The sequence below is a fragment of the Myxine glutinosa genome, chromosome 5 (genome assembly GCF_964187855.1).
Source record: "Myxine glutinosa chromosome 5, kmMyxGlut1.1, whole genome shotgun sequence".
Lineage (NCBI taxonomy): Eukaryota > Metazoa > Chordata > Myxini > Myxiniformes > Myxinidae > Myxine > Myxine glutinosa.
The window spans coordinates 119979431-120123609 of record NC_136265.1 but is presented as its reverse complement, the minus strand read 5'-3'; the positions used below and the strand labels follow the sequence as shown (position 1 = coordinate 120123609).

At 42.0% G+C, this 144179-nt stretch overlaps 3 protein-coding genes across 4 annotated transcripts in view; all 3 read right to left on the bottom strand.

The window, feature by feature from the left end:
- Positions 1-4852, bottom strand: part of LOC137428413 (calcium homeostasis modulator protein 6-like) — a 20318-nt gene extending 15466 nt beyond the window's left edge. Inside the window, exons 1-2 of the mRNA XM_068118335.2 lie at positions 4545-4852; positions 3385-3670 (exon numbers count right to left, since the gene is read on the bottom strand). Coding sequence (XP_067974436.2) covers positions 3385-3670; positions 4545-4822 — 564 coding nt within the window. The 5' untranslated portion in view covers positions 4823-4852. The remainder of the gene's footprint in view (positions 1-3384; positions 3671-4544) is intronic.
- Positions 4853-26138: 21286 nt separating this feature from the next.
- LOC137427171 (uncharacterized) lies at positions 26139-28282 on the bottom strand. The gene is made up of 3 exons (XM_068116406.2): positions 27246-28282; positions 26869-27092; positions 26139-26705 (listed from the first exon to the last, which is right to left on the bottom strand). The coding sequence occupies exons 1-2, from the start codon at positions 28269-28271 to the stop codon at positions 27009-27011; spliced, it is 1110 nt and encodes a 369-aa protein (XP_067972507.2). The 5' UTR covers positions 28272-28282; the 3' UTR covers positions 26139-26705; positions 26869-27008.
- A 61086-nt stretch (positions 28283-89368) lies between these two features.
- LOC137427176 (cannabinoid receptor type 1A-like) lies at positions 89369-116194 on the bottom strand. Of its 2 annotated transcripts, XM_068116411.2 has the most exons (3): positions 116112-116194; positions 112511-112562; positions 89369-92455 (listed from the first exon to the last, which is right to left on the bottom strand). In XM_068116411.2, the coding sequence occupies exon 3, from the start codon at positions 91995-91997 to the stop codon at positions 90771-90773; it is 1227 nt and encodes a 408-aa protein (XP_067972512.1). In that variant the 5' UTR covers positions 91998-92455; positions 112511-112562; positions 116112-116194; the 3' UTR covers positions 89369-90770. The 2 variants fall into 2 exon arrangements, with proteins under 2 accessions (XP_067972512.1, XP_067972513.1); XM_068116412.2 differs by lacking the exon at positions 112511-112562 and having other exon boundaries at positions 89375-92455.
- Between the last annotated feature and the right edge of the window lie 27985 nt (positions 116195-144179).

Genomic DNA, 144179 nt, shown 5'->3' with positions numbered 1-144179 from the left:
CGACCTGATTGCCACGACGATGAAGGTGTTAGTCAAAGCCCCGTCGCGTGTTGTCTTTTGGAAGGAGCAGCAGCCCAATCTTTCTCTCCCCCCGGAGCCCATTCTGACTCGGTGGGGAACGTGGATCGACGCCGCGGTGTTTTACGCCGAGCACTTCGAGGCTGTCAAGGACATTGTGGACCAGCTGAACGATGACGACGCGATGGCAATCCGGAGTGCCAAGGACCTGTTCGGAAAGGCGGACATCAAGCTCAGTTTGGTCTTCTTAAATGCCCACGTGTCGTTCATCCCGAAGATCCTTAAGCAGCTGGAGGAGGCCGGCATGGAGCTGGCCAAGGCCTTCCAGCTCCTTGATCAGGCCAAGGAGGAGCTCGAAAAGATCCGAGGCTGCCGTAAGGAGATCCTGCTCACCAAGTTCAAGGCGGTGCTGCAGCGCAATCCCGACATTGGTGTGCTGAGGACAGTGGCTTTGATCCTGGATGGAGATCAGCACGGATCTGAGGTTGGTGTGCCGGCTGGAGTCAAGCTTGCTGACATCCCCCTCTTGAGGTACTGCCCCATCGTCGGCGTCGACGTGGAAAGGTCCTTCTCCGTCTACAGAAACGTCCTCACCGACCGCCACACCAAGGAGAACATTACCAAGATAATGATTTCAAACACCTACTTTAACCGTTCCTAAAAGGGTCTTGTCAATTTCTTCTTGTCCTCTACTTATCAAACAATGCGGTTGCAATAAAGGTACCTGAACGTCATTTTTTACCTGTTTACTAGCCCAGAGTGTTTAATGTTGTGCAGGAAAAAGCTTACCATTTTTTGTTCTTTTTTTGACTGATTTCTGAAAAACTTGGTAATAATAAAAAATGAATAAAACGGGGGAAAAAAATATTTCGGGATTTTTTCACATAAAAAAAATACATTTCCGCTTTTCAAAACATAAAAGGCCTATTTTCTTAACATAAAAATCCGTAGTCTATGACAAACCTCCTCCACCCGAAGGTGGATGGATGTTGTGTTTTCACCCCTGTCTGTCGGTTTGTTTGTTTGCGAACAGGATATCTCAATAAGTTTTGAACGGATTCACACGAAATTTGGTGGAGAGGTTCGGTGTTTGACAAGAACAAAATGATTCAATGTTGGTGAAGATTCGGCTTCGGATCTGCATCGGAGGATTTTTAAAGTGATTCTTCACCATTGATGGGTAGGCCTAAAACCGATATATACAGTCACGTGAAAAAGTAAGTACTACACCCCATGTAAAGTTTTGACTTTTTCAACATATTTCAACATACAGCTATTTGATCTTCATTTCAACAATATTGATAGATAAAGGTGATATAATATAACAAATATCATGAAACATTTACATTTTGTAGCCCATTGTATAATTTAAATAAACATAAATGCAAATTTCGCATGTGGAAAAAGTAAGTACACCCCTACATTTATCACTACTTCAAATACCTAAAATTAGAATGAGGTGCACCAGCTCAGGTGCAAATGATTAGAACATCGTTAGAGAGGATCTTGGAGGAACCTGTCTCATTTAAACCTCAGACATTTAGTTTGGTTTGATCTTTGTTGTTGAAGTGTGCGGCATCACCATGCCGAGATCAAAAGAGCTCTTTGAGGCCTTCAGAAAGAAGGTTATAGATGCCTACGAGTCTGGAAAGGGATTTAAAAAGATCTCCAAACAATTTGAAATCAATCATTCGACTGTCCGGAAGATCATCTACAAGTGGAGAAGATTCCAAACAACTGCCAACTTGTTCAGACCAGGCCGCCCCAGCAAGTTCAGCCCGAGAGCAGACCGCAAGATGCTGAACGAAGTCTCTAAGAACCCCAGAATGTCATCACGGGACCTACAGGTAGCTCTTGCCACTGTTGATGTCAAAGTGCACGAGTCTACCATTAGAAAGAGGCTGCACAAATTTGATCTACATGGGAGGTGTGCGAGGAGGAAACCTTTGCTGTCCAGAAAGAACATCAGGGCAAGACTAAAGTTTCCCAATGAACACCGAGGCAAAGACCAGCACTTCTGGAACAATGTGCTCTGGACAGATGAGTCAAACATAGAGCTATTTGGCCACAGTACCAGAAGACATGCTTGGCAAAAACCAAAGACAGCATTTGACCACAACAACCTGATACCAACTATAAAGCATGGTGGTGGAAATATTATGGTTTGGGGCAGCTTTGCTGCATCAGGGCCTGGGCAGCTCACCATCATAGAATCCACTATGAATTCTTCATTGTGCCAGAGGGTGCTTGAGGATAACGTGAGGCCATCTGTCGGAAAGTTGAAGCTCAACCGAAGGTGGACCTTGCAACATGACAATGACCCTAAACATACCAGTAAACAGACATTCATGGCATCAGACATACATGGCGGCGGCCATCTTGGATTTTGACGTGGCGACCCAATTTTCAATAGGGTTCTTCCTTATGCCTAGATAAACCCACACACCAGATTATAAGTTGGTACTTCGCTTATTTTTCAAGATATTTCGCTCACAAGGTTCAGACATATATTTGGTGGCGGCCATCTTGGATTTTGACGTGGTGCCAAAAATATTGGCACCCTTGCACTTTTTTCAAATAACTCACAATTCTCTCAAACAAAAGTAGAAATTGACAAAAGTATTTGGTCTCCACAATTCTTTATTTCACTGTTAATATTACAGAACCTTTGTTTTTGATTCAGAACTTAATATATCCTCCACTCGTCGTCTCCCAATTAACTGTGCTCTTAATCTGCTGTGACGTCATATTTACCGATATATTGTGACGTGCACATGGATTTATTTCTCACCTTATCTCTTGCAAATCAAAAGCCATCACATTGTTTCCCCTGATAATGTAATGGGTATATCGGAATTTGTTTGGGAAATTATGATTACCAGTGGGATCACCCGTCGGAATCCCACGGGCATGGAGGTGTATCGTTGCGATCGGTGCAGCCGTTTTTTCACTACTCGGGATAAGAAACGTTAGGCGGGAGTCCAAACCTGAAAATGCTGGAGACCAAAGCTGAAATTGGAAAAACAATATGGCCTATTTTACTCCAGGGGGTCCCAGGATTATCCACCCAAAATTTCGTTGCGATCGGTTCAGCCGTTTTTGCGGTACATGGGAACGGACGGACGGACGGACGGACGGACAGACAGACGGACTTTGGTGAATTATAGTAAGATAGCATCGTATCGGATTGATTTAAGGCCCACGTCTTAAACGAACGAAATGGCTCGTCATTTGATAGAAGATACGTCATGGATGGGGTCTTGGGGGGAAAAATGAGAAAATCAACTGAAAAACATCTGTCCTGGGTGAGACACGATGGACCAATTGTTCGGAAGAAATGTCTTTGTGCTCGATCTTTTTACACACCTGAGAGTGTGCCACCAGTTCACGCAACACAGCCGTCTGCAGGTCCCGCACAGACGCTGGAGTTGCTTTGCTCAGATTCCCGCAGGGCATGGATGCCAGCCATGCCAGCACAGTGGCGTTGTCTCTTTGTGGAATCTGGGAACCGATTCTGTAGAACTCAACCGCTGCGCACGTGTAGTAGGTTCCATCGAGCAGAGCCACCGCGATCCAGGTGAAGGGGCCGAGCAGAGCCTGAGCAGAGAGCGAGCACAAAACGTGCACCATGCCTTTTCCAGAGAGGTCTTGCCTGTCAAGGGGGAACACACTCCAGAACATGGGTCTTCACCATACATCGTTTACTACCGTGTAAACCTACTCATGGCTTTGTTTATACGTCGTCTGCAGGTTAAAGTGCACGGCACTACCATGGACGTGTTTTCATTTTTTGAGGGCAAAGTGGTGGCTTGTTGTGTGGACCCTGGTCTGGCATCCCCGAAGTTGTAGCTTCAAACACATCTGCAAGCGGTAGCGTTCAGGATTGTATTATAGTCTTCAGAAAGTCGAGTTCATCTCAGGGGAACTATCGCATCACTATTGCATTGTCAGTAAAACCCCCCCCCCCCCCAAGCTCGCTCATTAACGACCTTCATGGTGGGGACACTGGTTTGGTCTATATATGATGCTCATGAATGTGGTGTCTCATTGTGGTTGACTCTTATTTGTTTCTGTCATTATAGGAGGTCTGAATCACCAAGGGTCTTACCCTGTGAGCTCACAACTGAACGACCAAGGGTCTTACCCTGTGAGCTTACAAGTGAACGACCAAGGGTCTTACCCTGTGAGCTTACAACTGAACGACCAAGGGTCTTACCCTGTGAGCTCAACTGAACGACCAAGGGTTTTACCCTGTGAACTTACAACTGAACGACAAAGGGTCTTACCCTGTGAGCTTACAACTGAACGACCAAGGGTCTTACCCTGTGAGCTTACAACTGAACAACCAAGGGTCTTACCCTGTGAGCTTACAACTGAACAACCAAGGGTACTCACAACAATGTACGAGGCAAGATGAGGTACGTATTTGACAGCAATTGCAGGAACTGAGAAGTCAACATATTTATTTATTTAATTATTTAATAACACAAGATCCACCTGCGATTGTGACCCTAACCCTAACTCACCGATTTCTGTTTCCTTGTTCCCCACGATAACAGCAGCCCGTGGCGAGACGCCATGTCCTGCGAGTCATGGAGAAGCCGAGAACGAGGATCAGAATGGCCGGGAACACCACGGAGATCAATGAGTATGGAAGGTTGAGGCCTGGAGAGCATGGACACCGAAAGGCCAGGTATTGGTAAGTCTCCAACATCGCAGCCGTAACGAGCACCATCAGAGCGTTCTGAACAGTGAGTTTCTGATCCTTTATCAATTTTAGAAATAAAGTGAACTTGTCTATCATCTTATTGCGAATGTTTGTCTCAATTTAAATAACGACTTGGCCTCAGCATTAAACGGAAACGGAAACCTGACACTGGAGATTGCTCTGATAGTTTATGGTTTCGGAAATGCATTTAAACCACAATTTAACCTTCCTGGAGTATACGCAACAAATCCAAATCGGAAATAACAGTGGAATGTAGCTCTGGAAAAGACATCTCCAAGCTTACTGCTCACGTCCTCTCATTGGTTCCTCTTTTCTCCCGACTGTAGCTTAAAGAATGCTTGTTACCTCCTCCTCAGGTCATTCCCACCTTCCCATAATCCCTTCTGCCATTACTTGCCCTCCACAAGGCCACCCCCCTCTTTCCAGGTTATTGTGTTTCCTTAACCTCTCCCTCCACCCTCCTTTTCCTTTCTGGCTCCTTTTGCTGTTTCATCTCCACTCTTCCGCTCTTTTTCATGCACTTGTGGCCAACTTCTTCACTCTCTGTGTGTTGTGTCAGGGTGGGGTAGAGGTACGCACGCACCTGAGCGAGATAAAAACTGTCATCCAGGTGTTTCAGAAGTAGCGTGATTCATCGATGTGTGTGCCATCCCTTGTGTAGACGTTAAACTGGGCGCCCTGTCTGTCGTTATTAGGTGGACGTTATAGATCCCACGGTGTCCTTCGTCAAGAGTAGGCGAGCTATCACCGAAACCATAAACAAATAGGAAATTCCTGCACTGCTCCCAGGAATGGCAGCCACAGGTGAAAGCAGCCACAGCCACAGGCTTTCACCAGCAGCCACAGGTGAAAACTAGAACGGCACTCAGTAGAGAGCAAACCTCCACCTGGTTGGCCACATCACTCAATTGTGAAGAACCACTTGAAATATTAAATAATTCTCATATCCGAATCCATTTTCAGATCTTCACCAAAATCGAATCGATTTTTCATTGTCACACACACAACCTGTCCACCAAATTTCGTCCAAATCCATCCATAACTTTTTGAGATATCCCGCTATGTATCGTTTTTGGCCCTAGCTCCCAATGGTGAAGAATCACTTGAAATATTAAATAATTCTCATATCCGAATCCATATTCAGATCTTCACCAAATTCGAATCGATTTTTCATTGTCACACACACAACTTGTCCACCAAATTTCGTCCAAATTCATCCTTAACTTTTTGAGATATCTCGCCATGTATAGTTTCTTGCCCTATCTCCCAATGGTGAACAATCACTTAAATAATTAAATAATTCTCATATCTGAATCCATATTGAGATCTTCACCAACATCCAATCTATTTGTCCTTGTCCGACACCCAACCAGTCCACCAAGTTTCGTCCAAATCCATCCATAATTTTTTGAGATATCCCGCTATGTATCGTTTTTGGCCCAATCTCCCAATGGTGAAGAATCGCTTAAATAATTAAATAATTCTCATATCCGAATCCATATTGAGATCTTCACCAACATCTAATCTATTTGTCCTTGTCCGACACCCAACCGGTCCACCAAGTTTCGTCCAAATCCATCCATAACTTTTTGAGATATCCCGCTATGTATCGTTTTTGGCCCAATCTACCAATGGTGAAGAATCACTTAAATAATTAAATAATTCTCATATCCGAATCCATATTGAGATCTTCACCAACATCCAATCTATTTGTCCTTGTCCGACACCCAACCGGTCCACCAAGTTTCGTCCAAATCCATCCATAACTTTTTGAGATATCCTGCTATGTTTCGTTTTTGGCCCGATCTTCCAATCGCGAAGAATCACTTTAAAAATTCTAGTAGCCGGATCCGGATCTTAACCAAAATCTAATAATTTCGTCCTTGTCACATACGCTACATCTCTGCCAAATTTCGTCCGAATCCGTCCACAACCTTTTGAGATATTTTGTTCACAAACAAACGGACAAACGGACAAACAGACAGGGGTGAAAACATAACCTTCATCTACCTTTGGTGGTGGAGTTAATAAATATATTATGAAAACCACCTGTGTCCTTTGGCCCCTCCCTTTACTCTCACTCTTACTCTCACCCATTCTTCCTACAAGTGTCCCTCTGTTATGTCCCTCTATCCTGCTGTTGCTGTGCTTTGCCACTTTCCACAGTGTTCTACATGTTATATTCTGTGCTTTAGCTCTTCCACGAGCCTCGACTATGCATAGGAAAAAGTTACTAAACAGGTAGAGCTACATTAAAAGTACACCGCCCCCATGCCTAATAAATATATAACATATCCTCCAGCGGGGGACATTGCCTGGGTGCCTTCGGCCAATGTGGAGAGAGCCATGGCCGCTGGAGATGGAATTGGGAGGGAGCAATGTACAACTAGAACGCCACTCAGTAGAGCGCATACTCCCGCCGTGGGTTTAGTTGGAATAATACGTTTTGTTTAACATCCCCTCTCCCCAAAGCAATAAATGAAAAAGAAAGGAAGCCCTAACTGTCAGAGAATTTATTTTGATATATCTCGGAATTGGAGGAGAAAAACATCATTGAAGAATAAGAATAAAAGCTTCAATGCAGTAAAACAGAAAAAATCTTTACCAAAAAAATTTAGAAAAAAAATTCCTGGATCCGGAATAATATCCTGAGCTTCACCAAAAACTAATCAATTCTTCCTTATCCCAAGGGCAATCATCCCACCAACTTTCATCCAAATCCGTTCAGAACTTTTCCAGATATCTTGTTCACAAACACATGAACACACACGGACACGATCGAATGCATTACTCCCTGGCGGGAGTAATAAACCTGAAAATCGCGGAGCCAGAACCAGAATTATTTATTTGGTCTGGGAAGCCCCTGCGAGGTTTCTTCTTCTTCAGCCTCTCACAACCCTGGGTGAATATGCGATCTTTCAAAAAAAAAGTTGGAATTTTGCCAAATCTGTTTTATTCGTTTGTTAATATACCTCAGCCATTGACAAATCTGGAACTATGTCTTTATAAGTTCATCAAATACTGACTTATAAGTTCATACTGAATGACATTCGCTGAGCTAAATGTTGATATCTCTTCTGAGGTAAAAAAAACAAACAAAAAAAACCTGTTTTAAAGCATTATACGCATCAAACGACACATTTTATGAAACGGGGAAACCTAATACACACTTTGGTGGTTTTAAAATGACAGAATATGTCTTTATTAGAAAAAAAAAAAGAACAGTGAGGACGACGCTGCTAAAAAAGATACACCGCTCTAACGCATAACCACGAGTTTAAACTACATTTACAACAAATATGAAAACTATTTTCATATCACAATGTTAAATATAGAATATATAGAAGATAATGTTTAAAAAAATGAGCCCTATCTTCCAATGGTAAAAAAAATCCTTCAAATAAATTCCTGGATCGGGAATAATATCCTGAGCTTCACCAAAAACTAATCAATTCTTCCTTATCCCAAGGGCAATCACCCCACCAACTTTCATCCAAATCCGTTCAGAACTTTTCCAGATATCTTGTTCACGAACACACACACACGGACACGAGTGAATGCATTACTCCCTGGCGGGAGTAATAATTGATTGATCAATTGCGTAATTAAAATAAATAAATAATAATCGAAAGTAATTAATTTCTTATCCGTCAATATCTGTCAATGAAACATAAAGAACATCCAACCAATAAATTTGTCTGGTCAACAAAGCCTCGATCTACCTTCTGGTATCTCATGCATCGTTATCGTCACACTAATTTTAAAAATATTGTGACTCATAACTTTAGGACCTGGGATGACGTGAAGTCTCAAGCACTTGGACTTATTGAATGAGTTTTACTCCATGTTAATGATGACTATTCTTACTGGATGTGGATGTGTGGCAAGCACCTGTGAACTATGAATACCAACATGTGTACATTAGTAAACAAAATATCATCAACAACATCTCCTGTACGTAATCCGCCCTTTTCATGTAGCGTTGTTAGTGACAACTTTCTCCATTATCCTTTGTATGCACCTCACAAGTCAGGAAGCCGGACTACCTGTCAGATGGAGTTGTGAAACTTTACTACAGAACTTGAGGCTTGTGGTTCTTCAAATGCCATTTGTATAGGAAGTGATGACTCGACATTATCAAAACGTTGGTGTTTATCGACCAAACAATTTGAATTTCATGACAAAACAAACAACAAATAAAATACCTGAAATGGTGATTGATCTGCCGTGGAGAGAAGATGGCGGATCAATCACAATTTAAGGTATTTCATTTCCTATTTGTTTAGACTTGCTTTGCTGTCCACACAGATCGCTAATTTTGTGTTCAGATTAGCGATTACATGATTCCCTGAAGTCTCATCACCTCAACCACGTAAGACCTCGATGATGTCCCAGGATTGTCCTGTGATCGCTTACTCTTCTCGATGTTTCAAGCTTGGAATGGTGCATCTCTAAGTGGTTCAGTAGTTGATGTACTTTTACTTGAGCTTCCTTCTGATAAATATGGTCGGAAAGCATGCAGGCCATAATTTTTTTTTTTTTTCTAAAAGAGAATCGAGGCTCATGTAAGAGCGAACACATTAAACATGAAAACATGCACAGACACATAAAACATACAATGAAGGTAGCGGTAGACAAGAGGGGAGGGGGAGGAGGGAGGGGTACACGGTATAAAGCAAATGAACACTTGTAGGAATTTCACGAAAGGAGTTGGGGATTGAAAGGTGGATTTGGGGTGAATTAACGGGGGTAGAAGAGATCAATGTTTTGGATGGGGGAAGATAAGAGATGGTGGTGAACAGCTGTTTTATAGACCTGGAGGGAGGACTGGGATTGAAGGGAGTGGGGGAGTTTGTTCCAGAGGCGGGAGAAAAGAGGAATGAATGAAAGAGTGAAGGTGAGCAGAGAGTCTTGATTTTGGTAATTTCACCAGAAGAGGGTTCCTGGCAGATCTTGTGCGACCTGTTGGAATATTTGGGGGACAGAGCACAGATAGAGCTGGGGGAGCAAGGCCGGAGAGGAGTCGGTAGAAGACAGAAATACCACCAACCTGCCTGCGGTGAGTAAGTGAAAGGCCCTCGGAGTTAGCTTCATCGCCGGAGATTCCAATGATTCTGAAAGCTTTGGTTTCAACATCGTGAAGATGAGCTAGGTGTGAGGCAGGAGCACCAGTCCAAAGGGGAGAGCAATATTGCATTGAGCTGCAGATGAAAGCCTTGTATGTGGTGAAGAGCTCAGGTGTGCCAAGGAAGGACTTCGCACAACGGAGGCGACTGGCTTTGGAGGCCAGATTTGAAATGTGGTTTTCCCAGGAAAGATCATGGCAGATAGTGAGACCCAAAAGCTTGAGTGACAGAACTTCTTGGAGAGGATTGTTGAGAAAGTGGATGGGAGGGTTGTCCAGTCGATCTTTTAGGAGAGACATCGTAAGAGTGTGAGATTTGTCAGGATTGAAAGACATGTTCCACTTGTTGGACCAGTCTGTAATTTTGTCCAGGTCTGCAGATAGTGAGGAGGCTGCAGTCTGCTGATCTGAGGGATAAGGAATGGAGCGGCAGAGAGTGGAGTCATCAGCAAAGAGATAGAGAGGATTTTCCAGAGAGTCGGAGAGATCATTGATGAAGACCAGAACTAGAACGGGCACTCGGTAGAGCGCATACCTTCGCCGCAGCTACTGTTCTGTACTTGGTAAAAATACGATTTTGACCTTTTCGTGACCTTGACCTTGACCTTTGACCCGATTGCTCCCAAAATCTAATCAAATGTGTCCCGTATAATAACCAATCATCCCACCAAATTTCATGCAATTCGGTTGAATACTTTTTGAGTTATGCGAATAACATACACACACACACACACACACAGACATACAAATAAATACACAGCGATCAAAACATAACCTTCCGCTTTTGCGAAGGTAAAAAGCACAGGGATGAGAGAAACCCATTCAGGGCCATACGTTGACTCTGACTAGAGAAGAAGTCCTCCAGCCATGTGTGGAGATATCCATGGATACCAAAGGAGGAGAGTTTGGTGAGCAGAGCGGGGTGCCAGACCGTATCGAAGGCACATGATATGTCAAGGGAGACGGATCTAATTTCCTTTTTGGCATTAAGGACCTCCATCCATTGTTGAGACAGCAGAAGCAGCATGTCCAGAGTAGAGTTACCTGGTCTGAATCCAAATTGATGATCAGAGATCAAGCCATTGGAGAAGAGGAAAGATTTCATATCCGAAGCAATGATGGATTCCATGACTTTGCTGATAATTGGGAGAAGGCTGATTGGTCTGTAGTAGTGAGGGGTGTGAGGTGTGTTTCTTTATCCTCGTTTTAATAGCAATGCGAGTAGAGATTAGGCAGCATTCTGCAGCATCCAACGCCTCCAAGGGAGGCTGCGACGTGTTGAGCTGTGAACCACGTGATGTGTCGTGGCGTTATGGTGTTCAATGTCATTCCCTCTGTGCCTGTCTGCGACTGTGACTTGTGTGTGTGTGTGTGTGTGTGTGTGTGTGTGTGTGTGTGTGTGTGTGTGTGTGTGTGTGTGTGTGTGTGTGTGTGTGTGTGTGTGTATGTGAATGAGTCGGTGGTGTCACTGTGCTGGCATGCAATGTGAGAGTTAATGATGGAGATGAGTCTCTCCGAGTTATACGCTTGTGGATTGTGATGTAATGTGGATGGGTAGTATTTTGCATTTAAAATGATTATTGAGATATTCAAAAATGATGGTGCAGTAATGCAAGTGGATATGAGAAATCTGCTTCAGGCTTGAGTTGGAGGAACGAGACGACATTGCACGGATGGCAATGATGCAGAATGATGACGTTTACAATCATGTTTACTAATGTTTGTGTTTACAAATGATGAGGTTTACGATGCAGTGATGCACGGAGCAGGATGAGGAAGAGGCAGTGGTTTCTCCTTTCCATTGGCAGGTACGGTGCAGAAACAGTTATCTAATGGATAGATTGGCCTCTGTGTTAGAGAGGGTGGCTAATGAGTCAATGATTGGCAGATCAGGCATTGTTCGATGATGGGGTGGAGATGCGAACAAATGATAACACAAAACAGAGTGGCATGTGACTTACTTTTAGTGGATAATGGGGGGTGTTTGCGAAATTGTGGAAGGGAGATGTTAAATTTTGATTGGCAGACACGACACAGGGAGTACAACCAGCCATCAAGGAGATGAGGGAGATAAGTGCCAATTCGGAGGATGGAAATAAATCAAACGGAAGATGGAATATATGTACAAAAATAAACACGGCTTTATTGCTGGACCCCGATAACAAGAACGCGCCGGTAAATACTACAACCCCCTAATAAGCACTCCTACACACAGACTTAGAACACGGACAAATGGAGATGTAATAAAAGAACCTCGTCGTGTCGGTGCATGCTGTGACTTATCTCTGTCTGCAGTGTGTCAGGGATCGTCAGGCTCCGAGCGCAGTCATCTGACGCGGCTCCGGTTAGCAGGAACAAGGCCCCAACGCGCCCCCGTTCACTAGGCCTTGATAAGGCCTCTCGTGCCAAGCGAGCGAGCAGGCATGCAACCCGCCTCCTCAGCCGTGCAATGTCCTCCCAGATTCGGCACGGAACTGCGATGCACCCAATGTTCGGATCAGAAAGGAGAGAGGGTCGAGGGTGAAGGAAGGCATGAGGGCAAGAGGTCTGAGCAGAGGAATTGTGAGGGCAAGAGCGATCGAGGTCCAGGCACCACTGTCTATTGCAACGAGCAGGGATGAGAGAGAGAAAATGTCAGTCTCTCCTCACTTTTTATCAACCCCTCTTGACTTGAGGTCATCTCTCCCTCTCTGCCAATCTCTGCTGGCCAACATCACAGGCTCAATTCCCCACCAATGGCCGTGTCACTTCTCTCTCATGCCATTCGTCAGTGGCCAATCAGTTCATTGCTTCTTGCTCGCCCCCCCTTTCACCAATCCCAGGGAAGCTTCTTGCCCCGCCACTGGCGAATCACGAGTCCTTCTGGGCGTGTCTATTGCCTGGCTTGCTCGATGTGTGTTGCTATGCCAGCTGGTGATGTGGCTGGCTGTGGCTCCATCTGCAGTGCCCCCAAACTGGCTTCCGATGAGTTTTATTGTTATTGTGGCAAAGGGGAATTTAAGTCGTGTGTGTGTGGTGTCACTAATGGGCCGAACTAATGTCTATGGTGCATTGCCATACGGGACAAAGGAATGATCACAGAGGGAACTACGTACAACGGAATTAACATAATCCCTGAACTAAGTAACATGCCCCGTCCCCTTGTGGCAGGGACAAATATCCAACTTATCCGACATCTGGACTACACAGATCCCTGACTTACTGTACATCAAAGTGGTTCTTGCTGCCCACGATCATCGGAGCACCTACCTATGCAGATCTACCTAAATCTATATATATATATATATCACTTGTTCTGTCACTCAAGCTTTTAGGTCTCACTATCTGCCATGATCTTTCCTGGGAAAACCACATTTCAAATCTGGCCTCCAAAGCCAGTCGCCGACTGGGCATTCTCCGTCGTGCGAAGTCCTTCCTTGGCACACCTGAGCTCCTCACCACATACAAGGCTTTCATCCGCAGCTCAATAGAATGCTGTTCTCCCCTCTGGGCCGGTGCTCCTGCCTCACACCTAGCTCGGCTTCACGCTGTTTAAACCAAAGCTTTTAGAATCATTGGAATCTCCCGCGATGAAGCTAACTCCGAGGGCCTCTCACGTACTCACTGCAGGCAGGTTGGTCGTCTTTCTGTCTTCTACCGACTCCCCTGCAGCCTTGCTCCCCCAGCTCTCTCTGGGCTATGTCCCCCAAATATTCCTACAGGTCGCACAAGATCCGCCTGCAACCTTCTTATGGTTAAACTGCCAAAATCAAGACTCTCTGCTCACCTTCACTCCTTCAATCCTCTTTTCTCCTGTCTCTGGAACAAACTCCCTCACTCTCTTCAATCCCACTCCCCCCTCCAGGTCTTTAAAACAGCTGTTCACCCCCATCCAAAACCTTGATTTTTTCTACCCCCACTAATTTCACCCCAGATCCACTTTTTTGAAATACCAACTTCTTTCCTGTAAGTCCTTGCAGTATCCTTGTGTTTTGTACTTTTCCCACCCTCCCCCCCCCCCTTCCCACGCCTCCTCTCCCCAAGCCCTCTCCCTCCCACAGATCTCCCGATGTCCCTGCTCTCAAATGTTGTGTTTGTGTGGTTCCCCTTCTCTCCCAATCTTGTCTACCGCTCCCCTTATTATATACTTTGTGTCTGTTTTGATTTTTTGTGTGATAAATGTTAGCTCTTTCACGAGCCTCGATCTTGTATACACACAAAAAAAAATCACGACCCAAAATTCATAACAATATGCGATGAAATGATTGTTTGTATATCTCTCAAACGCCTTTTGCAGGTTTTACACTTTTACAGTTTTACAGTATCTCTCTCTTCTTCTTCTCTAGGTCTACCGAGATTATAAGGGGAGGGGCAGGGGGGGGGGCATCGAGGTATTTGGCTTCCGTTTGTGATTCACCGACCCAGCTCCATGGGGGGGTTGGGCCTGATCCTACCCCATTGCACCAGTGAGTTCCCTCGAAGGAGATAGGGGTTCATCACTTATCTACATTGAGTTCAAGGTGGATCGGGAATAGAGGGCAAATACTTCTATGCAATCTCTAGGGGGATAAAGGGTGATAATAAAATCTTTCTATTCTTTCACGTTTATCTAAGACTAGCCGAATGCACCCGGTGTTGCCCGGGTTCTTTTTGAATGAATTTACTACTATAATTCAGCTTTTACTCGCGGCCATAGGAGATTGACTACAATAATTCAGCTCAGCTTTTAATTGCGAAATGGGCCCAGCCCGGCCGAAGAGGCCTCGACCCGCCTTACCACCTAGCCAATAACCTTCCCGGGGCCCGTCCCGACATTTTTTGTTTCAGAGGTTTCCTCCTATCTTTCACCGTTCAGGAGATTAGTGCGTGCAGACAAACAAACAAACAAACAAAAACTTTCTTTTATATATATACAGTCACGTGAAAAAGTAAGTACACCCCATGTAAAGTTTTGACTTTTTCAACATATTTCAACATACAGCTATTTGATCTTCATTTCAACAATATTAACAGATAAAGGTGATATAATATAACAAATATCATGAAACATTTACATTTTGTAGTCCATTGTATAATTTAAATAAACATAAATGCAAATTTCGCATGTGGAAAAAGTAAGTACACCCCTACATTTATCACTACTTCAAATACCTAAAATTAGAATCAGGTGCACCAGCTCAGGTGCAAATGATTAGAACATCGTTAGAGAGGATCTTGGAGGAACCTGTCTTATTTAAATCTCAGACATTTAGTTTGGTTTGCTCTTTGTTGTTGAAGTGTGCGGCGTCACCATGCCTAGATCAAAAGAGCTCTCTTGAGGCCTTCAGAAGGAAGGTTATAGATGCCTACGAGTCTGGGAAGGGATTTAAAAAGATCTCCAAACAATTTGAAATCAATCATTCGACTGTCCGGAAGATCATCTACAACTGGAGAAGATTCCAAACAACTGCCAACTTGTTCAGGCCAGGCCGCCCCAGCAAGTTCAGCCCGAGAGCAGACCGCAAGATGCTGAAAGAAGTCTCTAAGAACCCCAAAATGTCATCATGGGACCGACAGGTAGCTCTTGCCACTGTTGATGTCAAAGTGCACGAGTCTACCATTAGAAAGAGGCTGCACAAATTTGATCTACATGGGAGGTGTGCCAGGAGGACACCTTTGCTGTCCAGAAAGAATATCAGGGCAAGACTAAAGTTTGCCAATGAACACCGAGGCAAAGACCAGCACTTCTGGAACAATGTGCTCTGGACAGGTGAGTCAAAGGTAGAGCTATTTGGCCACAGTACCAGAAGACATGTTTGGCGAAAAGCAAAGACAGCATTTGAGCACAAGAACCTGATACCAACTGTAAAGCATGGTGGTGGAAATATTATGGTTTGGGGCAGCTTTGCTGCATCAGGGCCTGGGCAGCTCACGATCATAGAATCCACTATGAATTCTTCATTGTGCCAGAGGGTGCTTGAGGATAACGTGAGGCCATCTGTCGGAAAGTTGAAGCTCAACGGAAGATGGACCTTGCAACATGACAATGACCCTAAACATACCAGTAAATCCACCAAGGAATGGCTGAAAAGAAAGAAATGGAGGGTTCTGGAATGGACAAGTCAAAGCCCGGATCTAAATCCCATCGAGATGTTGTGGGGGATTTGAAACGAGCTGTGCATGCAAGAAACCCCTCAAACATCGCACAGCTGAAATAATTCTGCATGGTGGAGTGGGCAAAAATTTCTCCCAGTCAATGTCAGAGACTGATCGACAGTTATAAGAAACGCCTACTTGAGGTTGTTTCTGCCAAAGGGGGCAATACCACCTGTTAGAGCCAAGGGTGTACTTACTTTTTCCACATGCGAAATTAGCATTTATGTTTATTTCAATTTTTCAATGGACTACAAAATGTAAATGTTTCATGATATTTGTTATATTATATCACCTTTACCTATCAATATTGTTGAAATGAAGATCAAATAGCTGTATGTTGAAATATGTTGAAAAAGTCAAAACTTTACACGCGGTGTACTTACTTTTTCACGTGACTGTATATATATATATATATATATATATATATATATATATATATATATATATATATATATATATATATATATATATATATATATCTATATATCTATCTATCTATCTATCTATCTATCTATCTATCTATCTATATCTATCTATCTATCTATCTATCTATCTATCTATCTATCTATCTATCTATCTATCTATCTATCTATCTATCTATCTATCTATCTATCTATCTATCTATCTATCTATCTATCTATCTATCTATCTATATATCTATATCTATATCTATATCTATATCTATATCTATATCTATATCTATATCTATATCTATATCTATATCTATATCTATATCTATATCTATATCTATATATATATATATATATATATATATAGATATATATATATATATATATATATATATATATATATATATCTATATATCTATATATATATCTGTATATATATATATATATATATATCTATATATATATACTGTATATCTATATATATATATCTATATATATCTATATATATATATATATATATATATCTATATATCTATAGATATATATATATATATATCTATAGATATATATATATATATATATATATATATATATATATATATATATATATATAGAAGATAGATGAGTTTTATTAAAGGGCGATTGTAAGGGATTTCATTCGAATCTCAGGCTAATGGGGGTGGGGGGGCAATGTGACCCATTTGGCTCCCCAGCGTCTGTCTGTCTGGTTTTGAAAAGCTGTTGACAAAATCTTTGTTTGACCTTGTGTCAACATTCTTTCCTTTCGAGCAGCTCCCCACCTGCCCGTGCCTTTCTCTGAAGCCCAGCTTGGAAAACTGGGGAAATGTTTTGAGTTGCTGTATAAATAAGTTGCTATTTGAGTTATATATTTATATATAAATAAGATAGGTGCTGATTGAAAAATGATTATGTGTAATACTTGTTACCACCAGGTGGCATTTGTGGCCTACGCGAGCACATTATGTGCAGACAAACAAATTAACCGAAATTCAGCACCCTCTCCTCTAAGTGAGAGTAATTAGAATAATGAATGACAAAAACAATAGCAATAGTAAAACAAAAACCCACTATCGAACTATCAAATTGTCAAAGTTTTACAGAAAGAACAATTCAACGGAAAACTGCAGTATTAGTCCAGCAGAACTTTGAGGTAACCTTGCACTAAAGGTCCCACAATGGTTTTTTCTTGATTTTGCATCTTCAGACCATGTAGAATCAGAAACTCGAGGGTGCCAAGCTGGCACCCTTGAGCATTTTGCAGAAATCGCAGGTTGCCAAGGTAACCATACCCATCGATTTGGGTGTAAATAATAAACACGAAATCTGCATATATTAGCAACTATAGCTTCCCTGATATTGATTAATATGTCAATTTGTATGTTTTCTGACACGAGGAATCCGTTGGACACATTATTCTGATGATTGAAGGTCAAGGTCATATTACAATGTCAAGGTCACACCAAAAATATGATAATTCGAACATTGTTTTATTGTTAAAACTAAATATTTCACCACACTGAGTAGTGTTATGGTGTTCTAAAGTGTACATAAAATGTCACCAGTTGTAGATACAACTTAAACACTAGATATTTAAACGAAAACTTAATAATGTTGACACGAAAATAAGTGTGTATAAGTCCGACCATAAGGGCAACATATTATTACGAAGCTAAATATGAGTCTAAAGCACGGAAAAGTTCAGCGGTCAGCCCAACACAATTTGCTCAAATATGATAAAGCTCTTAATTGTTATTACAATATGAGCATCAACGGTTTTATATACATGTATATTATATGTACAGTCGGAACTGTTTATTACCCCAACGGCCTATTTTAATATGTCTTTTCGAGTCTGCCATAGTGTGCACATGTTTAGGAAGAGTATCATGGAAACCTTGAGGCCATGTGCTTTCATACTGCTTCATCATCTGCTGACCTATTGACACCGCTTCATGTACATTTACGTTAGGATCGGTAGCTATTCTACCACTCACAATCTGGATGATGTGATCATTTGGGTGAGTGGCTGGATCAAGTGGATCAACTGATTCTTCCAGTTTTTGCTTGATTTTCGTTCTGTCCTTAGCATCTGATGTCACCCGAGCTTTCGTTTCCTCTTTGTGTAGATATGAGTCAAATTTCTCCTCTGAGGTCATATGAGATATGTCTTTTGCCAGAACACTAAAAATGTGAAGGCTGAGGGCCCACGTCTTCAGGGTGTTTGGTTTTAGTGTAATACCGATAATGCCATTGGGTCCCCTTCCATACCGCATGAATGTCGTTTCAATCATCATGTCGGTCCACATGCCATTCCAAGTGCCTGGCGTGTGCCGGGTAACATGATCTCCATTCATGAATCTTTTGAGGATGTGTGGCGGCATCGCTGCAACTGAGCGGAGATAATAAAGACCATAGTGAGCATAATTGGGATGATGAGCTGCAAAGAAGTAGGGTATCATATACTCCACAGCAAGCAGGTGAAGTGCCCAGTCTCCTTCCTTCTCAGCTCGACAAAACAACATCATTAGTAGAACTGGTTTGATCAACATATCTACCCAGAGCCGCGTGGTTCTGCTTTGGTTAGCTCTGTCTTCTAATACGGACATTCGGTCATTTGGATCGTCAGTTTGCTGCACTATGCTACTAAGTAGCTCCTCAACTACCATTCGCAGAGCTCTATAGTTCTGTGGAAACCGTTTGCCTGCCAGCATGTGAGCAACACCTCCAAAAGCACTTTCAATGACATCTGACAGCCCAGTATCTGCCATCAGGGTTCCGACACACCCAATGAAGTTCATTATGAAGTGCATACCTCCCAAACGTAGAATGAAGTTCTGGAATCGTTCTGGGTATGCCCATGTAATCTTCACTGCTACTTTATAAAGTTGCTGGTCACATGTGAATACTACTATATTTTGTCCGACTGATTTCATAAGCCTCTCTGCCTCTAGCATAGCTGTTAACATAGTGTCTGGGTCAGATGGCTTCATATCAATCAAAGGCGTGTAGGCACATGTGGTTACTGGCCTTACCGTGTGACCCTCGTGTCTATTCAAAACGCTATTGAATCCATTCCACTCTGGACATGCCTTGCCCCCTACTATTTGTGATAGAAAGTCGAAGTCCCTCAAATATGCCCTCTGGAGTGCGATCACCTGTGTTGCGAGGATTTTTAGGGATAAAATCGACCTCTTTGCTCTACTCAGTTAGTCTAGTAGGAAGACTAGGTCCCCCTGCACCCCCCGGAGATATACTTCTAATCAGTGTTTCTAGATTGGAAAAAATGTGTAGAAAATGACTAGCTATGGCCCCAAGCTGAAAAAATGTCCCACATACCATTTTTATGCAAATTACTGCTGCAAATTTTATGCAAAATTATGCAAATTTTATGCAAATTTTTGATGAGGAGTAGAGTTGAGGGGTCTTTGAGGGCTTCATCGAGGTGCTCTCGGTTGCAAGACTGGGTCATTCTGAGAAGCACAGCAGGGTCAGAGATCATGATGTTCTCCTCCTCAGTGAATCTCTCCATCAACAGCCTCTCCATTGCCTCACACACTGTTTTGAGGCAAAAGAGGGACTTTGCGTAGGCCTTTCCACTGAGAACACCTTTGAGAGATCCACTTGTTACTAGTTGTGCCTCAAAGAGAATCTCTGCATATCCAGAACCACGCATCTTGTGTCCAGTGAGCATCCCGATGTAGTTCATGGATGTGTGGAAGGGTCCAATCGTTACTACATGACTAGCAAATTCATTTGGCCAGCGCCAGATGATGGGAAGGGCTTTCATGCAGACACCCAGATCAAATGTATTCAGGACCCATCTCTGACCCACCTCAGCAGTTGCTGCCTCGGAACGCTTCAGTAGCTCACGAACAACTGCGTTGTCTGTGATCGGTTGGTGGATAGGCGTGCAGTAGTCGACTGTTGATTTGCTGGGTGGGGGAGAACCAGTTGCAGAGGTGAAACCCCCTAGCCCAGGCACAGGCTGCAGGCCATTGCCATGCCATGCAGGCACCAGGCACAGACCGATCACAGACAACGCAGTTGTTCGTGAGCTACTGAAGCGTTCCGAGGCAGCAACTGCTGAGGTGGGTCAGAGATGGGTCCTGAATACATTTGATCTGGGTGTCTGCATGAAAGCCCTTCCCATCATCTGGCGCTGGCCAAATGAATTTGCTAGTCATGTAGTAACGATTGGACCCTTCCACACATCCATGAACTACATCGGGATGCTCACTGGACACAAGATGCGTGGTTCTGGATATGCAGAGATTCTCTTTGAGGCACAACTAGTAACAAGTGGATCTCTCAAAGGTGTTCTCAGTGGAAAGGCCTACGCAAAGTCCCTCTTTTGCCTCAAAACAGTGTGTGAGGCAATGGAGAGGCTGTTGATGGAGAGATTCACTGAGGAGGAGAACATCATGATCTCTGACCCTGCTGTGCTTCTCAGAATGACCCAGTCTTGCAACCGAGAGCACCTCGATGAAGCCCTCAAAGACCCCTCAACTCTACTCCTCATCAAAAATTTGCATAAAATTTGCATAATTTTGCATAAAATTTGCAGCAGTAATTTGCATAAAAATGGTATGTGGGACATTTTTTCAGCTTGGGGCCATAGCTAGTCATTTTCTACACATTTTTTCCAATCTAGAAACACTGATTAGAAGTATATCTCCGGGGGGTGCAGAGGGACCTAGTCTTCCTACTAGACTAAGTGGCATATCTGGCTTCTTCGGCCCATTATATCTCTGGACTGAAACATCGTCATCCACTTGTACAGTCATTTCATATTTCGTAACGCGGCATATTGTTTCTGGCCCCGCTGTTTCATTTGCTTTGGCGCACGTTTGTGTTTGAAGCATTGCAAGTGCGTGCGTCGATTGCAAGCCGTTCTGACTAGAAATGTTCGCATCAAAGTTGTCCACAATAATTTGTACAAGGCCTGCTCTCTCTTGTGATACATGGTCAAGTCCTCTGGTAGTGACTTCTTTTGATGCAATGGCTGCAGACTTGCGGAACCTCAACACTTCATCGTATGAGCACACGACACCGAACTTATATAACTTTTGAATTAGTTCTTTTTCTTTTATCAGTCCACCAATTGTAACTTGCAATGGTGTGGGGGTTTTGGTTAGGAGATTCGTAATCATATTGCAAATCATTATCACCGGTAGTTTCTGAGTAGTGCCAGTTAGCAGTTTGGTGAGAAGATCCATCATAGTTTGGCTTGTGTATTCATCTGCTAAATCAGTGTTCATTCGACAATGATATATTTCTTTGTGGTGCGGAATCGTCTTAGTATCGCTTTTCACGTGCTTCACCACTTTTCTAATAGCTTGTTCTAAGTCATCGTCATCATCAGGAACCATATTGAAGACATCTTTGGCTTTATCACGGAACACAAGTATACTTGCAATGCCTGTTGCTGTAAAAACGAGATCGTCTGTGAAATGCGTAGACACTGCACTCAGTAATGTTCGTTTTGACATGACGGTGCCTCCAAAGCTTTGGTAAAGTTTGTATATTTCTGTTGAATTTCTTATGCGCGATCGATCCGCACCTATATCTGAAACCAGTTTGCCATAAGCTGCATCTACTATTAATGGTCCAAGAACTTCATTGGCACGTGTCGCTGCAAGCTGTACCGAATTGGGTGCCATAAATTTAGTCTTGCAGTCGTAGTGATACATAGCGTCTGCTGCATGCAGATCACTGACAGCTCCTTCTATTCTCACTAATACTTCATTAGCCCATTGATCTGCACGCGCGTGACAATTATTGGCCAGTATTGCTGTCTTGAATGGTTTATGATGGATACGATCAGCAGTTCTACACAAGACTACCCGCCGCTTCTGGCGATTCGGATTTTTCTTATCTTGTTCACATTGCGTTCCACAAAAGATGCAGTCTCTCCTGAATTCAAAACTACGAAGGTCAGAGCGACATTGACGTTTTCCATGAGGTTGTGGGGAACGGAGCGAGATTCTGATTTCCGTAATCTATTTAGATGAGATTTTGAAGTATATGAAGAAACGCAGTTTTTGTGATAGTGCATTGTGAAATTGGAATCATCGGAGAAGTTATTCGCGATGTCGACATGCAAACCATCGTCTCTAAGTTTGCTTGCATCGATAATACTTGATATCCGTCGTTCTGTGCAAACTGATAGCGGCTGATTGGGATGACTGCAGGCATCAACTCTGCTGAATACACACTCCATGCTTCTTATCTGAAAATACAGGAAAGCACGAATTAACAATGTGAAGAACGCTGTTATTATTTTTGGCGTGACTTTGACATTGTAATATGACCTTGACCTTCAATCATCAACATAATGTGTCCACTTTATGTACACTTTAGAACACCATAACACTACTCAGTGTGGTGAAATATTTAGTTTTAACAATAAAACAGTGTTCGAATTATCATATTTTTGGTGTGACCTTGACATTGCAATATGACCTTGACCTTCAATCATCAACATACGATTTGTGTGCTTCCCCTTCTCTCCCCATCTTGTCTTCCGCTCCCTTTTTTTATATACAGTATTTTGTTTGTCTGGTTGATTTGTTTGTGAAGTAAATGTTAGCTCTTTCACGAGCCTCGATTCAGTATACAAAAAAAAAATAAAAAAATAAAAAAATAATAATACTGTGTCCAACGGATTCCTCGTGTTAGAAACATACAAATTGACATATTAATCAATATCAGGGCAGCTATAGTTGCTAATATATGCAGATTTCGTTGTTATTATTTACACCCAAATCGATGGGAATGGTTACCTTGGTAACCCGCGATTTCTGCAAAACGCTCAAGGGTGCCAGCTTGGCACCCTCGAGTTTCTGATTCTACATGGTCTGAAGATGCAAAATCGAGAAAAAACCATTGTGGGACCTTTAGTGCAAGGTTCAGCTAAAAATCCCTATTTAGCTGCCGGACTAGTATGAATAAAAATACATTAATAAAAGATAAAAACGCATTTAAGCGTAAAATTTTTAAGTTGGTAGAAATCACGACAACACAAACAAAGAAACATAAGGTTTTATTCCACTGACCCTTTAATATCACCGACTTTGATTAAAAACATGAACAGAAAATAGTTAAAATGATTGAAGAAATCTACTGGTTCTACACGTCAAACGAAACCCTTTGTTGATCTGATCAGGAAATGGTCCTCCACAGGGATTAGCTGAGGTCCTGTGGGTGACATAGGTTTTGAAATCTGAAATGTGAAAGGTTTTGAAAATATGTTCGGTGAGGGGAGTGCAGGTGTTGAGTTTGATCCTCAATAACAATGTTGCTTCTTGTTGTGTGTAATTGGCACCTTTGCCTTTTCACTCGTCCTCAAGCCAAGTTGATCTTCGAAAGACAGGTACTAATAATAATATTAAAGTAAAACGATGTAGGGATGGTCACAATACGTTATCATGTGAAACGATCCCTCCATCTTTCTTTGAATAATGGCTGTGCCTGCAAATTACACGATACATCACTCTCATTTGGTGTCACAATCACAACAAACATGACCTGAATCCACTCCGTGTGTGTGTGTGTTTTCACATTCAAACACATACAAAATAAGTAGCGATAATAACATAGACTTAAAACAACACCATATAAATCACTCAAAGGTGACAAGACTGTTGGTTCCGGATAAACACCATAAATTACCATTCATTTACTGAATCCAAAAAATGCACAAACACCCTTGTAAGATGAGGTTCATCATCGCAAGTAGGGAATGTAGTTTGAAACCTTTGTCGGGCAGTATAACAGCGGCGATGAAACGAATCTATAAATGCTTAAAAAACTACCATGAAAAAGTGAAGTTTTATTCTGGTATTAAGAAATTCTGGATCATTGATAATTCCAAGCCGGTAATCGACAGTATCCATAATATTAATAACAAGGGTAAGGCAAAATGTCTTTCAACTTTTGATTTTTCCACATTGTACACAAACATTCCACATGACAAGCTCGTAACCGCATTGGACAGAGCGGTAGATAAAGCATTTGTAGGAGGTAATAAAGTATACATTTGAATATATCAAAAAGAGCAAACTGGTCTATAAACGAAAATCAATATTCATATAGTTTTTCAAAAAATAAACTTAAATTGGATTTCTCCTAAACAACACTTTCTTTACATTTGGCAACAAGATACTCCAGCAGACAGTGGGAATACCTATGGGTTCAGATCCCACGATACTCCAGCAGACAGTGGGAATACCTATGGGTTCAGATCCCAAGATACTCCAGCAGACAGTGGGAATACCTATGGGTTCAGATCCCAAGATACTCCAGCAGACAGTGGGAATACCTATGGGTTCAGATCCCAAGATACTGCAGCAGAGAGTGGAAATACCTATGGGTTCAGATCCCAATATACTCCAGCAAGCAGTGGGGATACCCATGGGTTCAGATCCCAATATACTCCAGCAGACAGTGGGAATACCTATGGGTTCAGATCCCAAGATACTCCAGCAGACAGTGGGAATACCTATGGGTTCAGATCCCAAGATACTCCAGCAGAGAGTGGGAATACCTATGGGTTCAGATCCCACGATACTCCAGCAAGCAGTGGGGATACCCATGGGTTCAGATCCCAATATACTCCAGCAGACAGTGGGAATACCTATGGGTTCAGATCCCAATATACTCCAGCAGACAGTGGGCATACCTATGGGTTCAGATCCCAAGATCTTCCAGCAGACAGTGGGCATACCCATGGGTCCAGATCCCACGATACTCCAGCAGGCAGTGCAGATATCCATGGGTTCAGATCCAGCCCCTTTTTTTTCCTTTTTCTTTTTGCAAATTTGTTCCTGCACATGTACGAGTTTGATTGGGTGCAGAACATTCGCAAGAATAAACTAACAACTGCACGAAGATGCGGAAACATCTTCAGGTTCATTGATTAATTATTTGTTGGCAATTAATGATGGATTTATATTTGAGCAGCTTCATGATGATATATATCCAAAAGAACTTGAATTTAAAAAGGAAAACCAAACTTCTACTTCAGTTTCTTTTTTTAGAATTATAAAAAAGACATTACAAGCTACATTCCTAAAAAGCTAGCCTATGGTACGGTTGCAGGTGAAGCTAGAACGGCACTCGGTATAGAGCGCATACCTCCGCCAGGCTGAACAGTTTACGTTTCGTATCCCACGGAACGGCCGCATCTGGTTCCATACCTGAACTAAAATCTAATCGGCTTGTTCTTGTCGCCTAAACAACTCATCCACCAAGTTTTGTCAAAAGTCATCCACAACATTTTGGGATACCGTGATATATATATATATATATATATATATATATATATATATATATATATATATATATATATATATATATATATATATATATATATATATATATATTAGTATTAGTAAGGGCATTTTATGAGATATTTCACAAATCTGTTAACTAAATTGTTACCAAAAAATTTCTTCACCAATATGTTTGTAAAGCTGTGTAATAACATGTGTTAAAATGTTGAAGTTCAACTCCCGTGGGAAACCCAGAACAAAAGCTGTTGAATTCGGGTACCGAAAAATTATTTTCGAGAATTTGTATTTTTCTAAATCGGCCCTTAAGTAACTTATGAGGGGTCAAATAAGGGTTTTTCATGATTCTGAGTTGATTGTTAACATTTATATTTTCACTTTTACATTTACACACAAAGTAGCTTTTATTTCACATACATATATAATACTCAAGAGTTATTTCTCATTCACAATGTCAGAAGTTTCAACAGTCATTGTCTATGTCTTCTTCAGACTCAACAACATCATGACTGCAGTTTCTGCATGTAATGCCATTACAGACTCCACAGGCCGAGATGCACGTGACCCCATTCTTCTTGCAGCTGCATCGCCGGTTGCTGCAATCTCCATGACAATTACAGCTCGTGAACTGCAATAGCTCCTCAGGAGCCGTGGGGTCCAGTGTTGGAACTGGCTCATACCCATGCACACCTATTGTCCATCCATAGTCACTGGGGTTCAGAGACATGCTCTGTAGAAGGATCCAGTCCCGGGTCTGCAGGTAGGCACGGAGTGAATGTTGTGCAGCTGCACCCTCTGTTGGAGGTAGAGTCTCTGGTTTGATCACTCCTGCCACTGCCTTCCTTGAGAACATGTTGTACCGAATTTCACCCAATGTAGTATCTCGTCCATGGTAAATGTACTTGAAAATCGCAGTACCAGCCTGAATCACTGTTTCCTTGGTGGCTTCTGTGTCAAGGAAGATGTCGATGTACTCAGCCGCGTCCCCTTCGCAAAACCTAAAAAAAAGCACCAGGTCTATGTCAAGTAAAGTATAATGTAAAACAGAAATAAAATAATAATTATTTTTAACATTTATACTATGATGACAATGATTATAATTATTATTATTATAAGTATTAGTATTATTTGCCGACGTAATAGTAGTATTATCATTATTACCTGGCAAATAGAGTTGTTTTCCCATGACCAGCGATTGCAGAAACCGTATCACACCCCGTGAAGGCGTGACAGAAGAGCAGGTAGCTCTTCTGTGTTTCGGAGAGAGATTCTTTGATCTTTCGGACGTCATAAGAGCCGTTTTATGTGGTTAAGAAGAGTGGATGGTGGCTGTCTGAGCTATGGTGCACCAGCATTACCAGCACGTCTGCATCTTCTGCCCGCACCTGAAAATATAACAACATGTACAAAGCATAATGAACCGTTCAAGAACAGATTTAACTTTTCAACAGTGTGAATTCTCTTATTTTTAAATTACCCCATCTCCCCCCGGGCTCCATCCAATAGTTATACTAACTGAAGACACAAATGGTACTGACCTCAACAGAGCCATCTGAAGCAGCAGCCAATGCCTCTCTCACAATTGAAGTGTCAGCATCATTGTCACACTGCTCCACAGTGATGTGATGTTTTCGGAAGGTTGAAGAGAGAAGGTGGATGAGCTCACTCTTGTTATGAGTGTTGTCCAGAAACTTTGCTCTTGGGGTCCAGTTGGACATATCCGGTCGAATCTGGAGATTACAGCAGGAATTCTTGGTACGCCGGATGTGGTCGTGATCTTTTGGTGATCTGCTGTAGCCATCAAAGACCACAATGATCTTCTGGGAGCAGCGGCCCAGATACTGCACGTAGCTCAGGTAACTGTTGGCGATCTCCTGCCAGGTCTGACGTTGTTCCCACTTCACCATGTAGACAAGCCATCCGCCATCAATTACGAGGGTGCAGCAGGGTTGGTTAGTCAAGTCAAGTGGATCAGTTAACGCCTTCAGGCTTGTATTTGAAAAGTCTGCCTTGTTTGCCTTGTTCATCTTCTGATCTTTGTTGCTGAACAGGGACAATGGGAAGGGAGTCAGCTCATACTGTAAGCTTGTCTCAACTGTCATATCCCGCTGGGCGAAAATGATCAGTCGGTTGAACAACTTTAGTGAGTCAAGGTGAATCTTTTTCTCGTTGACCAAGGGAAATTTTCTTAGTGATGACAGGGCTTTTATCTTTGACTTGACATCCATGGTCGACGTCACTGACTGTCCATCCAGCTTGATCTGCATCTCCATCCCAACTTCAGCTGCTCTCTCAGCATTGACTGCATCATCTCCAGTGCTTGTGAATCCTGTTGAGAAAGACACGAGCAACTCCTTGTCTCTATCGTTGTCGAATGGCTTGATCTCCTCGAACCATTTTTGGACAAGTTCAACTGCCTCTGCATCTCGCTTCATCTGTGTATTGGCAAGGTCTCTGTGGACTGGAACATGTTTACTGACGTCCTCCTCCATCCGCCGGTTGACATCAGACAGGTGACTGAGGGTGAGCACCCAGCATTTGTGGCCAGAAAAACTGTTTCTCATTCTTCCTCTGCTCAGTCCACCTTGTGACTGGGCTGCCTTCATTAATGTCTGCTCAATGCAAATGTCACACCATGTGCCAGACCACTCATGACTTGAGTAACGGACATCGTGGTTCCCGTGGGCAGTGAGACGTTCTAAGGTGTCTTTGTAAGCAGGCAAAGTTTCTAGTTCCTTCATGAGTTGACAGTACAGCCGTGCGCCCTTGGCATACTGATGATGGCCTGCAGCGGCAAAGATGTGAAGCATCTTGGTAACAATGCAGGACAGATGCCCATTGTGGTCTGCAAGTCGCTCGGTTCTGATAAAGACCTTGATCACATCGACCATGTGGTGGTACTCCACCCAGAGTGCAGGTGTTCTTCCTCCTTTTGCGAGTCGTTTGAAGGTTTCTTCAAATCTTTGCTCAAACACTGGCACTACTGGGTCTGAGTGTCTGGCTCCCATCTTCCCATCAGCCACCTTCTCCATGAAGGTCTTCATGTCACCACGCTCCTCCTCAGTGAAGGCAAGTTTCATGATGTGTTGATAGATGGCTGCATCGATGAGGAGGTGAACACGGATTGCCTTGTCAAAACATCCTCCATCCATGATGTGGTTGGCTGTCGTACTTCCAGGATAGATCAACTGGATCACATCTAGTAGTCCAGAATCTTCCATGATGTTACCCATTGATCCAAGATAAGACTTCAGCAGGTGAAAACCACCCAACCTTGGAATGACGGGTAGATTTGCCTGCTTTATTATATTCACAGCCTTCAGCCAAATCGGAAGATCAAAGGTCACTATAGCGACCCCAGCGCGCCGTATGCACTCTTTCAGAGTGGTGAAGATGGTGTTGAGGTCATTAGGGTCTCCTTCAATAACTGGGAGGAACTCGATCTGTGTGCTCTGCTTTGCATCATTAGCATGGATTCTCTTCATCCAGCCATTCCAGTTGGAGTGTGGGAACTCAGGATCGTTGGCTTTGATCACCCACCCCGCTGCCCAGAGTGTGTCACCTGGAGTGAGGAGTGGCTGATCATGAGCCAGGGAGGAGGAAAGCTCAGCGAGGGGGAGGAACATGATCGCGTTCGTTCCTATCTGTTTCCTGTTCGTAAATGGAATAATCTTTACTTCAGTTCCTCTCAGGATCTTAGCTTTGTCGAGTGCCTTCAACTTCACCCAGGGGAAAGCTGCTGTTGTCTGTGGATCTGGCAAAGGTGGTGCCGGAGAGGTGACTTCGATCCAACCCATTGAGTGAAAGGGAGTGTTTCCGTGAATAGAGACAATGTTTAAATCTATATTGTCTCCAACAAACTGAGTGACTGCATTGTTTGTTTCCCCAACCTCCATAAAGACCACCTGATCATTACTTGACAATTCACTTTCACTGGCTGGCACTTTGGCTGTCATCACTGATTGATCCTCAAGCGCAGCATCAACCGCAACCTCATCATTGATCTGTTCATCGGTTTCCTCCACAATGGTGTCAAGAGTGCCAGAAGTATCTGGAACATCATCTCCACTCCTACTATTAAGGAAGCAGTATTTGTAGTTTTGTGTCTCCGTGTAAGACTCAGTGTATCCCAGCCGGTGGAACTTGTTGAGCATCCATTTTGACCCAAATCTATGATCAAGTTGTATGGCAAGCCCCATTTGGTGTGGCAATACTCCAGACCGAGGTCGACAGGCCTTAATAAAATTCTGCCCCCAAACGGCAACTCTTTCGTCTGTCTTGACAATCGGTCTCAAGAACATCTGAAGGCTTGCAGGAACAAGTGTCAGCTGACTATCGATGTCAGTCATACTGTGTGTGGTGGGGTATGACTTTGGACCTAAATCAATCAAGGCAATATCATTGGATATGAACTTGAGTGCCGTCTTTATGATCTGAGTCTTCTCATCTCCATGGTCAAGATTAGCATGATGGGCTCGCAGAATATTGTCGGTGCCATCTTTGAGACAGAGTACATCTGCCCTTCTTTCCTGTGTTGTGAAATACAAGGTGTCTTCGTATTTCTCTAGAAGTTTTATCTTTAGCCAATGCTTTGAATAAGAAAGGCTCTTCTCTGGTGACTGATCAAACTCCTGCAGCTTTTTATGGACTTGGTCCATGTTCATTACCCCATGCTCTAATTCTGAGTCTAACCATTCGCAGAATTCAATAAAAACTGCCTCTCGCTCCTCATCAATACTCCTCTGTCCTCTCTTCCTTTTTCCTTCCTCATCAGTCTTGGACAAACTGTCACCTCTCGCAAACATAAGTTTGCATCGCAAATGGTACAGTGTTTCTTCTGCTACCAAGTCGTTGATCCCTTTCAGGCGTCCAGTGACTTCAGTGCCCCAGTCATCCCCGCGACTCCGTGCTGTCTTCAGCAAGCTTGCCTTCAGTGTATCTGCAGTCAAATTATCTGGCACTCTGTATTTCTTTCTAGCTTGTGCTGGATTATTTTTGTAGAGCTGGGCTGGTTGGTTGCAAAGAATGCATACATCCTTATACAGGAGGTCAACTGACTGTGATCTTCTAGAACTGCAGCCAGTTGATGAACTGAACTCACAAGTAGTGCGTCTTCTCTTCAACTTTGATGACTCTTTCTCTGCCTTTGATGCTTGAGCTGACTTCTTGGTGGTTGCAACAAAGTTGTTGTACAGATCATTTTTACACTTCTGGTGGTACCTCAGTTTTCCTTCCTTTTGAGCCTCCTTCATACGTTCCACAACAGTAACATTTTCGACAGTTTCTGCTTGTTTCAATAAAGTTGAGTATCCCTTTGGAGTTGCCTGTATGAGCCTTTCAGCTGGTGTATCCGAGCGTGCACAGATGAAGCAATTGAGCACAGGTGGAGTAACGTCTTCATCCATATTGCTAGACTCCATGTCCTGCAAAGTAGAAAATGAGATATATTTAGAAATTATTTTTCCACAAAGGAGTGTCTGTGGTGAAATATAAATGTTAACAATCAACTCAGAATCATGAAAAACCCTTATTTGACCCCTCATAAGTTACTTAAGGGCCGATTTAAAAAAATAAAAATTCTCGAAAATAATTTTTCGGTACCCGAATTCAACAGCTTTTTTTCTGGGTTTCCCACGGGAGTTGACCTTCAACATTTTAACACATGTTATTACACACCTTTACAAACATATTGGTGAAGAAATTTTTTGGTAACAATTTAGTTAACAGATTTTCATATGTTTCCCTTACTATATCTGTAATTTGGTTCTCCAACCTAATGAGCGAGCATCATGACGTCATCGCCACGCATGTCCGCATTGCCTGCCAAGCTCTGGAGGGGCCATCTAGCAGTGCGTCATTATGGATGTTCAATTCAGATACTGTCAAGTGTTTGCAAAACTCACAGTTACCAACCTGGTTTCGCCCTTGTTGGGGTTTCATCAGGGCAACACAGTGAGCCTTCCATACACTTGTGACTGAAAACCTTTCGGTTATATATCAGTCATTATGCGACTTCATACCATCATATGTTTGATTCAAAAAGGGGACCAAAAAACAACAACTACCACGGTCCCCGAAAAGGCCAACCCCCGCTTTGCGGGGAAAAATGGCCTCTAAACGGTGGTTTATACCATCAGTGGAGAACCGCCAGCAAGGTGTCCCATCCAGCTATGCTGCACCTTACTGGGAGCGATAAGCACCGTCTGCCACACGGTAACATTATCTCTGGTATCCACTCATTATATGGAGTCGACCTGGATGCAGTTGGGAGTTACTAATTAGTATCTGTAATTTGGTTCTCCAACCTAATGAGCGAACGTCATGACGTCATTGCCATGCATGTCATGCCACGGTGCCACAAAAAAGCCTCTAAAAGTGGTTCTCCTTCTTCTTCTCTCAAATGTGAAAAAAATCACTTGTAATTTTAAAAATTCACGCAACCTGACCCAGATTCGCATCTTCACCAAAATCGAATTGATTAATCCTCGTCACACACCCAACCTGTCCACCAAGTTTAGTCCGAATCCACCCTTAGCTTTTCGAAATATCGTGCTATATATCGTTTTTGGCCCTATCTCTCAATTTTGAAGAACCACTTTTAAAATTCTGGTATCTGGATCCGGATTCAGATGTTCACCAAAATCTGTTTTTTTTTGTTTGTTATTTTTTGCTGCGTGTGTATGGGTGTTTTTCACCACTCACAAGGTGTCATGTTTTGTCGGCAAAGAGTAGTGTATAATGTTACGGACAGAGGGTGGTTTTTGTTTGTGTATGTAGAAAGAAAAAGCTGGAGAATTTTATTTTTATTGCACTATGAAATATCTTGTCGATAATTATGTGTGAAAAACACTTTGATTAAATCGTCGTACTATTATATAATGGGCAGAAATGATGTTCCACTCTGAACCATGGTTTGAACCATACCCATATATGTGTGATTGGCCCTCAGCCAATCTCCTGTGGGCCTGCATCTGCCTACCCCTCTGGCTGATTGACAGGTGTTGTCCTGGCTACCCCTTTGGCTGATTGACAGGTGTTGTCCTGGCTACCCCTCTGGCTGATTGACAGGTGTTGTCCTGGCTACCCCTCTTCACATCCATTTCCGAATGCATGAGTGTGCAGGTATGCCTACTTTGTGGCATCCTTTCAAGTTATGAGAATTTTGACTAGTTATGGAGTTATGGACTTTTCCACTGTGAAATGCAGTCCATTTGTGTTGAAACCAAGTACTGAGCTAAAACCAATGTTGAGTTAGTGAGTGTCATGAATGTTGAATTGGATGTGAAATCCTCTGCTGATGACAGTTAGGTACTTTATATGTTTGTAAGTTTGTATCTTGGAAGATCTTTTTGAGGATTTGTGTTGTATTGAACCTATGGAGTGCCCATGCCATCCCTACATAGGAAGTCAACCGACTTCCTGATTAAACTATGGAAACTATTTATCACTGAATGAGAATCATAATACAGAGAGCTTCAGAGAGTAGTTAACACATGGAATAGTCTCTCTGGCAGCAGAAACAGGAGACAACTTCAAATTGGAATTCGATAGGTAACTAGAATAATTAGAGATACAGGTGTGTAGGGATATTGGTAGGACTTGTAGGTAACTTGAATGTGGATAGGTGATTGTGCATACCTGTACTGAGTGTGATGTCTGTGAGAGGGTCTCGTCAAGGGATGGTGTGTGGTCGGTGTATATTCTTCACCATAAGACCACCTCCACCAACCTGTTCCCCCCTCCCACCCACAACTTTTATATCAAAAAGAAAACAACAAACAAACAAAAACAAACACAAACACCAAAGAAACCAGAGACAATTTATTTTCCCGATTTTTATTTCTGACACCCTGGTGATATCCCTGAGCCAGCTGCCACACTTTTTCCCATGCCCAATCCTCCCCCATTCACCCAATGAAATGACATCGTTAGCTTGACGGATTTATTTAATTTGCTGTTGGTGCAGCATGGGCATGAGGAGCCGATGGCCTCCTGGATCAAATTTGCTTGTTATTCCTTGTTATAATTTTAATAATCACCAATTTGATGGTTGCATTGTGCAAACACACAGCAGGCACAGATGTGTCTCGTGGCTGACATGTTTTGGCCGAGATGTCATAGTTCTGACTGCACAACGTGTGATCTATAATTCTACATGGTCCGGGGTTCGATTCCACAGGGAATCGGAACTGACTATAAACAACCATCAGGTGCAATGCCAGCAGATGGCGCTGCATCGTGGAGCACGCCATCCTTCAAAAGGGAAGGAAATCAGGATGTCTGTGCTCGATCCAAAGGACGCTTAAGATCCTCGGTGTTTGTGATCCTAAGAGGATGTCCTTGTATTCCAGATGAACCTTGTGCTAAAGTGGTAATTTGCCGTTTCTATGGACAGGATGATGAATCCCCTTAACCCTTTTATTATCGAAAACGTTCTTTGTAATCTTCCCAATGAAGTGTCACATCAATCTCGATGAATGGTCACATTCCCAAGGGAGATCATAATCGTGATCATTTTGTAAGCGGCACGTGGCACCTGGTTTTCATCATTACTAGAAGCACTACTTTACTGCTGATGCAATGCCCTTTGTAGGTTAGAGCAGGAATCTGTAATCTGTTGAGGGTGCCGGAGATAACTCGCCTACTCTTAGTGAAGTACACGGTGGGATCTTCTACGTCCGCCAACTAATGCCAGCAGATGGTACACATGGCTTAATGTCCACCTGAAGGACTGCACACACATTGATAACTCGCTCTGCCTGTGGAACACCGGGATTTTTTTTTTTTTTTTTTGTATACTGAATCGAGGCTCGTGGAAGAGCTAACATTTATTTCACAAACAAATCAACCAGACAAACAAAATATACAAAAAGAGGGAGCGGAAGACAAGATGGGGAGAGAAGGGGAAGCACACAACCACAACATTTGAGAGCAGGGAGAAGTGTGGGAGGGAGAGGGCTTGGGGGGAGGAGGCATGGGAAGGGGGCGGGGGGGGGGGGGGGGGGGGAGAGGTATAAAACACAAGGGCACCGAAATTAGCGGGGGTAGAAAAGATCAAGGTTTTGGATGAGGGAGGATAAGAGATGGTGGTGAACAGCTGTTTTAAAGTCCTGGAGGGTGGAGAGGGATTGAAGAGAGTGAGGGAGTTTATTCCAGAGGCGGGAGAAAAGAGGAACGAAGGAGTGAAGGTGAGCAGAAAGTCTTGATTTTGGCAGTTTAACCATAAGAGGGTTGCAGGCAGATCTTGTGCGACCTGTAGGAATATTTGGGGGACAGAGCCCAGAGAGAGCTGGGGGGGTGGGAGGGGCAAGGCCAGAGAGGAGTCGGTAGAAGACGGAAAGACCACCAACCTGCCTGCGGTGAGTGAGTGAAAGGCCCTTGGAGTTAGCTTCATCGCGGGAGATTCCAATGATTCTGAACGCTTTGGTTTCAACAGCGTGAAGACGAGCTAGGTGTGAGGCAGGAGCACCAGACCAGAGGGGAGAGCAGTATTCCATAGAGCTGTGGATGAAAGCCTTGTATGTGGTGAGGAGCTCAGGTGTGCCAAGGAAGGACTTCGCACGACGGAGGATGCCCAGTCGGCGACTGGCTTTGGAGGCCAGATTTGAAATGTGGTTTTCCCAGGAAAGATCATGGCAAATAGTGAGACCCAAAACCTTGAGTGACAGAACTTCTTGGAGAGGATTATTCAGAAAGTGGATGGGAGGGTTGTCCAGTCGGACTTTTCGGAGAGACATCGTAAGAGTGTGAGATTTATCAGGATTGAAAGAAATGTTCCATTTGTTTGCCCAGTCTGTGATTTTGTCCAGGTCTGCAGAGAGTGAGGAGGCTGCAGACTGCCGATCTGAGGGATGAGGAATGGAGCGACAGAGAGTAGAGTCGTCAGCAAAGAGATAGAGAGGATTTTGAAGAGAGTCAGAGAGATCATTGATGAAGACCATAAAAAGCACAGGGCCCAGAACACTACCTTGGGGAACTCCAGCCTGAACAGAAAGAGGAGATGAGAGAAACCCATTCAGGGCCACACGTTGACTACGACCAGAGAGGAAGTCCGCCAGCCATGCGTGGAGATTTCCATGGATACCAAAGGAGGAGAGTTTGGTGAGCAGAGCAGGGTGCCAGACCGTATCGAAGGCACGTGAAATGTCAAGGGAGACAGCTCTAATTTCCTGTTTGGCGTTGAGGACCTCCATCCATTGTTGAGAAAGCAGAAGCAGCATGTCCAGAGTAGAGTGACCAGGTCTGAAACCAAATTGATGATCAGAGATCAAGCCATTGGAGAAGAGGAAAGATTTCATATCTGAAGCAATGATGGATTCCATGACTTTGCTGATAATTGGGAGAAGGCTGATTGGTCTGTATGTAGTTGCTAGGATCTGTTTTTGCACCTTTTTTGTGCAAAGCGGTGATGTTGGCTGATTTCCAAGCAGATGGCAGATGACCTTGAGCAAAAGAGAGGGTGAAGAGAACAGAAAGAGGGAGTGAAAGAGCGGAAGAACATGATTTTAGGACCCGTGGGCTGATGCCGTCAGGACCAGTTGCAGAATCAGAGTCGAGGGTTGACAGAAACTTTTCCACCTTGTCAGGAGGAAAGGACACAGAGTCCAGGAGCAGCTGGGTACGACTGGGTACGGTGGGTACAGAGAGGGATGGGTTGGGGGCACAAGATTTAGAGGCAAACACAGAGTTGAGGCATTCAGCTTTTTCACGTGCGGAGTCAGCCGTTAAGCCGTTTGAGGTGAGGGAGGGGATGGAGGGGGAACAAACACCAGAAACAGATTTGACCAGATGCCACCAGGATTTGGAAGAGGGAGACAGATAAGAGAGTTCGGTCTTGAGGACGGTGAGATATTGTTTCCTGGCTCTCCTGAGGGTGGACACGCACTTGTTTCGGGCTTTGTGAAAGGAAATGAGATTTCCTTCCGTTGGATTTGCTTTCCAGGAGACGAAAGCAAGTTGTTTCAGGGCAACAGCCTCACCACAAGATTCCGTGTACCATGGACGGGAGGAAGGGTATGACAACTGAAGACGAGATGGGATAAATTTGTGCATGAGAGAGAGCAATTTACTTTGAAAGAATTCCCAGGATGAGTTGATGTCAGAGGCGGTAGAGATGGGAGACCAGTCCAGATGATTGATGGCAGCTTGAAGACCGTGCCAGTTGGCCAGAGTGAAATGCCAGACTCGTTGACGTTGAGGAGGCTCTCTGAGAATGGTCAGAGAGATGTCCACTTTGACAAGCACATGATCAGATGAGTCGATTGGAGCAGAAGAAGAGCAGCAGACATTTTCAGGGAAGTTAGTCATAACCAAGTCCAGAAGAGAAGATGCTCCGTTGACTGAGATCCGGGTCGGGAAATTGACAGATTGTGTCAGTCCCAGTGAGTCGCAGAAGTCCTTTTGCTGAGGAGCCATGGCTGGTGAGAGAGGTACCCACACCCAGCCAACTGGCATGGTGACAATTGAAATCACCACATATGACGAAGAGAGAGTTGGGATGAGTAGATAGAAGTTGGTCCATATTATCAGACAACGAGATGTAGATGGAGTCATCACTGTTTGGTGGACGGTACAACACACATATGAACAAGAGGTGGGAGCGAAGGGGAAGCCGTAGCCAGAGGTATTCCTGGGGGTGAGGTGGAGAGAGTGCAGTGCAGGGCGAGTGAGGAAGAGAGTTTTTGATAAAGATAGCAACCCCACCTCCAGGACGAGGCTCAGGTCTATCATACCGGAGGAAGGAGTAACCCGGGAGAGATACTAAGGAGTCAGAGACATCATGAAGGAGGAAAGTTTCTGTTAAGCAGATCACATCTGGTTTGTCAGAGCAACCTGTATGGAGAGATCAGTCAAGTTTGAGCGAAGGCCCCGGATGTTTGAGGTCCATACCGTTAATGAAGAGGAAGGGGGAGCATCGGGTACAGAACAGGGGGGGGGGGGGGGGGGAGGGGTAGGGTAAGATGTGGAAAAGGAGGAAGAGGTAGGGAGAGCTGTTGAAGGTGTGTTGAAGGAATTAGCACCGAAAATTATCCTAAAGATACGCTATAGGTACACACACCGAAAGATAGATACAGTCTCGACAAAAACACAATTGTGAAAGATTACTTAGCTTCGAAAGCGTGAGCGTATGGAACAGCTTCGAAAAGACGTGACCTCGCGTGATCTCGCGGGTCTCACGATCTCGTGTGTGTGTGTGTTCGCGTTCGCTTTAACCACTCGGAGGAGAAACTCACAAACAATGTCAACCCAACTTTTAACCAAACCTGAGGTTTTTGATATTCTAATTGTATATTAATATACAGGATGTTATTTAATATCGATATTCTAATTGCACATTAAAAATGTTATTATTGCATATCTATATTCTAATTAAACATGTTATTATTTAATATCTATATTCTAATTGTACATTAAAAATGTTATTATTTAATATTTACATTCTAATTGTATATTAAACATGTTATTATTTAATATCGATATTCTAATTGTATATTAAAAATGTTATTATTGCATATCTATATTCTAATTAAACATGTTATTATTTAATATCGATATTCTAATTGCACATTAAAAATGTTATTATTGCATATCTATATTCTAATTAAACATGTTATTATTTAATATCTATATTCTAATTGTACATTAAAAATGTTATTATTTAATATTTACATTGTAATTGTATATTAAACATGTTATTATTTAATATTTACATTCTAATTGTATATTAAACATGTTATTATTTAATATTTACATTCTAATTTTATATTAAGCATGTTATTATTTAATATCGATATTCTAATTGTATATTAAACATGTTATTATTTAATATCTATATTCTAATTGTACATTAAACATGTTATTATTTAATATTTACATTCTAATTGTATATTAAACATGTTGTTATTTAATATTTACATTCTAATTGTATATTAAACATGTTATTATTTAATATCTATATTCTAATTGTATATTAAACATGTTATTATTTAATATCGATATTCTAATTGTACATTAAACATGTTATTATTTAATATCTATATTCTAATTGTATATTAAACATGTTATTATTTAATATCGATATTCTAGTTGTACATTAAACATGTTATTATTTAATATCGATATTCTAATTGTACATTAAACATGTTATTATTTAATATCTATATTCTAATTGTACATTAAACATGTTATTATTTAATATCGATATTCTAATTGTACATTAAACATGTTATTATTTAATATCTATATTCTAATTGTACATTAAACATGTTATTATTTAATATCTATATTCTAATTGTATATTAAACATGTTATTATTTAATATCTATATTCTAATTGTATATTAAACATGTTATTATTTAATATCTATATTCTACTTGTATATTAAACATGTTATTATTTAATATCTATTTTCTAATTGTATATTAAACATGTTATTATTTAATATCTATATTCTAATTGTATATTAAACATGTTATTATTTAATATCTATATTCTAATTATATTTTAAACATGTTATTATTTAATATATATATTCTAATTGTATATTAAACATGTTATTATTTAATATCGATATTCTAATTGTATATTAAACATGTTATTATTTAATATCTATATTCTAATTGTATATTAAAAATGTTATTATTGCATATCTATATTCTAATTAAACATGTTATTATTTAATATCTATATTCTAATTGTACATTTAAAATGTTATTATTTAATATTTACATTGTTGTATATTGTATATTGTATATTAAAATTGTATATTAAACATGTTATTATTTAATATCGATATTCTAATTGTACATTAAAAATGTTATTATTTAATATCTATATTCTAATTAAACATGTTATTATTTCATATTTACATTCTAATTGTATATTAAACATTTTCTTATTTAATATCGATATTCTAATTGTACATTAAACATGTTATTATTTAATATCTATATTCTATTTGTATATTAAACATTTTATTATTTAATATTTACATTCTAATTGTATATTAAACATTTTCTTATTTAATATCGATATTATAATTGTATATTAAACAATATCTTATTTAATATCGATATTATAATTGTATATTAAACATGTTATCATTTAATATTTACATTCTATTTGTATATTAAATATTTTATTATTTAATATTTATATTCTAATTGTATATTAAACATTTTCTTATTTAATATCTATATTCTAATTGTATATTAAACAGGTTATTATTTAATAACTATACTCTAATTGTATATTAAACATGTTATTATTTAATATATATATTCTAATTGTATAGTAAACATGTTATTATTTAATATATATATTCTAATTGTATATTAAACATGTTATTATTTAATATCTATATTCTAATTGTATATTAAACATGTTATTATTTAATATCTATATTCTAATTGTATATTAAACATGTTATTATTTAATATCTATATTCTAATTGTATATTAAACATGTTATTATTTAATATCTATATTCTAATTGTATTTTTAACATGTTATTATTTAATATATATTTTCTAATTGTATATTAAACATGTTATTATTTAATATCGATATTCTAATTGTACATTAAACATGTTATTATTTAATATCGATATTCTAATTGTATATTAAACATGTTATTATTTAATATCTATATTCTAATTGTATATTAAACATGTTATTATTTAATATCGATATTCTAATTGTATATTAAAAATGTTATTATTGCATATCTATATTCTAATTAAACATGTTATTATTTAATATCTATATTCTAATTGTACATTTAAAATGTTATTATTTAATATTTACATTCTAATTGCATATTAAACATGTTATTATTTAATATCGATATTCTAATTGTACATTAAAAATGTTATTATTTAATATCTATATTCTAATTAAACATGTTATTATTTAATATTTACATTCTAATTGTATATTAAACATGTTATTATTTAATATCGATATTCTAATTGTACATTAAAAATGTTATTATTTAATATCTATATTCTAATTTAAAATGTTATTATTTAATATCTATATTCTAATTAAACATGTTATTATTTAATATCGATATTCTAATTGTATATTAAAAATGTTATTATTGCATATCTATATTCTAATTGTACATTAAACATGTTATTATTTAATATCTATATTCTAATTGTACATTAAACATGTTATTATTTAATATTTACATTGTAATTGTATATTAAACATGTTATTATTTAATATTTACATTCTAATTGTATATTAAACATGTTATTATTTAATATTTACATTCTAATTGTATATTAAACATGTTATTATTTAATATCGATATTCTAATTGTATATTAAACATGTTATTATTTAATATCTATATTCTAATTGTACATTAAACATGTTATTTAATATTTACATTCTAATTGTATATTAAACATGTTATTATTTAATATTTACATTCTAATTGTATATTAAACATGTTATTATTTAATATCTATATTCTAATTGTATATTAAACATGTTATTATTTAATATCGATATTCTAATTGTACATTAAACATGTTATTATTTAGTATCTATATTCTAATTGTATATTAAACATGTTATTATTTAATATCGATATTCTAGTTGTACATTAAACATGTTATTATTTAATATCGATATTCTAATTGTACATTAAACATGTTATTATTTAATATCTATATTCTAATTGTACATTAAACATGTTATTATTTAATATCGATATTCTAATTGTACATTAAACATGTTATTATTTAATATCTACATTCTAATTGTACATTAAACATGTTATTATTTAATATCTATATTCTAATTGTATATTAAACATGTTATTATTTAATATCTATATTCTAATTGTATATTAAACATGTTATTATTTAATATCTATATTCTACTTGTATATTAAACATGTTATTATTTAATATCTATATTCTAATTGTATATTAAACATGTTATTATTTAATATCTATATTCTAATTGTATATTAAACATGTTATTATTTAATATCGATATTCTAGTTGTACATTAAACATGTTATTATTTAATATCGATATTCTAATTGTACATTAAACATGTTATTATTTAATATCTATATTCTAATTGTACAGTAAACATGTTATTATTTAATGTCGATATTCTAATTGTATATAAAACATGTTATTATTTAATATCGATATTCTAATTGTATATTAAAAATGTTATTATTTAATATCTATATTCTACTTGTATATTAAACATGTTATTATTTAATTTCTATATTCTAATTGTATATTAAACATGTTATTATTTAATATCTATATCCTAATTGTATGTTAAACATGTTATTATTTAATATCTATATTCTAATTGTACATTAAACATGTTATTATTTAATATCGATATTCTAATTGTATATTAAACATGTTATTATTTAATATCGATATTCTAAATGTATATTTAAAATGTTATTATTGCATATCTATATTCTAATTAAACATGTTATTATTTAATATCGATATTCTAATTGTACATTAAACATGTTATTATTTAATATCTATATTCTAATTGTACATTAAACATGTTATTATTTAATATCTATATTCTACTTGTATATTAAACATGTTATTATTTAATATCTATATTCTAATTGTATATTAAACATGTTATTATTTAATATCTATATTCTAATTGTATATTAAACATGTTATTATTTAATATCGATATTCTAGTTGTACATTAAACATGTTATTATTTAATATCGATATTTTAATTGTACATTAAACATGTTATTATTTAATATCTATATTCTAATTGTACAGTAAACATGTTATTATTTAATGTCGATATTCTAATTGTATATAAAACATGTTATTATTTAATATCGATATTCTAATTGTATATTAAAAATGTTATTATTTAATATCTATATTCTACTTGTATATTAAACATGTTATTATTTAATATCTATATTCTAATTGTATATTAAACATGTTATTATTTAATATCTATATCCTAATTGTATGTTAAACATGTTATTATTTAATATCTATATTCTAATTGTACATTAAACATGTTATTATTTAATATCGATATTCTAATTGTATATTAAACATGTTATTATTTAATATCGATATTCTAAATGTATATTTAAAATGTTATTATTGCATATCTATATTCTAATTAAACATGTTATTATTTAATATCGATATTCTAATTGCACATTAAATGTGTTATTATTTAATATCTATATTCTAATTGTACATTAAGCATGTTATTATTTAATATCTATATTCTAAATGTATATTAAACATGTTATTATTTAATATCTATATTCCAATTGTATATTAAACATGTTATTATTTAATATCTATATTCTAATTGTACATTAAACATGTTATTATTTAATATCTGTATTCTAATTGAAAATTAAATATGTTATTATTTAATATCTATATTCCAATTGTATATTAAACATGTTATTATTTAATGTCTATATTCCAATTGTATATTAAACATGTTATTATTTAATATCTATATTCTAATTGTACATTAAACATGTTATTATTTAATATCTATATTCTAATTGTATATAAAACATGTTATTATTTAATATCGATATTCTATTTGTATATTTAAAATGTTATGATTGCATATCTATATTCTACTTGTATATTAAACATGTTATTATTTAATATCGATATTCTAATTGTACATTAAACATGTTATTATTTAATATCTATATTCCAATTGTATATTAAACATGTTATTATTTAATATCTATATTCTACTTGTATATTAAACATGTTATTATTTAATATCTATAATCTAATTGTATATTAAACATGTTATTATTTAATATCTATATCCTAATTGTATATTAAACATGTTATTATTTAATATCTATATTCTAATTGTACATTAAACATGTTATTATTTAATATCGATATTCTAATTGTATATTAAACATGTTATTATTTAATATCGATATTCTAATTGTATATTTAAAATGTTATTATTGCATATCTATATTCTAATTAAACATGTTATTATTTAATATCGATATTCTAATTGTACATTAAACATGTTATTATTTAATATCTATATTCTAAATGTATATTAAACATGTTATTATTTAATATCTATATTCCAGTTGTATATTAAACATGTTATTATTTAATATCTATATTCTAATTGTACATTAAACATGTTATTATTTAATATCTATATTCTAATTGAAAATTAAATATGTTATTATTTAATATCTATATTCCAATTGTATATTAAACATGTTATTATTTAATATCTATATTCTAAATGTATATTAAACATGTTATTATTTAATATCTATATTCCAATTGTATATTAAACATGTTATTATTTAATATCTATATTCTAATTGTACATTAAACATGTTATTATTTAATATCTATATTCTAATTGTATATTAAACATGTTATTATTTAATATCTATATTCTACTTGTATATTAAACATGTTATTATTTAATATCTATATTCTACTTGTATATTAAACATGTTATTATTTAATATCTATATTCCAATTGTATATTAAACATGTTATTATTTAATATCTATATTCTAATTGTACATTAAACATGTTATTATTTAATATCTATATTCTAATTGTTTATTAAATATGTTATTATTTAATATCTATATTCCAATTGTATATTAAACATGTTATTATTTAATATCTATATTCTACTTGTATATTAAACATGTTATTATTTAATATCTATATTCTAATTGTACATTAAACATGTTATTATTTAATATCTATATTCTAATTGTAGATTAAATATGTTATTATTTAATATCTATATTCCAATTGTATATTAAACATGTTATTATTTAATATCTATATTCTACTTGTATATTAAACATGTTATTATTTAATATCTATTTTCTAATTGTACATTAAACATGTTATTATTTAATATCTATATTCTAATTGTATATTAAACATGTTATTATTTAATATCTATATCCTAATTGTATATTAAACATGTTATTATTTAATATCTATATTCTAATTGTACATTAAACATGTTATTATTTAATATCTATATTCTAATTGTACATTAAACATGTTATTATTTAATATTTACATTCTATTGTATATTAAACATGTTATTATTTAATATCTATATTCTAATTGTATATTAAACATGTTATTATTTAATATCTATATCCTAATTGTATATTAAACATGTTATTATTTAATATCTATATTCTAAATGCATATTAAACATGTTATTATTTAATATCTATATCCTAATTGTATATTAAATATGTTATCATTTAATATTTACATTCTATTTGCATATTAAACATTTTATTATTTAATATTTACATTCTAATTGTATAGTAAACATTTTCTTATTTAATATCTCTGTTCTAATTGTATATTAAACAGGTTATTATTTAATATCTATGTTCTAATTGTATATTAAACATGTTATTATTTAATATATATATTCTAATTGTATATTAAACATGTTATTATTTAATATCTATATATTCTAATTGTATATTAAACATGTTATTATTTAATATCTATATTCTAATTGTATATTAAACATGTTATTATTTAATATATATATTCTAATTGTATATTAAACATGTTATTATTTAATATCTATATTCTATTTGTATATTATGTGGCAGACAGTGTGGTGAGTGTGACTAGAGTGAGTGATAGGTTGACGATGGTGAAAATGATGATTGGAAAGCTCTTGGTGAACATCATCTCGGGATATGCTCCGCAGGTTGGTCGAAGCGATGAAGAGAAGGACAAGTTCTGGTGTGCGATAGAGAAGCTGATGGAAAACGTGAAAGATGAGGAAGTTGTTGTGGTGTGAGGAGACCTGAATGGACATGTGGGAAGGAGTATGGATGGTTTTGAGGGAGTTCATGGGGGTTACGGATATGGTGTGAGAAATGGAGAAGGTGAAAGGATTTTGGAGTTTGCTGATGGAGCTGATTTGTTGATTTGTAATACTCAGTTCCAGAAAGAGGATAATAAGCTTGTTACATACACGTCAGGTGGGTCGACGACAACCGTTGACTACCTGATGGTGCGTAGGCGAGATAGGGGGCACCTCCGGGACACAAAGGTGATCCCGGGGGAGGAGGCTATTTCACAGCACCACTTGGTTGTCTGCGACATAAGGGTGAAAGGTGCGAGGAGAGCTCAGCGGGTGAAGTACCAACCGAGAATGAAGGTGTGGAGGTTGAAAGAGGTGACAGTAAGGGAGGCATTAAAAGAGAGGCTGAGTCGGGTAGAGGATGATGTGGTTGAGCTTGAAAGTGGTTGGATGTCAATGAAAGCTAGCCTGTTGGGAGCCGTTGGTGAGGTATGTGGATGGACAAAAGGACCACCGAGGCACTCGGAAACATGGTGGTGGGATGTTGAAGTTGGAAAGAGGACTGACGAGAAGAGGAAGAAGTTCAAGGAGTGGCAGAAGGCGAAGGGTACGGGAGCAGAAACAGCAGAGCATGAAAGTTTTAAGGCAGCCAGGAAGGCTGCAAAGAAAGAGGTAGCAAAGGCGCTGGAGGCATGTAGGAAAATGTTCGGAGAACGCTTGGATTCGGAAGAGGGTCAGAAAGCAGTATTCAGGATTGCAAAGCACATAGCGAAAGAGAGGTGTGATGTGATGGGGGTGAGTTGCTTGAAGGATGAAGTGGGACAAATCGTTGTCGACCGAGATGGAATTAAAGGAAGATGGAAAAGATATATGGAAATGCTGTTGAATACAGAGAATGAATGGGATGGCAACATCGAGAGTAACCCAGTTTTAGGACCGGCAGAGAAGATAACTGAGAAGGAAGTTGAGGAAGCGATAAAAGCAATGAAGAGTGGAAAAGCGGGAGGGCCGACGGGAGTTGTGGGAGATATGTTGAAGGCAGCAGGAAGTTGGGGCGTGAAGAGAATGACAGAGATCTGTAATCTGGTGGTGAAAGAAGGCCGCATTCCAGTGGATTGGGAACTGAGTACCCTCGTCCCTCTATACAAGGGGAAAGGTGACCCTCTGGAGTGTGGCTCGTACCGAGCGATAAAGTTATTGGAGCATGGAATGAAGGTATTGGGAAGGGTGTTGGAGAGGAGGATAAGGAAGAAAGTGAAGATCGACGAAATGCAGTTTGGATTTATGCCAGGAAGAGGAACGACAGATGCGCTTTTCATTGTTAGGCAGTTGCAGGAGAAGTACATGGATAAGAGGAAGAAGTTGTTTTTTTGGGTTTGTTGATCTGGAGAAAGCATTCGATAGGGTTCCACGCAAACTATTGACATGGGCATTGAGGAAGTTAGGAGTGGAGGAATGGTTGATCAGAGTAGTGATGGCAATGTACAAAAGAGCGCGCACAGCTGTAAGGACGAAGGATGGGAACAGTGGTGAGTTTGAGGTGAAGGTGGGAGTGCATCAAGGGTCGGTACTAAGTCCACTACGATTTGTAGCTGTGATGGAGGTTGGAGGTGCTGGCTCAGAACGTAAAGGAGGGTTTACTGTGGGAGTTGTTGTATGCAGATGATCTGGTGTTGATTGCGGAAAGTATGGATGGACTGAAGGAAAAGATGAACAAGTGGAAGGAATGTATGGAGACAAAAGGTCTGAAGGTGAATATCGGAAAGACGAAGGTGATGGCAAGTGGTAAAGCATGTGGTGAGGTGGAAAGAACTGGGAAGTGGCCGTGTGCTGTGTGCAGGAAGGGTATCGGAGTGAACTCCATTCAATGTACAATGTGCACTGAGTGGGTTCATCAAAAATGTAGTGGTCTGAGAGGGTCATTTACCAGTGTGGCAGCTACATTCAAATGTAAGGTGTGCACAGAGGGAGCTGCAGATGGAGGAAATGTTGAGTTGGATCTTGGAGACGGCGTGAAGCTGGAAGGTGTGAAAACATTTTGCTACCTCGGAGACATGCTGAATGGAGAAGGTGGATCAGACTCGGCAACGGTTGCTCGAGTGAGATGTGCATGGAAGAAGTTTCGGGAACCGAGTGGCGTGCTGCTGAGGAGGAGAGTGTCGCTGAAGCTGAAGGGAAAGGTGTATGCTGCATGTGTGAGAAGTGTTATGATTTATGGGAGCGAGACATGGGTAATGAACGTAGAGCAGCAACGAAGGCTGGAAAGGGTGGAAATGCGAATGGTTCGATGGATGTGCGGAGTATCGTTGAGAGAGAGGAAGACAAATGATGAATTGCGAAAGATGATGGGAATATTGCCTGTGATTGATGCTGTGAAGAGGAACAGGTTGAGATGGTTTGGTCATGTGTTGAGGAAGGATGAAAGTGACTGGTTGAGAAGAGCGATGGAAGTTAATGTAGAAGGAAGTAGAGGATGGGGAAGACCGAGAAAGACTTGGCTAAAGATGCTGGAAGAAGAAATGCGGGCAAGGGGGTTAACTAGGAGAGATGCAGAAAATAGGGCAAAATGTAGAAGATTGTCATGGGGACCGCAAGGCTAACCCCCGCTCTAGCAGGGAAAATCGCCTTAAAATGCATGTTGTATTCTATTTGTATATTAAACATGTTATTATTTAATATTTACATTCTAATTGCACATTAAACATGTTATTATTTAATATTTACATTCTAATTGCATATTAAACATTTTATTATTTAATATCTATATTCTAATTGTATATTAAACATTTTCTTATTTAATATCGATATTCTAATTGTACATTAAACATGTTATTATTTAATAATCTATATTCTAATTGTATATTAAACATTTTCTTATTTAATATCGATATTCTAATTGTACATTAAACATGTTATTATTTAATATCTATATTCTATTTGTATATTAAACATTTTATTATTTAATATTTACATTCTAATTGTATATTAAACATTTTCTTATTTAATATCGATATTATAATTGTATATTAAACATTATCTTATTTAATATCGATATTATAATTGTATATTAAACATGTTATCATTTAATATTTACATTCTATTTGTATATTAAACATTTTATTATTTAATATTTACATTCTAATTGTATATTAAACATTTTCTTATTTAATATCTATATTCTAATTGTATATTAAACAGGTTATTATTTAATATCTATACTCTAATTGTATATTAAACATGTTATTATTTAATATATATATTCTAATTGTATATTAAACATGTTATTATTTAATATATATATTCTAATTGTATATTAAACATGTTATTATTTAATATCTATATTCTAATTGTATATTAAACATGTTATTATTTAATATCTATATTCTAATTGTATACGAAACATGTTATTATTTAATATATATTCTAATTGTATATTAAACATGTTATTATTTAATATCTATATTCTAATTGTATTTTAAACATGTTATTATTTAATATATATATTCTAATTGTATATTAAACATGTTATTATTTAATATCGATATTCTAATTGTACATTAAACATGTTATTATTTAATATCTATATTCCAATTGTATATTAAACATGTTATTATTTAATATCGATATTCTAATTGTATATTAAAAATGTTATTATTGCATATCTATATTCTAATTAAACATGTTATTATTTAATATCTATATTCTAATTGTACATGTAAAATGTTATTATTTAATATTTACATTCTAATTGTATATTAAACATGTTATTATTTAATATCGATATTCTAATTGTACATTTAAAATGTTATTATTTAATATCTATATTCTAATTAAACATGTTATTATTTAATATTTACATTCTAATTGTACATTAAATATTTTCTTATTTAATATCGATATTCTAATTGTACATTAAACATGTTATTATTTAATATCTATATTCTATTTGTATATTAAACATTTTATTATTTAATATTTACATTCTAATTGTATATTAAACATTTTCTTATTTAATATCGATATTATAATTGTATATTAAACATTATCTTATTTAATATCGATATTATAATTGTATATTAAACATGTTATCATTTAATATTTACATTCTATTTGTATATTAAATATTTTATTATTTAATATTTACATTCTAATTGTATATTAAACATTTTCTTATTTAATATCTATATTCTAATTGTATATTAAACAGGTTATTATTTAATAACTATACTCTAATTGTATATTAAACATGTTATTATTTAATATATATATTCTAATTGTATATTAAACATGTTATTATTTAATATATATATTCTAATTGTATATTAAACATGTTATTATTTAATATCTATATTCTAATTGTATATTAAACATGTTATTATTTAATATCTATATTCTAATTGTATACTAAACATGTTATTATTTAATATATATATTCTAATTGTATATTAAACATGTTATTATTTAATATCTATATTCTAATTGTATTTTAAACATGTTATTATTTAATATATATTTTCTAATTGTATATTAAACATGTTATTATTTAATATCGATATTCTAATTGTACATTAAACATGTTATTATTTAATATCTATATTCTAATTGTATATTAAACATGTTATTATTTAATATCGATATTCTAATTGTATATTAAAAATGTTATTATTGCATATCTATATTCTAATTAAACATGTTATTATTTAATATCTATATTCTAATTGTACATTTAAAATGTTATTATTTAATATTTACATTCTAATTGTATATTAAACATGTTATTATTTAATATCGATATTCTAATTGTACATTAAAAATGTTATTATTTAATATCTATATTCTAATTAAACATGTTATTATTTAATATTTACATTCTAATTGTACATTAAAAATGTTATTATTTAATATCTATATTCTAATTAAAAATGTTATTATTTAATATCTCTATTCTAATTAAACATGTTATTATTTAATATCTATATTCTAATTGTACATTTAAAATGTTATTATTTAATATTTACATTCTAATTGTATATTAAACATGTTATTATTTAATATCGATATTCTAATTGTACATTAAAAATGTTATTATTTAATATCTCTATTCTAATTGTATATTAAACATGTTATTAATTATATCTATATTCGAATTGTATATTAAACATGTTATTATTAAATATCTATATTCTAATTGTACATTAAACATGTTATTATTTAATATCTATATTCTAATTGTATATTAAACATGTTATTATTTAATATCTATATTCTAATTGTACATTAAACATGTTATTATTTAATATCTATATTCTAATTGCACATTAAACATGTTATTATTTAATATCTATATTCTAATTGTACATTAAACATGTTATTATTTAATATCTATATTCTAATTGTACATTAAACATGTTATTTTTTAATATCTATATTCGAATTGTACATAAATGGATGAATGAATGAATGATCGTTTTAAGGCCAGTTTCCCCGCTAGAGCGGGGGTTAGCCTTGCGGGCCCCATGACAATCATCGTTCCCTGTTTGAGGCAATGTTTTTATGGCCGGTTGCCCTTCCTGACGCCAACCCTTAGTCACGCTCTTACGATGCGCAGGGATACGGTGTATCTATTCTAAATTGGGGTACACACCGTGATCATTCATCCCAGCAAGCTGGTACTCAATTTGCCGACCTCGGAAGGATGACAGGCTGAGTCAACCCCCCTGGCGTTAATTCAGCAATCGACCGGGATTCAAACCCAGGATCCTAGGATCCCAAGCCGGCACCCTAACCGCTAAGCCAACACCAGGGATTAATTGTACATTAATCATGTTATTATTTAATATCTATATTCTAATTGTACATTAAACATGTTATTATTTAATATCTATATTCTAATTGTCTATTAAACATGTTATTATTTAATATCTATATTCTAATTGTATATTAAATATGTTATTATTTAATATCTATATTCTAATTGTCTATTAAACATGTTATTATTTAATATCTATATTCTAATTGTACATTAAACATGTTATTATTTAATATCTATATTGTAATTGCACATTAAACATGTTATTATTTAATATCTATATTCTAATTGTACATTAAACATGTTATTATTTAATATCTATATTCTAATTGTACATTAAACATGTTATTTTTTAATATCTATATTCGAATTGTACATAAATGGATGAATGAATGAATGATCGTTTTAAGGCCAGTTTCCCCGCTAGAGCGGGGGTTAGCCTTGCGGGCCCCATGACAATCATCGTTCCCTGTTTGAGGCAATGTTTTTATGGCCGGTTGCCCTTCCTGACGCCAACCCTTAGTCACGCTCTTACGATGCGCAGGGATACGGTGTACCTATTCTAAATTGGGGTACACACCGTGATCATTCATCCCAGCAAGCTGGTACTCAATTTGCTGACCTCGGAAGGATGACAGGCTGAGTCAACCCCCCTGGCGTTAATTCAGCAATCGACCGGGATTCAAACCCAGGATCCTAGGATCCCAAGCCGGCACCCTAACCGCTAAGCCAACACCAGGGATTAATTGTACATTAATCATGTTATTATTTAATATCTATATTCTAATTGTACATTAAACATGTTATTATTTAATATCTATATTCTAATTGTCTATTAAACATGTTATTATTTAATATCTATATTCTAATTGTATATTAAATATGTTATTATTTAATATCTATATTCTAATTGTCTATTAAACATGTTATTATTTAATGTCTATATTTTAATTGTCTATTAAACATGTTATTTCATATCTATATTTTATTTGTGTATTTAAACAGGTTGGTATGTAATATGTAATTTCTAATTCCATTTTAATCACTTTAAAAACATTCTTTCAGATATTGTACATTCCATTGTTACCAAAATTACAAGATGAGCTTAATCTGGAAATATACGTGTTATAAATTGCTATTTCAATGAACTGAACATCCCTGCCTCAACGATATCTCAATTGGCGCATGAGACAACTCGAGCTAATAAATCTGAATATTGTGTTGCAGCAAATTATCATTTTGATATTCGTGATCACTTCACCAAAGTAGAGTGAAATAATGGAGTAACTCATTCTTAACCGTGGTTTTCAGAAAATTGTTCCACAAATTTGTTCCTTCCTTTTCTTTGTAAAATCCAATATTACTGAAACTCCACATTGATGGGTTCACATGATGATGAGACAGCATTTTGATTTATTACATCATAATTACACAGGATATCGATCCATCACAACTCATCTCTAAATGGCATTCAGTTTTGTTCAGCTTTCCTGTTGCATGGCCAAGTACTTAACAGTAAGTGTGTGTCGCCTGTCATAAACATTGGTAAAATAAATAATGGCGATTTTTTGGTGAAAATGCATTTTCACCTCCTTCCAAATTTCCAGTTTATCCTTACTGTGAGTATGCTACTGTATCCATCTTGTCCACCACATGCATCCTTCCAGAACCATCATTCTTAATCGGACCACCCGGCTTAATCAGACCACCCAGCTTAATCAGACCACCCAGCTTAATCAGACCACCGCCTTAATCAGACCACCCGGCTTAATCAGACCACCCGGCTTAATCAGACCACCCGGCTTAATCAGACCATCCGGCTCAATCAGACCACCGGCTCAATCAGACCACCGGCTCAATCAGACCATCCGGCTCAATCAGACCACCCGCCTTAATCAGACCAACCGGCTTAATCAGACCACCCGGCTTAATCAGACCACCCGGCTTAATCAGACCACCCGGCTTAATCAGACCACCCGGCTTAATCAGACCACCCGGCTTAATCAGACCACCCGGCTTAATCAGACCACCCGGCTTAATCAGACCACCCGGCTTAATCAGACCACCCGGCTTAATCAGACCACCCGGCTTAATCAGACCACCCGGCTTAATCAGACCACCCGGCTTAATCAGACCACCCGGCTTAATCAGACCACCCGGCTTAATCAGACCACCCGGCTTAATCAGACCACCCGGCTTAATCAGACCACCCGGCTTAATCAGACCACCCGGCTTAATCAGACCACCCGGCTTAATCAGACCACCCGGCTTAATCAGACCACCCGGCTTAATCAGACCACCCGGCTTAATCAGACCACCCGGCTCAATCAGACCACCCGGCTCAATCAGACCACCCGCCTTAATCAGACCACCCGGCTTAATCAGACCACCGGCTTAATCAGACTGCTCAGCATCACCAAATCGCCTGGCATAACGAAACCACCCGTCTTCACCAAACGGCTCAGCATCACCAAACTGCTCAGCATCACAAAACTGCTCAGCATCACCAAACTGCTCAGCATCACCAAACTGCTCAGCATCACCAAACTGCTCAGCATCACCAAACTGCTCAGCATCACCAAACTGCTCATCATCACCAAACTGCTCATCATCACCAAACTGCTCAGCATAACCAAACTGCTCAGCATCACAAAACTGCTCAGCATCACCAAACTGCTTAGCATCACCAAACGGCTCAGCATCACCAAACTGCTCAGCATCACCAAACTGCTCAGCATCACCAAACTGCTCAGCATCACCAAACTGCTCAGCATCACCAAACTGCTCAGCATCACCAAACTGCTCAGCATCACCAAACTGCTCAGCATCACCAAACTGCTCAGCATCACCAAACTGCTCAGCATAACCAAACTGCTCAGCATCACCAAACTGCTCAGCATCACAAAACTGCTCATCATCACAAAACTGCTCAGCATCACCAAACTGCTCAGCATCACCAAATTGCTCAGCATCACCAAACTGCTCAGCATAACCAAACTGCTCAGCATAACCAAACTGCTCAGCATCACAAAACTGCTTAGCATCACCAAATTTCTCAGCATCACAAAACTGCTCAGCATTACCAAACTGCTTAGCATCACCAAACTGCTTAGCATCACCAAATTGCTCAGCATCACTAAATTGCTCAGCATCACCAAACTGCTCAGCATCACCAAACTGCGCAGTATCACAAAACTGCTCAGCATCACCAAATTGCTTAACATCACCAAATTGCTCAGCATCACCAAATTGCTTAGCATCACAAAACTGCTCAGCATCACCAAATTGCTTCGCATCACCAAACTGCTTAGCATCACCAAATTGCTCAGTATCACCAAATTGCTCAGCATCACCAAATTGCTCAGCATCACCAAATTGCTCAGCATCACCAAACTGCTCAGCATCACCAAATTGCTCAGCATCACCAAATTGCTCAGCATCACCAAATTGCTCAGCATCACCAAATTGCTCAGCATCACCAAACTGCTCAGCATCACGAAACTGCTCAGCATCACCAAATTGCTCAGCATCACCAAATTGCTTAGCTTCACAAAACTGCTCAGCATCACCAAATTGCTTAGCATCACCAAACTGCTTAGCATCACCAAATTGCTCAGCATCACCAAATTGCTCAGCATCACCAAACTGCTCAGCATAACCAAACTGCTCAGCATCACCAAATTGCTCAGCATCATCAAATTGCTCAGCATCACTAAATTGCTCAGCATCACAAAATTGCTCAGCATCACGAAACTGCTCATCATCACGAAACTGCTCAGCATCACCCTTGTCAAGAGACCGCTTCAGCAGCCACGGCGCTCTCTCTGTAAAGAGTCTGGTACATTGATGATGAATTTATTAATCCAGCTTCGTCTTGGTCGAACTCCGTTGCTAATTAATGGATAAAAGACTGTGTGGGAGTAATTATACATGAAGGCAATACAGTTCGTTGTTGTTCTCCTTTTATAGCCCTCACTTCGATTAACTTTACTGCCCTCAATCAAATTTGCAGATGTAGTGTGTGGAGTAAATGTGAACTCAAACCAATTACATTCACAAAAGTCAACTGATTCGAATGTGAGCGTTTCAAGATCACATTTTAATGCCTCAAAACTTTGGATGGACTCGATCTGACTCGATCTTATTTCCAGGAACGTCTCTTCCTTCCATTCCTTGTGATGACGAAAGTAATTTGATATGAACATCTAAGTGTGACCTCCCAAGTGGAACCAAACTGAATACGTTATTGGCATTTTGATTGGCAGTGATTGTTAAAAAGGAAAGTGAAAACTTTCAGGGATATGTGGTTTATAGGTATATATTTTTGCCTGTCTTTCTTCATTTTGTAACTTTCATTTGAATGCTTCCAGTCATGTTACAAGTATTATACACTTTAGTATAGTGCTCCATGATCATATACCCTTTGGGTAGTGGTCCATCTCAATATACCCTTGTTTGGTGGTCCACGCCAATTTACCCTTTAGGTGTAGTCTGTCTACCTGTCAACTCACCTTTGAGCTGTCTATCCTGGGTTTGAATCTCGACCCTAGCTATATCCTGCCTCCCTGGCGTTTCCTCCATCAACGTTTGCACACTCCCTGGGATAGATTCCGCAACCACTGGGATCGTTTTTAGACGTTAACGATCCCAATGTCTATTGCGATGATTCGGCGAGTTATCGCCGGCACCCTGAACAAGTTACAAATTCCTACTCAAATAATGTTGAGTCGAACGTCAGGCCTATCCTGTTGGCCAGAGCCCCCCCCCCCCCCCCACCCGGCCGCCCTGGCCGACCCCACATGTGGATGGGAATGTGGGGCGTTAAAACAAGGAGAAAAAGGGATAAAATGTCATTTCCCCCATGGTTTTAGTAATTTTGCTGTACGCCAATCGGCCATCTTTGTTCGGATTACAAAACAAAATCTTCTGCGTATGGATACTCTCATGTATTGTCTGTCTTTCTGCCAAGTTTGTACAAACTGGTTCATGCATGTCGAGAAATAGTTGGGGATACGTTTAAGTAACAAAATGCCCGCTAGTCCACCATCTTGAATCTGATCTCGAAAGAAACGAAAGTGCATATGTAAGCCATCATCTGTTATCTGTGTGCCAAGTTTTAATAAGATAGGTATATGCCTATCAGAGAAATGGTTGAGGATGTGTCCAATATCTGGGGTTTTTTTTTTACAACTAAGGCCATGTCTACCAGTCGGCCATCTTTGATCAGATTGCTAAATAAAGTGTCGTGTACTGTGGTTGCACCAAGTTTGAACAACATTGGACCATGCATGTTGAATAAATGGTTGGGGACATATTTAAGTAACAAATTGGCCACCAGTCGGCCAGCTTGGATGTGCGATCTCGAAAAAAAATGATGTGCATATTGTTACGGATTCGTCACTTCCGCTGGGGTGGTTTTCACCCACTGGACATGTTTCTGATATGTATTAATTATTATTAGTTTCACAAGGTTTATTATTACCGAACGGTTATCAAAAGTTAAAAAGGATAACTGCAAGTGAAACAGGAAACCGAACGAGAAGACAATGAGGTGAAGAGGAAGAAGCAGCGCAAGCAAAGTCGGGGAGGACGAGTGACGTCAGCGCTCCGTAACGAACCAGGTTTACCGACAGCCGCGAGGGGATTTTGAGTTCCTGGAAGGGACGTCCGGCGATAAGAATATTCGCTGGAGTGGAGAAATCTGCATAGACAGATTTGGGGCGCTGAGATTCCGACGAATCCTTGCCTCGTCGCATCGGCTCAAGCCAGAGCCGTCTGCCATTTTGAACCCCGTGCTTCGGACACCTGTGAACGTTTGCTTCGTGTCATCTTCACCCCCAACATCCTACCGTCTGTCGGGGATGAGTGGGTGCGACCGCTTCGTTTACAATTACGTTGCGGTTTGCTGAGGGAGCGGTGAAGGTGCGCCTCTGGAGGGCGCCGTTGTACAGTTTGGCGGGAAGAGCACCCTTGCCCACTGTATACGCTTCGGATATCGACTGGAGAGCGAGATTCGGGCTTCGACCGGATTTCGTTCCATCGACCGCTGGAGCGAATCCCATTCGCCTTGGGAAAAGTCATAGAGACATTGAGGAGTGTCGTTGCATTCGCTGGCCGTGCCGTGAGTGACCTGACTTTATATAAGGGATATATAGAGTGCACTCTTAATGGCCATTTGCTGTACCGTATTACCTGTGTGTGATTTATAATACAAGTTTGTTCATTTATAATCATTGGTGTGGTTTCACTATTGCTTTTCAACACAGGGTCACATATTTTTCTGCCGGGGTTCCTCTCGGGGTTCGGAGGTTACCGAGACCAGGAGATCCTTGAGGACTCCGTAACAGAAATTGGGGGCTCGTCCAATTGAAACTCGTGGGGTTTGGAAATTTCTTGTGTGAAGGTTAACAGGTGTTAATGGATAGTCACCATGGAGTTTGACGCAGAGAAGTTTACAGCGACCCCTAGTGAGGCACAGTTCCGAGCGTTGCTAAAATCGGAACTCTTGATATTGGGCAAACATTTTATTGGAGGTCCGAGCTAAAATGAAGAAAACAGAGTTGCAGACAGTGGTGATAGAATCTCTGGTGGAACTAGGAACATGGGGAGAGGTAGCCTTGGATTGGTTACCAGAAGAACAAGAAAATGTGGAGCTCCAGAAAGTGGAGATGCAATTGAAGAGCCAGGAAAGGTTAGAAGAGAAAAAAACAGAGGAAAGGAGAGTGGAAAGAGAACTCCAGGAAAGGTTAGAAGAGAAAAAAGCAGAGGAAAGGAGAGTGGAAAGAGAACTCCAGGAAAGGTTAGAAGACAAAAAAAGCAGAGGAAAGGAGAGCTGCTAGGGAAATCGAAGCAGAGGAGAGAAGAGCCGAAAGGGAGTTAAAGGACCGTGAATTGGCGCGTCAGCAGGAAATTAAAGTGGCGCGTCAGCAGGAAAGTAAAGTCAAGCAGCTGGAGTTAATGAGAGAACGGGGAGAGGTACCACCCATGCCGATTGGTTCGACAACTAGTCAAAACACCTGAGATGTTGGCAGACATGTGAGGCTGGTTCCACCCTTCAATGAAAAGGAGGTAGCCAAGTTTTTTTTACACTTTGAGAAAGTGGCTCAAATGCAAAAATGGCCGGAGGAGTCCTGGACCATATCAGTGCAAAGTGTTCTGGTGGGTAAAGCTCAAGATATTTATTTGGCTTTACCGATTGAGCAATGTGCAGATTATGAGATAGTGAAAAAAACCATTCTCAAGACCTATGAATTGGTCCCTGTAGCTTACCGGCAAAAATTCCGGAATGCCAGGAAGAGGGAGAATGAGACCTATGTGGAGTTTGCCAGAATGAAAGAAACCATGTTTGATCGGTGGTGTGATTCAAAAGGAGTCGGGAAAGACTTCGAACTATTGCGACAATTGATCCTGTTGGAGGAATTCCAACAGTGTGTGCATGAGGACATTAAAGTACATCTGGAGGAAAGGAAAGTACCAAAGTTGTATGAGGCGGCAACCATGGCAGATGACTATGCCTTAACACACAGGATGAGGTTCCATAAACCTAACTTCCTGCCTAGAGTTCGCACGGAGAGTTATGATACATCTGGTGCGGAGAACGACGATTCAGGGGGGCGGCCTCGAGATGACTATGAGGACCACTCTGAGACTACGACTTGTAGAAATCAAAAGACAACAGGTCCAAGGCAGACTTATCCTCCGGGGGGCTCGAGACAAACCACGAGGTTCTCCTCCGGGCCTACTTGTGCTTTTTGCCATAAACCTGGACACTTGATGTCCCACTGTTATGCTCTGGGAAAGGAAAATCAGGAGCGGAGTTTGACTAGTAAAACTCCGAATGTAATGGCCAATGTGAGAAATCGCTCTCAAAAGAGTTACCAACCATTTATTTCAGAGGGGTTGGTGTCACTGGATGGAGACCCGACTACCCGGAAACCTGTTAGGGTATTGAGGAACACCGGAGCACATCAATCTTTAATGCTTTAAGGCATCTTGCCATTGTCAGAGGAGACGGCAACTGGTGATAGTGTTCGTTTACAGGGGATTGGTGGCTGTGTTGGAGCTCCACTTCATGCCATCCATTTGGAGTCCGATGTGGTCAGGACCGGTCACCGTAGGTTTACAAGCCACTCTTCCTGTAGAGGGAGTATCTGTTGTTATCAGGAATGATTTGGCCGGTGGTCAAGTTTATGGTAACCCGATGGTTGTTAAAAAGCTCAGTAGGGAAAATAACACCACACCAGTTAGGGATGGCGACAAAGTTAACAAGTTATTTGTAGGTGGACTGAACTTCAAAACAAAGGAAGATGTTCTGGAGTCTGCCTTCAGCAAATATGGACCACTTTTGGAAGTAGTGCTGATAAAAGACAGGGAGACACAAAAGTCAAGAGGGTTTGGCTTTGTCACGTTTGAAAACTCAAAGGATGCCAGAGATGCAGAAAAGGATCTGAATAGCAAGAAGTTGGAGGGTCGGACCATAACAGTAGGGAAGGCATTTCGTAGCCATCGAGGGGTCTACAGAAGAGGACAACTTGGTGGTAGTTTTGGTGGTGGCCGCAGCCGATATTACTATGGAGGCTCCCAGAGTTACGGCATCTCCCGAAAGAATGATTAATCAGAGTAGCGGCCCAGAAGGAGACCGCTATTCCCATGACCACAGGGACAAGCGGTCCAGCCGGGATTATTACGAAAGTTAGAAAGAGTTGAAGCACTGAATGCTGCGGAGCAGCCGAGCAAAAATTTCTACACGGATTAACCGTGAACGCCACGTTCATAAAGGCGTCCATGTAGGGAATACTTCCAGGCCTCACCACCCAACCACCATGGAACCTGGCCTTCAGCTCGGCCTCCCGGGAAAAGTGCTATAGATTGGCTGGCCTTTGGATTTTGGATCACCACCCCTTAACCTTCATTCACAAGAAACTGAAAGTAAAAATCAGAGGGTGATGAGATGGAGTTTGGCTTTGCAGGAGTCAAACTTGGAAATTGAACACGTAAAGGGCAGGGACAATGTCGTTGCTGATGCTTTGTCCAGAGTGAATTAACTTTGGAAATCTCTGTGGGTTGTGTGAAATTTTGTTGCTTTATTTTTGAGATGTTGATAATTGTTGCCCATGGGAATTGATGATTTGGATTGTGAATTTACATTTGTTTTTAAAAAGTTTGCATGCAAAGAAAGTTTTCGCTGTGTTCAAACTTTCTTTCTTGAGGGGGGGAAGTGTTATGGATTCGTCACTTCCGCTGGGGTGGTTTTCACCCACTGGACATGTTTCTGATATTATGTATTATTATTAGTTTCACAAGGTTTATTATTCACGAACGGTTATCAAAAGTTAAAAAGGATAACTGCAAGTGAAACAGGAAACCGAACGAGAAGACAATGAGGTGAAGAGGAAGAAGCAGCGCGAGCAAAGTCGGGGAGGATGCGTGACGTCAGCGCTCCGTAACGAACCAGGTTTACCGACAGCCACGAGGGGATTTTGAGTTCCTGGAAGGGACGTTCGGCGATAAGAATATTCGCTGGAGTGGAGAAATATGCGTAGACAGATTTGGGGTGCTGAGATTCTGACGAATCCTTGCCTCGTCTTCATCGGCTCAAGCCAGAGCCGTCTGCCATTTTGAACCCTGTGCTTCGGACACCTGTGAACCTTTGCTTCATGTCATCTTCACCCCCAACATCCTACCGTCTGTCGGGGATGAGTGGGTGCGACCGCTTCGTTTCCAATTACATTGCGGTTTGCTGAGGGAGCGGTGAAGGTGCGCCTCTGGAGGGCGCCGTTGTACAGTTTGGCGGGAAGAGCACCCTTGCCCACTGTACACGCTTCGGATATCGACTGAAGAGCGAGATTCGGGCTTCGACCGGATTTCGTTCCATCGACCGATGGAGCGAATCCCATTCACCTTGGGAAAGGTCATAGAGACATTGAGGAGTGTCGTTGCACTCGCTGGCCGTGCCGTGAGTGACCTGCCTTTATATAAGGGATATATAGAATGCACTCTTAATGGCCATTTGCTGTACCGTATTACCTGTGTGTGATTTATAATACAAGTTTGTTCATTTATAATCATTGGTGTGGTTTCACTATTAGTTTTCAACACAGGGTAACATATTTTTCTGCTGGGGTTCCTCTCGGGGTTCGGAGGTTACCGAGACCAGGAGATCCTTGAGGACTCCGTAACAATATGTAAGCCATCATTCCTTATCTGTGTGCCAGGTTTGAATAAGATCGGTACATGCGGTCCAAAAAATGGTTGAGGACGTGTTCAATACCGGGTTTTTTTTTAACTAAAATGGCCGCCAGTCGGCCATCTTTGATCGATTCGTGAAACAAAAATGATGTGCGTACATACATCACCATGTATTGTCATTTTTCCAAGTATGAACAAAATCACTCCATACATGTCCAAGATATGGTTGTGGATGGACACACGGATGGACTGGTGCAACCCAATCTATAAGCCCCCATTGACGCCTAAGTCCAACGGGGGCTAAAACGATCATGTATTTTCAAAGCTGGGACCTTTTCTGTCACTTTATTTAATATCTAGGTGACAAAATCTGTCACTTTGGACCACCCCGAAGAGACTTGTCATGAGTCTGGGTGATGGAGAGGGACCCAGCGGTCATTTTTAGAGACTGCTACGGCTTGCGTAAAACAGATACTCCTGTGCAATGGAATCGTACCCATCAGTCAAATTAGGTTCCTTGTGATGTCGGTTTCTTGATGTCAACTTCATGTTGGGCTTTGGGTTTAACATTCATCTCGAGATGGCTCACAGTGTTGTCCATATTGAAATATGGTATACATTTATCTTACTATAATTCACCAAATTTTCACTTTTCAATTTTCACCAATATTCACTATAATTCACCAATTCACCAAAAAAAAAAAAATGTCCATCCGTCTGTTCGAAGGTACCGTGAAAACTGCTGAAACAATCGCAAAGATATTTTGTGTGGGTAATCCTGGGATCTCCAGGAGTAAAATAGGCTATTTAGTTTTCCAAATTTCAGCTTTGGTCTCCAGCATTCTCAGGTTTGGACTCCCGCATAACATTCGCGTTCGCATAACGTTCATTATGACAATGTTCTCATTGTGACGATGTATGTGTTCACGGTAGTGTTTGACGTGACAGTGTGAACATAATTTCGTAATGTTTTTCGTTTCGTAATCCTTTAATGAACGTTTAATGTTTAATGAACGTTTAATGTTTAATGAACGCTTAATGCCCTTCGATGTCCGGGGCCGCACGCGCGCTACACTGGACGGGCCAGCGTGTACCTTGCCCTTCGCCGTCAGGCTCGGGTAAACCCCTGAGCCCCATCCGTGATGGGGACTGGGGCTTGAGACAGTGTCCTTCATTAAGAGTATAATAAATGCTGTCTCCATCGATCTTGCCAAGGCCGTAACAACGGTAACGTTTAATCTCTACATGAGAGAATTGCACATAGCTATTTGGGCAGTGAATACGCTAACAGACCGCTGTCTCCATCGATCTTGCCAAGGCCATAACAGCTATCGGCTCAAAATCCTTTCAACTGTTGATTTGGTAGTTACACGTATCGGGAATTTGGTACACGTATCGGGAGTACATACGACATCGCGATTGTGAACACTATTATCGATCACGATTCACGATCACGATCATAGTGTATCGATCACGATGTGAAACACGATGGAATAATATTTACCGGTATGAACAGTGATGTGGCTTTTATTGAAATTCTAAAGATACTGTTTAGATTTTGATGATTTGCGTGTGATATGATTCAACGGATGTTTATATGAATCGTTTAAAATAAAAAAAACCTTCAATTTCTGATATTTTTCCTTTTCATTTGGGCTTCCCAATTGAAGCCCCGCCTGTAGGGCGGGTACCGTTGCTAGTTGCAGTAATTTACAATTGGACAACTGGACATGATGGTGGAGCAGGTTGTGCACAGACAGAACATACTGACTCTGAAAAACATGGAGTCATCAGCTCATTGTGCAGCTCATCTGTTTGAGAAAGTCCTAACTCGGCCATCAGCTCATTGTGCAGCTCATCTGTTTGAGAAAGTCCTAACTCGGCCATCAGCTCATTGTGCAGCTCATCTGTTTGAGAAAGTCATCACTCCAGGATGACAGTTAAGAGCTGGGTTAGGATTCAAACCCAGGCTAGACAGCATAGAGGCGAGTGTGCTTTCCTCTCGGCCATCCGAGATCTCGCGAGATCTCGGAGACGACGTCACGGATTTTCGAAGCTCCACACAGTCTCCACGTTTTCAAAGTTAAGTCATTGTTCACAATTGTATTTTGTCGAAACTGTATTTATCTTTCGGTGTGTGAACTTATAGTGTGCCTCTTGGAAGTTTCTTGGTGTTTATCTTTCATAAATTAATCGTTTCTGTCTGCCGTGCGGCGTGCGTGTGCGGCCTTGCCTCAGGCTTCCCCGTCGAAGTTTGTTCCTTCCTTCGCTGTTTTTGCTAGGTTTTTATATTTTCCCTTCTCCCCCAACCTTCCCCGAACATCTACTCTTTGTCTAACGTTGTAACCCCCACCCCTCCCCCCCCCCAAAAAAAAACAAAAACAAAACTTTTATTTCCCTTTCTCCTCGTGTGCTTTTGTCCCATTGTGCGCCTCTGTCCACGTGTGCTGTTCGCCCCGCCCCCATTATCCCCTTGCCTTCCACCTTTTGCCCTGTTCAAGTGACTCGTGGTTGTCCCTCTTGGCTCCCTCTCCCCATTGGTATTTTTGTGAATATAAGATTGTTCTTCACGGTTCTGTTTTAATATGTTTAAACTTTCCCCTGCAGTGTTTTATTCAGTGGTTTATTACAAGAAGCTGTTTTTCTTCCTATTTAAAAGGCTCCTTTCAATTTCCTCTTCAACTCATTCCATTTCAAAAAAATATTCAATCTCTTATAATTCTTTCTCACGACATGCTCTAAATTCTCATTCATTCCACCCCTCCTCCATCGTTCTTAAACGGATCGCTAACTTGAAAATCACAATAAACCCAATTTGTTATAAATGTTCATCTTTCATAAATCATCCACTTTCTAAACTCCCCCCTTGCCCCCCCCTCCAACTCTCCCCCCTTGCCCCTCCCCTCCGAAACTCCCCCCTTGCCCCTCCCCTCCTAATCTCCCCCCTTTCCCCTCCCCTCCTAAACTCCCCCTTTACCATCCCCTCCTAAACTCCCCCCTGCTCCAACCCCTCCTAAACTCCCCCCTTACCCCTCCCATTCAAAACTCCCCCCCAACCCCTCCCCTTCAAATCTCCCCCCCAACCATCCCTCTCAAATTCTCCCTCCCACCTCCTTCTCAAAGCTGCCTCCTCCCCACTTAGTCTCCCTTCTATCTCATACCTCCACCTCCCCCAACCTTCTACTTCCCTCTGCCCCCCCCTCAAACAACCCCTCACTGTGCCTCATCCCATCACCATCAAACCTTTCATCCTCCTCATCCTTCCCTTTCTTGTAACTCTTCTGTAATCTCTGACACACGATCAACTGCTCTCGCTACCTCCCCCTCTCATCCTTCATCGGACCCTACCCCTCCCCTCCCCTGTCCTGCACCCGATGATCCCCCTCTCTCCTCATTAACGGTATGGACCTCAAACATCCGGGGCCCTCGCTCAAACCTGATTGATCTCTCCATTCAGGTTGCTTCTGACAATCCAGACTTGATCTGCTTAACAGAAACTTTCCTCGTTCAAGATGTCTCTGATTCCTTAATATCTCTTCCTGGTTACTCTCTCCTCTGGTATGATCGACCTGAGCCTCGTCATGGTGGTGGGGTGGTTATCTTTATCAAAAACTCGCTTCCTCACTCTCCTTGCACTGCCCTCTCTCCAACACACCCCCAGGAGTACCTCTGGCTACGGCTTCCTCTCCGCTCCCACCTTTTGTTCATATGTGTTCTGTACCGTCCTCCAAACAGTGATGACTCCATTTACATTTCGCTGTCGGACAACATGGACCAACTTCTACAAACACATCCAAACTCTCTCTTCCTCATATGTGGCGACTTCAACTGTCATCATGCCAGCTGGCTGGGTGTGGGTTCCTCTCTCACCAGCCATGGCACCTCAGCAAAGGACTTCTGCGACTCATTGGGACTGACACAATCTGTCAATTTCCCGACCCGGATAGCAGTCAATGGAGTATCTTCTCTTCTGGACTTGGTTATGACAAACTTCCCTGCAAATGTCTGCTGCTCTTCTTCTGCTCCAATCAGTTCTTCTGATCATGTGCTTGTTAAAGTGGACATCTCTCTGGCCATTCTCAGAGAGCCTCCTCAGCGCCGACGAGTCTGGCATTTCACTCAGGCTAACTGGCACGGTCTGCAAGCAGCCATCAATCATCTGGACTGGTGTCCCATCTCTACTGCCTCTGACATCAATTCTTCCTGGGAATTCTTCCAAAGCAAACTGCTCTCTCTCATGCACAGATTTATCCCATCTCGTCTTCAGTTGTCTTACCCTTCCTCCCATCCATGGTACACTGAATCTTGTGGTGAGGCAGTTGCCCTGAAACAACTTGAGTCCTAACTTTGAGAAAGTCCTAACTCGGCCATCAGCTCATTGTGCAGCTCATCTGTTTGAGAAACTCCTAATTCGGTCATTGTTACGGATTCGGCCCTAATGATTGTTGTTATGATTATTGTTGTTGGTTCGAAGTATTCTGGTGATTGTGGTTGAAGGGAAAGGGTTATTATAGTTAAAAGATTTAAAAGCGCTCATGATAAAATAATACCGGAAATGGGATAGTGGGCCGGAAGAGGTCGAGGAGAGAGGAGGATGGGAGAAAAAGAAAAAGGTGTTCGGACGAAGCTCCGCACCTGGCTTGGGCGAGCTTACATGGCGAGAGAACTTTGAGTCCAGGAAGGGAATCTTGAGTGATTGGTGATCGCTGGAATTGGGGAAAAGCCTGCGAAGCCAGGTACAGGTGTGATTCCGGAGAATCTTCGCCTAGCAGCGACGGCTCGAGGGCGAGCTAGCCGCCATTACCCAAGCCCCCAAGGTGCACATCCGGATCGCTTATTTGGGATTCCCTGTCCACGGTCAGGTTGCTGTTGGATTAGACCACGTGACGGTCCATGCCTAACCTACACTGCCATACTTGCCTCTTCGCGTCTTCGCCTCATCTCTTTTGAGTTATAGAGACATTGAAGGGTTGGGCTCCATTCACTGGGAGCGTGGATCACTGCCGAGCTGCTGCTGAGCTGGGACTGGGATATGTGAGTTTATGTTACGTAATAAGGTGGTACCATCATGAGGTTAATTGTATGACTGATTGCTTTCATTGCTGTATATTTTTCCTGTGTGCTTTTAATACAATCGGTTCATTTACAATCTTTGGGTGTGGTTCCACTATTGATTTGTTTTTGACACCGGATAACATATTGTTTCTGCCGGGGCCCCTCGCGGGGTTTGGAGGTTCACCGAGACCAGGCGATCGGTGAGGACCCCGTAACAGAAATCAGCTCATTGTGCAGCTTATCTGTTTGAGAAAGTCCTAACTCGGCCATCAGTTCATTGTGCAGCTCATCTGTTTGAGAAAGTCCTAACTCGGCCATCAGCTCATTGTGCAGCTCATCTGTTTGAGAAAGTCCTAACTCAGCCATCAGCTCATTGTGCAGCTCATCTGTTTGAGAAAATCCTAACAGCCTTCTGCGGATTGTGCAGCTCGTCTGTTTGAGAAAGTCCGAATTCGGCCATCACTATCAGCTCATTGTGCAGCTCATCTGTTTCAGAATGTCCCAACTCGGCCATCAGCTCATTGTGCAGTTCATCTGTTTGAGAAAGTCCTAGCTCGGCCGTCTGCTCAATGTGCAGCTCATCTGTTTGAGAAAGTCCTAACTCGGCCATGAGCTCATTGTGCAGATCATCTGTTTGAGAAAGTCCTAATTCGGCCATCAGCTCATTGTGCAGCTCATCTGTTTGAGAAAGTCCTAACTCGGCCATCAGCGCATTGTGCAGCTCATCTGTTTTAGAAAGTCCTAATTCGGCCATCAGATCTCGCGAGATCTTGGAGACGGCGGCAGGGATTTTCGAAGCTCCACACGGTCTCCACGTTTTTCGAAGTTAAGTCTGTTCACAATTGTATTTTGTCGAAACTGTATTTATCTTTCGGTGTGTGAAGTTATTGTGTGCAACTTTGGTTGTTTCTCGGTGTTTATCTTTCATAAATTGATCGTCTGTTTGCCGTGTCGCGAGCAAGGCCTTGTACAGTGTGCACTGTACAACCTTGAGGCTTTGTTTTTCTCTCAGTGGTCCGTCGTTTGTGATCCAATAACTTTCGTTCTCTGTATTCCCAGTCTTTTCACCCATAGCCTACTTCCTTGTGTAAATCTCAACTAAAAAAAAAAAAAAAAAAAACATTTCCTTCTCTGTTCTCATTCGTTTATTCATTCTTATTCGTTCGTTCGTTCTTCGACCACGTGTTTCTCCCCCATTTCCCCAGATAGTTTTCACTCATTAACCTTCAATGTTTACACTTTCCCCTCAAGTTATGTATTCCGTCATATTTTATAACACCTTTTTCTTCTTCTTCTTTAAAAGGCTGCTTTCGACTTGCTCACCAAATCAATTCATCCCAAAAAAAATATCCATCTCCTATAGTGCCTTTGTTCTACATTCCCTAAACTCTCCTGCACTCCATCCTCCATCCAGCGTCCTTAAACGTATTTTTAACTCGAAGGTCACAAGAAACTCATTTTGCAATAAATGTTCGTTTCCCATAAATCGTACACTTTCAAAAATCCAATCTCACCCCTCCCCTCCAAATCTTCCCCATAACCCCTCCCCTCCAAATCTTCCCCATCACCCCTCCCCTCCAAATCTTCCCCATCACCCATCCCTTTCAAATCTCCCCCCTTGCCCCCTCCCTCCTAAACTACCCCCTCACCCCTCCCCGCCAAGACGCCCCCTCGCCCCTCCCCTCCTAGAATCCTGCCTCACCCCTCCCCTCCAAATCTCCCCCATATCCCATCCCTTTCAAATCCCTCCCCTTGTCCCTTCCCTCCCAAACTCCCCCCTCACCCCTCCCCTTCAAATCTCCCCACCCTCATTGCTTCTCAATTTCCCCCCGCTCACTCCCCCTCCTCAAAGCGTCCTCCCCGCTTCTTCCCCCTTCAAACTCTCACCTCCATCTCCCCCAACCTTCTGCCTCGCTCTTCCCCCTCCTCAAATAACACCTCATTGTGGCTCACCCAATCACCATCAAACCTTTTGTCCGCCCCATCCTTCCCTTTCTCCGAGCTATTCTGAAATCTCTGACACACCTTCAACAGCTCTCCCTACCTCTTCCACCTCTTCCACATCTTACCCTACCCCTCCTCCCCCCTGTTCTGTATCTGATGCTCCCCCTTCCTCTTCATTAACGGTATGGACCTCAAACATCCGGGGCCTTCGTTCAAACTTAACCGATCTCTCCATACAGGTTGCTTCTGTCAAACCAGACGTGATCTGCTTAACAGAAACTTTCCTCCTTTATGATGTCTCTGATTCCATAGTATCTCTCCCGGGCTACTCCCTCCTCCGGTATGATAGACCTGAGCCTCGTCCTGGAGGCGGGGTTGCTATCTTTATCAAAAACTCTCTTCCTCACTCGCCCTGCACTGCACTCTCTCCACCTCACCCCCAGGAATACCTCTGGCTATGGCTTCCCCTTCGCTCCCACCTCTTGTTCATATGTGTGTTGTACCGTCCACCAAACAGTGATGACTCCATCTACATCTCGCTGTCTGATGATATGGACCAACTTCTATCTACTCATCCCAACTCTCTCTTCCTCATATGTGGTGATTTCAACTGTCATCATGCCAGTTGGCTGGGTGTGGGTACCTCTCTCACCAGCCATGGCTCCTCAGCAAAGGACTTCTGCGACTCACTGGGACTGACACAATCTGTCAATTTCCCGACCCGGATCTCAGTCAACGGAACATCTTCTCTTCTGGACTTGGTTATGACTAACTTCCCTGAAAATGTCTGCTGCTCTTCTTCTGCTCCGATCGGAACATCTGATCATGTCCTTGTTAAAGTGGACATCTCTCTGACCATCCTCAGGGAGCCTGCTCAGCGTCGACGAGTCTGGCATTTCACTCAGGCCAACTGGCACGGTCTTCAAGCAGCCATCAATCATCTGGACTGGTCTCCCATCTCTACCACCTCTGACATCAACTCATCCTGGGAATTCTTCCAAAGTAAATTGCTCTCTCTCATGCACAGATTTATCCCATCTCGTCTTCAGTTGTCATACCCTTCCTCCCGTCCATGGTACACGGAATCTTGTGGTGAGGCTGTTGCCCAGAAACAACTTGCCTTCGTCTCCTGGAAAGCAAATCCAACGGAAGGAAATCTCATTTCCTTTCACAAAGCCCGAAACAAGTGTGTGTCCACCCTCAGGAGAGCCAGGAAACAATATCTCTCCGTTCTCAAGACCGAACTCTCTTATCTGTCTCCCTCTTCCAAATCCTGGTGGCGTCTGGTCAAATCCGTTTCTGGTGTTTGTTCCCCCTCCATCCCCTCCCTTACCTCAAACGGCTACACAGCTGACTCCGCACGTGAAAAAGCTGAATGCCTCAACTCTGTGTTTGCCTCTAAATCTTGTGTCCCAAACCCATCCCTCTCTGTACCCACCATACCCAGTCGTACCCTGCTGCTCCTGGACTCCGTGTCCTTTCCTCCTGACAAGGTGGAAAAGTTTCTGTCAACCCTCGACTCTGATTCTGCAACTGGACCCGACGGCATCAGCCCACGGGTCCTAAAATCCTGCTCTGCTGCTCTATCTCACCCTCTCTCTGTTCTCTTCACCCTCTCTTTTGCTCAAGGTCAACTGCCATCTGCTTGGAAATCAGCCAACATCACCGCTTTGCACAAAAAAGGTGCAAAAACAGATCCTAGCAACTACAGACCAATCAGCCTTCTCCCAATTATCAGCAAAGTCATGGAATCCATCATTGCTTCTGATATGAAATCTTTCCTCTTCTCCAATGGCTTGATCTCTGATCATCAATTTGGTTTCAGACCAGGTCACTCTACTCTGGACATGCTGCTTCTGCTGTCTCAACAATGGATGGAGGTCCTCAATGCCAAACAGGAAATTAGAGCTGTCTCCCTCGACATATCACGTGCCTTCGACACGGTCTGGCACCCCGCTCTGCTCACCAAACTCTCCTCTTTTGGTATCCATGGAAATCTCCACGCATGGCTGGCGGACTTCCTCTCTAGTCGTCGTCAACGTGTGGCCCTGAATGGGTTTCTCTCATCTCCTCTTCCTGTTCAGGCTGGAGTTCCCCAAGGCAGTGTTCTGGGCCCCGTGCTTTTTCTGGTCTTCATCAATGATCTCTCTGACTCTCTCGAAAATCCTCTCTATCTCTTTGCTGATGACTCCACTCTCTGCCGCTCCATTCCTCTTCCCTCAGATCGGCAGTCTGCTGCCTCCTCACTCTCTGAAGACCTGGACAAAATCACAGACTGGTCAAACAAGTGGAACATGTCTTTCAATCCTGACAAATCTCACACTCTTACTATGTCTCTCCGAAAAGATCGACTGGACAACCCTCCCATCTACTTTCTCAACAATCCTCTCCAAGAAGTTCTGTCGCTCAAGATTTTGGGTCTCACTATCTGCCATGATCTTTCTTGGGAAAACCACATTTCCAAGCTGGCCTCCAAAGCCAGTCGCCGACTGGGCATCCTCCGTCGTGCGAAGTCCTTCCTCGGCACACCTGAGCTCCTCACCACATACAAGGCTTTCATCCGCAGCTCAATGGAATACTGTTCTCCCCTATGGGCCGGTGCTCCTGCCTCACACCTAGCTCGGCTTCACGCTGTTGAAACCAAAGCTTTCAGAATTATTGGAATCTCCCGCGATGAAGCTATCTCTGAGGGCCTTTCACTCACTCACCGCAGGCAGGTAGGTGGTCTTTCTGTCTTCTACCGACTCCTCTCCGGCCTTGCACCCCCAGCTCTCTCTGTGCTCTGTCCCCCAAATATTCCTACAGGTCGCACAAGATCTGCCAGCAACCCTCTGATGGTTAAACTGCCGAAATCTCGGCTCTCCGCTCACCTTCACTCTTTCATTCCTCTTTTCTCCCGCCTCTGGAACAAACTCCCTCACTCCCTTCAATCCCACTCCTCCCTCCAGGTCTTTAAAACAGCTGTTCACCACCATCTCTTATCTTCCCCCATCCAAAACCTTGATCTTTTCTACCCCCGCTAATTCACCCCAGATCCACCTTGTTTGAAATTCCAACTTCTTTCCTGGAAGTCCTGGCAGTGTCCATATGTTTTATACCTCTCCCACTGCCCCCTTCCCACGCCCCCCACCCCCCCCAAAGCCCTCGCCCTCTCTCAGATCTCTTGATGTCTCCATGTCTCTCGGTCCCTGCTCTCAAATGTTGTTTGTGTCCTTCCCCCTCTCTCCCCATCTTGTCTACCGCTCCCTATGTTATATGTTTTATGTGTCGGTTTGTCTTTCTGTGTGATTAATGTTCGCTCTTTCACGAGCCTCGATATTGTATACAAAAAAAAACAAAAAAAAAACAAAACAAAAAAAAGAAAAGAAAAAAAATTCGGCCATCAGCTCATTGTGCAGCTCATCTGTTTGAGAAAGTCCTAACGCGGCCATCTGCTCATTGTGCAGCTCATCTGTTTGAGAAAGTCCTAACTCGGCCATCTGCTCATTGTGCAGCTCATCTGTTTGAGAAAGTCCTAACTCGGCCATCAGCTCATTGTGCAGCTCATCTGTTTGAGAAAATCCTAACTCGGCCATCTGCTCATTGTGCAGCTCATCTGTTTGAGAAAGTCCTAACTCGGCCATCTGCTCATTGTGCAGCTCATCTGTTTGAGAAAGTCCTAACTCGGCCATCAGCTCATTGTGCAGCTCATCTGTTTGAGAAAGTCCTAACTCGTTTTAGTTCAGCATCGATGGACTGACGATTCAATTTGTATGTCAGGTCAATAAGCCGGTTGAATAAGACTTGTCTTGATCGATCCATGTCTCATGAATTTACCTTTGAGATGAAAGGCAGAGGTAGAATGAAAAGTTTGAGATGGATTGATGATCAGGGCATACCTGCGGCTGCTCGATGCGAAGTGGAAGACATCGCTGATGACACTTCTAAAAGTCACATTTTCGAACTGATTTTGGGAATTTTCCGCTCTTCGTAATGAAAACACAGACTGCGAGATTGGAAAACGCCCAGAGGTGTATGAGAAATGACAAGAGGCTCCTCATTCCCGGTGGGACAACCTGCGGGCCATTTAAACCGGTGTGGAATTGTCCCCGTGTTGGGTTTTTTGGCGAGCGGGGAGTGGAGAGATTGCATTTGTGTGCTCGTGGAATTGCAAAAATGGAACATTAGGCACAAATGTGTACAATATCGGGACTTTTGACTCTTTGGCAATCTTGCTAACCAATTTTCTCACGCCACGTCGATTGCATTTCGAACTCACTATTGGCTGCTTGCGCTCCGCCATTAAGTGCCATCTCACGAAACGACCAGACATTTCAATTTTCCCATAACGTCTGCAATTAAGAAGGCCCCAAGCTGTTTTCCCACTTTGAGGAAGTGTTGGGCTTCCAATGGATGCTAATAGATGCTGCCCACTATGGCTCACGGTCCAATAAATAAATAAATAAATTAATAAATGTGAATGAATTAACGTAACAAAGGAATGAAGAGGACAATAGACAAAGGGAGGTTTTTTTTTTTTTGTAGCATGAGGCCAATTTTGTCTCCTTGATGTTAAACATTATTTATTTAATTTCATAGGATAGCAACACTGGCGAGAGGGGATCTGGGAGTATGACGATGTTTACCTTCATATTGGCACCAAACTCGTGCATGTTGTTTCTCACTAAATGCAACACACGTTTTAATTTGTTTGTAATTTTTGAGAAATTCACAATGTAAACTTTGAATTCCATGCAAATATTTGTTTATTCAGCATTTGGAAAACTTAGTTGTTGTTTTCGTATGCAGCCTGTGGCTGCTGTTTGCATCATTTCTCTAGAAGCGCATTTGTGCCGCTGATGCGGTGCCCCAATTACCAGTGAACTGGTACTCAATTTGCCGACCTCGGAAGGATGACAGGCTGAGTCAACCGCCCTGGCGTTAATTCAACGATCGACTGGGATTCGAACGCAGGATCCAAGAGGATCCCAAGCCAACACCCTAACCGCTAAGCCAACACCAGGCTTGTGTAAAACTTAGTGGATCCCAGTAACCCCCAGCACCACTTCTCATTGACACCTCACCTCTGTCTTCATGAAGTCATGGATGTCCAGCAAACATTCCATTACCTACCACTCACCTTATTCCTACCACCCTACCCACCACCACCGTAACATTCATTACCTTTTCATCTCTATCCCAATGCTCTACCCTTTCGTTAACTTTCATCGTCAACCCCTTTCCAACCACTCTATTTAGCATACGTATTATGTAAATGCCCCATGCGTATTTTTCGCTGTGGCGCTTTCGGAGCGCAGAGCACTTCATCCTGCTCCTCCTCCTCCTCCCCCAATCACTTGTATCGCTGTGCACGTGGAAAAGCGACTTCAGTAGTAACGTTACTATAGCAACGCATAGCAACGGCGTGTCTTCTTCTCCCTACCAGCCTCCCAGTTCAAGTGCTGCGAATCTCTGTGTATTTGCGCTGATGTAACCTTTCCCTGGACCTCAAGATGCAAGGAGATGTTTGTTTTGGCACTTATAAGCGGCACAAGACCTTTCGGGGGTGACGACCTCACCTCAGTGGGAAACCACCTGGTTCTCAGCCGGTGCGACTGTGCCATCAGCCCCAATCCAATTTATTTGGAATGTCATTACACCTATATATATATATATATATATATATATATATATATATATATATATATATATATATATATATATATATATATATGAAAAAAAAAAATATATATATACAGGGTGGGTGGAAAGTCGCTCCCTATTTTAAAGTACTTATAAATTATGATAGATAGAATTATCTATAACTAGCAGAAGTACCCGGCGTTGCCGGGAGGGGGAGGGGGTTGGAGAGGAGAGTAGGGGAAGGGGAGGAGTGGGAGGAATGGAGGGGGAGGGGAGGAGGGAGGGGGGTAGGGGGAGAGGGAGGGGAGAGGGAGGGGAGAGGGAGGGGGAGGGGCGGGAGGAGGGGAGGAGGGAGGAGGGAGGGGTGGGAAGGGGAGCAGGAGAGGAAGGGGGTTCATCACCTTTTCGTTGAATATATGCTGGTGAATGTGGAGTTCATCACGTTTCTGAGTTAAGTGTGATGCGATCAGGAAGAAGAAGAAGCCATACTACCAACTTCATACACTTCAGGAATTGTTTTTTTTGTTTGTGTTCAAATGTCTGGTGATTGTTTTGTATTTATTTTTGCGAATAAGTACTTGTATATAACTGTCATTAATGAAAAAAGGCGTCGGCACTATCGAGCGTTTTTTTTTTTAAATCATTAAACAAAACGAACCTTTCTTTAAATAAAAAAAAAAAATTTTTTGCAGGGGAGCAGGGGAGGAGGAGGGATTATCTATAATTAGATAGGGTTAATATATATATTATATAATATATTATAGGTACTTTAAAATAGGGAGCGACTTTCCACCCACCCTGTGTATATATATATATATATATATATATATATATATATATATATATATATATATATATATATATATATATATATATTAGGGTGGTCCTCAAATGTAAACATTAAGTTTTCGAAAGTGCTTTTCCATTTTTTTATTACACCTGCAAAGAGAACAAATTGGGTAAAATTTCATTTCATTTTGAAAACTTTTACCACTGTCACATGGCCCCTGCTAATCTGCTAATCAGCACTATACAGAAATTATTTCGGTTTGTTTCAGTTATGATGGCGAGTGCAAGTACTTCAAGAAGGGCAACCAGAAAAAAAGAACCATGTGTGGCTGATAGGCTACCATATTGAAAAACTACCAGAAACTCGGCTCCCATCTTGGCAAGACATTCTGCAGTGATACTTTAAGCTACATCATGCTGAGAAATTGGACATAATCAGTGCCGCAACAACTGTTGTTCGTGAGACATTATGCATCTGGGAGAAAGCACGGATCCCCACTGCAGATGAGCGGAATATCATTGCAAAACTAGAGAGAAAAGTAGAACAATACAGATCCATCCTGAAAGGAAAGAGCCGGCGATCTGTCCCTCAGATAAAGAAAGAAGAGCAGTTTCAAACCGGTCTACGTGACTTATTTGACATTGCTCATGTTGATGTCCTTGATCTAATCAAAATACCAGAGGACCGTGAATTCCTTAAGGCACAACGGGAGCCAGGTCGACGGGGCTTTATGGTTGGTGTTGACAAGGTGCTAGCAGGAAAAGAGGAGCAGACACATCAACGCGACAAGGTGTTGACTGAAAGAGAGCAGCATGAAAAAGAGAAGCAAGCAGCCCGAGAGGAGACTCTTGAGCTAGCATCATCAACAGACAGCAGTGCTGAAGCCAGTGATCATGACGACTCTGCTGTTCTATCTGCTTCAAAGAGGCAGAGCCGAAAGCGTGCAAGTAGCATTGTTACACCGGACCTAACAGCAGCTCTCGACCGCACCAAGGTTAGCGATCGATCAGCTGTTCACATCTTGTCAGCAGCAGCCTCTGCTCTGGGACACGACCCTTCAGAGTTGGCCATCAACCGCACATCGATCAGGAAATCCAGGCGGATCCAACGGAAGACAATTGATGGTGACATCCAGGCATCCTATGCTCCAAACACAAGTCTGGTGGTTCATTGGGATGGCAAGCTCCTTCCAGACGATGGGACTAAAAAAGTTGATCACCTTCCTGTCATTGTTAGTGACCCACAAGGAACTGGAAAGCTTCTGGGTGTGCCAAAGCTGCCAGCAGGAACTGGACTAGCAACAGCTGCTGCTGTTATGCAATGCCTCCAAGAATGGCATTTGCAAGACATGGTGGCAGGTATGAGCTTTGACACGACAGCCAGCAACACTGGTTCAGCACTTGGTGCGTGCACTATTTTGCAGCAAAAGCTTGGACGACCACTATTACATTTTGCATGCCGGCATCACATTCTGGAACTAGTGGTAGAGGAAGCAATGGCAGCATTCAAACCATTTCTTGGTCCATCAAAAGGACCTGAGATAGCCGTCTTCAAGCGTTTCCAGTCAAACTGGAATTCCATTGACCAAAGCAAGTTTAAGCCAATGATGCCTGATGACCTGGACTCTGTAGTTTCAGGTGTATTTTTAAGTTGCAAAGAAGATGTCGTTTCATTCTGCATCCAGAAACTGGAATCGGGCCAACTACAAGATGACTACCGTGAACTTCTTGAGTTGACTATTATTCTGTTTGATGAGCGTCCTCCGAGAGGATTCAGGTTCATGCAGCCAGGAGCCATGCATCGGGCAAGATGGATGGCCCGTGTGATTTATGGAATCAAGATCTACTTGTTCCGTGATCAGTTTCGACTGACCCCAAAGGAACTCACTGGCATGAAGCGTTTTACAGCATTTGTTGGAGCAGTGTATACCAAAGCCTGGTTCAGCGCTCCATCTGCCATTGGTGCTCCCGCTAGAGACCTATCTCTCTTAAAAGCACTCATTTTCTATCCTGATTCAGTGATTGCCGAAGCCACCAATCACTTGTGGTACCTCAGCGAAGAACTGGCAGGACTTGCTCTGTTTGACGATAGTGTTGAGCTTGATGTCAAGCGAATGATAGTAGCTGCTCTTAAAGAAGAATGCCAAGAGAATCCTCAACCATGGGTACATGTGGATCTTACAGCAAAAGAAGCCATCGCTGCCATGACTGTTGCAGATTTTGTTACTTCTGCCTCACTGCGAATTTTTACTGCATTCAAAGTCAATACTGACTTCCTAGAAAAGGACCCTGGTGAGTGGGCCGATGACCCATCATTTCAGTCATCACAGCAAGTCTTGCGCGGTATTGCCACTGTCAACGACTTTGCAGAACGTGGTGTAGCATTAATACAGGACTACAATCAAGTCTTGACAAAGGATGAACAGCAGCACCAGTACCTGTTGCAAGTTGTTGAGTGGCATCGCCATCAGTTCCCCGACGCAAAGAAGATAAGGAGGAAATAATTTACCACAGAACTTATTAATGAGGAATCAATGGTCTGGAGGACTCTTACTCTGTGTGTTTATGATGATTATCATACATTCTTACTGATTTTGGATTACATCTGAGTGTTCGTTTATTAAAAACAATTTTGTGTGTCGATACTGAAACATTGTAATTTTCAACCCATGTGTGACAGTAGTAATTAAAATCGTATAGAAACCATCTTTGGCACATTTCATTTTTTCACAATAAGGAACAATTTTAACAACAAGCACCTGAAAAAAATCCAATTTTATTTTTTGGTGTACATTTGAGGACCACCCTAATATATATATATATATATATATATATATATATATATATATATATAAAATATATATATATATATATATATATATATATATATATATATATATATATATATATTGTTGCGGATATGAGGTTTGTGTTTTTTTAAATTGTGTTGTATTGTATAGTAAATTGTTGTGAATTATTGCTTTAGTCTGGACCCTCCTTACTCCAGTTATGTATAAAGGTCAAAGGGCGTCCCATAATTAGTCCATAAAGCATACACGTTAGCCAATCATAGAATACCCCTGTTCAATAGTTGTATCTTTATTATGTGTATTAGGGTAAGGCCTTGTCTTCCATTAAGATGACACTCCATTGCACCAAGTGAAATAAGATAGATTCCCTTCATTCTTCATTCCCATTCCCAAAACCTCCATTTCCCCTTTCGTCATTGCCAAGCCTCAATTGCCAATTACATCCCCTCCAAAACCACCATTGAACATGTGCTCGGGTCGGGGAAGAAGGGCGTGCCCGCCCGTCGTCATCAAGGGCGGAGCCAGAGGGTCGCGCGACCAACCAGGGCCGAGGTGAGCACACCGATGGGCGTGTCCTGAAGGCCGGCGGCTTGATCGCCGGAGGCGCTATAAAAGCGCGTGCGCAAGGTACTGCAAAAGATCATCCAGAAAGATCATCCAGAGAGATCATCCAGAGAGAACATTAAGGAGGATATCCAGGGAAGCACAAAGCCTGCTATTCGTCGCCTTGCTCGCCAAAGTTGGACCAAACAAAGGAGTTAACAGCAAGAAGCCTGGAGGAGTTGGACAGGGAGACGTGCGTGTTGTTGAGTTGAGTGGTTGGACCAGACGAGTCAGACGAGTCCTGAAAAAGAGCACGCGACGTCCACCCAGCGGCAGCAGCAGCGGACACAGCAGCAGCAGCAGCAGCCACAGCAGCAACAACAGCAGCTTGGGGCCTTGACGGCAGTTTTGAGGAAACGGCACCGCCGATCGTGCTGCAGCATCCTTGGACCTTCCTTTCCCTCCAGCCATCCACCTCCTGCCTTTCCATCCTTCTTGTGTACGTGAGTTTGTTTTGTTTGTTCTGTCCTTGGGTTAATTAAGACTGTAAGTAAGCTAGGAATTTGCACTGTGTCCTTCTGGTCCATCCCTCTGTCTATTTTATTTTATTATCATTCCTTCTCCTTGGTTTTTTTGAGCCTGTAAATAGTAAATAAATTATATTCGTATTCCCTATTATTTTGTCTTCTTCTTCTTCTTCACATCCGTGTCGCCTTAGTCTTTTCCCTATTGAATATCTGTGGCGCGATCCGGCCAACGTTCAGGAATCGGGTTAGTCGGGGTAACTGTTAGGGCCGCGGGGCCTCCGCTGGGCAAAACCAACATCTTATCCGCGGTCCGTAACAATATATATATATATATATATACATATATATATTGTTGTGAATTTGAGAATTGTTGTGTTTTTTTTGTATTGTTGTAAGTGTAATGAATTGTTGTAAATATCACCCTCCGTGTTGTGTGTAAAGGTCAAAGGTCGTCCTCCTTAGTTACGCCATATACATACACGTAGCCAATCATATACCCTCTTAAATAGTTATCTCCTTATTCTATGTAGTTGAAGGCTCTGTTCCCACTAGTTGACACTGCATTGCACCAGATGACATAAGGTAGCTCCCTTCCATTCCCAAAGCCCCCATTCCCAAAGCCTCCGTTGCCAACTGCATCGGGCGGTTTTCAGCATTTGCCGCCATTGGCCATGTGCTCCGTCTCGGGGAAGAAGGGTGTTGCCCTCCCCTCGTCATGAGAAGGTGGAGCCCAGCGAGCCCTCACCAGCCAATCAGGGCTGGTGAGATACCATCGCGGGCGTGGCGTGGCTTGATCGTGACGCGCCTTATAAAAGGGTGTGGGGAAGGATTGCAGAAAGAGATGCGTCAGAGAGAGAACCCGTCACGCAACGCCCCCACATCAGATGCGGCAGAGACAGCAGCTTGAACCAACGGAGCTTTGAATCAACCATCGCAGCTTTGAACGACCACAGCTTCGGGGCTTTGACGGCAGTTTCGACCGTGGCCGCGAAGGAACGGCGGCTGCTGAACGCGCCGATCGAGGAAGGGCGGCGGCTGCTCACTCCCGGCCCGACCGTGCTCCGGTTCCAGCTGAACCTGCCTCTCCCTCTAGCCATCCACCTCCTGCCATTCCTGTCATCATCCCCCGTGTAAGTGTGCTTGTAGTCTGTCTTTTGTCTTGTCCCTGGGTTTAAGTAAGACTGCAATAGGTAAGCTAATATTTGCACTGTGTCTCCTTGCTTCTTTCTGTCTTTATTTTATTATTCTTCCTCCTTCCTTGGTTTCTTTTTGACTTGTAAATAGTTAGTAATAAATTATATTTGTTCTTCCTACCTTGCCTTTCTTTCCTTTACATCCGTTTCGTCTTTGTGATTTCCCAATTGAATACCTGTGGCACGATTTGGCCAACGTTAAGGATCGGGTCAGTCCTTGTTAATAGTTCATGCCGCGGTTGCTAAACCGCTCGGAAATTAACATCTGTCCGCGGACGCGAACGGGGTTGCGCACCTGCCTTTCCGGAGGTAGCTGTGCAGCGTCAGGGACCACGTCGGCCAGTCATAGATGAGGGGATTAATGCCCCCTCGATAAGGGGAACAGAGGCTGACGTTGGGTTCCGTAACAATATATATATATATATATATATGCATATATATATATATATATATATATATATATGCATATAAATTAGATTTTTCTATTTATGAATCACACATATTAAATACATTATTTAAATATACTGTCATGAAAACCCTTCCACATTTGATTTCCAAAGAGGGAAGAAATCACCACCGGACAATAAATCACCATCAGACACGAAATTACTATCAGGCATGAAATCACCAACAGGCATGAATCACCATTAGGCATGAATCACCATCAGGCATGAAATCACAATCAGGCACGAAATCACCATCACACACGAAATCATCATCAGACAAGAAATCACCATCAGCCACAAAATCACCAACAGACATGAAATCACCATCAGACAATAAATCACCACAAGGCAAGAAATCATCATCAGACACATAATCACCATCAGACATGAAATCACCATCAGACAATATATCACCACAAGACAAGAAATCACCATTAGACACAATCACAATCAGGCACAAAATTACCATCAGGCACAAAATTACCATCAGGCACGAAATCACCATCAGACAATAAATCACCATCAGACAATAATTCAGCATCAGATAATAAATCACCATCAGACAATAAATCACCATCAGACACGAAATCACTCCCAGCTATCAGACATGAAATCACCATCAGGCACGAAATCAGCATAAGACACGAAATCACCATCACACATGAAATCACCATCAGGCACGAACTCAGCATCAGGCACGAAATAACCATCAGGCACGAAATCACCATCAGACAATAAATTAGCATCAGACACGAAATCACCATCAGGCACGAAATCACCATAACACAATAAATCACCATCAGACACGAAATCACCATCAGGCATGAAATAATCATCAGACAATAAATCACCATCAGCAATGAAATCACCATCTGCCATGAAATCACCATCAGGCATGAAATCATTGTCAGGCATGAAATCACCATCAGACACGAAATCACCATCAGACACGAAATCACTATCAGGCACGAAATCACCATCAGGCATGAAATCACCATCAGACAAGAAATCACCATCAGACACAAAATCACCACCAGGCATGAAATCACCATTAGGCACAAAATCACCATCAGACATGAAATTACCTTCAGACAATAAATCACCATTAGACACGAAATCACCACCAGACACGAAATCACCATCGGACAATAAATCACAATTAGACACGAAATCACCACCAGGCATGAAATCACCTTCAGACAATAAATCACCATCAGACAATAATTCAGCATCAGAAAATAAATCACCATCAGACAATAAATCACCATCAGACAATAAATCACCATTAGACACGAAATCACGACCAGCTATCAGACAATAAATCACCATCAGACACGAAATCACCATCGGGCACGAAATCACCATCACACATGAAATCACCATCAGGCACGAACTCACCATCAGGCACGAAATAACCATCAGGCATGAAATCACCATCAGACACGAAATCACCATCAGGCACGAAATCACCATAACACAATAAATCACCATCAGACACGAAATCACCATCAGGCATGAAATAATCATCAGACAATAAATCACCATCAGCAATGAAATCACCATCTGCCATGAAATCACCGTCAGGCATGAAATCATTGTCAGGCATGAAATCACCATCAGACACGAAATCACCATCAGACACGAAATCACCATCAGACACGAAATTACCATCAGACACGAAATCACTATCAGGCACGAAATCACCATCAGGCATGAAATCACCATCAGAGAAGAAATCACCATCAGACACAAAATCACCATCAGGCATGAAATCACCATTAGGCACGAAATCACCACCAGGCACGAAATCACCACCAGACAATAAATCACCATTAGACACGAAATCACCATCAGGCATGAAATCACCTTCAGACAAGAAATCACCATCAGACAATAAATCACCATCAGCAATGAAATCACCATCTGCCATGAAATGACCGTCAGGCATGAAATCATTGTCAGGCATGAAATCACCATCAGACACGAAATCACCATCAGACACGAAATCACTATCAGGCACGAAATCACCATCAGGCATGAAATCACCATCAGAGAAGAAATCACCATCAGACACAAAATCACCATCAGGCATGAAATCACCATTAGGCACAAAATCACCATCAGACACGAAATCACCTTCAGACAAGAAATCACCATCAGACAATAAATCACCATCAGCAATTAAATTACCATCACACATTAAATCACAATCAGACATGACACAGATGACTCTGTGAAAGCTTTTGATTGGCTCAATGGCTCATTTATAAAAAAAAACCGAAACGTGGACTCGTTTTGATGGTATTAAGAAGGCTTTAATAACACTATCTCATGATCATTTAGGTCCATCCAAAACCAAAGCGATTTCTAAATAATACTCATCACAAACACAATGCACGTATCATCACTGGCGTCACAATACCCTTAAAAACAACAGCAAAACAATGGCACATTTAACATCAAACTGTAACAAGCATAGACGAGATAGTGCAATAATAAATAAATAAATAAATATATATATATATATGTCCATGTCTAGTTTCGACTTTCCCTTTAGCGACTTGTCGCAGTGAAACAGGTGTCATGTTAACCCCTATACGTTAACCTTACAGGTGAGCGTACACTATGCAGTTACAATGAGGCTGCACCCCATAGGCTGGTCTTATGTCGGTGGGGTAATTGGGGGTAAGCAGCGGTGGTGCTAATGATGTATACAGCACAAGTACGTGTGACGTGTTCCATTCAGCATGAACCTTATACCATAAAACCTTCCACTCAATTGATCGATAAGACTATGTGTTGATACACGAACCTTTGATTAACAACCTGCAACCACTTATTCGATCAAACGAACAATAAATAAATGGGGGAAACGCATCATTAATTAAGAGAACACTTGAACATCATTATGCTGTCGCAAAAGTACTTTTCATGTTTTACATTCATATTCTTGTTCGTTAATGTGACTGGAAGAAGAAGAAGAAGAAGAAGAAGAAGAAGAGGCCTCTGACACCAATTCCTGCGATGTGGATATGGTACAAGCTGGCGGTCCAAACGTCCTTCTGCAACGTCCGTTTTATTCTATGCGGTTTTGCTCCACTGAAACCACACTCCATACAAGTGAAAGAAGCAATGAACGACTCGTCCGTAGTCTAACAGCACATGGGTGACGTGGCGTCATGTAATAATGACGTTGCAATGCACATTAAAAGACGTCAAACTCGCGCGGAACCGGATTATTTCCATCCGTCGCAGCTCGTCGGAAATGCATATCGAAGGCCAAATGTTTCTGGATGAAAAATTGCCGAATTAGTGCAAGTTGTCGAGTTCTGGAGTGTGGATGACGTGCACAGTGACGACATAAAGAAATCCGTTAATAAGTGTCGATTTAAAAATAGTAAAACTTCCGGCTGTGAATACTAAAGGTGAGGAATGCGGCTATTTTGTGTAATTAAAGCTGCAGAATTACTCCAGGGTACTTTACATGCTGTTTCGTCACCGATTGCAATGGAAGGTGTTTCATGACGTCAGCAATTTGTTTTGGATTTTTTGGAAGTTTGGATTCTTACAACCAGTTGACGTCTGTCTGGATCAGTGATGTGTCTGTCTTTGTGAGGAGTGGCTATGACGTAGTACGAGCACAGGATGTCCGTCAACACATCAATGGCACGGATTCATGTTGGCAGAGCAGATAAGCATGACGTGTGTATATATATATATATATATATATATATATATATATATATATATATATATATATATATAATATATATACATATATATGAGATATATATGTATATATATATTATATATATACATATATACGTACACTGTACAGGGTGAGCCAGAAACATGGTCATTTTTGAAATTCGTGTGAAGGAAATAAAAAATTGTATTTCAAATAAATTCATTCATGATATTGAAGTACAAAACATGCATTTTTATTATTTATATATTTTTTACTGATTTAGTTGTTTGTTTTTTTGCAGGCAAAACACTTGAGTGACCATGTGGAACCGGTCGGGTGAAGAACGCGCTTTCGCTATCAAACCTTTTTACAAGAATAATGAAAGTGCAACTGCTGCACAACGTCAATTCAAACTCCATTTCAATGTTCAACGTCTTGGAAATGTGCTGTCTGTTCGTGCTATCAAGTTATGGGTTCAGAAGTTTGAGAGGACCGGTTCCACTTCAAAAGAGAAACCGCCGGGAGCACCCAAATCGGTAAGAACGGCACAAAACATTGAGCGTGTGAGGGAGTCAGTTTTGAGAAGTCCGCATCGCTCCAGCCGAAAGCATGCATCAGCCTTGAGAATTTCTCACACGTCACTACGCCGCATATTGCATAAGGATTTAAACTTTTATCCCTATAAAATTCAAACTGTCCAGGAATTAAGCCAAGATGATGAGAATTGCCCGCAATAATTTTTATGAGGGAATGCTTTAATTTATGGACGAAATGAAAACCAAAACATTGCTAACAATTTGTTCATGTCTGATGAAGCACATTTTCATCTGTGTGGCTATGTCAACAAGCAAAATACTCGTTTGTGGGTAGCCGAAAACTCAAGAGAAATGCAAACGAAACTGTTACACAGTCCCAAAGTCACAGTGTGGCATGCACTTTCGTCGTTCGGCATCATAGGGCCTTACTTCTTTGAGAACGATAACGGAAATGCCGTCACTGTTACTGCAGCTCGATATACCGACATGGTTTCTAACTTCCTCTCCAGAAAATTAAACAGATTTGCAGAAGTGAGCCCAATGACGTGGTTACAGCAAGATGGTGCAACCTCCCACACCGCCAGTGTCCATGACTACTGTAAGGGCGCTCTTTCCAAAGCATGTCATTTCCAGAAACGGCAATATTCTATGGCCAACGAGGTCACCCGATTTGACTGCATGTGATTATTTCTTGTGGTCATATCTAAAGGACAAAGTGTATGTTAACCGTCCACAAACTCTTCATGAACTTAAGGAAAACATCAGATGCGAAATCAATGATATTGACGTGGCCATGTTGCAGAACGTAATGAATAATTGGCGTCCAAGATTGGAGGAATTTGTCAGACGAAATTGTGCGCATCTCCTCGATGTTCTTTTCCACAAATAAATGGCATGTTATGTACTTCACTTTCTTGTAAGAATTTGTTTTGAAATACAATACCTTTTCACGAGTGTTAAAAATGACCATATTCCTGGCTCACCCTGTATATATACACAAAGAATTAAGTTAAGCACCCCCCCGTTTTTTTACAACCTCGCACATTACAAGTTTGTTGTCGTCAAAACAGTGTAATATACCCATGATATTGCTATATTTTCTGGAGAAGTGATATTATGGTCACATAAAAACATAACAATCATGCCGTTTTCAATATTTTATTCTGAATAATTTAAGGTGAAATTTTTTGGGAATTTTAGGCATATTTTCACCTCAATTTAAGTATGGAGCTATAGGTCCATCACGGACAGTGTGGATGACGTTTATGTTTTCTAACGTACAGTCATTGTTCTGAGAAGACCTCTAGCGATCTTTGCGTCAATAACGTGTGTAGGACCCACGTGATCGGATCACTGACTCAACCCTACGTCTCATAGACCCTGTAAGCCGTCATATGCGTTGCTGTGGCAGGTTGTTCCATTCCCGATGTAATGCACGTTCCAATTCATCCAGATTGGCTATTGGAGGGACCATCTTCGCAATTTGTCGTCCCAACATGTCCCAAACGTGCTCGAGGGGGTTCAGGTCAGGACTGTACGCAGGCCAGGGGATGGTTGTCACAGCACCTTGCTCCATCCGATCACGTGGGTCCTACACACGTTATTGACGCAAAGATCGCTAGAGGTCTTCTCAGAACAATGACTGTACGTTAGAAAACATAAACGTCATCCACACTGTCCGTGATGGACCTATAGCTCCATACTTAAATTGAGGTGAAAATATGCCTAAAATTCCCAAAAAATTTCACCTTAAATTATTCAGAATAAAATATTGAAAACGGCATGATTGTTATGTTTTTATGTGACCATAATATCACTTCTCCAGAAAATATAGCAATATCATGGGTATATTACACTGTTTTGACGACAACAAACTTGTAATGTGCGAGGTTGTAAAAAAACGGGGGGGTGCTTAACTTAATTCTTTGTGTATATATAAGCTCATTCCTGGCTCGTTCATTACTTGATATATATATATATATATATATATATATATATATATATCAGTCACTATGCGACCTTCATATCATCAGTGGAGAACCGCCAGCAAGGTGTCCCATACAGCTGCTGCTGCACCTTGCTGGGAGCGATACGCACCGCCTGCCACGCGGTGACGTTATCTCTGGTATCCACTCATCATATGGAGTCGACCTATGTCGACATATGGAGTCGACTCATCATATGTCATATATATATATATATATATATATATATATATATATATATATATATATATATATATATATATATATATATATATATATATAATATTATATATACCAGTGAGATACCCATGCTATGCACGGGTGGGAGGCCAGAAGCAAACAGGCAATGCAGATACGGTGAATGCTAAGCCATGAAACCAATAAATTCCACATTCCTGTAGCACCCTCAGTCGCACGTCAGACATGGACAGCAGGTTCGTGAAGGACTTCCATGAAAAACGTACCCTTTCACAAACAAACAGGTACATTCACGTATAGAAACATCGATCATGGGTCCGTGGCGAATCTGCATATGTCTATCCGCAAAGTTCACGTTTAGGATGTAGAAACCATCACGGCATGTGGTCATTCACTTGAACTCGATATCTCTTTTTTCATTCCAAACAACATAACTCCAATCACAAATTAATCACAAAATAAAGTTTTAACAATATTGTTAATGTTTCCTTCATTGTAAAAACTACCAAGTCAACAGGTAAAAGGATTTTGAGCCTATAGGTGTTACAGCCTTGGCAAGATCGATGGAGACAGCGATCTTTTAGCTTATACACCGCCAAAATAGCTATGTGGAATTCTCTGATGTAGAGATTAAACTCACATCGTTTGAACTTTGGCCGAGGTCATTATTTACTTTTAATGATATTTATATGAATGAATGAATGAATGATCGTTTAAAGGCCATTTTCCCCGCGATAGCGGGGGTTAGCCTTGCGAGCCCCATGACAATCATGGTTCCCTGTTTGAGGCAATGTTTTTATGGCCGGATGCTCTTCCTGACGCCAACCCTTAGTCGCCTCTTACGATGTGCAGGGATACAGTGTACCTATTCTAAACCGGGGTACACACCATACTACGTTTTAATGATACTACGACACCAACGTTTTAATGATATTTATATACGAATCAAAAAAGATAATTGGTTTTGGGTCGTCCTTTCCGCATATCTCGTGGGATTGTGAGTTGGAGAGACGACCGTGATGGCGGGGAGGGGTTGGCATTCTCTCAAGCGGGGATTCAACCCATGTCCTTATAAAAGGTCTTTGTCTGAGGACCCCGAGTCCGATCGGTGCAGCCGATCGGTGCAGCTTGCAGCAATCGGTGCAGCCATTTGTGCGGCACCCGGGAAAATAACGTTATGCGGGAGTCCAAACCTGAAAATGCTGGAGGCCAAAGCTGAAATTGGAAAAACAATATACCCTATTTTACTCCAGGAGATTCCAGGATTACCCACCCAAAATATCGTTGCGATCGGTTCAGCCGTTCTTGCGGTACCTTCGAACGGACGGACAGACAGACAAACAGACGGATATTTGGTGAATTATAGTAATATGTGTATATATATATATATATATATATATATATATATATATATATATATATATATATATATATATATATATATATATATATATATATATATATATTATACATATACTAGAAAAAGCCCGTCAAAAATGACGGGTTGGAACAGTTTATTTGACGGTGCAGCCTCATGAGCGTGCCAACGTCTGAAGCCTTGGTCTAGTGTCAGATGTGCTTATATCTTCTTCATTGATTCGACATCCTATGGACGTAAATGAACATTTGTTTGACTCTGCACGCATTGCACATCACGTGCAGCGATTTTTCACCTCCCTGCACCTTGTCTTTATTTTTATTAAAAAAAAAAAATGCTTTCTGTACACCATCCTTGAGGCTCGGTTTTCAAGCCCCTGTCTACAATTCCAATAGATGAGAGGTAATTACTCTTTTATGGAAAATGTTTTTCGAGTTTGTTTTATCCTTTAAAATAGAACGTAGTGAACACATGTTTGTGTTAAAATATTGGCCTTTAAAACCTACCCTTACGAAGGGGGACAGACATCTGTACAACACACAAACTGACATTGTCTTTTATATGAGATATATATAATTTTATTTTATTATTTATATATTTATATATATATGTAAACATCATGCTTATGTGCTCTGCCATCTCCTGCAATATTCTCAGATGTTTATCCAACCCAAAAGCTTTATCTTATTTTGCCAAAGTCTTCAAGAAAGGCACAAACTAAGCAAACAATGTTAGCAGACGGGACACGCAGCTTGACGTCCATCTGAGGGTCCGTGCAATCTGTGGTGCAGCACCATTCAGACAGTGTATAATTGGGTTGGATATCAGACACGGACTAGATAGCTTAAAAGTAAGTGTGCTACCTCTGTACCATGTGCACACACACACACACACACACACACACACACACACACACACACACACACACACACACACACACACACACACACACACCACACCTCTATCTTCGTGTACATCATTAGGTTTTGAGAAATAAACGACAAATTTTCTGTTTCTTGGACTAACGTGAGAATCTCATTTCAAATCCCTGTAAATCGCCCCTCATAGCTTGAAGAAGTCAAGCTTCCATATTGAAATCTTTATATTGTTTCTTTTAAACAGTCTACGATTCGACAACCATTTCTCCCTATCGGCACAATCGCCACAACAAAATACAGCGCAAAAAATTCACCATTTTAACTGCTATTTTAACAAATGTAAACACAATGTTGCAGTCCACGTGTAGTTTCTTGTAATCCAAGATGGGAGATCACAAATGTTGTGACGTCACACGTACAAGCTCTGAAACAGACGAGTGTGAGACATACACCTCATCCCACGATGACCAACGATCCACAAGTTGTGGAGACCTACTTGTTGACCAAAGAAGTCCTTGAGATTTAGAAAGTAACGTGACCAAGCAGATGGAACTTGTTCCAAGACTTGTCGAATGTTTGAGTGGAGTAAGCTCTGGATGGGTCCACGCTTTGGATGCCGAGGCAGATCTTTAGAGGGCACTGTTGCCACGGGCCATGCACCACCTAAAGATGACGTGTGCAAATTGGCTTTCAAACATTGACATCCGTAATATGTCTACAACTGCTGGTTCTTGAGCTTTGTAGGGTTATTTACATTCTACACGTGAAAGAGAGGCGAGGGAAGTTGAAAAACTTAGAGTTGAGAAAGTGAAACGAAGGGGGCAAGGTTGGCAAATAAAAGCCGAGTCGGAGAGGTAATTAAAAGGATGTTGGGACGAAAGAAATGTAAATGGAGTAGAAATCTGTTGAACATAAAGGGGTGAAGTGGGACATCCGGGTCAGTGATTGGGTAGGAATTCCACCATATTGCATACATAAAATGTAGACATCCCCTTGCCAGCACAACAAACTAGTTGGAAAGATAGCTTTCTGATGGAACCATGTCACAAGATAATCTTAATACCCTTAGCAATTGCATTTCACTTGATGTATATCTATATACTGCAGGACACTAGCTGTACCAGAAACATGCGGAGCTCAACGTTTCAGGAGAAAGTTGGACTGAAAAAGAAAACTATTCTTTGATTATGCTTCTCAGAGTATTGGCAAGGTGCACCTTTATGGCTATTTGTCCTCCTCTATAAACTTACCAACTCAAACGTTTCATTGAGTCCTAGATAAGGTTAAGCTCTGCCTGTGAAACCGAGCTCAATGTGATGAAGAAAAAGTGCCATTGCCTCTTTCTTTTGATGGAATGAGGTGGAGAGGTTCGGGTGACGAGCATTTCAGAAGCTGTCCATTTTGTAACGAGTGTCACTTGAGACGTAACATTAAGAAGATGTCATCGATTGATACCTCTACATGTTTCCACTGGTTAATACGTTCGAAGATAACAGATGGACTGACCGATAAAGGCAGCTCCCAACTGTATTGTAACGTCAGGAGCAACACCGCAAAGTTGTATAGGCCAGATGGGTTTTCAGTAGGTTCTCCTTTTTCTTATTGGGTGTTCAAACCCCTTCTGCCTGCTTTGCGTTGGCACCGAGTAGGGTGACCTGCGTATTTATCGTCGCTGGTGGGTCTCGGGCAGCCGCCACCGATGTACTATCGGAAGCTAGGCTTCGCCCCTGCACGTCCGACTCATGGCTGCTGTCGAGGACTTGCGTCGTGCTCTGTGGCGGGCAGAAGACCAGGACGCACGCTCGGCGAAGGTCTCTGCTACGGAGCGCGTAGATTATCGGGTTTATCGTGGCGTTCATGAGGCAGAGCATGCTGCAAAAGGCGAAGACCATTTTAGTGAAATCGCCGATGTGCCAAAACACGTCATATACCATGATGACCAGCACAGGGCCCCAGCAGAAGATGAGAGTTGCGAGGATGAGCACTAGGGTCTTGGCGAGTCGAATGTCCATGCGGTGTTCATCGGCTTTCCGCTTCTCTGCTTGGGACATTCGCTTAAGAGCCGTCGCACGACGCATCATGGTGGTGGTGTGGACGTGGGCCTTCCAGAGGATGAACACGTAGGCATACACGATGATTAAGAGGAGCAACGCGACTAGGCCGATCCACGACAGCAGATACCTCTCGTCGATGAGTGGAAAGATGTCTGAACAAATAGAGCGAAGGCGCCGGCAATTCCAGCCGAGTAAAGGTAGAGTACCTGTGACCACGGCCAGCAGCCACATCACTCCCAGGGCTATCACTGCCTTACCACGAGTCACGATGGTCCTGTAGGAAAGGGGACGGTGGATGGAGATGTAGCGGTCTATGGCGGTGAGGAACAGGCTACACACCGAAGCCGTGAATGATGCGGTGACGCCTCCGAGCTTGAATAAGAACACTCCTTCAGTGTCCTTTCGATGGAACACGTGGAAGTCCGTAAAGCTGTAGACGAAGATCACGCTCGCGAGGAGGTCCGCGATCGCCAGGCTGCTCAAGAACAGGTACGATGGCTTTCCGCGCAAGCTGGGCGTACGGAATATGACGAAGAGAACCAGGGCATTCTCAAGAACCGTGAAGAATCCCAACGTGATGGTGAGGATTCCAATGGCGGCCTGCTGCTCACGGGTCAGGATCATGAAACATTCCATGTCCATGAAGTTTCCGCTGCAGTTGAGCGAGGTGGATGAACCGTTGGTCGGCCATCGGTCAGGTCCAATGGGCCCGGTGATCGGTGGTTGCTGGGAGGCCTCAAATTTATCTACGGACAAAGCCTGGAAATCTGTTAAACCCTTCATTGTGCTACACTCTTAAATCCAGCTTTGTGAGGTCAACTTAAGTCAAGATTGCACACGTTTTAATTTGGATATTGGAAATCAACTCCTGCTTTGTCATACCTCAAAGCACCACACAAATTACATTCGAGTGCTCCAAGCAAGAGGACCCTTTCAGAAAAGTCAGCACTGTGGGGGGAATTGGTAAAGGAGGGGTTCCAGTGAAAGGACACAACTTCACAGCAGCACCATCAATCCCACAGGAAAGGGAATAAATAGGAAGTAAATCCGGTCTTGTTTACATCAATTCAACTCAAGAGCTCCCTGTCCACAAAAGCAACAAATGAAAGTCGCCATTGGTCTTGGATTTTGAATGCCCTGGTTTCCCAGCTCACCACCAATACATTCGTCCTGATGGAACGCTGTCTCACTCGATCTTTGGCCAATGTGAATGGATGAGGAAATTATTGGAGATCAATAACCTGGAAAACACAATCGAGTGTTCAGTGTAAAGGACATAGTTCATTTACATAGAGATTGACATAGAGCTCGTCATCTTCATTTATGCAAACACAGGATAAATAACGATGATATAGTGCTGGTCCATCACTAATTAATAACAATTAGGGTACATCACAAATGAATAACAATCAGGGTTGATCACTAATTAATAACAATCAGGGTGATCACCAATTAATAACACTCATGGTACATCACTAATTAATAACAATTAGGGTACATCACAAATTAATAACAATCAGGGTGATCACTAATTAATAACAATCAGGGTGATCACTAATTAATAACAATCAGTGTGGATCACTAATTAATAACAATCAGGGTCGATCACGAATTAATAACAATCAGGGTGGATCACTAATTAATATCATGGTAAATCACCAATTAATAACACTCATGGTACATCACTAATTAATAACAATCAGGGTGCATCACTAATTAATAGAATGGTAAATCACTAATTAATAACACTCATGGTACATCACTAATTAATATCATGGTACATCACTAATTAATAGAATGGTAAATCACTAATTAATAACACTCATGGTACATCACTAATTAATAACAATCAGGGTGATCACTAATTAATAACAATCAGGGTGGATCACTAATTAATAACACTCATGGTACATCACTAATTAATAACAATCAGGGTGATCACTAATTAATAACAATCAGGGTGATCACTAATTAATAACAATCAGGGTGGATCACTAATTAATAACACTCATGGTACATCACTAATTAATAACAATCAGGGTGGATCACTAATTAATAACAATCAGGGTGATCACTAATTAATAACACTCATGGTACATCACTAATTAATAACAATCAGGGTGGATCACTAATTAATAACAATCAGGGTGGATCACTAATTAATAACACTCATGGTACATCACTAATTAATAACAATCAGGGTGGATCACTAATTAATATCATGGTAAATCACTAATTAATAACACTCATGGTACATCACTAATTAATAACAATCAGGGTACATCACTAATTAATAAAAATCAGGGTGCATCACTAATTAATATCATGGTAAATCACCAATTAATAACACTCATGGTACATCACTAATTAATAACAATCAGGGTGGATCACTAATTAATATCATGGTAAATCACTAATTAATAACACTCATGGTACATCACTAATTAATAACAATCAGGGTACATCACTAATTAATAAAAATCAGGGTGCATCACTAATTAATATCATGGTAAATCACCAATTAATAACACTCATGGTACATCACGAATTAATAACAATCAGGGAGGATCACCAATTAATATCATGGTAAATCACTAATTAATAACACTCATGGTACATCACTAATTAATAACAATCAGGGTCTATCACTAATTAATAACAATTAGGGTACATCACAAATTAATAACAATCAGGGTGATCACTAATTAATAATAATCAGGGTGATCACTAATTTATAACAATCAGGGTGGATCACTAATTAATAACAATCATGGTACATCACTAATTAATAACCATCAGGGTGGATCACCAATTAATATCATGGTAAATCACTAATTAATAACACTCATGGTACATCACTAATTAATAACAATCAGGGAGGATCACCAATTAATATCATGGTAAATCACTAATTAATAACACTCATGGTACATCACTAATTAATAACAATCAGGGAGGATCACCAATTAATATCATGGTAAATCACGAATTAATAACACTCATGGTACATCACTAATGAATAACAATCAGGGTACATCACTAATTAATAAAAATCAGGGTGCATCACTAATTAATGTCATGGTAAATCACAAATTAATAACAATCATGGTACATCACTGATTTATAACAATCAGTGTAAATCACTAATTATAACAATCAGGGTACATCACTAATTAGTAATAATCAGTGTAAATCACTAATTAATAACAATCAGGGTACATCACTGATTTATAACAATCAGGGTACATCACTAATTAGTAATAATCAGTGTAAATCACTAATTAATAACAATCAGGGTACATCACTAATTAGTAATAATCAGTGTAAATCACTAATTAATAACAATCATGGTACATCACTAATTAGTAATAATCATTGTAAATCACTAATTAATAACAATCATGGTACATCACTAATTAGTAATAATCAGTGTAAATCACTAATTAATAACAATCATGGTACAGCACTAATTAGTAATAATCAGTGTAAATCACTAATTAATAACAATCAGGGTACATCACTAATTAGTAATAATCAGTGTAAATCACTAATTAATAACAATCATGGTACATCGCTGATTTATAACAATCAGTGTAAATCACTAATTAATAACAATCAGGGTACATCACTAATTAGTAATAATCAGTGTAAATCACTAATTAATAACAATCATGGTACATCACTAATTAGTAATAATCAGTGTAAATCACTAATTAATAACAATCAGGGTACATCACTAATTAGTAATAATCAGTGTAAATCACTAATTAATAACAATCATGGTACATCACTAATTAGTAATAATCATTGTAAATCACTAATTAATAACAATCATGGTACATCACTAATTAGTAATAATCAGTGTAAATCACTAATTAATAACAATCATGGTACAGCACTAATTAGTAATAATCAGTGTAAATCACTAATTAATAACAATCAGGGTACATCACTAATTAGTAATAATCAGTGTAAATCACTAATTAATAACAATCAGGGTACATCACTAATTAGTAATAATCAGTGTAAATCACTAATTAATAACAATCATGGTACATCGCTGATTTATAACAATCAGTGTAAATCACTAATTAATAACAATCAGGGTACATCACTAATTAGTTATAATCAGTGTAAATCACTAATTAATAACAATCATGGTACATCACTGATTTATAACAATCAGTGTAAATCACTAATTAATAACAATCAGGGTACATCACTAATTAGTAATAATCAGTGTAAATCACTAATTAATAACAATAATGGTACATCACTGATTTATAACAATCAGGGTGGATAACTCATTAATAAAAATCAGGTACATCACTAATTAATAATAATCAGTGTATATCACTAATTAATAACAATCAATATAAATCACGAATTAATAACAATCAGGATACATCACTATTTAATAACAATCAGGGTGGATTACTAATTAATAACAATAAGAGTGGATCACCAATTAATAACAATCAGGGTACATCACTAATTAATAACAATCAGTGTAAATCACTGATTAATAAAAAATCAGGTGCATCACCAATTAATAAAAAATCCGGTACATTACCAATTAATAAAAATCAGGGTAAATCACAAACAAAGAACAATTAGGGCACATCATGAATTAATAACAATCAGAGTGGATCACGAATTAATAATAATCAGCATACAACACTAATTAATAACAATTAGGGTAAATTAGTAATTAATAACAATCGGTGTAAATCACCGATTAATAAAAATCAGGTACATCACCAATTAATAAAAATCCGGCTGAAATCACAAACAAATAACAATTAGGGCACATCACGAATTAATAACAATCAGGTACATCACTGATTAATAAAAAATCAGTGTACAACACTAATTAATACCAATTAGGGTAAATTACTAATTAATAAAAATCATGTACATCACTGATTAATATCATGTATGATATGTACATCAATTGGGCTCGTGTACATCAAATCATGTACATCATTGGGAGTCTCGCGAGATCTCGGAGACGGTGGGAGGGATTTTCGAAGCTCCACACGGTCTCCACGTTTTTCGAAGTTAAGTCTGTTCACAATTGTATTTTGTCGAAACTGTATTTATCTTTCGGTGTGTGAAGTTATTGTGTGCAACTTTGGTTGTTTCTCGGTGTTTATCTTTCATAAATTGATCGTCTGTTTGCCGTGTCGCGAGCAAGGCCTTTGCCGCGTCGCGAACGATTTGAAATCGAAGTTAAGTGATTGTTCCCATTTGTATTTTCGTTAAAACTGTATTTATTTATGGTGTTGTACGTATATTGTGTCCCGACGAAGATTTTTCGGTGCAAATCTTTCATACCTGTATTGAAAATCGTGTTAATTCGTGTCGTGTCTTGAGGCCTTGTACAGTGTACACTGTACAACCTTGAGGCTTTGTTTTTCTCTCAGCGGTCCGTCGTTTGTGATCCAATAACTTTCGTTCTCTGTATTCCCAGTATTTTCACCCATAGCCTACTTCCTTGTGTAAATCTCAACTCAAAAAAAAAAAAAAAAAAACATTTCCTTCTCTGTTCTCATTCGTTTATTCATTCTTATTCGTTCGTTCGTTCTTCGACCACGTGTTTCTCCCCCATTTCCCCAGATAGTTTTCACTGTTATTAACCTTCAATGTTTACACTTTCCCCTCAAGTTATGTATTCCGTCATATTTTAGAACACCTTTTTCTTCTTCTTCTTTTCTTTAAAAGGCTGCTTTAGACTTGCTCACCAAATCAATTCATCCCCAAAAAAATATCCATCTCCTATAGTGCCTTTTTTCTACATTCCCTAAACTCTCCTGCACTCCATCCTCCATCCAGCGTCCTTAAACGTATTTTTAACTCGAAGGTCACAAGAAACTCATTTTGCAATAAATGTTCGTTTCCCATAAATCGTACACTTTCTAAAATCCAATCTCACCCCCCCCCCCTCCAAATCTTCCCCATAACCCCTCCCCTCCAAATCTTCCCCATCACCCCTCCCCTCCAAATCTTCCACATCACCCATCCCTTTCAAATCTCCCCCCTTGCCCCCTCCCTCCTAAACTACCCCCTCACCCCTCCCCGCCAAGACGCCTCCTCGCCCCTCCCCTCCTAGACTCCTCCCTCACCCCTCCCCTCCAAATCTCCCCCATATCCCATCCCTTTCAAATCCCTCCCCTTGTCCCTTCCCTCCCAAACTCCCCCCTCACCCCTCCCCTTCAAATCTCCCCACCCTCATTGCTTCTCAATTTCCCCCCTCTCACTCCCCCTCCTCAAAGCGTCCTCCCCGCTTCTTCCCCCTTCCAACTCTCACCTCCATCTCCCCCAACCTTCTGCCTCGCTCTTCCCCCTCCTCAAATAACACCTCATTGTGCCTCACCCAATCACCATCAAACCTTTTGTCCGCCCCATCCTTCCCTTTCTCCGAGCTATTCTGAAATCTCTGACACACCTTCAACAGCTCTCCCTACCTCTTCCACCTCTTCCACATCTTACCCTACTGCTCCTCCCCCCTGTTCTGTATCTGATGCTCCCCCTTCCTCTTCATTAACGGTATGGACCTCAAACATCCGGGGCCTTTGTTCAAACTTAACTGATCTCTCCATACAGGTTGCTTCTGTCAAACCAGACGTGATCTGCTTAACAGAAACTTTCCTCCTTTATGATGTCTCTGATTCCTTAGTATCTCTCCCGGGCTACTCCCTCCTCTGGTATGATAGACCTGAGCCTCGTCCTGGAGGTGGGGTTGCTATCTTTATCAAAAACTCTTCCTCACTCGCCCTGCACTGCACTCTCTCCACCTCACCCCCAGGAATACCTCTGGCTACGGCTTCCCTTTCGCTCCCACCTCTTGTTCATATGTGTGTTGTACCGTCCACCAAACGGTGATGACTCCATCTACATCTCGCTGTCTGATAATATGGACCAACTTCTATCTACTCATCCCAACTCTCTCTTCCTCATATGTGGTGATTTCAACTGTCATCATGCCAGTTGGCTGGGTGTGGGTACCTCTCTCACCAGCCATGGCTCCTCAGCAAAGGACTTCTGCGACTCACTGGGACTGACACAATCTGTCAATTTCCCGACCCGGATCTCAGTCAACGGAACATCTTCTCTTCTGGACTTGGTTATGACTAACTTCCCTGAAAATGTCTGCTGCTCTTCTTCTGCTCCAATCGGATCATCTGATCATGTCCTTGTTAAAGTGGACATCTCTCTGACCATCCTCAGGGAGCCTGCTCAGCGTCGACGAGTCTGGCATTTCACTCAGGCCAACTGGCACGGTCTTCAAGCAGCCATCAATCATCTGGACTGGTCTCCCATCTCTACCACCTCTGACATCAACTCATCCTGGGAATTCTTCCAAAGTAAATTGCTCTCTCTCATGCACAGATGTATCCCATCTCGTCTTCAGTTGTCATACCCTTCCTCCCATCCATGGTACACGGAATCTTGTGGTGAGGCTGTTGCCCAGAAACAACTTGCCTTCGTCTCCTAGAAAGCAAATCCAACGGAAGGAAATCTCATTTCCTTTCACAAAGCCCGAAACAAGTGTGTGTCCACCCTCAGGAGAGCCAGGAAACAATATCTCTCCGTTCTCAAGACCGAACTCTCTTATCTGTCTCCCTCTTCCAAATCCTGGTGGCGTCTGGTCAAATCCGTTTCTGGTGTTTGTTCCCCCTCCATCCCCTCCCTTACCTCAAACGGCTACACAGCTGACTCCGCACGTGAAAACGCTGAATGCCTCAAATCTGTGTTTTGCCTCTAAATCTTGTGTCCCAAACCCATCCCTCTCTGTACCCACCATACCCAGTCGTACCCTGCTGCTCCTGGACTCCGTGTCCTTTCCTCCTGACAAGGTGGAAAAGTTTCTGTCAACCCTCGACTCTGATTCTGCAACTGGACCCGACGGCATCAGCCCACGGGTCCTAAAATCCTGCTCTGCCGCTCTATCTCACCCTCTCTCTGTTCTCTTCACCCTCTCTTTTGCTCAAGGTCAACTGCCATCTGCTTGGAAATCAGCCAACATCACCGCTATGCACAAAAAAGGTGCAAAAACAGATCCTAGCAACGACAGACCAATCAGCCTTCTCCCAATTATCAGCAAAGTCATGGAATCCATCATTGCTTCGGATATGAAATCTTTCCTCTTCTCCAATGGCTTGATCTCTGATCATCAATTTGGTTTCAGACCAGGTCACTCTACTCTGGACATGCTGCTTCTGCTGTCTCAACAATGGATGGAGGTCCTCAATGCCAAACAGGAAATTATAGCTGTCTCCCTCGACATATCACGTGCCTTCGACACGGTCTGGCACCCCGCTCTGCTCACCAAACTCTCCTCCTTTGGTATCCATGGAAATCTCCACGCATGGCTGGCGGACGTCCTCTCTAGTCGTCGTCAACGTGTGGCCCTGAATGGGTTTGTCTCATCTCCTCTTCCTGTTCAGGCTGGAGTTCCCCAAGGCAGTGTTCTGGGCCCCGTGCTTTTTCTGGTCTTCATCAATGATCTCTCTGACTCTCTTGAAAATCCTCTCTATCTCTTTGCTGATGACTCCACTCTCTGCCGCTCCATTCCTCTTCCCTCAGATCGGCAGTCTGCAGCCTCCTCACTCTCTGAAGACTTGGACAAAATCACAGACTGGTCAAACAAGTGGAACATGTCTTTCAATCCTGACAAATCTCACACTCTTACTATGTCTCTCTGAAAAGATCGACTGGACAACCCTCCCATCTACTTTCTCAACAATCCTCTCCAAGAAGTTCTGTCGCTCAAGCTTTTGGGTCTCACTATCTGCCATGATCTTTCTTGGGAAAACCACATTTCCAAGCTGGCCTCCAAAGCCAGTCGCCGACTGGGCATCCTCCGTCGTGCGAAGTCCTTCCTCGGCACACCTGAGCTCCTCACCACATACAAGGCTTTCATCCGCAGCTCAATGGAATACTGTTCTCCCCTATGGGCCGGTGCTCTTGCCTCACACCTAGCTCGGCTTCACGCTGTTGAAACCAAAGCTTTCAGAATTATTGGAATCTCCCGCGATGAAGCTATCTCTGAGGGCCTTTTACTCACTCACCGCAGGCAGGTAGGTGGTCTTTCTGTCTTCTACCGACTCCTCTTCGGCCTTGCACCCCCAGCTCTCTCTGTGCTCTGTCCCCCAAATATTCCTACAGGTCGCACAAGATCTGCCAGCAACCCTCTGATGGTTAAACTGTCGAAATCTCGGCTCTCTGCTCACCTTCACTCTTTCATTCCTCTTTTCTCCCGCCTCTGGAACAAACTCCCTCACTCCCTTCAATCCCACTCCTCCCTCCAGGTCTTTAAAACAGCTGTTCACCACCATCTCTTATCTTCCCCCATCCAAAACCTTGATCTTTTCTACCCCCGCTAATTCACCCCAGATCCACCTTGTTTGAAATTCCAACTTCTTTCCTGGAAGTCCTGGCAGTGTCCATATGTTTTATACCTCTCCCACCGGCCCCTTCCCATGCCCCCCCCCCAAAGCCCTCGCCCTCTCTCAGATCTCTCGATGTCTCCATGTCTCTCGGTACCTGCTCTCAAATGTTGTCTTTGTGTCCTTCCCCCTCTCTCCCCATCTTGTCTGCCGCTCCCGATGTTATGTTTTATGTGTCGGTTTGTCTTTTTGTGTGATTAATGTTCGCTCTTTCACGAGCCTCGATCTTGTATACAACAACAACAAAAAAAAACAAACAAAAAAAATATCAGAGTGGATCACTAATTAATGATAATCAGCACTAATTAATAACAATTAGGGTAAATTACTAATTAATAACAATCGGTGTAAATCACTGATTAATAATAATCAGTATACAACACTAATTAATAACAATTAGGGTAAATTACTAATTAATAACAATCGGTGTAAATCACTGATTAATAAAAATCAGGTACATCACCAATTAATAAAAATCAGGGTAAATCACAAACAAATAACAATTAGGGCACATCACGAATTAATAACATTCAGAGCGAATCACTAATTAATAATAATCAGTATACAACTTCACGCTGTTCGCTCTTTCACGAGCCTCGATCTTGTATACAAAAAAAAAACAAAAAAACAACACTAATTAATAACAATCAGGTTTGATCACAAATTAATAACAATCAGAGTGGATCACCAATTAATAATAATCAGTATACAACACTAATTAATAACAATCAGGGTAAATTACTAATTAATAACAATCAAAGTGAATCACTAATTAATAACAATCAGGTTAAGTCACTAATTCCTAACAATCAGGTACATCAATAATTCATAACAACTGTATCGTGCAGGCTTGGTGTTACATCTCTGTATTATATCTCTCAGTGTTATTTCTTTGTCAGTGTTATATCTCCCTCAGTATTATATATCTGTGGTATGTTTTTCAGTGTTATTTCTTTCTCATTGTTATATATCTCCAGTGTTATCCCCCTCAGTGCTATATATCCCTCTGTGTTATTTCTGTATGTGTTATATCACTCAGTGTTATATACATATCTCAATGTGTTATATATCCTTCAGTGTTATATATCCCTCATCATTATTTATCTCTGTGTTGTATATCCCACAATGTTAAATGTCTCTGTGTTATATCTCTCAATGTGTTATAACTCCCTCAGTGTTATATCTCAATGTGTTATATCTCCCTCAGTGTTATATCTCTCAGTGTTATATATCCCTCAGTGTTATATATCTCTCAGTGTTATATATCCCTCAGTGTTATATTTTTCCCTCAGTATCTACTATATAAGAGAGCCATTGGTCTGTCTGTCTGTCTGTCTGTCTGTCTGTCTGTCTGTCTGTGTGTGTGTCGCCGTTTTTCTCAGAGATGGCTGAACGGATCTTCGTCAAACTCTCAGAGGTTCATCAGTGAGTGCCTGGGAGTGTTTTAGGCAAAAGAGAATATATATATATATATATTTAAATAGTTGGTCTTTTTGGATTTAAAAAAAATCTTTCTATAGTGTCGAAGCCTTTTCGATGAATGACTCTTATAATTATATACAAGTACACATTCACATAAATAAATACAAAACAAACATTTGAACACAAAAAATCAAACAATCCCGGAAGTGTACTAAGTTGGTAGTAAAGCTTCTTCTTCTTCCTGAAAGTCATCATACTTAACTCAGCAAACATGATGAACGGCACATTCACCAGCAGATATTCAACAAAAAGGTGAAATGATGATTTCACATTTGTGATGGATTCTGATTTGGATGTAATTGCTTTTCCATTATATTTGCCCTCTTTTCAAATATGTGAATGTTTCCTTTTCGCTTGAGCAACGCCGGGTACTCCAGATATAAATGCTTTTATACTTTACTCGGGGTACAAATAAGAATACAACTTTGTCTGGGGCTAACATAGGCTATGTGGCCGCAGCCTCATTCGGGGGAGTGAGGGACCGGGAGAGGGAGCATAAGTTCTCTATGTAAATGTGTACCTGGTGATGGTGGCAGCAGGTATTACAATTTCCTTTTTTTCATGGGCTACACTGAGGTTAGAGGGTATTACAAATTTCCTTTTTTTACCTGGGCAACACTGAGGTTAAAGCACTCTTTGCATGGGTAAATTTTTCCTCCTTCCCTTCCCTCCTCCCCCAAAACACAGGATCCTGTCATAGCCCCCACCCACCAAAACAGATGTATATGTAGTCTATTTCCCTCCCACTCCCTTCCCCACCCCACCCCCTTCCACTCACCCCACTCCCTTCCTCAACCCTTGGAATCTCCCGCGATGAAGCTATCTCTGAGGGCCTTTCACTCACTCACCGCAAGCAGGTAGGTGGTCTTTCTGTCTTCTACCGACTCCTCTCCGGCCTTGCACCCCCAGCTCTCTCTGGGCTCTGTCCCCCAAATATTCCTACAGGTCGCACAAGATCTGCCAGCAACCCTCTGATGGTTAAACTGACGAAATCTCGGCTCGCTGCTCACCTTCACTCTTTCATTCCTCTTTTCTCCCGCCTCTGGAACAAACTCCCTCACTCCCTTCAATCCCACTCCTCCCTCCAGGTCTTTAAAACAGCTGTTCACCACCATCTCTTATCTTCCCCCATCCAAAACCTTGATCTTTTCTACCCCCGCTAATTCACCCTAGATCCACCTTGTTTGAAATTCCAACTTCTTTCCTGGAAGTCCTGGCCGTGTCCATATGTTTTATACCTCTGCCACCCCCCCCCCCCATCCCATGCCCCCTCCCCCCAAAGCCCTCGCCCTCTCTCAGATCTCTCGATGTCTCCATGTCTCTCGGTCCCTGTCTCAAATGTTGTGTTTGTGTCCTTCCCCCTCTCTCCCCATCTTGTCTACCGCTCCCGATGTTATATGTTTTTGTGTCGGTTTGTGTGTGATGATGTTCGCTCTTTCACGAGCCTCGATCTTGTATACAAAAAAAACCAAAAAAAAAACCCTACTTCTCCAGCCTCCCCCCCACTCACCTGGCAACGCCGAGTACTCCTGCTAGTTAGTGATAAACCTGATAATCTGTTTTGTTCATCTGGTTCCATTGCATTCACAATCTTCCTGTCATTCACAGTTCACTAAAGGTAGTGAAGGTGTGCACTGCCATTGGTGGTGTCCATCTGTGAATGGACTGTTTGTAATCACGTGATTTACAATGTTGTTTTTCAGAGATACCTTTAAGCTGTCCGTCCTCCCACTACCTTAGTTTTCAGTTTTTCATACACACTACCCAGTGTATTTTCCAAACCGTGGGAATACTCGCGTACACACATCGTGACTCCAATCACTCTCTCAATTCAAAATGAATCCACAGGTGCATGTGGACAGGTAGGTGTACACAATTGTAGTTTTCCGGTGTCCTTTGGATTTCGTTTTGACTATTTGAACTCATTGTTGTCCTATTGAGCTCCTTCTGAAGGTTAAACGATATATTTATTGGTAGTTATAAAGTAATATTTATTGGTAGTTATAAAGTATATATATTTATTGGTAGTTATAAAGTATATATTGTTGTGGATATGAGAATGGTGTTTTTTTTTATTGTGTTTTTTATTGTATAGTACATTGTAAAATATTGCCCTCCTTCCTCCAGTTGTGTATAAAGGTCAAAAGGGCGTCCCGTAATTAGGTCATCAACAATCACGTTAGCCAATCATAGATTTCCTCCTTGTTGGTAGTTTATTTCCTTATTCTGTGTATTAGGCTAAGGATTTGTCTTCCATTAATTGATACTCCATTGCACCGAATTCAAATAGATAGATCCCAATTCATTCCCAAAGCCCCATTCACAAAGCCTCGATTGCCAACTGCATTCGCCGCCATTGCCATGTGCTCCGTGCTCTGTGTGAACAGGCGGGGCGGGGTCACCGGGAAGAGGCAAGCCCAGGGCGCGCCACGAGGGGCGGGGCTGTTCAGCCCCATGCCCAAATAAGGGAACAAGCCCGTAGCTCGCCACGAGGGGCGCGCCGTTCGGCGCCATGTCCAAATAAGGAGGCAAGCCCATGGCATTGCCATATAAGGTCACAGAGCACAGGGGGAGGGCGGTACCGAAACCAAGGAGGGCGTGTCACACCGGCGCTTGAGGATGAGATATGCGTGCGAAGATCGCAAAAACGGCAGATGAGTCCGGAAAAAGCACACGACGTCCCCACGGCAGCACGGAGAGCGAACCATTGAGCAAGACAGAGAGAGAAACGTGAGGGAGTGCCTGTATTGCGGCAATAGGCCGATACCCTCTGGGCCCTATTGCCGGTCGGTGAGACGCGAGGCTGTGTTTGCCGGGTTTTCGCCTCGACCCAAAAGCGTGGATCGGAGCGCGTGCTTGGAGCCGGACCTCGATGCCTACCATCTGCCTGGACCCTCCTCAGCCGTCCCAAACCATCCATTCCATCCTTCTTGTGTACGTGAGTTTGTTTTGTTTGTCTTGTCCTGGGGTATAAGTTAAGCCTGTTTAGTTAAGCTAGAGTTTTCACTGTGTCCTTCTGGTCCGTCCCTCTTTCTGCTTTATTTTCTTATCTTTCCTTCTTCCTTGGTTTCTTTCGATCCTGTAAATAGTAATAAATAATAATCGTATTTCAAACCTTTTTGTCTCCTTCTTCTTCTTCACATCCGCGTCGTCTTTGTCTTTTCCCAATTGAATATCTGTGGCGCGATTTTGGCCAACGTTCAGGAATCGGGTTAGTCGGAGTAACTGTTCGGGTGCGGCGGCCATCCGCTCGGCCAATTAACATCCTAGCCGCGTCCGTAACAATTGGTGCCAGGAGCGAGAACGGACCTGAAGCGCTTCGTGCGCTCAAATTACGAGTGGGCCGAAATTTGTTTTATAAAATCTTAAATTGAACATCGTGTCATGGATAGTCAAGGCGGCGGGATGCCGGTGGGGGCACTAGAAGAGGGGTTAGGGGTAACCCAGGATCAGAGGGAAGAAATGGAGGAGAGCAATGAGGAGGTGGTTGAGGGAGTATCAGGCGCGCAAAATGGCGCCCTCGCGCACGTGGGTGTAGCGGAACCAAATTTAGCCGCGCCCGTGGTCGCAGCAGCCGAGCCCGAGATGCCAATGAATTTGGACCTGTTTATGAAACAGATGATGGCCTTTATGGTAAAAACAGACGATAATTTCAAAGGGATGGAAAACAGGATGGGAGGCCAAATGAGGGACGAAGCGAGGAGTACCGGTGAACGGTTAGACAATAAATTTGCGGGGTTAGACAATAAATTTGCGGGGTTAGACAATAAATTTGAGGGGTTAGACAATAAATTTGAGGGGTTAGACAATAAATTTGAGGGGTTAGACAATAAATTTGAAGGGTTAGACAACGGGATAAAAGAGGTGAAGAATGGGTTAACGGGGTTGGAAAATAGAATGGCTGCCCAGGAGAACCAGATGGAAGGAATGAAGAATGGGTTAATGGGGTTGGAAAATACAATGACCGACAAATTGCGGGAAGTAGGGGAGCAATCCGCCCGGGAAATCAAACGGATGGGGAACCAGATAGAGGAGGTGAAAATCGGGTTGGAAGGTAAACTGGATGCTCAGAGGGATGAATTAGAACAGATGAGGGTGGCATCTACTAAAGAGATGGGAGAAATGAAGGAGGAAATAAGACGAGGTGTAAGCGAGGAGGTCTCGGGGGTACGTGAGGAGGTAAAGCGAGGTGAGAAGCGTATGGAGAAAGAGGTGAGGAATAATACGGCTAGGTTACAGGGGGGCATAGAGGGTCTGACGAGGGGAGTAGAACAGCTGACAGTGGGACAAAAGGAACTAGTGGACCAAGTGGAGAAGAACACTGCAATAATCGGGGGATTAAAAGCGACACAAAAAGACATCAAGAACGAATTAATAGCGACAAAGAAAGAATGTCAGATGGTACATGAGGGGTTGACGAAGAGGTTGGACGAGGTGACAGAAGTAATGGAGACGAAGGACCGAGAGGTGAGGACGCGACGCACATAGAGACGGTTAAGGTGGCGTTAGAGGAAGAGATAGAGGGGGCGCACCGGGAAATGAAGGAGGTAAAGGAAAAATTAGAGGAGGTAGAAGAGGGGGTGAGTGAAATTAAGAAGAGACGGAGGGAAACTAAAAAGGAGATAAGGGAGGAAGTGATGGAGTATGAGCAAGGAACGGGCTGCGGGGTGTGAGCATGTAAGTGGAGCATCGACGCTAACCGGGTTAGCGGTTAGAGCGACGTTTAGCCGAATCGGGCCCTCGGTGCGCGCTGGGCAGCTTTGCGTGCCGCGGGGATCCGCGGCGGTTTCGAAAGAACCGCCGTGCGGGATTCACGCCGGGCCGCGCGCTGACCGGCCGCGTCCGTGCTCTGCCATGCGGAGCGGGCGGCCCGGTAGGAAGGGTCGTCATGGCAACCCTTTGTGGTTGAGGCGTTCCGGCAGGGCGAAATCGGGCCATTGGACGGCTCCGTGCCGAGATGGTGCGTGGGATCTCGGCCCGGGTAAGCCCCCGTCCCTGCACCGAGTGCCGGACGGATCCAGCCGCCGGCACCAAGCAACCCGCATTCATTGCTCGGCTTTACGAAGCCGAGCTTTAGAGATGAATTGGCGCACCGAGAGGCTCTAGTGAGTAGACGTGATGAGGATAGTGTTTTGGACCCGAAATTGAAAAAAAGCAAAATTTGATGATTGGCAAAGGATTGGCAGATGATTGGTAGTGATTGGCAAGTTTTTAATTAGCTGGAATTTGGTGTGCAAAATTGGTAGTGAGAGATACCCGATGTGGTGGGATGGCAACTCTGCCATCTCTCACAGGCGGGGGCAAAGGAGCAATAGTCTAATGGGGTTTATGGCAGTGAAAACTAGCCCGGGAGGGTTAGGATATAATGATAGGGACCTAGAGATGACCTTAGGTAACGGTAAGATTAGGTAGTGACAATGATACCTGTAGTGGGGACGCAAGTAGATTAGTTTGGATGATAATGACGTGGTATGTGCTTAGTTTAAAGGGAAGACGGGGAGCACTAAGTTAGCAGGGCAACAGGTAGTTCAGATGATGCCGTGTGTATGGTTAAAAGGTGTGATTGCACAGGTGTGCAACTGAACAGGTGTGTGGAGCAGTGTATGAGTGAGTGATATTGATGTGTGCTGTGTTGACCAAATGGTCCAGGAAGGAAGGAGGGTGCAGGTGGCACCAGGTGTGATTGCACAGGTGTGCAACAACAGGTGTATGGAATAAATGGTCTGGAGTATATGGAGTATTGGAATGGATGGTCGTGGAGTGAGTATGGTGGAAACTGTGGAGTGGAGTGGATGGTGCGAAGGTGTGAATGGGGGAAGAATGGACCCCCATCACGAATACCCGGGGAGGGTAGTGTAAGTGTTAGGTAGAGGGTACAGGTAAGTTGTGGTTGGATATTGGCATCTGTGGTGCGTGGTGGAAGAATGGTATTTGGATGGGTGCATTAGTGACGTGGAAATGGCTGGGCGTGTAGCCTGTTAGTGTGTGTAGTTGGTTTGGGCACTCCACCACTGTGAGGATGTCGGCCAGGTGAGGCCGCAGGTGGGCTCTGGGAGCCCGTAGAGTTGTGGATGGGGCCCGAGGATCCGGAGGACGGACCCGGGTAGCCCAGTGCCAGAGGGCACCAAGGGGTGACAGAGCCAGGAGGGGCCTTCCCCAATTAGATAGGTTAGGGTGAGGAGCTAGGTAAGCTCGGGTGGCAACTACAGTGGTGGAGGTGTGCAGGTGGGTAGACCTGCTGGGAGAGCTACACGACTCAGCCCAGAAATTGTGCAAGGGCACAGGGAGATGAATCGGGGGAGTGAGACCCCAAATTGAGAAGCACCACAGTTTGGTCAATGGGAATTGGTTTTTAGAACCCATAGTGTAAGTTGGCCAATGGATTGGCAGGGAAAGACCCCGGGTAGTGTAAAGTGTGTTAATGTCATTTAGAAAGTAGTTAGGATTAAAATCTCCTCGCACCATCTGCATCCACTCACCTGAGGTAACGATGTTACTCCACACCATGCCATGGTTTGTTGGTTTTTTAATTATTTTTGATGCAAATGTTTGGATTGTGAGACGCATCATGACGTGGGTGTGACATTGTGCTGATGTTCCATCTCTTCCTCCTTATGAGGATTGATGATGAATTGGGTGATGGCAAATTTTGGTAAGAGGGATTGTGGTGACGAATTTGGTGTAGGAGAGATATGGGGAGATGTGACAGTAGTGACAAATTTGTAAATGTGTAGATTGTTGTAAATATGGGGTAAGGGCAAGGGTAGAGTAGGTGACAGGGGGGGTGACGTACGGTAGGGACGAGCTTTTCTCCGCTCCGTCTCCATACGCACCTCCCCTTGCATTGCCTTTGTTGATGTGTACCCTTGTGACCTTACCCCTCGCTCATCTGTCTTTTCCCCCCTTGTCTCCCACATGAGGACTTTGCGCCACTGGGCGCCGAGGGGAGCGTGCGAGAGTCCGCCATTGGGGTCCCGAAACTCCCGGAACCAGCTGTCTGCATCGATGCACCACCTTATGGACCACATGTCTGTGGCTGAGCACCACTTATGGACCCCATGGGTTGGGGCATGGCCCCTCTGCTGGAACTGGCCATGAAGGCCCGAGATCTTGCTGGCGGACCTTGGTCACAGGGCACCTATGCCCCACAGGTGAACCACACTAGTCGGCCCTGTGGGCCATAAATAAATAAAAATGGACACGTTTTGTGCTTTTTTTATGACAAATAGGCCGCCAGCAAAGAAGATGACAACATCTGGAAGATAGCAATAGCCAGCAGAGGGAGCCGAAGAGCAAGAGACCACCAGCAGGGTTTGTTTGGTTATTTTTATTGAGAACTGTAGTGACTGTGCACCGATTGGTGCTTGAGGGTGTCTTGGTGCGTTTTTGGGTGCTTTCATGGTGCATCGATGCAGAGCAGACTGTTTCCCCCCCAAAAGAACAATCACAGGTCCCAGGTTGCTTATTGTAAATAAAGTAGAGTCGTTGTAAATAATGCGCCCCCACCGTAAATGTGTAGTTTGAAGACCATTCCGCAATTCGGTTAGTTGTGGGCGTGAATCTGTTAGGCAGGGTGCAATGGAGCAGCGGGACATATTTATTTATGTTTTAAAACTGTCGCACTCAGGGTCAGATTAAATGTAGAGGGAACTACACCTACGTGCCACACTAAAAGTAAAAGTAATAGGCCCGGGACGTGCCTAAGAGGAGGAGGGTGCAGTGTTGTGGATATGAGAATGGTGTTTTTTTTAATTGTGTTTTTTATTGTATAGTACATTGTAAAATATCGCCCTCCTTCCTCCAGTTGTGTATAAAGGTCAAAAGGGCGTCCCATAATTAGGTCATCAACAATCACGTTAGCCAATCATAGATTTCCTCCTTGTTGGTAGTTTATTTCCTTATTCTGTGTATTAGGCTAAGGATTTGTCTTCCATTAATTAATACTCCATTGCACCGAATTCAAATAGATAGATCCCAATTCATTCCCAAAGCCCCATTCACAAAGCCTCGATAGCCAACTGCATTCGCCGCCATTGCAATGTGCTCCGTGCTCTGTGTGAACAGGAGGGGCGGGGTCGCCGGGAAGAGGCAAGCTCAGGGCACGCCACGAGGGGCGGGGCTGTTCAGCCCCATGCCCAAATAAGGGAACAAGCCCGTAGCTCGCCACGAGGGGCGCGCCGTTCGGCGCCATGTCCAAATAAGGAGGCAAGCCCGTGGCATTGCCATATAAGGTCACAGAGCACGGGGGGAGGGCGGTACCGAAACCAAGGAGGGCGTGTCACACCGGCGCTTGAGGATGAGATATGCGTGCGAAGATCGCAAAAACGGCAGATGAGTCCGGAAAAAGCACACGACGTCCCCACGGCAGCACGGAGAGCGAACCATTGAGCAAGACAGAGAGAGAAACGTGAGGGAGTGCCTGTATTGCGGCAATAGGCCGATACCCCCTAGGCCCTATTGCCGGTCGGTGAGACGCGAGGCTGTGTTTGCCGGGTTTTCGCCTCGACCCAAAAGCGTGGATCGGAGCGCGCGCTTGGAGCCGGACCTCGACGCCTACCATCTGCCTGGACCCTCCTCTGCCGTCCCAAACCATCCATTCCATCCTTCTTGTGTACGTGAGTTTGTTTTGTTTGTCTTGTCCTGGGGTATAAGTTAAGCCTGTTTAGTTAAGCTAGAGTTTTCACTGTGTCCTTGTGGGCCGTCCCTCTTTCTGCTTTATTTTCTTATCTTTCCTTCTTCCTTGGTTTCTTTCGATCCTGTAAATAGTAATAAATAATAATCGTATTTCAAACCTTTTTGTCTCCTTCTTCTTCTTCACATCCGCGGCGTCTTTGTCTTTTCCCAATTGAATATCTGTGGCGCGATTTTGGCCAACGTTCAGGAATCGGGTTAGTCGGGGTAACTGTTCGGGTGCGGCGGCCATCCGCTCGGCCAATTAACATCCTAGCCGTGTCCGTAACAATATATTTATCTGTAGTTATAAAGTATATATTTATTGGTAGTTATAAAGTAATATTTATTGGTAGTTATAAAGTATATATATTTATTGGTAGGTATAAAGTATATATTTATTTGTAGTTATAAAGTATATATTTATTGGTAGTTATCAAGTATATATTTATTTGTAGTTATAAAGTATATATTTATTGGTAGTTATAAAGTATATATTGATTGGTAGTTATAAAGTATATATTTATTGGTAGTTATAAGGTATATATTTATTGGTAGTTATAAAGTATATATTTATTGGTAGTTATAAAGTATATATTTATTGGTAGTTATAAGGTATATATTTATTGGTAGTTATAAAGTATATATTTATTGGTAGTTATAAAGTATATATTTATTGGTAGTTATAAAGTATATATATTTATTGGTAGTTATAAAGTATATATTTATTTGTAGTTACAAAGTATATATTTATTGGTAGTTATAAAGTATATATTTATTGGTAGTTATCAAGTATATATTTATTTGTAGTTATAAAGTATATATTTATTGGTAGTTATAAAGTATATATTGATTGGTAGTTATAAAGTATATATTTATTTGTAGTTACAAAGTATATATTTATTGGTAGTTATAAAGTATATATTTATTGGTAGTTATCAAGTATATATTTATTTGTAGTTATAAAGTATATATTTATTGGTAGTTATAAAGTATATATTGATTGGTAGTTATAAAGTATATATTTATTTGTAGTTACAAAGTATATATTTATTGGTAGTTATAAAGTATATATTTATTGGTAGTTATCAAGTATATATTTATTTGTAGTTATAAAGTATATATTGATTGGTAGTTATAAAGTATATATTTATTGGTAGTTATAAAGTATATATTTATTGGTAGTTATAAAGTATATATTTATTGGTAGTTATAAAGTATATATTTATTGGTAGTTATAGGTTGTTCTTGAGTTTTGTAGTTCAGGTGATAATTCATGTTTGTAGGTGTAACATTATTTTAATTGAATTGTTTCTTGTTGCACATTCTAGTGTGTACAAAGCCCGCACTCTCTACCCCAGCAATCCCCAAACAGGAACTGCCTTCCCATGTATCATATTCCCAAAGATTATTCCCACCAGGAGTGTAAAGAGATCCAAACCTCCCCTGCGAGCCTTTCCACGCACAACCCGTTGTAAAGGTGCGTGGGATGACGTGAAATCAAACGAACGTCACAAATCACGTGGTCCCGCATGGGGAAGCCTCGCTGTGTTTACGCGGGAGATAACAAGACAAGACAAGATCCCTCAAGGATACACAGAAACACAGCTCGAACAGATTAGGGGGAAGGTTTTACAATAGCATCCGCCAAGGTGTCGTTAAAGGAATAATGACGTCATGATGTGAGCGTACCTAAGGGGGGTGTCGCACCTGAGCAGGCAGATGAATCGGTCAGCACCTGCCACTGGCATCGGAAGACATGGAAATCCTTTACCATTATGGATATTAAACAAATTATATACATTCATGGTCGAGGCTCAATAAAATACCTAAAGCAAAATGGAATTGGGGGAAGCACAAGCAGCAGAGTAGAAGTGAGAGCAGGATTGAGGGGGGGGGGGGGGTTCGGGGGGGAGGAGGACCTATGGGGTCGAAATCACAATAACCTGGAAAAAGGGGAATGTTTGGGATGGGATGGGGTCATCTGGGGGGTAGAGGAGATCATGAATATGGATGGGGGAGAGGAGCTGACCTGATGTGGTGCTGAACATCTGTGTTGAAGCCCTGGAGGGATGTACGTACATGACCCAATGTTGATCGACAGTAAAACATGACACGACTGTACATGTACGTGGGAGACATGTCCACAACATGGGAGCGACATCCGGTTCAGGGTTCAGAGGTTACCGGAGTCTGGTTTAAAATGCACAACAAGCCCTTCATGCATCACATCAGGCCCAATAATGCGGACACCTTAAGATCGATGCCCAATTTGCGATGTCCCGCTCAATACGTGTAAGACGTCGTTAGCAGCGAATGAGGTCTTTACCCCAATGAGCTTGGGATTTAACCCGCTGCACCTTCAACAGGTGCCTTTCACACTGGCAACGGTACGAGTACGTCGTGATATCTCAAAGGCCCATCATCTAATGCTGGCAAAATGGACAACCAGCTTAACGTCCATCTGAATGTCGGCACACTTTGTCACCTTCCTGAGCAGCTCCATTCCGACAGTTTATATTCGGGTCGGGAATCAAACCCAGACAAGACGGTGCACAGGTAAGAGTGCTTCCACCTCACCATCCTATCAAAGAAGAACAAAGCAAGAGCTTCGCAAATGTCGTTGTTATCGTAACTTCATGCGCAGAGGTGACGTTGCGTGTCTGCCATCCGATTTGGTCTGTCAAATCGGATATTGGGCAATAATGGAAGATTGGACAAGGGATATGCTCGGATTGATTTTGACAGGTATGACGGTGGAAGTGAAAAATTGGAGAGGCAAAGCACGTGTGTGTGTGTCGTTGATTTTTACCTTCACAAATCTGGTTTCAGTCGGTGGGATTCAGTCCTCCCGGTACCACTTGGTTTCAGTAGGTGGGATTCAGTCCTCCCAGGACCACTTGGTTTCAGTAGGTGGGATTCAGTCCTTTCAGTACCACTTGGTTTCAGTAGGTGGGATTCAGTCCTCCCAGGACCACTTGGTTTCAGTAGGTGGGATTCAGTCCTTTCAGTACCACTTGGTTTCAGTAGGTGGGATTCAGTCCTCCCAGGACCACTTGGTTTCAGTAGGTGGGATTCAGGCCTTTCAGTACCACTTGGTTTCAGTAGGTGGGATTCAGTCCTTTCAGTACCACTTGGTTTCAGTAGGTGGGATTCAGTCCTCTCAGTATCACTTGGTTTCAGTAGGTGGGATTCAGTCCTCTCAGTACCACTTGGTTTCAGTCGGTGGGATTCAGTCCTCCCAGGACCATTTGGTTTCAGTAGGTGGGATTCAGTCCTCCCAGGACCACTTGGTTTCAGTAGGTGGGATTCAGTCCTCTCAGTACCACTTGGTTTCAGTAAGTGGGATTCAGTCCTCCCAGGACCTCTTGGTTTCAGTAGGTGGGATTCAGTCCTCTCAGTACCACTTGGTTTCAGTCGGTGGGATTCAGTCCTCCCAGGACCATTTGGTTTCAGTCGGTGGGATTCAGTCCTCCCAGGACCTCTTGGTTTCAGTAGGTGGGATTCAGTCCTCCCAGTACCACTTGGTTTCAGTAGGTGGGATTCAGTCCTCCCAGGACCATTTGGTTTCAGTAGGTGGGATTCAGTTCTCTCAGTACCACTTGATTTCAGTGGGTGGGATTCAGTCCTCACAGGACCACTTGGTTTTAGTCGGTGGGATTCAGTCCTCCCGGTACCACTTGGTTTCAGTAAGTGGGATTCAGTCCTCTCAGTACCACTTGGTTTCAGTAAGTGGGATTCAGTCCTCCCAGTACCACTTGGTTTCAGTAGATGGGATTCAGTCCTTTCAGTACCACCAAGTATCTACCTTCGTTTTGGTGAAGGAAATACGAATCGCACCATGACATTGCAGAAGCAATCACAGACTGTGACAAAATCACAGACTGGTCAAACAAGTGGAACGTCTTTCAATCCTGACAAATCTCACACTCTTACTGTGTCTCTCCGAAAAGATCGACTGGACAACCCTCCCATCTACTTTCTCAACAATCCTCTCCAAGAAGTTCTGTCGCTCAAGCTTTTGGGTCTCACTATCTGCCATGATCTTTCTTGGGAAAACCACATTTCCAAGCTGGCCTCCAAAGCCAGTCGCCGACTGGGCATCCTCCGTCGTGCGAAGTCCTTCCTAGGCACACCTGAGCTCCTCACCACATACAAGGCTTTCATCCGCAGCTCAATGGAATACTGTTCTCCCCTATGGGCCGGTGCTCCTGCCTCACACCTGGCTCGGCTTCACGCTGTTGAATCCAAAGTTTTCTGAATCATTGGAATCTCCCGCGATGAAGCTATCTCTGAGGGCCTTTCACTCACTCACCGCAGGCAGGTAGGTGGTCTTTGTCTTCTACCGACTCCTCTCCGGCCTTGCTCCCCCAGCTCTCTCTGTGCTCTGTCCCCCAAATATTCCTACAGGTCGCACAAGATCTGCCAGCAACCCTCTGATGGTTAAACTGCCGAAATCTCGGCTCTCCGCTCACCTTCACTCTTTCATTCCTCTTTTCTCCCGCCTCTGGAACAAACTCCCTCACTCCCTTCAATCCCACTCCTCCCTCCAGGTCTTTAAAACAGCTGTTCACCACCATCTCTTATCTTCCCCGATCCAAAACCTTGATCTTCTCTACCCCCACTAATTCACCCCAGATCCACCTTGTTTGAAATTCCAACTTCTTTCCTGGAAGTCCTGGCAGTGTCCATATGTTTTATACCTCTCCAACCCCCCCCCCCCCCTTCCCATGCCCCCTCTCAAAGCCCTCGCCCTCTCTCAGATCTCTCGATGTCTCCATGTCTCTCGGTCCCTGCTCTCAAATGTTGTGTTTGTGTCCTTCCCCCTCTCTCCCCATCTTGTCTACCGCTCCCGATGTTATTTGTTTTATGTGTCGGTTTGTCTTTCTGTGTGATTAATGTTCGCTCTTTCACGAGCCTCGATCTTGTATACAAAAACAAAAACAAAAAGCTCAGGTGTTTGGGAAAAACAAGAATTCAGAGTGTTTCCCAACAAACAGCTGTAGTTGTAACTTGTCTACACCATTGTGAGTCATCGTGAAGACCACGCAATGAGTTATAGATGAACAAAATAGAAACTGTGGGAAGAATTTACATTCCAAACCCATCTTTGGAAGCGTCGCTTACTCCACTCAAAAATCCGACATGTTTAGGGACAAGTTCCAGGTGCTTGGTCACGTGTCAAAAGATGAGACCTTCTAAGTCTCAAGAACTCCTTCAGTCAGCAAGTAAATGTCCACGAGCCTCGTCGGAGGAGGTGTTAGGTCTTACCCTCATACTCTATGTTGCTCACCTCGAACGATGTTCACCTTGGCTGCAGCTCACGGACTATTGAAATGATTCCTCCCCTGCAGGATCCTTTGACCGCACCTTTTTGTAAGAGGCTCGAGGAGACAAAGGTGTGTTTCGCATCATCGAGTGAATTGTGTCTCGAGCGAACCTCGATCCCTGAAAGCTTTTAGCACCGACGGAGCAAAGATCGCGGACCATTGAGCAACACCTGTGCGAGCCATGGCTAATCATTATTATTAACGGCAGGACAATCCCTCGTTAATCGTCGTCACACGATGCGCCGAACAATTCATTGTGAAGGAAGGAAAAGCAAGGTGCACTTTGCTCCTCCGCCTCCTCTCGCTCGGCCGCTTATTGCTTCGCACCTATCGATTGAGCCCCGAGCGACGCCGAGCACCTTGCAAAATGACAAATTGCTACGTGGGCGTGCCCTCGCAGTCGGGTTACCTTTGCCAGGTGACAAATCATCCATGCGGAGTTACGTCACCACGTCTGGAGACTTCGCAAGATTTTCTGTTTTATTCTTTACGTTTACACAGGGGAGTCTTGCTGGGCTATCCTTTGGGGTTACCTGTGTCTTTCAGGTGTCTGTCTATTTGCCCTCTGTTGATCTGCTCTTCCATGAGCCTCGATCTCTGTATGAAAAAGTAAATGTCTGTATGTCTGACAAAAAGAAAAAGGAAGTTTTCTTTCCAGAAGTCAATTCCAAGTCTGGAGGCTTCGTGTCTCTTCATAACAAGACCGACAGTCTGACGATGGTGTAACCTGGCTTGGATCTGCCGTGCACCTGTCAAGTGACCAGATCCTCAGCTCTGATTGGTGGACGTTTGTGAGGGACATACATACACCGGACAGACAGACAGGCGCTGTTCCAGATGCCCTGCGGGCAACATTGTAAAAATAGAATACACTGAGTGTGTCGTAGCACAACAGGTGTTTCACCCACACAATGAAAATCATCAAGTTCAAAATTACTCGGGGGGGTGAAAATAAACGATCAAAGGGAAGGAAACCTGAAGTACAACTTGTGAGACAATTGGCACAACGATTCGTCTTCATTTTTGAAAGGTCGGCTCGACGCCAGTAGAGGCACTCGGCCCGTCTTACCTGCACAGATATTGATAAAAAAAAATTCTCTACCTTGAACACACAATGGCTACCCCTCAACTTAGTCCTGACCCCCTGGGGCATGAACCTGGGGTCAAAAAAAAAAATCGTTACATATTTAATGCATAATTTAATGGCCTTGTTCCCCAGCTCTATCTGTGCTCTGTCCCCCAAATATTCCTACAGGTCGCACAAGATCTGCCAGCAACCTTCTTATGGTTAAACTGCCAAAATCAAGACTCTGCTCACCTTCACTCTTTCATTCCTCTTTTCTCCCACCTCTGGAACAAACTCCCTCACTCCCTTCAATCCCACTGCTCCCTCCAGGTCTTTAAAACGGCTGTTCACCACCATCTCTTATCTTCCCCCATCCAAAACCTTGATCTTTTCTACCCCCGTTAATTCAAATCCTGGAAGTCCTAGCAGTGTCCATGTGTTTTATACCCTCCACCTTCCCATGCCTCCTCCCCCCAAGCCCTCTCCCTCCCACGGATCTTCCGTTGTCCCTGTTCTCTACTGTTGTACTTGTGTGCTTCCCTCTCTCTCCCCATCTTGTCTCCTGCTCCCTTTTTTGTATGTTTTGTGTGTCCGTTTTTTTTTTGTGTGATTGATGTTAGCTCTTACACGATACTCGATCCCCATCTTGTCTTCCGCTCCCTCTTTTTGTGTGTTTTGTTTGTCTGGTTGATTTGTTTGTGAAATAAATGTTAGCTCTTTCACGAGCCTCGATTCAGTATACAAAAAAAAACTTATCCTCCCCCATCCAAAACCTTGATCTTTTCTACCCCCGCTAATTTCGGTCCCCTTGTGTTTTATACCTCTCCCCCCCGCCCTCCCCCTCCCACGCCTCCTGCCCCCAAGTCCTCTCCCTCCCACACTTCTCCCTGCTCTCAAATGTTGTGGTTGTGTGCTTCCCTTTCTCTCCCCATCTTGTCTTCCGCTCCCTCTTTTTGTGTGTTTTGTTTGTCTGGTTGATTTGTTTGTGAAATAAATGTTAGCTCTTTCACGAGGCTCGATTCAGTATACAAAAAAAAAAAAAAAAAAAATCCTGTTTACCAAAAAAAGAAGAAAAAAGAGCATCTCTCAATGTTGATTGCATATACCAAGTTTCCATAAAAATAATTTAAAATCTGCCCGTAATTGCCCACAAAGTCTGGTGTTGGTTAAAGATCGCAAGGTCCTGAGTTCAAGCCCCTGTCGTGCCGTTAAATTAAATTAACACAAGGTGGGGTTGACTCAGCCTCTCATCCTTCGGAGGTCGAAAAACGAGTACCAGTTTGCTGGGATGAATGAGTCATTCTCGTATCCTGCATCGGAGTGGCGAACTGTCCAGGATTGCGACCAAAAGCTCAGGAAGCTGCTTCGGCATCCACGTGCATCTGAAGATGCAAAAACGAGTGCTCATCATCGATTGGCCAAGGCCCTAGTGGGCGGGGCCAGGATTGTCACTGCTGTACACCTTCTTGCCATGTGTTAATCATACCTGCCCAGTTTGGTGAATTTCTGCCCAACCGTTTAGGAGGAGATCGAGTGACAGATGGACGGATGGACAGATGGACGGACAGACGGGCTGACGGACAGAGCCAATTACAATAGCCTCCGGGGGCGATCAACTCAACAATTGGCGCAGGAGTGAAACGGGTGAGTAATCACGAGGACTGCTTATGCAAAAGATAAAACTTGAAATTTATGATGCAGAATGTTAACTCACTATGTACAGGAACAAGTTAAATTCACGATGTACAGGGGCAATTATTTTGTAGCATAGGTAGCTTGGCCAGGGCTAACCCGATCTCTTGTGGACGTAAGTCCGACCAAAGCGTCGCGTCTGACCCGGATAGCTCCAGTCCTCTGACCCGGATGGCTCCAGTCCTCTGACCCGGATGGCTCCAGTCCTCTGACCCGGATGGCTCCAGTCCTCTGACCCGGTTGGCTCCAGTCCTCTGACCCAGATGGCTCCAGTCCTCTGACCCAGATGGCTCCAGTCCTCTGACCCGGATGGCTCCAGTCCTCTGACCCGGATGGCTCCAGTCCTCTGACCCGGTTGGCTCCAGTCCTCTGACCCGGATGGCTCCAGTCCTCTGACTCGGATGGCTCCAGTCCTCTGACCCGGATGGCTCCAGTTCTCTGACCCGGATGGCTCCAGTCCTCTGACCCGGATGGCTCCAGTCCTCTGACCCGGATGGCTCCAGTCCTTTGACCCAGATGGCTCCAGTCCTCTGACCTGGATGGCTTCAGTCCGGCCACTCTCGTCAAAAGACAGAGATATTTGGTCCTGATTTGTAAAACATCAAACGGAGCCTCTGATCCGGATTTCGAGCTTATTACCCTCGCCAGACGAGAGGGCATTGCATTTGAGTCCGTTTGTCTGTCTGTCTTGTCTGTCTGTTTGTCCACATAGAATAAATGTGATTTTCTCTGCAAACGTTGGTCCGATTGACAGGAAATTTTCACCATAGGTGCACCTGCACCTGTATAATTGTTATTGACAATTATGACGTCATAGATCACGTGGTACAGGTACCATCTTGGAAAAACGGAAAAACTTTGCACCTCTATAGCTCTGATAGAAAAAATTGAGACGTGGCTCATTGTAAAGAAATCTCAATGGGGATTGACATATGTTAAGGATGATGTCATAGGTGCCTCCATTATGATGTCATAATTCGACAAGTACAAAACTTCATCTGATCAAGATGAAATTTCTGGAGAATCATCTGGGGATAAATTGGCGGAGAAAAAAATAATGTTGACGTAATCGGTAACGTGCTTCGGCCGCCATATTTGTTTTTTTAACGCAAAAGCCTTAAAAATCACAAAAGCACGTCCTGGCGAGGGTCTGCACCCTCTGATTCCTCTTTCTTGTTTGCTTCTTGTGGAAGTGCCTTCTTTATACAAAAAAGTATTTAAAAAACCATTACATTTAAACACAACTTGGGACATGCACTCCAACACCATGACCAAAGCGCACAGTCCAACAAGACTGTCCCATAAGCATACGCATGCACCTTAGCCCGAAGGCTGAAGCACACATGCTCATTCAAAACACATACAGTACCTTCAGAAAGTATTCACACCCCTTCACTTTTTTCACATTTTGTTGTTACAGCCTGAATTTAGAATGGTTTGAAATGAGATTTTTTAAATCACCGATCTACACATGATACCCCATAATGTCAAAGTGGAATTTGTTTATTTCAAATTGATTAAAAATGAAGAGTGGAAATGTCTCGAGTCAATAGGTAGTCAACCCCTTTGCGATGACACCCCAAACAAATTGAGCTCAGGTGCATAACATTTCCTTTGATCACCCTTGAGATGTGTCTATAACTTGATTGGAGTCCACCTGCGGCCAATTCAATTAATCGGACATGATTTAGAAAGAAACACACCTTTCTATACAGGGTGTTTAATCAGTCTCTCTCTATTTAGCTACCTGTTATTTATCTGAAATAGATAGACTTTATAAACACCCTGTACTGTAAGGTCCCACAGTTGACAGTGCATGTCAGAGCAGAAACTCTACCATGAAGACCAAGGAACTGTCCGTTGAACTCAAACATAGAATTGTGAGGAGGCAAAGATCTGGGAAAAGGTATAAACAATTTCTAGAGTGTTGAAAGTTCGCAAGAGCACATTGACCTCCATCATTAGGAAATGGAAAGAATATGGAAGGAACTACCCAGACTTCCTAGAGCTGGCCGTCCAACCAAACTGAAAAATTGGCCAAGAAGGACCTTAGTCATGGAGGTGACCAATGAATGACCCAATGACCATTCTGAGAGAACTACAGAGTTCTGTGACTGAAATGGGAGAACCTGTCAGAAGGAAAACAGTCTCTGCAGCACTTCACAAATCTATGCTTTATGGAAGAGTAGCTAGACGGAAGCCACTCCTGAGAAAAAGGCACATTATTGTAGATAGAACTAGAACAATGCGATTGTGTCACCAATATGTCTTCGCATAGTCCCACAACGGGTAGATGCCATCACTCTGCATATGTATGGGTAGTGGATCACATTTGTGAAGTTTCATGTTGATTCAATAAGGTTCGTTTTTCTATCCAAGATGGCTGCCAAACCACGTGGCCTCTGCCATCATCATTTTTAAACTATATGCAACAGTGCTGTTAGATTAAAATTTCGCATCGATCGGGTTAGCGGTTTCAGAAATATAATTATTTTATATTTTCTTTCAATCCAAAATGGCTGCGAAACCATGTGACCGAGGATGTCAGAAATTTAATATTTAAATACAAATGGGTCATAGATAATGTGCATGCAATTTCAGATTTTTAGGATAAGGAATTCGATTAAAACATTTTTGGCTGGTATACCACTTCACCTATGATGTCATAATTATAATGCTTTTGTTCCCCATTGGGAGTACTTGACAATGTGCCAAGTTTCAAATTTTTCCATTCAGCGGTTTCCAAGAAATATTTTTTAAATTATTTGCTTTTAATCCAAGATGGCTGCCATACCACGTGACCTATGATGTCACAATTATCATAAAAACATTCGCAATGGGTGTCGCTCCTACCCTGAAAGTTTCGTCTCAATCGGACAAATGGTTGCTGAGAAAAACGAGGTTTAGGATGGACAGACGGAAGGACGGACGGACGGACAACCCAAAAACATAATGTCTCCAGAGACTTTGTCGGCGGAGGCATAAAAAGGCACAAGTATGCCTGCAGTTTGCAAAAAGACATGTGAAAGACTCAGAGAATGAGACAAAACATTCTGTGGTCTGATGAGACAAAAATTGAACGCTTTGGCCTGAATGCAAAGCGCTAAATCTGGCAGAAACTGAGCACAGCTCATCACTCATCTAACACCATTCTTACCGTGAAGCATGGTGGTGGCAGCATCATGCTATGGGGATGCTTTTCAGTGGCAGGGACTGGGAGACTTTTAAGGATAGAGGGAACAATGAATGGAGCCAAATATAGGCAAATCCTTGAAGAGAACCAGCTTCAGAGTGCAAAAGACCTTAGACTGCAGTGAAGATTTACATTCTAACAGGACAATGACCCAAAGCATACAGCCAATGCAACACTGGAATGGCTTCAGAACAAGAACGTGAAAGCCCATGAGTGGCCCAGCCAAAGCCCAGACTTGGATCCCATTGAGAATCTGTAGAAAACTTGAAGGTTGCTGTTCACTGACACTCCCCATCCAACGTGACAAAGTTTGAGCAAATCTGCAAGTAGAATGGGAGAAATTCCACAAATCCAAATGAGCAAAACTGATAAACATACCCAAGAAGACTCGAAGCTTTACGAAGTATTGACTCAGCGGGTTGAATACTTTAATGTATATTAGATTTTTCTGTATGTCATTTTTAATTTATTAAATGAATTTTTTGTAAAAATTTCGAATAGTTTTTTTCCCAATTTGACATTATTGGCTATTATGTGTAGATGAGTGACAAAAAATCTCAATTTATTCCATTTTCAATTCATGCTGCAACAGAACAAATGTGAAAACAGTCATGAGGTGTGAATACTTTCTGAAGACATTGTATATCATAACCCCCCCCCCCCCCGAAGGGCCAAAGTGCATGGTTGTACAATTAAAGCCGTCCTCCACAGGAGTGAGTCCCTACAATTTCAATACTTCAACATGTTCCCAAGTATCACGACATTGTCTCTCTGTGTCTCTCTGTCTGTCTGTCTGTCTGTGTCTCTGTCTCTCTCTGCCTCTGCCTCTGTCTCGGTCTCGCCCTCTCTCGTCCTCTCTCGTCCTCTCTCGCCCCCTGCCGGCTGTTACGATTTGGGTGTGGCGTCATGGCGGCTGTGTGCGCTGAGGTGTGAGTACTGTGCTGTGTTGGCATCTTTCCTATCCACATTTCACTCCCTTTGTGTCTTGTACGTGTTTGTGGAGTTTCCCCCGTGTTTTCCTCTCTTTGTCGAGACAAGAGGGAGAGAGAGAGAGAGAGAGAGAGCAGCTATTTGGAGGCATTGGCGGTAGGCCTTTCCCTGTTCTGGGCGGTGGTTATCGCGATAAAATTTTGGTTTCGTTTTTTTTCTCTTCGTCGTTAATCCGGCATCTTGCCGGAGTATAGACGTTCCACTTTAAATCATATTTATTTTCTTTTGTTTGGTTTAATTATTATTACCTTTTCCTTTTTTTCTTTTTTATCTCCTCAACCCGAGGTGTTCGGGTAAAACGGAGTTCTTTTGTTTCAGTCATGGCGACGACTCGTTCGCAGCAAGACGCTGCGTTCGAATCGTTAACCCGCAAACATGCTCTGGTTTGTGTCCCTCCTGAAGGGATTCCGACCGAAGAGATCGTCTTGGCGGTTGGAGAGGTTATCGGAATCGAACATGTACGTGCTGCGTCACGTATGAACCAGAAGGTGGCGGTCTTCGTTGCGGATGAGCATCTGGTTCACGATGTCGTGAGTTCCGGGTTAACTACAGAGAGTGGTCACTTTGTTATGGCCTCCCCGATGGATGTCCCTGCAATGAAAATAATCGTTTGAAATTGTCCTCCCTTCGTGTCCAATGAAAAACTCGTGTCTGTTTTGTCTCGATATGGTACAATCGTTTCGAGAATCTCGATGATCCCCCTCGGGTGCCGCCATGAAAAAGCGAAGCACGTGATGAGCTTTCGACGGCAGCTCCACGTGGTTCTTCCAGACCGTGGGGATGATACGGGTTTAAAGGTTTAATTTAAGATTAAAATTGATGACCGTGATTATCAAATATACGCTTCATCAGCGACCTTAACATGTTTTCTTTGTGGGGCGTTTGGGCATTTAAAAATATTTTGTCCGAAAGCTGCTTGTTCAACGTGTGGGGAATCGGGCCACGTTGATCAAGATTGTAAAACGGTTAACAACCCACTACCTCGTGTGGTGGAGGAGGTGACACCCAGTGTCTCAAATGTTTCCGCTGACACTGTCCTTACAGAGTGAGGAGGGTAAAGAGGATTTTGTGACTGTGGCCAAAAAACGTAGAGCCTCCGCTCCTCATGGCTCCACTAGTGCCCCCAAAGTAGTTGTACTGGATACGAGTGGTGCAATCGCTGAGGAACCTCAAGGTAGTGAGAAAAAAGATGGATTACCTTCCAATGATGGAATTTTAATCCAAAGTGCACAAGGTGGTACGGTTCCATCAAATAGTTGTACAAATGAAGGGTCTATTATTATTGATGAGACGTTGGTTGAATGTCAGGAGACATCACCATCATCATCATCACCACCACTACCTGAGCCTCAACAAAATAGTGCGTCAATCCTTCCCAATGTTCCCAATGCAACAAATGATCAGAATACAGGTTGGGTGGCCCCGACGGAGGTGCCCAACGTAGTTGTACAAGAGAGTGGTGCAACAGCCACATCTCATGTCGAAGTAGACCTCCCCAGGGCCCCGCAGACCCAAGACTGGTCTATAAACGAGTTGGTAAAGGTCCAAACTGAAATTTACGAACCTGGTGGAATGCTATCTGGGCTGTCTGCTTCAGATGATGACATGGAGGTGACTGAGCCGTCACAGTCGTCATCTGAGCAGTTACAAATACCCCCCGATGTAATTGTGACCTTTCTAAATGAGACATTTAGGCAGCGGAATGTCATGATTCAAAAACATTTTCCTGACTTGCTTTCCTTCATGCAGACTGCAAAGTGTATAGTTAGAAATTCTAAAGATTTTGAAGCAACAAAAGCACAAATACATCGACTGAGGAAATTCATTACAAAAGCAAGGTTGGAACTGTCTCAACAGCAGCTAAACCCCCCTTGATAAGACATGAAAAGGAAGGAAGTGCTGTTTGGCACCCTAAACATGAATGGCGGTGGTGCTAACCAATAACGTCAGCTCCAAGTTAAAAACCTATTGTTTCAGAAACATATCGATATATGTTTATTGCAGGAAACACACATAACAGAGACTTCACAGCCTGACTGGCTTCGCCTTAATACTGGGCAGTGCTTCTTTAGCAATATGTCCTCTGTTTCTGTGGGAATTGCTTTCTTGCTTCGTCCTGGGTTTGTTCCTGACTTGTAATTTTAATGAAATAGTTATAGGACACTTAGCATCCTTAGAGTTGGTCTATCAAGGATTTCACCTCACCCTACTCAATGTATATGCTCCTAGCAGCAGCTTAGCTCGTAAAGATTTTTTCACACGTCTGGCCAATTACCTCACACAGTAGCCTTTGATCATTGTATCTGTATTGGAGGAGATTTCAATTGCACCTTTGAACCTAGTTTAGATAGAAATACACCAGAACCACATACAGAATCTCATAAAGATATATTGAATTGTTTTTCATCACTTGGTCTACTTGACGCATGGCGTATACAGCACCCTACAACATCTCAATACACCTGGTGTCGGTGCGCTAGTGGGTTAATAACACTTGCAAGGCTTGACAGATGGTATAGGCTATTAATTCCACTTTTAGAAACGTACTCGTGTCTTGTAATCATTTCCCTTCTACTTTCTCTGATCACCACCTGGTTGTACTTGGTCTATCCTTTTCTCAGTCAATTCGTAAAAGTGCGTATTGGACTTTCAATACCAGCTTGTTGGAGGATTGCTGTTTTAAGGATGCTTTTCGTAGTTTTTGGGAAACACTCATCCAAAGAAAACCTTGTTATTCTTCTATTCAGTTATGGTGGGATAACGTGAAAGCCCAGATTAGCGTCTTTTGTCAATATTTTAAGTCCTTTTCAACAAGCAAGAGTAAGATTGCTGTTTCGCTCTTAGAACCTGAAATTTTACACTTAGAGGAAGACTTGGCTAAGTCTCAAAATGGCAGGAAACTTCAGTTATTATTGGAGAAAAAAGCTTATTTAAGAGAACTGATTCATGAAAAAGTAATGGGGATGTCAGTTAGACTCAGAATCCAAAATGTGAAGTTCTCTGACACCCCAAACAAAAGTTTTTTTTCCAGTTAGAAGGGGTTAAGAAGTCCCAAAGGCAAATGTTTTCCTTGTTAGATGCTAAGGGGAATATTACACAAAATGAAAGTGATGTTAAGATGCTTGTGAAAAGGTTTTTTTCTGGCTTATTTGTGGAGAAAGCTGTGTGTAAAGATATGGTTGATGATATGACGAATTGCCTGCCTTCGTTGAGTTGTGACCAGTGTCAACGTCTTCAAGAGCCGTTTACTATGGAGGAGCTAAGAATAGCTCTGCGTAGCTTTGAACATGGAAAAGCCCCTGGGATCGACGGCCTTCCAGTGGAATTTTTTGCAGCGTTTTTGGGACATTTTAGGTCCAGAAGTACTGCTGGTGTTACAAGAAAGCCTACGCTCTGGCATACTACCCCTCAGCTGTAGAAGAGCAGTTGTATGCCTTCTCCCAAAAGGTGGTGATCTCCGTCGGATAGAGAACTGGCGCCCCATCTCATTACTGTGTTCTGACTACAAACTTTTTTCCAAATTGTTGGCCAATCGGCTAAAGGTTGTCATTGGCACTGTTGTCCATCCTGATCAGAGTTACAGCATTCCGAGAAGATCAATCTCTGATAATGTCTTTTTAATTAGAGACTTGATTGACTGTGGCCTTAAGGAGGAAGAGAGGCTTGGGTTGATTTTCCTAGACATTGAAAAGGCTTTTGATAGCATTGACCACACTTACATGGTCCATGTTCTGCAAAAGTTTGGATTTGGTGAAAAGTTTATAGGCGTTGTGAAATTGTTATACCACAACATATTTAGTTTGTGCAAAGTAAATAATCGTCTGTGTTCACCCATTCAGGTTCAGAGGAGTGTTCGGCAAGGCTGTCCTTTGTCAGGGTTGCTGTTTAGCCTTTCTCTTGAGCCACTACTCATAAGTCTGAGAGCCTGTCTTTCCGGCTTTGTGCCCTCTGCAGAAGAGAACCACATCATGGCATCAGCATATGCTGATGATGTCTGTGTAATCATTAAGAATGATAAGGACCTAACCATTCTTGTTGAGTCCTTACACAGGTTTTACCTTGCTTCACGTTTGCAGTGCAATTGGCAAAAGAACAAAGCTCTGTGGGTCTCCTCAGCTCACGGTACATCCGGTAGGCTTCCCGTCACCCCCCCCCCCCCCACCTCAGTTTCTTCCAAAAGACATAGTTTGGACAAGAGAAGGAGTTAAATGCCTAGGTGTTTATCTTGGACCCAATCAGTACTCCCATATTAACTGGGAAGGAGTGGTAGAACAGGCAACCAAGCGGCTCAACAAATGGAAAAGGTTCCTTCCACAAATGTCCTTTAGAGGCCGAATACTGATCATTAACCCCTTGGTCACCTCTGTCCTGTGGCATAAATTTATTTGTTTGCAGCCACCAGAGGGCTGGCTTAAAGCTATTCAACAGGCACTGGTAAAGTTCTTTTGGGGAGGTTACCACTGGTTGCGGATGGACGTACTTTGCCGCCCCATGTCTCTTGGTGGCCAAGGGCTCATTGACCTAAAGTGTCGGCTGATGGCGTTTCGGCTGAAGTCAATACAACGTCTGCTCAACGCTGAAAAACTGCCCTGATGCCCTGTGGCACAACGAATACTGAGGCAAGCTGGAATGCTCGGCTACGGCCTTGAGACTTTTTTGATCGAATCCCAAAAAGTGGATGTGTCCCACCTTCCTCTGTTCTACCAGAGCTTGTTGAATGCTTGGCAAGCCGTAGTGGTAAGCCGCCAAAAGGAGTCCTATGAGGTTAAAATGCTTGCGGGAGAATCTCTATTCCTCAACCCACTCTTTCCCCAGGTTCCCAAGAGCCGTTGTTTTGCCCAAAACTTCATTTCAGGTGGCATCAGAAATGTCTGGCATCTTCGTGACTCAGCAAATTGTGGTTGGAGATCTGCCAAGGAAGTCGCTGAGATTACTGGTACCAGATCAATGAGAGCTGCAGGTCAGGTACTTGTAGAGGCCATTCGTACATCCTTTAGACTTGGGTTGCAGTGGAGTACTGGGGTTAAATGGGCATCCCATAATCCTTCGCTTCCTAACTTGTTGCTTTCATGGGTTCTACTTTTTCCCCAGTCAGTACTGACTCTTGTTTATTTAGTAGTCTTAAGAGTAAATCTATTTACCAGTTCTGTCTTTCTTTGATTAATCTAAACACCTCTGCAGCAGGAGTTATGAGATGGAAAGCTCTTTTACCTAATGGCTCCCCTTCTGAACCCGAATGGAAATCAATGTATGTTACACCCGTATCAAAAAGGTCGGGTCATTTACAATAGAGACTGGCTCATGGGGTATTGCCAACAAACACTTTTGTAAACCGTTTGGATGCTATGGTATCGGTGATCTGTCCCTTTTGTAATAATGTTGAAGGTTTGTTTCATGGGTATGTTGATTGCATACGATTGTGTCCTCTTTTTATTTTACCGAACAATGTGTTTGTCAAGTTAATGTTCCTTTTTCTCTCCAGTTGTTTATTTTTGGCCTTGGAGTCACTTCAGTAAAGGAAAAATTGTTAATGTTTCTGAATTATTTATTTTCAGAGGCTAAACTGGCCATCTATTTGTCGTGAAAAGCGAAAATTAAGGGCAAGCCACCCGAGCAATGTAATGTGATCCTGCATTTCCAATCCCTGGTCACAACTCGGTTAAAACTGGATTTAAGTACTATAGTAGAAATGCAAACATGAAGGATTTTGTTGAGACATGGTGTGTGGGAAAATATGTGGGGTAAATGAAAATGTATTAGAGATTTACATGTAGGTGTTTCCTTGTTTTGGAATGTAGTACATTTACATTGATTGTTTCTCCTTTTATTTGATTTTCTAAGACTTTTGTTGTATTCTCTTGAAAACTGTTTTTTGGCTTATTCTCGTTGACGCTTGTTTTTGTAGTTTTATAATAAAAGGACTTAAAAGTCAAAGTCTCTCTCCCTCGCTCTCTCTCGTGCCCCCGCTGGTCGTTGGTGAGTCGTGCGTGGGTGTGGCATCATGGTGGCTGTGCACGTTGAGCTGTGAGTTCTCCGTCATGTTGGTTGGTTTTCCTATCCCTCATTTCGCTCCCTTGTGTCCTTGTTTATGCTTGTAAAGTTTCCTCTGTGTGTCCTTGCATTGTTGAGACAAGAGAGAGGGAGAGAGCGCACACGGTAGGTGGTGTTCGGTTGCCTTTTTTGGAACCTCCGCGTTTGAGGCCTGGCCTCCATTTTGCCGTGTTTTCCTAGTCCAGGCAGCGGTGTTTCACTGCTCTAAACGGTTCTTGGACCTAGTCCATTTGTTTTGGTGTTACCTCCACTTGCCGGTGTTGCTTGTGGTTGGTATCGTTTTGTTGATTTCTTACTTTTTAATTTATTTAATTTACGTTCGCTATGGCAAACGATTGTTTGAGGAATAGCATGTACGAGTCGCTCACTCTCAAGCATGGGCTGGTGTGCGACCCTCCGAGTGAGGTAAAGATGGAGCAAGTGCTTCTAGCAATCGGAAAAAGCGTCGGCTCACATAATATCCGTGCAGCCTCTCGAATGAACAAGAAGGTGGTTGTGTTTGTATCGGAGGTGCACATGGTGAACTCCGTTGTGGAACAAGGCCTTCTCATAGAGCCTGACCTGATTCTCATGGTTTCCCCATTAGATACACCTGTGGTGAGGGTCAATGTGTCTGATGTCCCTCCCTTTGTTAAAGGTGAGGACTTGTGTGCTCAATTGAGAAAGTTCGGTACTATCTTATCAAAAGTGACAATGGTGCCGATACACTCGGCAAGGGGTGAATTTCGACACGTGATGACTTTTAAAAGGGTCGTTTATATGATATTGCCCGAAAATGAGGAAAAGCTAAATGTAGTTTTGCATGCAAAGATTAATGGCCATACTTATGGAATGTATGCCTCCACGGACGTCATGACGTGCTATGGGTGTGGAGCTTATGGACACGTAAAGAGTTTCTGTCCCGGTTGTTTGGTGAGATCATTAGAAAATCGAGACCAGGTGATTGCAGATTCTCCTCCCTCCCCACCTAATGGGGTGGATGATGTTGTAGACTCCTCCGCACAACCTAATGGTGATCGGGAAACAGTAGACCACTCCTCCCTACCTGCTGGTGTGACAAAAGTGGTTGATCCCTCTCCTACTGTACAGGACTGTATGGATGACAATATGGAAGGGTTTGTAACAGTGGCTCGTAAAAAAGGACATAAACGTTCATGTCCCGTCGTGAAGGATGCAAGCACAGTAGGCCTACAAAGTAAGGTACTGGTTGTGTCAAATGTGTCGCCGAGCTTGCAAGATGGAGCTTGTGTAGAAAATCCCTGTTTGGGATTGCAAACTGAACCGGAACCGGGTTTAAATCTAAGCAATTCGTTTGCACCACTTGCGGAACTGTTTGAGGGTTCTGAGTGTGATATACAGTGTGTATCAAACAAAAGGTAATCCGAATTCAAGGGGTTAATATGCAAAGGTTATTTATTTTGACAATTTACATGTGATTTACTAATTAAGAGGAGATCCTCAGCTTTCCATTGATACCTTCCATGCATCATTGCTGTCACACATGCCCGAGTACATGTTCATTGAAAATGACAAGTTCAAATCGCATTTTTACAAGTTTGGCTAATCGATGCAAGTCAGGATAATTGGTGCAAAATGAATGTCAGATGTGATCTTTTCTCAGGAATGATTGGCCTTTATGCACCCACACCTTCAACATGTCCACCTCCCCTTTCAACACAAAGCTCACAGCGGCGGAGCATGCCCTGAACTGCTCGTCTCACCAAAGCCGGGTCATTGCGCAAAGCTTCCACTTCATGTCGAATATGGCCCTGCAATTCATCAAGATCACGGGGAGGAGTTACGAACACCTTGTTCTTTAAATGTCCCCAAAGGAAATAATCACATGGTGTGAGGTCAGGTGATCTTGGCGGCCATTCCACTGCATGGTTGAGGGCGATGACTCGGTCTCCAAAGAGTTCCCTCAGTCGATCTCGGACAGCGATAAGACGATGTGATGGGGCGCCGTCTTGGGCCCGCCAGAGATATCTGAAGACACCACGAACCTGTTGCCCAAAGTTCTCCTCCAGCTGCGGTAAAACTTCATCATTGATCATCTGCAAATACCTGTTCCCATTGACATTCCTTTGAAAGAAAAATGGTCTGATCAACTGACCACTTCCACAAAGTCCCAACCAAACAGTCCACTTTTGTCGATTCATGTTGGTGTCAAAATTAAATTCGGGGGGTTGTCCTGTCGGTGCATATTCAAGAACATTATGGGTATTGACCTTGCCGTCCATGGCGAAAGCAGCTTCGTCGCCGATAACGAGATACCGCAGGAAATTGACATCTGCTTCGCAACCTGCTATCAACCATCTGGCAAGCACCAGCCTCCTGGCAAAATCCCCTTTTGTAAGTTGATGCCGGATGTGAATCTGATATGGATGTTGGTGGAGGTCCAGTCTTGTGATTCGGTTGAATATTGCCGAAAGCAATCCCGTCCCATTTTGTCTTGCGCTGGTATCCCTAGGATGCCCCAAAACTTGCTGCCTTACTGCTGCAATGTTCATTTCCGATCGCCCAGTGCGCCTCCTACCAGAATTCTCCTTGTTGTGGTTGAGGCTAGTGCCATGCTCTTGGTATTTTCTAACATTCGCCCAGATGGTTTTGGCTGCTGGAGGCTCCCTTTCTGGGAAACGTTCCCTGAATGCATCACGAGTTCGCTGCAAACTTCCAGTTTGGTGAAAGGTTGTAACCATGAAGGTCCGCTGTTCAGTCGTAAGTTTGAACCATCTTTTCAATGACTCAGACTGTCTCTAAACCCATACACTGTAGGCCCATCTTACATACCCATCTTAAGCAAAGGATGACGACGATTACCAGATCAGCTTAACAATTTTACATAATCAACTTGGCAGTCGACAAGTAATGCGTCCATTTAAAACTGTCTTGGACCGATTAGCCAAACCGATTAAAACGGATTAGCCAAACTTGTAAAAATGCGAATTGAACTTGTTATTTTCAATGAACATGTACTTGGTCATGTGTGACAGTAATGATGCATGAAAGGCATCAATGGAAAGCTGAAGATCTCCTCATAATTGTTAAACCACATGTAAATTGTCAAACTAAATAACCTTTGCATATTAACCCCTTGAATTCGGATTACCTTTTTTTTGATGCGCACTGTCGACAACGAGCATCCTCGCGCCTCTCAGGTGGTCACAAGTGGTGAGATTGATAACCCTGATGTCTTACATGACATTAATGTAATGGCCACAGAGGTGGATGCAGGGATGGCCGGGCGTAATGACAGAACAGATAAGTCAGAACTGTTATAACAGATAAGAACAGATAATCACATAAGTCTGCCCCACAGAGGAAACCTGTAAGCCTACACATTTCAAACAAAATAAAAGGGATGATAAGAAGGAAGCTGCATGTGACGATGAGCAGCTAAACAGGAATGAAAACGATATGCATGTTTCTGATCCTGGGGAGATTTGTGCCTCAGAAATAAGTTTGCATCAGGAAGAGAATGACAAAGATGATGTGTTTGATTTTGATGAACCCTACTCTACCCCGGCAGGTAGTGGGTTTTGTGCCCAAGAGGATGGGGATGGGGACACTTTAGTCGCAAAAGATGAAATTGAAAAATTCCTCGATGAATCCTTCAGGAAAAGGAATGTCAGAATTCAGGATTATTTCCCAAACCTACATGCTTTTCTAAAAACTACTAGAAACATGATTCGTGAACCCCAGCAAGTTGGGATCTCAGAACCTCAATTTCAGCGGTTGAGGAAGTGTGCCACTAAGGCAGGAAAAGAACTCCAAGAGGAGGAAAATTAATAAAGAATAAATGAAGGTGACGTCTCTCAACATAAACGGAGGCCGCAGCTGCATGCGGCGTCTGGAGGTGTTACAACTATTTGAGAAAGAAAAGATTGATATTTTCATGTTACACGAGACACACATCAACCAATCTTGTGAAGACGAGTGGCACAGAATGTTTAAAGGGTGCCATGTTTTCTCCAGTGCGGTTGAAGAAGCTAAAGCGGGGGTGGCAATAATCTCGCATCCTCGCCTTCAACCATCTGAGATTCACTATAGAGAGATTTGTACGGGTTTCTTGATGGTGGTGGATTTTATTAGCAGCAATCAAAAGGTTAGCATTATTAATGTGTATTGCCCCAGTGACAGTGCTGAAGGGGCTCTATTTCTTCCAAAATCGTGGATTGTTTAAGCACTGTTGATTTGACTTGTTTAATTTGTATGGGGGAAGACTATAATTGCACACTCAACCCTCGACTGGACAGGAACACCCCTGAGCCACATCCACCCAGTGCAAAGTCCCTATTTTCCTTCTTTTTTTTTTCTTTTTTTTTGTATACAAGATCGAGGCTCGTGAAAGAGCGAACATTAATCACACAAAAAGTGAAACCGACACATAATACACAAAAACCAAGGGGAGCGGTAGACAAGATGGGAAGAGATGGGAAAGGACACAAACACAACATTTGAGAGCAGGGACATAGGGAGAAATGTGGCAGGGGGAGGGCATGGGGGGAGGTGGGAGAGGTATAAAACGTATGAACACTGCAAGGACTTCCAGGAAAGAAGTTGAAATTTCCAAAAACAAGTGTATCTGGGGTAAATTATCGGGGGTAGAAAAGATCAAGGTTTTGGATGGGGAAAGATAAGAGATGGTGGTGAACAGCTGTTTTAAAGACCTGGAGGGAGGAGTGGGATTGAAGGGAGTGGGGGAGTTTGTTCCAGAGGCAGGAGAAAAGGAGTGAAAGTGAAGGTGAGCAGAGAGCCTAGATTTTGGCAGTTTAACCATAAGAGGGTTGCAGGCAGATATTGTGCGACCTGAAGGAATATTAGGGGGACAGAGCAGAGAGAGAGCTGGGGGAGCAAGGCCAGAGAGGAGTCGGTAGAAGACAGAAAGACCACCAACCTGCCTGCGGTGAGTGAGTGAAAGGCCCTCGGAGTTAACTTCATCGCAGGAGATTCCAATGATTCTGAAAGCTTTGGTTTCAACAGCGTGAAGCCGAGCTAGGTGTGAGGCAGGATCACCAGCCCAGAGGGGGGGGGGGGGTGGGGACAGTATTCCATTGAGCTGCGGATGAAAGCCTTGTATGTGGTGAGGAGCTCAGGTGTGCCAAGGAAGGACTTCGCATGACGGCGGATGCCCAGTCGGCGACTGGCTTTGGAGGCCAGCTTGGAAATGTGGTTTTCCCAAGAAAGATCATGGCAGATAGTGAGAACCAAAAGCTTGAGCGACAGAACTTCTTGGAGAGGATTGTTGAGAAAGTAGATGGGAGGGTTTTCCAGTCGGTCCTTTCGGAGAGACATTGTAAGAGTGTGAGATTTGTCAGGATTGAAAGACATGTTCCACTTGTTTGACCAGTCTGTGATTTTGTCCAGGTCTGCAGAGAGTGAGGAGGCTGCAGACTGCTGATCTGAGGGATGAGGAATGGAGCGGCAGATAGTGGAGTCATCAGCAAAGAGATAGAGAGGATTTTCCAGAGAGTCGGAGAGATCATTGATGAAGACCAGAAATATCACAGGGCCCAGAACACTACCTTGGGGAACTCCAGCCTGAACAGGGAGAGGAGATGAGAGAAATCCATTCTGGGCGACACGTTTCCGACGACCAGAGAGGAAGTCCGCAAGCCACTGGTGGAGGTTTCCATGGATACCATCAGAGGAGAGTTTGGTGAGGAGAGCTGGGTGCCAGACCGTATCGAAGCCACGTGATATGTCAAGTGCGACAGCTCTGATTTCCTGTTTGGCATTGAGGACCTCCATCCATTGTTGAGACAGCAGAAGCAACATGTTCAGAGTAGAATGACGTGGTCTGAATCCAAATTGATGATCAGAGATCAAGCCATTGGAGAAGAGGAAGGATTTGATATCCGAAGCAATGATGGATTCCATGACATTGCTGATTAATTGGAAGCAGGCTGATTGGTCTGTAGTTGCAAGGATCTGTTTTTGCACATTTTTTGTGTAAAGCGGAAATGTTTGCTGATTTCCAAGATGCTGGCAGATGACCTTGAGCAAAAGAGAGGGTGAAAAGAACAGAGAGAGGGTGAGATAGAGCAGCAGAGCAGGATTTTATGACCCGTGGGCTGATGCCGTCTGGTCCAGTTGCAGAATCAGAGTCGAGGTTTGACAAAAACTTCTCCACCTTGTCAGCAGAGAAGGACACAGAGTCCAGGAGCAGTTGAGTTCGACTGGGAAAGGTGGGAACAGAGAGAGATGGGTTTGGGACACAAGATTGAGAGGCAAACACAGAGTTGAGGCATTCAGCTTTTTCACCTGCGGAGTCAGCCGTGTAGCCGTTTGATGTGAGGGGGGGGGGGGGGGATGGAGGGGGAACAAACACCAGAAACAGATTTGACCAGATGCCACAAGGATTTGGAAGAGGGAGACAGATAAGAAAGTTCGGTCTTGAGAGCGGAGAGATATTGTTTCCTGGCTCTCCTGAGGGTGGACACACACTTGTTTCGGGTTTTGTGAAAGGAAATGAGATTTCCTTCCATTGGATTTGCTTTCCAGGAGACGAAAGCAAGTTGTTTCTGGGCAACTGCCTCACCACAAGATTCCGTGTACCATGGACGGAGGAAGGGTATGACAACTGGAAGACTAGATGGGATAAATCTGTGCATGAGAGAGAGCAATTTACTTTGGAAGAATTCCCAGGATGAGTTGATGTCAGAGGCGGTAGAGATGGGAGACCAGTCCAGATGATTGATGGCTGCTTGAAGACCGTGCCAGTTGGCCTGAGTGAAATGCCAGACTCGTCGAAGCTGAGGAGGCTCTCTGAGAATGGTCAGAGAGATGTCCACTTTAACAAGCACATGATCAGATGAGCCGATTGCAGCAGAAGAAGAGCAGCAGACATTTTCAGGGAAGTTAGTCATAACCAAGTCCAGAAGAGAAGATGCTCCGTTGACTGAGATCCGGGTTGGGAAATTGACAGATTGTGTCAGTCCCAGTGAGTTGCAGAAGTCCTTTGCTGAGGAGCCATGGCTGGTGAGAGAGGTACCCACGCCCAGCCAACTGGCATGGTGACAATTGAAATCACCACATATGAGGAAGAGAGAGTTGGGATGGGTAGATAGAAGTTGGTCCATATCATCAGACAGAGAGATGTAGATGGAGTCATCACTGTTTGGTGGACGGTACAACACACATATGAACAAAAGGTGGGAGCGAAGGGGAAGCCGTAGCCAAAGGTATTCCTGGGAGTGAGGTGGAGAGAGGGCAGTGCAGGGCGAGTGAGGAAGAGAGTTTTTTTATAAAGATAGCAACCCCACCTCCAGGACGAGGCTCAGGTCTATCATACCGGAGGAGGGAGTAACCTGGGAGAGATACCAAGGAATCAGAGACATCATGAAGGAGGAATGTTTCTGTTAAGCAGATCACGTCTGGTTTGTCAGATGCAACCTGTATGGAGAGATCAGTCAAGTTTGAGCGAAGGCCCCGGATGTTTGAGGTCCATATCGTTAATGAAGAGGAAGGGGGAGCATCGGATACAGAACAGGGGAGTGGGGAGGGGTAGGGTAAGATGTGGAAGAGGAGGAAGTGGTCGGGAGAGCTGTTGAAGGTGTGTCAGAGATTTCAGAATAGCTTGGAGAAAGGGGAGAATGGGGCGGACAAAAGGTTTGATGGTGATTGGGTGAGGGACCGTGAGGTGTTATTTGAGGAGGGGGAAGAGTGAGGCAGAAGGTTGGGGGAGATGAAGGTGAAAGTTGGAAGGGGGAAGAAGCGGGGAGGATGCTTTGAGGAGGAGGGGTGAGAGGGGAGGGGAGGAGCGAGGGAGAGTCTCGGATGGGAGGGGTGTGGGGGGACTTTAGGAGGGAAGGGGCAAGGGGGGAGATTTGAAAGGGACGGGTGATGGGGAAGATTTGGAGGGGAGGGGCAAGGGGGAAGATTTGATAGAGATGGGTGATGGGGAAGATTTGGAGGGGAGGGGCAAGGGGGTAGATTTGGAGGGGAGGGGTGATGGGGAAGGGAGGGGAGGGGTGATGGGGAAGATTTGGAGGGGAGGGGCAAAGGGGAAGATTTGAAAGGGATGGGTGATGGGGAAGATTTGGAGGGGAGGGGCAAGGGGGAATATTTGAAAGAGATTGGTGATGGGGAAGATTTGGAGGGGAGGGGCAAGGGGGTAGATTTGGAGGGGAGGGGTGATGGGGAAGTTTTGGATGGGAGGGGTTATGGGGAAGTTTTGGAGGGAAGGGGTGATGGGGAAGATTTGGAGGGGAGGGGTGAGATTCGATTTTAGAAAGTGTACGATTAATGGGAAACGAACATTTTTTGCAAAATGAGTTTCTTGTGACCTTCGAGTCAAAAATACGTTTGAGGACGCTGAAGGAGGGGTGGAGTGCAGGAGAGTTTCGGGAATGTAGAAAAGAGGAACTGTAAGAGATGGAATTTTTTTTTGGAATGAATAGATATGGTGAGCAAGTCGAAAGCATCCTTTTATAGAAGAAGAAGAAAAAGGTGTTATAATATACGACAGAATACAGTTCTTCAGGGGAAAGTTTAAACATTTTTAAATTGAGCAGTGAAAACTATCTGGGGAAATGGAAATGGGGGTGAAACACGTGATCGAAGAACGAACGAACAAATAAGAACAACGAATAAACGAATAAGAACAACGAATAAGAACAGAGAAGGAAATAAAAAATTTTTTTTTTTTTTTTTGGAGTTGAGATTTTAAACAAGGAAGTATGGGGTGAAAGACTGGGACAAAAACAGAGAACGAAAGTAATTGCAGCACAATCGACGGACCGCTGAGAGAAAAACAAAGCCTCAAGGTCTGACACGGTAGCCTACTAGGCCTCTTAATACGCGACACGAATTAACCGACGATTTTGTATACAGGTATGAAAAATTAACACCGAGAATCTTACTAAAGACACACGATAGGTACACACACCGAAAGATAAATACAGTTTCGACAAAAACACAATTGTGAAAACTTACTTAACTTCGAAAGCGTGAGCGCGTGGACAGCTTCGAAAAGACGTGACCTCCAATCTTGCGCATGCGCAAAAGTCAAGGAATCAGAGAGATATTAAGGAATCAGAGACATCTTGAAGGAGGAAAGTTTCTGTTAAGCAGATCAAGTCTGGATTGTCAGAAGCAACCTGAATTGAGAGTCAATGAGGTTTGAGCGAAGGCCCCGGAAGTTTGAGGTCCATACCGTTAATGAGGAGACAGGGGGAGCATTGGGTGCAGGACAGGGGAGGGGAGGGGTAGGGTCAGTTGAAGGATGAGAGGGGGAGGTAGGTAGAGCAGTTGATTGTGTGTCAGAGATTACAGAAGAGTTACAAGAAAGGGAAGGATGAGGAGGACGAAAGGTTTGATGGTGATGGGATGAGGCACAGAGAGGGGTTGTTTGAGGGGGGGCAGAGGAAAGTAGAAGGTTGGGGGAGGTGGAGGTATGACTAAAAACTTCCAAGGGACACACTATAGTTTCACACCCCAAAAGATAAATACAGTTTCGACAAAATACAATTGTGAACAGACTTAACTTTGAAAACGTGGAGGAGTTGGCACAAAAACCAGTTGACACAAAACCTTGGCACAAATTGTGAAAAAATACAAACTTCGAGATGTATGGCGATTACAAAATCCAAACACCTGTCAATATACATGGGTGTGCTGTGCAAAAAAACAGTTAACCATGGGTCGACGACAGATTTACATGAACCAAGGAATGGTGAATCTGGTTAAGAGAACATGTATAACTCCATATGGCTTTTCTGATCACAATATGATTGCAATGGAATGTATGTTACCCTATCATTGCTGTAAGAGTGTACACTGGAATTTCAATGTGAAATTGTTACAAGATGAACATTTTAAAAATGCCTTCAGACTGGTATGGCAAGGATTAGAAAAGAAAAAGTGTTCATACATCAATATGCGACAGGACTGTACCAAATCACAAATTCGGATTTTCTGCCAACAATATTGCTCGTATGCCACCAGTAATACGTCTGGGTTGATAAGTGCTCTAAAAGCAGATGTACTTAAATACGAACAAGAAGCTGGAACATCTTGGGGAAGTGACCAAAATCAGCAGCTGATAGAAAAAAAGACCCTGCTGGCCGAACTGATCAAAGAGCGTGCGGCTGGAGCAATGATTCACCTGCGGATGAGCAGAATACACCTCGAGACTCCAAACAAAGATTTCTTCAAAATGCAGAAGGCTGCCAACACTTCTCGGCAGATTCAGAGTCCACGCTCTTCCAACGGTGTTCTGACTCGCCAGAGTGACATTAAACATTCACTGCAAGAGTTTTACTCAAACTTGTTTACTCCAAGAACGGTGGATAAAACGACAGCAAATGAGATGATTGAACTTCTCCCATCTCTTTCTGAAGAGCAGCAACTCCAACTGGAATGGGACATTTCTCTGGAGGAGCTCACAACAGCAGTGAAACAACTCGAAGACGGCAAGGCCCCCGGAATTGACGGACTTCCTGCTGAATTTTACAAAGTTTTTTGGAATGTTCTGGGTACTGCTTTAATTGAGATTTTTCACGAGATCCTAAATCAGGGGGAATTGCCCCTGAGCTGCAGAAGAGCTGTCTTATGTCTTCTTCCCAAGAAAGGGGATTTGCAGCAGATTACAAACTGGCAGCCTGTGTCATTGTTAAATACTGACTATAACATTGTGTCAAAAATGCTTGCAATGCGTCTTAAAAAGGTCATCTCTTTCTTAGTTGGGAATGACCAAACGTATTGCATACCTGAACGATCCATGTATGACAGTATTTTCTTGGTTAGAGACTTGATTACTATCGGTCAAACTGCATCGCACGCTTTTGGCTTATTACTTCTTGATCAGGAGAAAGCTTTTGACAGTGTGGATCACTCATTTTTGTTTGCAGTTCGTACTAAAGCAGGATTTGGAGAAAAATTCATTTCTTGCATAAAACGTTTATACAACAATGTATCATGCCTGCTAAAAGTAAATAACAGTCTGTGTCATCCTTTCCACTTTCAGCGTGGCATCCGTCAGGGCTGTCCTCTGTCAGGCATGTTGTACACACTGTCCATCGAACCCTTACTGGCTCTCCTTTGTACCACCTTATCTGGTTTGTCCTTGTCAAACAATTCCAAAATTGTTATGCCAGCATATGCAGACGACCTGTGTGTTGTGGTTAAAAACCAGGAAGATGTTTTTGAGCTATCCCGGTGTTTTGCCAAATTTGAACTTGCTTCATCAGCAAGAGTAAATTGGAACAAGAGCGTAGCTCTTTCTCTGTACCCAGATACCCTATCTGCGTCACAGGCTTCACATATGGTTCCCCCAACTCTTCCAGGAGGAATGTTATGGAAAACGGATGGGTTTAAATACTTAGGCATCCATTTGGGAACTACAAGCTATATGAAGAAAAATTGGGATGGTTTCCGAGATAAGATTAAGCAGAAACTATCAAAGTGGAAAGGGATGCTCCATATCTTGTCACTTAAGGCACGGGTAACGATAATAAACAACCTGGTGCTTCCAATCGTATGGCATAAGATCATAGCACTCCAGCCTCCTCAAGCTCTGATCACCAACATTCAGAGGGGTCTAGTTGACCTTTTCTGGGGAGGCCACCACTGGCTTAAGCCAGATGTGTTGTGCAGACCACGTAATTCAGGTGGTCAAAACCTGGTGCACATCCCTAGTCGAATAATGGCTTTTCGGCTAATGTCAATAAAACGTCTGCTATACAGTGAGGTTGTGCCCTGGCGTCCTCTCACGAATACCTTGCTCAGGCAAGTAGGTGGAATGGACTATAGTCTAGTAGGAAGACTAGGTCCCCCTGCACCCACCGGAGATATACTTCTAATCAGTGTTTCTAGATTGGAAAAAATGTGTAGAAAATGACTAGCTATGGCCCCAAGCTGAAAAAATGTCCCACATACCATTTTTATGCAAATTACTGCTGCAAATTTTATGCAAAATTATGCAAATTTTATGCAAATTTTTGATGAGGAGTAGAGTTGAGGGGTCTTTGAGGGCTTCATCGAGGTGCTCTCGGTTGCAAGACTGGGTCATTCTGAGAAGCACAGCAGGGTCAGAGATCATGATGTTCTCCTCCTCAGTGAATCTCTCCATCAACAGCCTCTCCATTGCCTCACACACTGTTTTGAGGCAAAAGAGGGACTTTGCGTAGGCCTTTCCACTGAGAACACCTTTGAGAGATCCACTTGTTACTAGTTGTGCCTCAAAGAGAATCTCTGCATATCCAGAACCACGCATCTTGTGTCCAGTGAGCATCCCGATGTAGTTCATGGATGTGTGGAAGGGTCCAATCGTTACTACATGACTAGCAAATTCATTTGGCCAGCGCCAGATGATGGGAAGGGCTTTCATGCAGACACCCAGATCAAATGTATTCAGGACCCATCTCTGACCCACCTCAGCAGTTGCTGCCTCGGAACGCTTCAGTAGCTCACGAACAACTGCGTTGTCTGTGATCGGTTGGTGGATAGGCGTGCAGTAGTCGACTGTTGATTTGCTGGGTGGGGGAGAACCAGTTGCAGAGGTGAAACCCCCTAGCCCAGGCACAGGCTGCAGGCCATTGCCATGCCATGCAGGCACCAGGCACAGACCGATCACAGACAACGCAGTTGTTCGTGAGCTACTGAAGCGTTCCGAGGCAGCAACTGCTGAGGTGGGTCAGAGATGGGTCCTGAATACATTTGATCTGGGTGTCTGCATGAAAGCCCTTCCCATCATCTGGCGCTGGCCAAATGAATTTGCTAGTCATGTAGTAACGATTGGACCCTTCCACACATCCATGAACTACATCGGGATGCTCACTGGACACAAGATGCGTGGTTCTGGATATGCAGAGATTCTCTTTGAGGCACATTTAGTAACAAGTGGATCTCTCAAAGGTGTTCTCAGTGGAAAGGCCTACGCAAAGTCCCTCTTTTGCCTCAAAACAGTGTGTGAGGCAATGGAGAGGCTGTTGATGGAGAGATTCACTGAGGAGGAGAACATCATGATCTCTGACCCTGCTGTGCTTCTCAGAATGACCCAGTCTTGCAACCGAGAGCACCTCGATGAAGCCCTCAAAGACCCCTCAACTCTACTCCTCATCAAAAATTTGCATAAAATTTGCATAATTTTGCATAAAATTTGCAGCAGTAATTTGCATAAAAATGGTATGTGGGACATTTTTTCAGCTTGGGGCCATAGCTAGTCATTTTCTACACATTTTTTCCAATCTAGAAACACTGATTAGAAGTATATCTCCGGGGGGTGCAGGGGGACCTAGTCTTCCTACTAGACTAAGGAAGTTTGTGCATGAGCCATTGTTCCAAAACTCATTATTTGCTGAAATATCTACCAGCCGAGCTTTTATGGAACATTTTACGAACAATGGGATTATTAAAGTGCGAGATCTTATGGAGCTATCCTTGAAGCGATGGTTGTCTGCCAGCTCTGTTTCTGGAAAAATTGGCGTTCAATTAGAATAGTGAGCAGGGTCATAAAGATTGTATTCCAGACGTTTTTAGATTTAAATATTGGGTGGAATGGGGTAAATGAGGAAGTAGATTTTCGTTTAACCTTCCCTGAACTCTCAGTCACTGCCCAGGAACAACATGGTGTGTTTTCCTCTAACAGCGAAGAATCCGGTGTGTTCCACATCATGGGGAAAAGGACAATGTACAGAATTTGTCTGGAGGTGTGCTTACCAGGCTGTGCAGCACCCTTAAGAAACAAGTGGAAAGTTTTTACCTTTAGGAGCTTTTCTTACTCCAAATTGGGATGAAATGTACAGGTGTCCTACTGTCGGACGTACAGGAGACCTAAATTGGAGACTGGTCCATCACGCCCTGGCCACACAGGTGTTCGTTCAGAAGTTTAACCCTGCTGTGTGTAATTTATGTCCTTTTTGTGGTAATGTTGAACATTTGTGTCATGCGTTTATTGAGTGCAAGAGATTGTCATCTCTGTTTCTGTATCTGAGCCGAATCTTTTGTAAATTTAAAATTGTTTTTTCTGTTACAATCTTTGTTTACGGACTTGCATGTAATACTAGGAAAAACTCTGTGATTTTGCTTTTGAATGTTTTGCTTGGAATTGCTAAGCTTGCAATTTATAAAACCAGAAAAGCCAGATTAGGTCGGGAAAAAAATGAAAATGCACTTTTTTGTTTTATGGGGATGGTGTCGGCACGTATAAAGCTCAAACATGCTTATCATGTAAACATGGGGAACCTTCTTGTGTTTGAAGAGTTATGGGGCAGGGGGGGGGGGGGGGCAAATGCATTGGAAATGAGGTTGTGACTTGACAATGGTGTGTTAAACTTTCTATTTTAGTGTTTTTTATTCATGACTTGTGTGGTTTCTTACTTTCATAATAAAAGAGTTTCAAAAGTCAAAGTCTCTCTCTCTCTCTCTCTCTCTCTCTCTCTCTCTCTCTCTCTATCGCCCCTGCTGGCCGTTTGTTGTTGGGCGTGGCAAGATGGCGTGTGATCGTGTTCGTGTGTTGTAGCTCCTGGCTCGTGTTGGTTTCGTCCTCTCCCCACCTCCCCTCTTACCTTCCCTTTTCCTTTTTTTCCATTTGTACCTTTGTCGTGTCTATTGACCTTTCCTCCCGTCCTTCTTCGTTACCACCTGTCCCTCTTTTCCCCTCTTTCGAGACAGAGAGAGAGGGAGAGCCAGCACGGTGAGGGTTTGTTTAAACCACGTTTTATTGTCCTAATGTGGTTTAAGCTGTGCTTTAGTTATCATTTATTTAATATATTTTTTTCTATACATTTTTTTTACTTTTTCTTTAGGATTATACAAATCTATTTACTGTTCACTTCGTTTCTCCTTTGACGATATGGCTAATAGGAGTAGCCAAAGGCCTGCCGATCATGTTACCGATGAGGGGTTATCGCGTAAGCACGGGCTGTGCCTTGTCCCGCCGGAGGGAGTTGAAATGGATGACATTTTGCTCGCGATTGGGGATTTGATCGACGTGAGTAATATTCGTGCCGCGTCCCGTATGAATCACAAAATTGTGGTATTTGTTTCGCAAATAAGTCTGGCCGATATTGTTGTGCAGAACGGTTTGACCTTGGG

Bases quoted from the DNA above. Each gene is read 5' to 3' on its own strand.
- LOC137427171 (XM_068116406.2), bottom strand. From the start codon at position 28,271: ATGAGAAACAGTTTTTCTGGCCACAAATGCTGGGTGCTCACCCTCAGT. The intron at 27,093-27,245 runs GTCAGTACCATT...TTATATTTTCAG, and splicing joins CTTCAGATGGCTCTGTTGAG to GTGCGGGCAGAAGATGCAGA.
- LOC137427176 (XM_068116411.2), bottom strand. From the start codon at position 91,997: ATGAAGGGTTTAACAGATTTCCAGGCTTTGTCCGTAGATAAATTTGAG.